The 144,179-nt window shown below is 40.6% G+C and overlaps 3 protein-coding genes across 7 annotated transcripts; 1 reads left to right on the top strand and 2 right to left on the bottom strand.

Moving 5' to 3' along the window:
- The first annotated feature begins 858 nt into the window (after positions 1–858).
- On the top strand, positions 859–20,665 carry TM6SF1 (transmembrane 6 superfamily member 1). Of its 4 annotated transcripts, XM_035554712.2 has the most exons (11): positions 959–1,097; positions 2,317–2,383; positions 3,165–3,268; positions 4,206–4,303; positions 5,275–5,378; positions 6,210–6,292; positions 7,693–7,814; positions 11,310–11,414; positions 13,633–13,725; positions 14,737–14,856; positions 20,292–20,665. In XM_035554712.2, exons 4-11 carry the CDS (start codon positions 4,283–4,285, stop codon positions 20,481–20,483), a joined length of 840 nt encoding a protein of 279 aa, XP_035410605.1. In that variant the 5' UTR covers positions 959–1,097; positions 2,317–2,383; positions 3,165–3,268; positions 4,206–4,282; the 3' UTR covers positions 20,484–20,665. The 4 variants fall into 4 exon arrangements, with proteins under 4 accessions (XP_035410603.1, XP_035410604.1, XP_035410602.1 ...); XM_035554710.2 differs by lacking the exon at positions 2,317–2,383 and having other exon boundaries at positions 859–1,097; positions 19,866–20,665; XM_035554709.2 differs by lacking the exon at positions 2,317–2,383 and having other exon boundaries at positions 872–1,097.
- Positions 20,666–21,874: 1,209 nt separating this feature from the next.
- HDGFL3 (HDGF like 3) lies at positions 21,875–86,420 on the bottom strand. Of its 2 annotated transcripts, XM_035554715.2 has the most exons (8): positions 86,139–86,420; positions 83,699–83,819; positions 77,238–77,352; positions 36,722–36,798; positions 33,757–33,895; positions 32,283–32,441; positions 30,552–30,698; positions 21,875–23,239 (listed from the first exon to the last, which is right to left on the bottom strand). In XM_035554715.2, the coding sequence occupies exons 3-8, from the start codon at positions 77,253–77,255 to the stop codon at positions 23,234–23,236; spliced, it is 546 nt and encodes a 181-aa protein (XP_035410608.1). In that variant the 5' UTR covers positions 77,256–77,352; positions 83,699–83,819; positions 86,139–86,420; the 3' UTR covers positions 21,875–23,233. The 2 variants fall into 2 exon arrangements, with proteins under 2 accessions (XP_035410608.1, XP_035410607.1); XM_035554714.1 differs by lacking the exons at positions 77,238–77,352; positions 83,699–83,819; positions 86,139–86,420 and adding an exon at positions 59,001–59,147.
- Positions 86,421–86,710: 290 nt separating this feature from the next.
- Positions 86,711–107,342, bottom strand: BNC1 (basonuclin 1). The gene is made up of 7 exons (XM_050713047.1): positions 107,295–107,342; positions 105,322–105,518; positions 98,731–98,815; positions 93,202–93,304; positions 92,824–93,059; positions 89,657–91,584; positions 86,711–87,570 (listed from the first exon to the last, which is right to left on the bottom strand). Exons 1-7 carry the CDS (start codon positions 107,340–107,342, stop codon positions 86,889–86,891), a joined length of 3,279 nt encoding a protein of 1,092 aa, XP_050569004.1. The 3' UTR covers positions 86,711–86,888.
- Between the last annotated feature and the right edge of the window lie 36,837 nt (positions 107,343–144,179).

Genomic DNA, 144,179 nt, shown 5'->3' on the forward strand with positions numbered 1-144,179 from the left:
TTTCTAAATCACTACTCTTGTCAGGAAAAATTTTGAAAACCCTTTAGTGTTTATAGCTAAAAATCAGTTTCCAAAAACTACCGTGAAAGTTTCCTCACAGCTTTGTCCTACAAATTAAATAGTTCTTTCCTCTCCCTGGTGCTAACTCCTCAAGTATTTACTGAGATCATTTGTATGCCAAGCTCCTCAGCCTCCTCCTGATGGACAGGTGCCGTCTCCCCAGCCACCTTAGCTGTCCTCCTCCTCAATCCTGGGCGAATTCCACATGACGGAACCGGAATGTGCGGCTTGTTGCAGATGAGTGCTTTTACGACGCCTTTAGTGCTGCCCGATCTCTACCAGACAGAGCCCGCCTGGCATGCCAGAAGTGCATTTGCTGTTTTTTCCCCCTTGTGGCACAGGACACCCGTTCTCTCCTGCAAATGCCCGGTGTTTAAATGCTCACTGAATTCTAGGAATAGCGGTTTTCCTTTCTGCCTGCCTCGCACACAGACTGCCCCCACCTTTGTTTGCACGCTGACAGTTTATGGCATTAACACTCCCGTACGAAACACACTCGGAAGCCAGAAAAAGCGCTGACGGCCTCATTTTTGTTCTTTCTCGTTACTTAAACGGGAAAGATGAGTTCGGAATCGAAACTTTTCAAAGCTCTCCCCGGCCTCCCGGCTCCTCCCGGGCCCGCACCGCTCTGCCCCTTCCGACGGCGCTCCCTCAGCCGAGCCGGCAGCGCTGAAGGGACGGCGGCGGCCGGGCCGAGGCTGAGGGTCAGGCCCGCCCGCCGCTGGGGGAACAACGGGCGGCTCCGGTTTCTGAGGCGGATTTAACCTTCCCCGAGCGGGGCGGGAGGGGGCGGCCCGCCTCGGGGCCCGGGCTGGCGATGGGGCGGGCGGCGAGCGGCGGGCAGAGCCCGGCGGGCCGCGGGAGCCTGGCCCTCGGCGGGGCGGGAGGCGCTGAGGCGGCGCGGACCATGCGCGGCGCTCGCTGAGGCAGCCTCCGGCCGCGGGGATGAGCGCCTCGGCGGCCACCGGCGTCTTCGTCCTCTCCCTCACCGCCATCCCCGTCACGTACCTCTTCAACTGCCTGGCGGCCAGCGGCAGGTGAGGCGGGCGAGGCCGGGGGGCGGCTGCCGCCCGCGGGGAAGGCTGAGGGAGCCCGGCGGGTATTTTTAGCGGCGGCGCTCGGAGAGGGCAGCGGCGGCCGCGGGGCCGAGGAGGGTCCGGGTCGGGCCGGCGGGAGGCGATGGAAAAGCCCGGGGCGAAGGCAGAGCGGCGGCGGGAGGGCAGCGATGCGAACGGGGGGACAGCGGCTCGGCCCCGCCTCGCCTCGCCTCACCTCCGGCGAGCCCCGCAGCCCTCACCTAAGGGAGCGAGGCGGGAGCGAAGCCGCTCCGAGGAAACCCTCACGGCGCCCCGAGCCCGCGGGCTGCTCGGGGGCACTGCCACAGCCCAGCTCCGGTTAAAAATGAGAGGAAGGACTCACCCGCCTCGCAAAACTTGAGAGCTGCACGCTTCAGGCACCCCCTGGAGACGTGCGGGTTTTGGCTGAAAACGACAGTTTGCCCCCCGAAAACATGGGATCCCAGGATAAACCACATGCCTAGAAAAGATATGTCCTCTCTTGTGGAGAAAAAAACACCAAAACAAACACAAAAACCAACGTACTTAAAGGTTCGTGTGGTATTTTGTGGTCTCACAGCCCGGGGTGTTTTGCAACGTTATTGCATAAAAATATATTGCTCCATGTTTCTAAGGCTTCGCTACATCTGTTCCTTCCTCATTTTCCTTCATCTGGCCGGTAACTTTTTTCGTTTGTTTGTTTCTCACTGCTGGAGAAATGTTGGCTTACTTGACTCACTGCCAATATTTGTTTCAAACTGACAAACTGCAGTGAAAAGTCACTGCAATATCACCAGCGGCTGTAATGGCAAGAAGAAACCCATCACTGGTAAAACAGGCTAGCAAAAGGTTCAAACCATGACATAAATCCACAGGCTAGTACTGCTCATCGTGACTGAGAATGCATGGGTGTCTATATCCCCAAATACGGGATCTTGCAAAGTTTTTCCAATAATTTAAAATAGTTTCACTAAGGCTGAAATTGTCAGTCAGTATTATTTCACAGAATCACAGAACCATAGGGGTTGGAAGGGACCTCGAAAGATCATCGGGATCATTATTTGTTTGTACATAACTTGTTTTCTTGATACATAGAGAGGTACTCTGTAAAAATATTGTGCTAAGTATTTTTTAGCTTGTGCTTCTGGAGTTTACCTAAGTTTTCCTTTTTTTTTTTTTTTTTTTTCCCCTTGTGCACAAGCACAAAAGTGAAGACTGAGGAGAGTCTGTCTTAAATAGAACTGGATACAATTTACACCTTTAGAGACGTAAGCCAATTTCAAACATTTTCTTAACTCACATTTTTGTGGGGGAGGAGACATATTTGCCTTGTGCCAAAGACTGGTGCTTTCCTCCACTACCTCTTTCACGCATTAGCATTAGAGCCGCAGCTTCAGAAGACAGGTCTTCTCTGCAGAGCCCACCTGCGCTACTGCCAAAGAGCTGATTCTTAACCACCCCAAGCCACCCTGCCTTACAGGGCTCAAGGGACCTTTGGTAGCATTTCCAAAACTAGACATTAGATCCATTATAGGTGCTCCACACTGCTACTCTGAGTCCATGAGACTGATGTCCTTTATTTGCAAATACGTGTTTTCTAGAGTAGATAATTTATTGCTGAGGTTGGACTAAATGTCCCTAATGATCCCTTTTGGCCTTGAAATCTCTGCATTTGTGACTTTCACGTCTCATTGGCCTTTAAATTTTCCATCAACTTTGTTTATTTTTACAGATACCAGTATGAAAACTGATTTCAGTCAGACAAATCTAGACTCCTGGATATGTTGTTTATCTAGCTATTTTTGTATTTTCTTTTTTTGGGTGGTCACATATAAAAAGGCACATTCTGCAAAACTACAAAATTAATACTATGACAGCCTATGCAATAGACTTTAAAAACAAGCCTTTTCAGTATTAGAAGTTACTTGAAGTGTACGTACCTGTGAGAGTGGGCCTGTCATTTGAGGATAGCTAGTAAGAAAAACTGAAGAAGCACGTTTCTGTCTCTGTCTTTCTTTTAAATCACCTTTCTTTTTAATACTGTTACAGTTCCTGGTCAATTGTTGCAGTTGGATTTCTGGTTCTGGTTTTTATTGCTCTGTTGGCTCGTGTTCTTGTCAAAAGAAAACCACCAAAAGACCCACTGTTTTATGGTATGTCTTTGTAACACGGAAGCTAAATTAGAATGTATTAATTTTTGAAAAGGATAATGTATGATGGTTATTTCATATTAAACATTTAAGGCATGGCTTCAGAAGCCATTCTATCCATATCTATACTTTTTAAAAGGAAACCTTAGATTTAGATTACTTCATAACAAAAACATAGAAGAAAAAAACTCAAAACACTGCAATTGTGCCTATGGCTGGCCCAAGTTGGAAATTTATCAATGTGGGACCATAGGCAAAGCAGCATACAAACTACCTGTATTTGCCCTCAGTCTTCCTCCTCCTTACATCTTGTAGGCACCTGTCCTGCAATGTTCTGAGTGAGGCTGGGAACTCTCAATTCACGCAGAAGTCAAAGGAAATAGATAACAAACCTAACACAGATAAATTTCCTGTCTCAAATGAGTGACTCACTACCTTGCCCAATAGGTCTCCCATGGACTGCAGTGGCTAATGTAGTTTGCATTGCTCACCTTCAAAAATGGCAAGTTATATTTTCCTCTCATCTTCCTTTTTATTTATTTATTTATTTATGTCCTTTCCCCTTTCCAAGAGATAGTTACATTTGAGGTTGTATACTTTATGTGTTTAAGATTTTTGAAAGCCTACACAGTGCCTTCTTCACATGCTGATTTTCCATGGAGATTAATGGAGGCTGTGCCTACAGCTCTACGGGATTTCACATTTCTATGAAAAGCTTCCTAAAAACTTCCTGATTCCTAACTAATAGTTAAAAAACATTAAGCTACACGAGGAAGTCTTATTACATTTTAAATGTCCGTTAAATTGCTTCAAAGTAGATGCATCTAGTTCAGTAGATCTCTGCTTGACTGAATTTGTCAGACTGTGAAGTGACTGCATGATTCCAAGTCTTTAAACACTTATGATTTTTTTAAATGTATTTTCCTTTATCTTATTACAGTTTATGCAGTATTTGCCTTTACCAGTGTAGTGAATCTAATAATTGGACTGGAACAGGATGGAATTATCGATGGATTCATGACCCATTACTTGAGAGAGGTAAACAATTGTTTGGCTTACATATATAAATACAATCTTTACTATGAATAACTTGTTGCAGTATTTGTCACAGAAAAATAGCCATTTACACATGCCACAGAACCTCCTTGAAGCTGGTCACTGGCCTGTTCAATTATTGTTATGGACAAAACTTTCATGGACTTGAAATCACTGATTCATTTGGAAAATGGGCATCCCTTTCAAGGTCCAACATTATGTAATTTAGTTGAAGTAATACTGTTCTGTATTAACATCTGTGGTAATTATGTGGACCGTACACATTTGCAAAAAATCCCATAGTCAGCACTCAAAAGTGAATGAGTGTTGCTATATCTAAGTGCTTTACCAAGAAGGAAACAAAATTGTTCCTTTATTTTTGCCTGATCACTTTAATAAATATAATTACAGTAGAGTTAAAAAATGATGGTGCCAGATATCTAGTCAGCAGAATCTGTTGGCTGCTGAATATCAACATCCACCAAAAATAGCTCAGTAAGAGCTTGATTTGAAAGTCACTGAAGTCATTGAAAACATTCTATGAACTTTAATGTGAAATGAGTTGGGCCCTACAAGGTTATATGTTGTCATCATCAACAAATTCTATCCTGTTGATCTCTAGATTGCTCAAAGTATCTTTGTTACTTGTTAAATGTATCTTTACTTCATTGCTTTTATTGTTAAAATACTAAAAAGTAATAGTTCCATAATATAGCAGAACAATGGCTGATAGTCATACAGGAGTTTTCCCTTCCATCTTGCACCCTGTTTTGCAAGTATATAACAGATTTAATTATACTTGATCCTGTCTAAATTAGGTTTTGCGTGGAGACATGTTTATTGATAGTTAAAATCTAGATTGACAAATCATCAGTTACTTTTCTCAGATTGTTTCCTGCTATTCTTTTTTTTAATTGGTTATTCATTATTCTCTCTTGAATCACTATGTTTTTAATTTATTTTTTTTCCTGTAGGGTGAACCATATCTGAACACTGCTTATGGCCATGTGATCTGCTATTGGGATGGCTCAGCACACTATCTGATGTATCTGTTGATGGTGGCAGCTATTGCCTGGGAGTGAGTCGTTTTGATTAATGTATCTTTTAATTTGCTTGCATTCTCATATAACCTATAATGGGGTTTCTTTTCTATGCAGTATTTAGATTTTTCTTTCAGGACTGTTTTATGTTGTAGGCTAAAGCATCACTACTAAAATTTCTTTATTTTTAGGAATAGTACCCTCTCCAAGTTGCCCTTTCTCTCATCTGAATGAGACCAACAAATCCATTGAACAGTAGTCTCTTTTCTTCACCCTGAGCATAGCCCTGCATGCGTTGTGTTAGTTAAAATGAAAACTTAAAGACAATGCACATTAAAACCATGTAATGCCCCCTTCTCCCATAACATATTTATGATAGGACTACTGTGTTATTTAGCATTATGACGTTCTCCGTTTTAGAGAGAATCGCACAGTTTCAAAGGCAGTGGCTCTTTCTAAAAGTTCTTGTCTTTTTTGCTGTTGAAGAAAGTTTAAGAAGATAAGTACTTAAATTCCAGAGGCTAACATACCCTCTGGTAATAGAAGCACTACAGGAATCAAATTAATTATTAATTGCATAGCCTTGTAAAACATATGACATGCAAAATCATGAAGTCAACCTTTCAACGAGTGAAACATAATGGCAAACAACTAAGGTTCATATGATAACCTTCTCAGACAGGAATGTAGAATTTTTCCAAGTCCTCACCTCAGAATAATAATCCACTGTTGTCTTGTGATGCAGATTTTAAAACATTTGCTTAGTAAGATACCACCATGACAATCAGGAAAATATTTGAGGGTAATTTGGTGTAGTGGATTTTTAAGGAGAATGCAATAATTTTATTTTATTTTTTATTTTTTAACAGACAAAGCTATAGATCCATTGGCCTCTACTGGCTGGGTTCCATTATCATGAGCATCATTGTCTTTATGCCTGGAAACATTGTGGGTAAGGACATAATTTATATGACAATATTTTTCCTGTGAAATATTTTCAAAATTCAGCAAAAGTCTGTCTATATTTTACAGCAGTATTGGTTCCTTTCTGCAATAAAGTAAAAGAGGAATTTCAGGAATATCAGTAAACAGAGGCAAGATGTTTCAAAATTTAAATATGAGGAGGGAAAGATGGACACTAGGAAAAGAAATCCTTTTAATTTACATTCTCAAGGTAAAAAAAAAAAGTATTATATTTTGCTATGCCCATAAGACTTTCATCCAAATCAGGTTTAATTTGAGCAATAAGACAATAACTGTCTCCTAGTAAAAATATAATCTTATTTTGTATAAAATTAGTAAATTGTTTAATAGTCTGTCCTTCAAGCAGCTTAAGAGGAATCCAAATCACCTTTAAAAGTGAAATCTGGAAGTTATTTTATTTTCAAAATAATTTAACACTCCCAGATTTCTATGATAAATCAGTGTACAGCTGTGCTCCTGGAGGTTGAGAATTGTAAATTAAGAATTTACATCATGTCTTTCTAACAGGTGGTCCTTTAGGAGTGTCCACCCTGCCTCTGTCCCACCTCCAGTTAAAGATTCCCTTATTTAAGACGCTTAAGTTGATGCAAAGTTGACCAGAATGCAACTGTAAATATGTTTCAGCCTCCAAATCCTGCTGTCAACTCTAAAACAGCTCAGTATGGTAGAGCTTTTTCTGACAGTTCATGGTGCAGTCTGGAACCAGTCCAGTGCCGTCTTTTGTAGAAATACATACACCACAGAGAAGACTGTCACAGTAAATCTGCAGGCTCTGTCTTCCTCTTTCCTGTGGGGAAGGCCAAGAAACTTGTTTTCAAGAGCATGCCTTCTCTTTTCCTTTCTGACATAGAGAACAGCTAGTGTAAAAGACACACTTTTCCTGATTTACCCTGGCTGAGGATAAGTCTCTACTTATATTTTGTCCATAAGTATTAGTACAGGCCTGTAGGAGAAATCAGGACTTTGGAAAACAAATGCAATACCAGATCTTAAAAAATATTAGACAAATTCATTTTTTTTTCCTCCCTTCAAAATGCCATCTCTATTTGAAGCAGTGTAGAGTGACTGAGGTGGTTTCCAGGCCCCTCAAAAGAAAGCAGATTTCTGAACTGCCTCCCTGTCTGATAGTTTCTGTCTCACCTGGGACTAACACTATTGGGTACATGATTTTTAACAAGAATTGTGTGTTGCTTTAGCAGCCATTCCTAACATTTTATCATAACATTATCAAACCTGAAGCAGCTATGATATTACATAGGATTTTTTATTTTATTTTATTTTATTTTTTAACTCCACTACAACACAACTTACAAATTTTTCATACATCTTATGATTTTTTTTTTTAATTTTTTTATCTTTTTTTAACAGGAAAATACGGAACAAAAGTGTGTCCTGCCTTTTTCTTAAGCCTACCATATATTTGCCTTCCTATATGGGCTGGGTTCCGAATTTATAACCAACCTTCGGTGACTCATGACACTCCAGTCAAGGTAAAATTGTTGTATTTAAGTGTTGGCTACTGTTAGGAAAACTAAAATATACTTAATGTTCCTACTGAGTTTTATAGGTGAGAGTGGAATGCTTTGTAACTTATGACAATTGCTGCCAGGCTGTGTAGACACTGTAAAAATACCTGTACTACAAGAACATTTCATTATGGTGGGATAAGGGAATAGCAAAAGTTTCTCAGGTTTAGAGCAAAGGGCTCATTTCTAGAAGTAATCTTGTGGCTTTTTTTTTTTTTTTTCAACCTTAACTGATTGAAACATTAACATATACCAGCTTCATAAAGCACCACACAATTTCTATAGAAGCTCTACAGGAAAGTAACCTTCTACAGATGACTACAGATTTCACGTAGCTAAAACATTTATTTTTGTGTATTCTGCAATATTAGATTTTAGAGGTAAGACATTAGCATGTTGTTAGGAAAACTGTTTACGCATTTTTTACGTATTAAAAAAATTGTAAAAAAAATGCTTATTTACAAACTGTTTAAGCTGTTTGCTTTGAATTTAATAGTTGGGCTGAAATAAGATCAACTGAGCAAGCAAAAACAATGCAACAGTGGCTTATGCACTGTTTTATATATATATATATAAAAAAAAGGAACAACCCTGCAGTGCAAAGCACAGAACAGATATTTGTTGCCATAAGCAAGCCAGTTTATTGCCACAGCATACCATATCAGTTGTAATATGATCAATTAATATTTTTGCATCGCAAGAGCTCCTGAGTCCCAGTCAGGTTTATTCTAGAACTGAAAATAAATTCCCTGATGAAGGAGAGTTCCTATTCCAAGGCTAATAGGCAGCTACCGTGCAAGGGGCGTGTTCTAGTTAGTTCTCTTTCTAAAGCAAATCTGCAATTAGCTGAAAATTTGAACTTTTTTTTAGCTCTCTTTATTCGGAGTCAGTATTAATAGATTTAGGAAGAAAATGTACTAATGCCTTTGAGCGTTATAGAAAAAATACATGAAAGCAACAGATATAATGTATATTCTGTTGGCCAAAATAGTCATCGCTATAATGTTATTATAAACTGTTTAGTTAAAAACAACAACAACAACAACAACAAAATGACAGAGAGCAGATAATCAGGTTTTGGGTGTTTTCTAATGGAAGTGGATGCATAGGAAAGGAATGGAGTTACGTCCTCATTTTGAATCAAAGCAAGCTGTGCTACAGTGTTTCACAAAGCCCAGCAGATTTATCTACAAGTATAACAGCTCAAGAAACAGTTTAAGGTAATTTAAACTTCATTAAAAAATTAATACGCATAAATTCAGATTTGCACATGAATTCTGAAGGGACTGACTTCTATGGACAGCACACAGGATTATCCCTGCTGCCTAAATCTGACCATGTAAGGAGCCTCTTAGAAGTTATGGAAAATAGCTTTTCCCTGGAAGTGAGAGAAAATGCTAAGTGTACCTACACACTTCCTTACTAAACAAAAGAAACAGCAGGATTGGCAAGATCTGTGCAGAGGTCAATGTTGCTTTCAATAAAGGGGAAACCTGTAGCAGGTTCTCTCTACCCAGCCTCTGTACTTAACACATAATTCATCTTAGCATGTACTGAAGCGACTTTGCTGCGTAAAAAGGAGTGTAAGGCAAAATTACTACGCAGCCAAGGTCTGACAGTGAAGTGCCTATTGTCTTCCCAATTCTTTTTTTTTTTTTTTTAAAGCATTGCATTTTCATTTTGTTTAGAGAAAAAGGTATAAGTTGCCAAGTGCCTTGGCAATTTCACAAACTAGTACTACACCAAATTTTGTTTCTACTATTATACTGGCTTTGTCTCTGAAAGCTCTAAATACAAAGTTATATTGTAGTTTTGTGGTCACAGTAAATATGTACATTCATTTAATATACCTTTTGACAGGAAGGACTGTTGCATATATGTATATAGAAATAAATATGTGCTTCAAACTTGGACAAAGTGGAAAGAAAATATATCAACCCTCAAATTTTCCAATATCCTTATGTGGTCTATATCTGATAATGACTTGCAATTCAGTAGCCATGGAACTCTTTGTCTTTCATAGGAATAATATTAGAAAATATATGTAACTTGCAGGTAGTATTATGAACATTGCTACATTAGTACTTTAAAAACTGTGAAGTAACATAGTTTCCTGAAAAGGATATTTAAAAAAATAATTTTATGAAAAGGATTGTCTGTGTATATAAAAGCCTTATTTTTGTTAAACTACAATGCCGATCGTACAGTTCTTACTCCGGAATTGTGCTTGCAAAGTGTTTCTCTTGCTTCAGTGACTTTATTGTGATCTTAAGTGCTTTTAACTGTGCCTCTACATCCTAATTATTGTTTTGTGCTTTTGGAGACAATCCACAAGTATATGACAGGAAGGAGATCATTTTTTTCTTTTGCTGTGTGCATGCCAACACATGGCTAATAAAAAGGAAGAGGAAATGAGTAACACGTATAAATGAAGTTCTCCCTCTGAACTACAGAAAGGTATTCTGATGTGCCTATAATTTTGCCTGTGAATACAGTGCTGAAAGTGTACCTAGAATTATTTCCATGGGTCTAGTAAGTTTTAGCATGTAGACAAAGCAATCAGTTTGGTTCCCCTAAGCCATGCTCCCTGTTATATATCTACATGGCCTTTGTTACCCTACAGTCTGATCACCTCACATCTGCACACATGGTCCTGCAGGGGGATTCCTGTTCTGAGGAAAGGAGGCACAGAACAGACCAGACCCAGAAGTGCTTCAGTGCCTGCCAGAGGAATCCATGGCACACAGCAATTAAAGAATGAAAAGTGTATTTTCCACGTGCTCTACAAACTGTCTTCATTCGCTATTTCTGCATTACGCATTATGATAGGTTATTTGCTCACTGAAGTCAGCGGAGACCTCTGCTAGCCAGAGAAAAGCTTTTATTTTATCCCTGTTCCATTAATTTTAATAACAGTACAGGCTGCTGAAAATTAGCATTCACTGTCAATAACGATGAGCCCTCATTTTGCTGTCCCTCCAAACAGTCCTTTTAAAGCATATCGGATACAACTTCAAATGCTTGAGATAAATAAACCCACATTTCCAAAGCTTTTCTACAGACAGACATTCAGGAACATGAATTCATTTAAATTAACAATAGATGCAACTTTAAAGGAAGTTAGTTATACCACTTTGAAGCCTGGCATGATTTCAGAGTTAAAGCAGTGTTAAGTTGCTTTGAAAGTAAACTAATCCATACTGAAATGGCTTTAGTTGGATCCATCCATTTCTAGAGTTTATTCAGACTAATTTTCCTGACTGCATACTATAAAGACCAAAGTCGTCTTTTTAGATGCAGAAATCTTTCAGTCCCTGAGGTCAGTGGGAGAAAGGTAACATAACTGAGAACTGCTTCTATCATGATGTTTCACCACTCGAACCTTCTTGTAGTGATTAATCTGAGGCTAAATCCACGTTATGCAGAACTGGGATGTACTAAACACATTCTGTATTGCAGGTGGTTCAGGAAGTGCAGAAGAAAGGACTCTTAAGACGACCAATAGATTTAATGTTAGCTGCATACCTCATTCTAGCAACGGGGTTTTGCATATTTAGGGGCATGGTAAGTTGAAGATAATTTAATATTCTTGTCTCTATTTTTCAGAGAAAATTTAAAATTTGTTTTCCTGAATAAGATCTTGTAGCAACTTTGTGGCAAAAAGATATGCATATTTCAGTCAAGGGAAATCCTTTAATTTTCAATGTTGGAATAGGCCTTTATATATGAATATATAAATATATATTTATCCTATGTATAGGAAAAATTGATATTTAGAATAATTATTGGTGCTTTACTTCTCCATTTTTCTATACGTAAAGACTGGCTTTCAGAAGAAACTCGGTACGCAATTACAAGAGCAAATAGCATCCCATAGGGCCTAAATATTGCTTTCATTGGTCTATGGTTGAACTTATGTCCAAGAATATGGAAGCAAACCAACTAAATTAAGCTTGCATTTGTGTTTTTCTAAACAGAGATCCATAGTTCAAATTAGAAAACCAAACTAACACTGTGTGAGAGAAAGGAGAAGCTTTCCACCTGGAGAGGGGGAAAACAAACAAACAGGATTTATCCATGTTACCTGAACAACACACTTTGTTTCTACTTAGCTAGAATGATTTTGTTCTTACATTTGCGTTTTAAGCACAGATGATTATATTAAAATTTCAGAGGGAATGAGTCATGAGTCAGGATCAAAAATGCTTGTTGAAGGAAATGAATCTGGTAGTAGGTAAATCTAGTCCTCTGTCAGCTGTAAAGCATTTTCTGTCTTAAGCAGAAGGGAAGCTGCATATCATTCAGTGATCAGAGCTCAGATGTTTAGGTGTTTTAGACAACTGGCTGACTGTTTGATTTGTAGATCTGATCCAGTCTGGAATAATTCAAGTAACGTGATAATTATCCATAGCAATATTTTATTCACCTAATGCAGATTGCCTTATTGTAGTTCTGCTCCTCACATTACTCTCATCTTCTGCTGTTTCTCTAAGAACTAGCCTCTCAACAAAAATCTTTTTTTTTTTTCCTTCTAACTTGTTGCAGACCACTTTATTTCTTACAGATCATGCTACTTCAGAGCACCACTCATGCAGGTTAATCAGCTTTTTACCTGTAGTTTTGCTGTGGGAATCATTATCTTATACTCTGACATCTAACTTTTATTCTGCAGCCCCACATCTCCATTTCTCAGAGGAACTGCTTGTGTCCCCCACTCCTCCTCCCAACCCCTGAAATGTGTGGTGATTTCCTTACATATTTCCATTACTAAAGCAGGAAATGTTTACTGGCCTTACTTCTACATACAGAGAGAGATTCACTGAACATCTCTGTGTAAGCTGCAGGGACCATGATTTTGTGAACAGGCTAATGAAACACAATCTTTTAGAGTGCATCCAAGAACAAGATCTGGGTGCACATGTTGGAAAACAACAGGGAGTAATAGCCATTGCTGGTAAATCTTTGTATTTCCCCCTCAAAGTCACACAATAAATGCACATGAAATTCAGTTATGCAAAACAATGTTCAACCCTGCTATTAAATAGGCATTAACAATGCCTTGCTACAAACAGTGTGACAGCTGGTGATACAGACTGCTTATACGTTTTGGAATAGTATTTTCATAGTAGTCCTTAAAACTCCTAATATAAAAAAGTAACAACTTTTGGAACTGGGTCTTTTCATGTTTATTGGGAACTTTGTTCTCTCTGTAGGAATATAAAATTCAATTATCTCTCCTCTGCTACCCCCTTTTAGAAGTCATTGTAATTGTTTTTAAAAAACACCTGTCTTCGGCATCTGCATTGCTCTCCATCGCTACTTTTCCACTGTGCAATTCTTTTCTTGGACTACATCTGTAGCTTGCTATCCTAAACTTAGGTGCTTAACCTCAAGTTACCACTGTTTGAACAATCTTCCATTCAAAAGCTCATTTGCTGCTATCAAAGTCTGGTTATCAGGCCAAATCAATAGTAATTATAGTTTTTACTACTGCATAGTCAACTGACTGAATTCTTTTCCAGTCAGAATTTTTGAAGTAGGCTGTTAGCATTTCCTTGCAACCCCTCTGAGCAGCAACTGAGAGGAGGCTGCATTTCAGCCTTTTTGTTTTGTTTTTAAATTGGTGATCAAATGGATCACCTTTGCAATAGATTTTCACCAAGCCTCCTGTGTATCAGTACTGCAGAGCGCTACTGAATAGCTAGGGCTAGTAACAGGTATCAGGTTAGCTCATTTTAGAGAAAATTCTTTGTTCACGGGAAGTTTTAAAAATTCTTCTTAGATTGCTCTGGATTGCCCTGCTGAACTCTGCCGGCTATATATCCAACTTCACGAGCCTTATATAAAAGATCCTGCTGCCTATCCTAAGCTTCAGGTAAAGCATTGACTGTGGAGCATAGAGTGTTATGAAGGGATTTGTTACCTGGCACAAAGATGAAGCCATGGGTTGCCACAGATGACAACATCAATAAGGGAAGTATTTGTTCATGGCAAGTTAACCAGAATTTCATATTACCCACTAAATAGCCTTAAAGGGTACCAGCTCTTCATTGTGATAAGTTTAACTTGGATCCAAATCAATTACCTAGAGTTACACATCCTAGTTACTGAGGATTCTATTAATATATTCCATGACATAGATCTGCATGATTTTTAGAATAATTGCCCTTCTTTTACCCTTTACATGGGCAAAGTAGACTTTCAGTCTGGAATAATGGAGCAAGGGGAGCAGTAGGACTAGATTCCTTAAGCTCATGTTGTGCTTCTGTCACCAGTGACATTCCTTGAAGCAGGATGCTTCTTACAAACCCTATTTACATGAACATAGCATAGAAGAGAATGTTTTCCTTTAGTTATGTAATATTTGCAAGGTTGCCATTCTTTTGCAACCCTGGCTACTGCATAAGGGCAGCGCCTGAAGAGATAAGAGGATTCATTAGTGGGACAATGACCTGTTCTTTCTGGGAAAGGGGATGGCTTGGGTATATCTCATATTGCAAAACTGAAAGCACCATGGAGCTTGAGAAATGGACACCTGGATTGGATTGGATAATGAGTTAGGTCAAGCCATGCTTATTAGATTGGTCCCAACATGGTAAGCAGTAGGAGGAAGGAAAACATGTCCTGGGACAAAGAGGATTTGGAGCAGGCAAAGAGACAACAGCCATTAATACTAGTGGAGGCCTTAGGGTAGCTAGATCCCATCAACAGCATCCATGTGTGAAACTCTTCTCTCAGAAAGCTTATAGCTACAGAAAGGCCTGGGAGTCATTGGTCCGAGGAGTGTAGTTGTGAATAATCTCAAATCTTCAGTCAGCAGCTGGCTGATTTTTAAATGCATCTCCCTCATATTGCAAAGCAACTAATATTTGTGTTTAAAATGCAGATGCTGGCATACATGTTCTACTCTGTGCCATACTATGTGATTGCTCTGTATGGCCTACTGGTACCTGGTTGTTCCTGGATGCCCGATTTAACCCTTATACATGCTGGAGGACTAGCTCAGGTATTTCTTCTTAAAATGTTTACTCTTGAATTACTGGTTAATAAGTAGAGAACTATGGAATGAGTAAGGGGACCAGAACTTGATCTTGCCATGCTGGTTTTACACCATTGTAACACAGACCACCTTTTAGATCTGTGAAGAACTAATTTAAGGGAGTGTAGAATCAAACATTTTTTTATCATGCTGCATTCTTGCTTCAGTAGACTTTTCTCTTTCTGCAGTATCTTTTCATTGGACTCACTTAAACCTTATTAAAGGCCATTAATTCTTTAGCTGAGACCATGAAGGAAGCCTGTTTCAAAGCTGAATAGTGGATCACAAAAAAGAAAAAACAACAACAAACAACAAAATATAATGTTTCCATAATATGTGCTGGCCAGCTAGGTGATTTGAAAAAACAACAACACAAACAAACAAAAAAGGAACAAGAATCTAACAGTCACACAAAAGGGATATTATCAGTTGAGGATGCTGATGTAACTCTGGGAACCTCCTGGTCCACAAGCCACAGTAACATTAAGACACGCTCCTGTTGCCAAAGGCATACCCATGATCACACCTAACTCATTCTGTTCTGATTCTCTTAAACAGCTCTAGTTAATTACTAGCTGGTGCTGATGGTTATAAGAACACTGACGAAAACAACAACAAAAAGTTGACAAGCACTAGTAAACTACCTCTCATGTCACACAGATAAACACTGAACAGTTGAGACTGTGACAAGTAATTGATTTGTACTGTATGTAGGGTGTGAAATGTGCTGAGTATCCAGACAATGCAGAAAATATGCACATAATCCTGTATGAATGATGAGAACATAGGGACACGGCAATAAAGGTAGTTCAAGTGTTGCTCTTTGACAAACAAACCAATATTTTGTTCCCTATGTATGAGATAACATTCACGGATACAAACCATAATCCAACATAACTGCCCAGTAAGGATGGGGAGAGTGACAGTTTATTTTCTATTTGTGAGCAACGATCACAGAGATTTACTTTAAAAAAAAAAAAAAAAAAAGGATCTTAAATCACCAAATTATATCAAAACAGAATCTGGCAAACATTACTGAAGAATTTTAGATACTCAAAGGTATCATAAATGTTATACAACTGTGTTCAGCCCAAATCTAATCTAAGAAAAGCACAAGGTAGCTAAAGTAGGCAAGCCAGTGTCAGGAACCTCTCTACTGACAGATTACTCAGGTTTCATGAATTCCCCAGGCAGTAATTAAAGAAACTGCTCCTTCAAGGATTATTTAGCACTTTGTGAAATAAACCAGAAGTCAAAGCGTGCTGACTGTCACAACCATACAAATTTACCAAAATCTCAGACCCCCTGGAGACTGGAGGTGTTTCAACAAGGTTGTTTATAAGAAACAAATGTTTCTCATAACATATGCTGACTTTTTTTTAAGTGGCACTTCATACTCAAAATTTCCCATTTTCATCTTTGAAGCTTACCTAGGCACAAGCCCAAATTCTGTAGGTTGACAAAAGCTAATTGATTAAGTGAACTGTATATTGCACACTCCCCCTAATTCATTTTATCCCAATTCAAAGACATTTTGTATAGTTTTTGTAGTTTTGACTGTAATGTACTGCACAATGAACTTCAGTCATCCCACAACTGAGAATGATTTACTTGACTTGCCTTTGTGCAACTCAGGAAGGAAAATGTGATAATGGTTTGAGGGCTCTTTTCTAAAGGTGTTTTGTTGTTGTTTTTATTTGGAGTACAAAACACATTTCCAGGTTTGTCTACTGTCAAAACTGTTGCAATTGATAATTAAAATAAATGTAGTACTGAAACACATTTTGCTTTCTGCTATGAGCAAAGGTCCAAAAAAGGCAAACATCTAAAGATGAAAATGGAGCATTGACCCCTGGGAATAAACACTGCTCCTACAAATGGGGGATGTTGGGATTTTAGTTATTTTTATTTCTATCGTTATGAAATACATACTTTTGTTTTTGCAAAAACAAGTCTGAAAATGGCATGTGATGCATCCAAACCCTTTACAAGTGCCTAGCCCTTCATACACAATAAGAAATATTCCGCTCTATTTATTGTTTCCAGAATTACACATAGCTCTCAGCTTGAATTATTTGGTTAGTGACATTCAGACTCCAAGAACAGGTTGTGACTCTTCTCAGACTTTCTGAAGCTGCAGGAAGAGCGCTTTAGATGTCACATGACTGAAGTACCAGGAGCTTTGATTATAAGGAAGAGTTCAAGTAGCCTCTGTGAACTTGATAAAATTGGCATTCACCTATGCAAGTGAGCCACACGAGAAGTGATTAAGAGCCATGCCCCTGCTACCCACAAACCCTCCTGTCTCAACAGCTCTCCCAACAGCCTTCTTCCCCACTCTCTGAGATGCAGAAAGTTTTTCTTTACTCCTCCACATAAGTGTTTTCCTTAATCCAGCAATTTTTGGTGGCTAGTTTCTGCAGTGCCTCTGATCTATCAGAGAACCTAAACCCAAGGAACATATTTCTCTAGGTTACTTTCTTCCCACTCCATTAGATGTCTTTCCTTATGCTCATAAGACCTGGTCTGAACCCTTACAAAATTATTTATGATTTTTTTTCCAACTTCAATCAGACAAAGAGAGAAAGCACAGAATGAAGACTCCTAACCTTTTTTTTCCAGGCTCTTTTTCTCTGGCTGGAGGACTTTCTTGATTGCAGGGTAGCGATTACTATGATTAGTCTACCAGCAAAAAATATTGTTAAAACAGACAAAAAAATGCCAAACAAAAAAATCTCCACTATTTCATACAAACAAGAAACTTAATGAGTACTAGGCATATACAAATTGCATCTGTCAAGTTGATCAGTGCCACATCCAGCACCAGGCACCTTCCAGTTGCTGTGGAATGCCCTTGTGAGCAGACTAGTCGAGGCTCTGAGGCCAGTGAAGGTCGTATGTTAATCAGATAAGGCTACCTGAGAAGTTAACCTGCTGCATCTTATCTGGTTGATTTCTCAGCCAAGGTTTGGGGTTTTGATTCTCAAAATTCTCCCCTTAAAGAAGGTTCAGTAACAGAAAGCTTAGTCGCTGAGAGGGTCAGATCACAGCAAAGTAACAGAGCAGACTCAAGGTTGTTCTCGCTTACTGAAACGCCAGCCTAGTGCACAATAGGCAGCACAGTGACCTGGAATGACCACCAGCTCTTACCTTTCTAGAAATTATGGATTTGGTAGGAGTCTGCCTGGCACTTGAAAGAATAGGATTAGGATACTGGTGAATGAGAGACCTTCTTTAAAACACACTCACCCCACCCGCTAGGGGAACAAACAAAAAGACAACAAACAAAAAAAAACCCTATAAGCTGACTACATTCATGGAAAGGAAATATGTTAGATTAAAGACACAACAGTACTGTGAAGGTAGATCAAATTTCAATAAATAAAAACTGATTTTAACAGACCTAAATATCTTCCCTGGTAATGAAAAGAAAAACGCATTACATAGAAAAATACATCTAGTAAATAATAACTTCATTTCATGGCGCATCATTAGCTAGCGAGAATCTTCATGGGCTACAAATAGAATAAAAAGTAACAGTCAAGTGTGTCTGCTTTTTCTTTTGATAACTCACTAAGGTGCCACAATTCTTGTAAGAGACAACACAAAATAAGGCTTAGATCTTCAAAGGCATCTAGGAGGCTTTGGAGTTCTGGGTCTCTCAGAAGCTCTCTCTTACAGCTCTTTCTGACAAAGTTCTTGAACTTGCTATGATGCGTGGCTGGCCACAGCTGCAGAGATAAACAGGAGAGCCTTGCAACCCTCCCCAAAGAAGCACATAGCTCAGCATTTTGTGCACCCCAGAAGTTCTAAGACACCACAGGGAGGGGCTTAGTGCTTAGGTAAACATTAGACAGCCCCAAACTTCCTACACAAAGCCTGGTGGTGGCAGCTGGGTATTTTCTTAGGAAACCATTACCTTGTATAATGGGAGGTCTCTGCTCCTGAGTGCTGGCTGCCTGCGCTGAGTTCCCAAGGTAAGGAAAGGCAGCAGGTATCTGAGCGAGAGCACCCAGCTGCCAAAGGCAGATCCCATCTGAGACAGGTGAGAACAAATGGGCTGCAAGAGATGGCTGAAATATTCAGCTGCTATAAAAAGGCTGCTGATAGTGTGCCCCTGAACATCTGTTTACTGTGTAATAGCTATTTACAGAAACATGCTAAGTGGCACTCTGCTGAAGTGTGTTTGTGTTTGATTTCTTTGATTACCCTGTTTCCTGACTCCGGTTTGCTAGATCAGTGCTCCCTGTTAAGTGGAGGTGGTTATAATCTCCTGAAAACCAATTTCCTTTTCGGTTTTGAAGTATGGTCTTAGCCTAACCTTTTGCCAGAGGGGTGTGTATTAAAACACCTGCACTGTGTTTCACTTTCTAACTGTGAAGAGAATTGTGTTCTCTGTGAGTCCAAAATAACTCCTGCTGAAGCCAGAACAGAGGGCGTGATTTGGCCATAGCGTACTCCTCTGTGTTACTGAAATGCTGGTGTCCCTTCCTCCTGCTCTGCTTAAGATCAAATTGATGTTTATCTTCTCAGATCTCCCCCATTGCAAACTAACTAACTAAATAAAATTGGACACATGATAGTTAATGCGAACGAGCTGTTGCTTGAAATAGCAGGTAACAGATGGAGACAAAAGACAGCAACTATCCTGACACTTCTATCTTTAAATGTTTGTTTATGCTAAAAATATGCTTCAGCTCAGCAAGCCTGCCTTTGCATATAACCTTCACCGTAAACGTAACCTATACCTCAGAACCACCCCCAGCCCAAAGGCCAAATTTTACCAACGTTTTCTGAAATCATCAGGAGTTCTGGGATTTGTATTTGTAAGACTGGGCTTGAGAGTTAAACAAACAAACACCCAAACCAAAACAAACAGAAAAGAAACTAAGGTAGCTTCCAAGTTTTTATTTTCTGACTTTATTTAGAGTCAGCGTCTGTCTGCTTACCGCTGATGCCAAACACAATGTTCCTAGGTAGGTGGGTGCAAGTCCTACCCCCCTTCTGGGCTGAGACTTAGCAGTGCAGACTTCTACAGCGAGCTCCAGTGGCCATCTGCCTGGGGAAGGATCATGGGCCCTGTTGCATGAATTGTCAGCCATAAGCCAAGGGTGAAACCCTACACCTGATGTAAAGATCGGTGCCACCATGCGCATAAAGTACACCTCCTACCGTGACACTGACAGCTCCATTTATGGCTCTTGTACCAAGATATGAATGACCTTAGTTCAGATTTTATTTTTGTTTACTGCTGTGCAAAAGTATGAAATAATTCAGGAATAAAAGGGTTGGCTTGGGAAATGTCACTGGAGATGCATCCTTGCATGCAGATTATGCTGTCTTTCCAAAATATACATCAACTTTACCTTTTTTTTAATATATACGTTATATACACACCACAGGCTCAATTTTCCCATATTGGTGCTTCTCTTCATGCTCGAACTCCTTACATCTACAGAGTCCCTGAAGAAGCAAAACAGTTTTTTCTGATATTGAACATAATGTATGGGATTCTTCCCCAGCTGTTGGCTTACAGGTGTGTCAACATGCCAGAGTTTTTTATGAAAACAAAACAAGAAGAAAAAACGGAATAGCACAACAGTTTTCAGCTCCTCTTTCTGGCTGTGTATATAATTGGGCTTGGAAGTAACTGAACTGCTCAGATGGAACCCAAATGACGTGTGTAAGATGTGTAAAATTGCACAATTGTGTAAAGATGCATGGTCTGTTTTGTTTATCCTACTCAAAAAGGGAAAATAAAGACAACTGCCTTCAATATCACTTCTCAACATTTTGACTTTACGTTGTGGTGGGGTTGGTTGTTCACATACAGTTCATGCGTTTTTAAGTAAGCTTCCTTGACATCTTCAGAAATCCTGCATGGAATTAAATAATAACTATGTCAGTGTTTTGCCTCCACACACTATCAGTGTTAGCAATCCCTATGCAAAGCTACTGTAGAACATGAAGATCAAGATTTTGAAATGTCAAAAATTAACATACGTAACTCTGTAACATGCACACGTTTTATTTGTCAAAAAGTATGTCTTCTGGGTCAGCCTCGTTAAAAATCCCAAGAAATCTTTTAAGAAGCAATCAACTGTTATGGTAAGACTCCATATGCAAATCATATAGTTTTGTTAATACTTTTAAGGATTCACTTCTGCAAGGACTACTCATGTGCTGGAAGTTTAGCATGTGCTTACCTGCATTTCTGCACTGGGCACGGAGTGCTCACTGCTGTGAACAATCAGGCCTGACAAAATAGCACGCGTTTCCCAAGAGGTTCTGCTGCCGTGTTTCTCTATGCAGCTACTTTTGCTAATGGTGTTAGGTCACGAACAAGTAGCAGCATACACAGAGACCTCGCTTTGTGTGGTTTGTTTCCATTTGCAATTACAACTATTTATATGACTTCTATGTGTATTTACACTCAAAGCAGTACACTTAGTGCCTTTCTTGCAGATGAGATTAGCTGATACATTTTAGCTGCAAACACTTTATTTTGGGACACTGAATTTTGGGTGTTTTGATTTAGAGAATTTCAGGTTTTTTTTTAAACCTAATCAGTAACAAGAAAGCATCAGCTCATGCGCATGCATGTTGCACTCTACACAAGGGGACTTTCAGAGCAGCAAGAAATTCATGCTTTGATGCTCTCCAGTTGAACACTGAGGTGTAGCCACAGCAGTGCTCAGAGGAGAGAACACATGGTTTTATACCTCCAGCCAAAGGGACAGGTCCAAAATAACCACAACACATCTCAGTCAATGGTTCTTGGTAAAAAAGAACTTAAGCAAGGGTTTCCTTCAAGCACCCAACCTCCCTGGTGTGGACTCCTTCCACATGTTAGAATCTGGGACAGCTCCAACCCTGTACGTCCTCCCAAGAAACCCCCCGAGCTATCGGGCTGTAACAGGACATGCTGTCTCACAGATATTTGAGCCTCCGATGTTACTTCTAATGTGTTTAAAGAAACTTTGAATACATTCAAGGTGAATTTAATAACCTCCTGTTATCCAGAAAAGGCAAAGTACAGAAAAAATAAAGATCTCACCTGCACTTGTATCTATTATGGTCAACTCATGTTAACAGAATGTTTTGCTTTAATACTTGACTTACATTAATACCTCACATTATTACACGTATGAAGCCAAATATGACGCTAACTTAGTTGCTTACAACCTCAAACCTTACTCCCAATACACATTCCAATAAATTTATTCTGTAAAAACAATACATTTTTTTGTTTTCTTTTTGTTTTGTTTTGTGTTTTTTTGTTGTGTTTTTTTTTTTTTAAGTTTTTTACAGTAAACTCGTCAACTACAAACCTTGAATACGCAAAAGATGTTCCAAGGACAAGCATAACAAGGATTGATAAAACCAGACTAAATATGTTTCCACAATAAAAGCTGGCATAAAAATAAATAAAAATCTCTATTATCACAATAGCAACAATAATGTACACAGAATAATGGATTTGGAATGCTTACTTACTAGTCTAGTTCTATTTCCAAAAGGAAAAAAAAAGCCAGAATGACAGCATCCTTTTTTAAGCCTTTCATTAATTAAAATTGATGTTTTCTTTTGGTTTCCCATAGGGTTCTATATCACAGTAAGCTTAAAAATGGAAAGCATCCAAATGAATGATTTCAAATTGTGTTGGCATTGGAAAAAATCCTTGTATTAATCTAAAGAAACACAAAAAGACTTTCACTAACTTCACATATAGGAACTAAGTCAGATAGTGTACATTACATCATGATTTTGAGAAGTATTAAGAGTATAACTAGCTAGGTACTTCTAATAAGGAAAGGTATTTTATTACATTATTGAACTTTGTGGTGATCTCAACTGAAAAAGATTTTTCTCTTTTATGTTGTAAACTGATCAAAAATCAAGAAAGTATGGATACAGGGAAATTTAAAATTATGTTTGTAGGTGGAAGAGATTGTAGTATTGTATGAAAGGGACTCGTTTCTACTTGTTTTTTAAAAATGCTGATTTAGAATGATATAATTTGGAGTTACACCTTTTCTGTTTAGAAAAGGAATCTAAACATGTTCAAGTATGCGATATCTTCATAAACCTCAGCCACTGGTAAAGGGCAACTTCATGCAACCAAATAATATGAATATTGTAAAGTAACCCTTAGAAAAAAGGGTAAAATGTCATTTCTGCAAACACAACAGATAGGAATGTGAATAATGTGCATACAAACTGGGATGCTGCTGATGATACTAATGAACAGATGTGGTGACTCATATCAAATCCAAGAATATTAGACAACCAAACATGTAACCTTCTTGTGTTTTCCCTTAATATTCAGCAGTCATTATGTTGGTTAAGTCTGAAAGAGAAAAAGAAAAAAAAATCACATTTAATGTAAGAAAAAGCACGTTGCAACAAACTTGAATATAATTAATGCCTTATTATTCCACTTCAAAGTCACAGGTACAAGCAGTTGCCTGGTCTGTTTAAACAGAACTTTTTTTCTAGAGAAAACTGCTTATGTTACATCAACTAAACATACCACTCCAAGACATTAAAGCACACAGTTTAAAAGTAAACATTTAGGGCTTTATTCAACTAAGTAACTCAAGTCATGTATGTGGGTTGTTTTTTGGTTTCCTCGGTCACTTAATTGTAAATCTTGTAGGACACTTCACACGCACAACTGAATCTTGCATTTTCCCACTTGGCTAGATCACTGATATTGACAGGCTTCAAGCAAAAGCTCTGGCACTGCTGTATTCCTGAAGACCTTGTGATGAGAGCGCTCTTTTGTTCAAACAAACGAACACTTAACAAGCAAAAGGAAAGGTAAACAGTTTTCATAGCTAAGATGTCTGAATGTTACTTCTGAAAACGAAATAGTTTGGCTTGGAGTTCACTGTAAAGTGATGACAGAAAAGGAAGAAGCTCCCCCTTTATGACCAAGTCAAGGTCAGCTCTTGCTTCCACTGACATCGATGAGAACGGGATCAGACTGTCCTCACGCCATCATGGCAAGTATCTCCCAGTCTCAGTTTCATCACATTAAACAGAGGCAGCCAAACTCACCTACAGGCACACGGACACACTACTTTTGCCGAACAATGTGAAGAAGCGCAATGCTACGTGACTACCTAGCCCCAACCAAGATCTCCCTTCTCCTTTGTAAAGAACCCAGGATGTGAATGCTGGTCTACCCACACCCTGATGGACAGAAAAAAACACAACACAAAAGCAGTATGAAGGCACTAGTAATATATCTGGTGTGGTCATCCAAGAAACAAAGCCAACATCAAGGAATAAGGGGTAGGAGGGGGACAGGTTAAATCCACTGGGGGTGATGGAATTTTCATTTTACACGGGATCTGGAAGAGAATATGCAAGGAAGGCATTTTAACAAACAGTAAGTAATGGAAACCTGCACCTTCTGTGTGGGAGGTCCCGGTACATCCTGACTAATGACACATGGTAAGGGGTTATTTATTACAAAATGCTCATGCACGTAATGATGTCTTACGAGAAACTGCCCGAGCTCTGCCTCCCCTCGAGAAGTGCAGCGATGGTGCTCATCCACAGCACCACGCTTCCACTGACCTCTTCTCCCCTGTTTAAGAGTCAATGAGATGATTATTACAGATGCTTTGGAGACATGGCTTGGAGGGGTTCACTGCCACTTCTGTTCCCCTCAGAGGGAGGTGTAGACACCCATAAAGGCAACTACAAATGATTAATCAATTGAGCCATGCCTTTGACTCCAGTTCTTAATGGCAGCTGCCAGCCAGCTCTGACAGGCAGGATGGGTGTTCAAACAGCCGGTCCCTGCAGCATCCCTCTCAGACCCCGTAAGGAGAGCCGTCCTTTCGGAGTACTAAAGCTTTGCACTTATTAACAACAAGGCCCCTCTGGGCAAACGCCAGCAGACTGGGTAAGCACCCTGCTCACGTGGCACGCTGCGAATGCTAATAGCTGCACTACCCCGTCTCACAGATGTGTCTGTTGAGCCATAGCACAGCACAGGAGGGAGAACAAAGAGCCAGGTATGCAAATCATCCTCTAGTGCTTCAGCAATTTCCAGGAGGCTCTTCCACCACAACACAGGTTTTATCTTCCACATGTGCTCCCAGCTGTCCCTGAAGGCAGCAGAGCTCTTCTCCCCACATACATGCAGCCCCTGGGATGAGCAGGGCTGCTCGGAAGAACCTGGGCCTCTCGAGGCTCCTTCATCTGCCCGGGCAGCGCGTGCTGCCAGCTCCCTCAACGGCCACTGAACAAGGATGCGGCACAGCTGAGCAGTTTCCATGGTCTCCATGGTTTCGCTTCTCTTCAGAAGCAGATCACCTCACATCATCTTTGTTTGAGCACACCACTCGGCTTTACTGTAAGGCAGGGTACAACTAAGGCAGGGTACAACGTGTGCTGCACTGGCCAACGCTGCTGCACACAGAAGAAACAGCACAGAATCTGGGTGATGCAAGTGAAAGATTGCAGTCAGCAATAAAATGGAGTTTGGAGCTGTAACAGAAGGACTGGGAGTACAGAGAGCAGGGAATAAAGCTAAACCCCCGTATTGCCTTGTTTTGTCTGGCACTGAAAATTCCTTTCGTGACAGTACCTGGCAACTCAGCCACCTTTTACTTCAGCTCTTGTTGGATGGGCAGAAGGACAATTATTTACTTGCTCTTTACAGTTGCTGTTATTCCATGTTGGTTTGAGATCAAAATGGTTACAGAATTCAATGTAGACAGAGATGCAAATAGTGTATTTCATCTGTACCAGCTGCTTCAGACATTTGTTCCCCCTGAGTTACATCCCATTGCCTTACTGAGCAGTGCTGTTCTGAGCTGCGTGAAGGCAGCAGACAACGCACCTCTTTATGCCAGTTGAGAGTATGTCACTAGTTGGGTTTTACACCGAAATTTTTACTGTGCATTTTTACAAACACTTTTTTGGAGAGGTGAATTTTAATTTACCTAATTCCTGGAAAAAAAATCAGACAGAAACACAGATTCTATTTTAGTTCTCTGGACGAATGCCCACATAATGCTTTTACGTAGAATAGAGCCCTAAATGCTATGCTTTTCATGTTGATAAAACCCCAAAGCTGTTTATGCAGTCTAGCCAATGTAATTCTTGAGAAATAACGAAGGAAAAGCTAAGGAACCAAACATCTCAAAACCACATCAGAAACGAACCTGTATTTCTCTGGCCAGTATGGCTGTAACGCTTTTCTTTTACAGCAGTAACTGGAATTGTTGCTACCCCACAAACATCATAACAAAAAATATGTCTTGGACACAGGCTGTTTTAAATATGTTCTCCCAATTGCAATAGTATCAGATGGCAGTAATTTTGGACCAGATTTTGATCCCCTTATTCATGCTGGCAAGCAGTTGCCTCCACAAATAGATCCACTGACTCCCATGTTAACTGATTGTCAGTGTGAGTAAAAAGATCAGAGTCCTTTACCCCACTTCAATATTGTGGCTGTACCGGGACCAAAAAATATATTTAATTTCCAACAAATCTAGTACTTTTCATAGACTCAGTAATATCATTCACCTCCTGAAAGGCAACCGTGTGCCCCCTCGTACAAAGGGAAAGCAGGCTCACACAAACAGAATGCCTTGCTTACCAAGCCAGTGTCTGGACAAGTAACTAAAATAACAAATACTGAAAGAAAAATTTGCCCCATACCCTAAGTGTTGGCCTTAACATTCAAATACTTCCTTATAAGTTAGAGACTACAGTCAGCTTTCAAATGTCATTTTACGGGTATCCAGAGCATTGAAAGTAAAAAGCGATTTAGGTGTTCAGTTACAACATTTCAGAGTTATGCCAGCCAAGAACCAAACACACAAGTCACAAGAGATTTAAATGTGGAATGTAAATCTGCTGCCATGAATTCACTGATTTATGAGCTAATTCTGCACCATAGAAAGTAAACAATACAGAGCCATGAATACCTTTCCACAGGAGTATTCTGTTTATGTGGTATTTTGAGACAGGCAAAACAATTTAGTATTTAACAGCAGAGGACTGCCATGGGGGGGTCTGTGACTTGATTTGAGCAAGCTGTGGGATGGTCCGTCTTAGTTAACATATTATTAGTTAATTAATATTAGATAATAAAACCCTGAGGTTCAGGCTTTATATCTTTCTAGCAAGGGAATCAGCCAAACAACAGCAGTGAGGGAAAGAGACTGAAAGAAACAGGTAGTGGTGGCATGATGCAATTATAAGTTGGCTGAATCTGAGGAAGCTCACATCTTTTCTGATGAGAGTATTTGCAGTTCTCAAGAATGGTAGAGAAACTAAGAGATAAGAAAAGATAAGAAAAAAAGCAGTTTTGTCAACCCCAGGGATAAAAAAAAATCATGAGTTGAGCCCTTGAAAAGTATGAAATTGGCTGAAAAAAATCATCATAGCTTTGGAAGTACTTTTATTTGCTCTGGGTTTTGAGTCTTTAGGAAGCCATCACTTCACATTTCTAAGCTTTCCTTTACCACCTGGAGGTTAGAAATTTCATTAAAAAAGTAGAGGTGAAGATGCTCCTGCAATCATTTGACTTCAGCAGTTAACCCTTCAAGAAGATTCCCATAATGCTGAGGTTAAGAGCATGATTAAAAGACAAGGTTCCCTCTGACACGGAGAGGGAAGATGTGCCTTCAGCTTGCAGTCCAGGGGTTATAAAACATAACCACTACCTCATTAAGACAAAAACTCATGTCTTTTAGCCAGCTGTGCCCATTCAGACACTGGGAGGTGCAGAACAGCCCTGGGGAGCACTATGCAAGGTGCCTGAGCCTGCAGCCACGGCCCCTCACAGCTTCCACTGTGAGGCCTCTTCTGAGCGGCCAGTCACAGCAGCAAAACCAGTAGAAGGAAACACGCCTGTCCTTGAGATCTGGGCTCTGAGCTCTTGCTTTCCTCTCCTCTTTGCCTTCACAGCACCTCTCTACGAGCTACCTTGAAACAAGCTCTCTTCTGGTGCCAGTCTCACGCAGCCCCCCGATGCCTTTGGGATCGGGGGCGCGGTCTGCACCCATCTTCATCTCCGTGTGCTCTTGGCGCCATCTTATGGCCGAACTTCCCGAGCCTGGCGGGCCTCACAGCGCTGTGTGTGAGGGGGAAGCCCATTTTCTTCACACTGGGCATTACCGGTCCTGTGCTCCCCTCACAGCCTAAACGATTTTAAAGACATTTTTAAAGGATTTCACTTACGACCGTGTCTTCTATCTGACCTGGATGTGGTTCGGATTAGTGGGTGTGAACAACAGGACTGCATCCCAACTCTGAAGGCATGCGTTGGCCTTTTCCACCTTCCTTTTTTTAGGAAAGAAGTCTGAGCGTGGGCCGGAGGAGCTCGGGGCCCCCCGGCAGAACATGGCTGCAGGACAACCGGCCCTGCACCCAGAAGGCAACTAGCCAGGAGCTACAGACTGACTGCCTGTTTAATGCAAACCGAAAAAAATATCTTGATTCCTCTTTCCCCAAGTGCCTCGTGCCTGATTAAAGACACTTTCTAAAAAGACACCTGGTCTGGCTTTGAGGACACCGAGAGATGGAGTGTCTCCTCGTGGTCCTGAGAGAGAACTGCACTGCAAATGCAGAAGAGGTTTTACATGTGAAATGCTGAGTCTGTAGCAGAAATGGGCCCAAGGAAAAATATTTGGATCACGATGTGAATTCCTGCAAACCTGGCAGTACTTTGATCTTCAATTGCCCTTAAAACCACCTCTTCTTGCACCTGCTACTAAAACTTCACCTTTCCCATAATATTAAAAGCATCAGAGATCTAGTTAAAGACTGGTCATTGATGCGTCATGTCGAGCCTGAATGCTGGGGTTGCAAAAGTCAGAGCAGAGTGAACTCCTCACATGGGTACAATGTTTACTGTGAATATTTCTGCAGAGTTCATGCTGGCAGGCAGGGCACAGAGACTGTTGACTGTGTTTCAGCACAGGGGCTGAGATATCTGCAGTCCTGAAAACACTGCAGAGCAGCACAGCATTTAGCACGCTGGGCTCTTAAACCCAGCAGCTACAAGCATGTCACATACAGAAGGAAGTGCTATATGAATATAACCAGCCACAGAGCCAACGCTCTGTGGGACTTTTTAGCCACTTAATCTGTGACTGACCTAACTCAGTAAGCATTTGGTCCTTACAAGGAGAACATGCCTGACATGCCTGACATGCCACAGACATCCCCTGTCATCGCTGCAAACATGGGAAACAAAGCAGGCCCTCCTGAACCTCAGACCACCTGCCTCAGGCCTCCTGCCACCTCAGACAGAGCTCACAGCCAGGTTTTTCACACAAATACCTCTCTGAGGATATGAAAGTGTCACAGGGTTCACTAACCAGAACATGGCCAACACACAAACTGTGCACTCACCACACGCATCAGCCCCAAACTCTCAGGTTATGTAGGTGAGGTGCTGGGAAGGCATAGCTGGGTGCAGTGGCTCCTTGCACCCGTCTCTGGCTCAGGCCAGCTGCTCCTTCAGAGTGAATGAGAGGGTCCAGGCCCCAGGAGCCACATACCGAAGTCTTCATAAGGCAAAGAGCCACAAAACAGACACTCAGTACCTCAGAGAGACAAGGGGACAGGAAGCTCTGGGAGGAGTCTTAAGCATGAGTTGACAGCAGCTCCCCAGAGGTGGTGAGAAAGGGTTTTTGTGAGAAAGGGTTGAGGCTGAGCATGCAGCTGGGTGCTAAGGCACCTCGGCAATGTCAGATGAGAGCCTGGGCTGGCTGGCTCCCTCCCACACCTGGGAATTCGTGTCACTCAGCAGCTCCAGTGACAGCCCGGCCCGGCTGCTGGCCACGTGGCAGGGCCTTGGCATGGGAACCAGAAAAGAACTGGTTCTGAGAGGAGCTGTAAGTGCTGGAGCATGGAGGCTTATGTTGCTCTAAAGACACAGAAATAGTACTGGTTGTTAAAGGTGGCTGACGGTTAACCAATTCCCATGCCAATACCCTGCTTAGCAGCCTTCCTTTCTGTTGCTGTGGTCACAAGAAAATAATACTGACACAAGCACACAACTGACACAAACACACAAGGAGTGTCTGAAGCTGCATACAATTATATATACACTATCTATATAATTATATATATGTACTTTTATACCATTATATACAGCAGACCCTTTCCTTGGAAGACCCTATCCCAAGCCAGGATCTTCCCTAAAACCCAAAGTATACAGACTCTGTAACGCACACAGGAAACCTCATGAACTCTAAAGAAGTCAGTGGGATTTACACAGGTTTCAAACAAGTGTGAAAGGATAAGCAGGCTCCCACTGTTTAGTGAGCCAAAATGCATTGTGCAAACAGTCTGATTCTGCTCTCACATCAGTTTTGTATCATTCCAGCTCATGGTTTTCAAAAGTTACTCTCAGCTGACATCCACGCAAGTGTTGGAACAAAACACTGCTTATAGTATCTTTTCTCATTCAGTCATTTCCCTAGAGCAAAATCTGTACCGGGGAGAACATGGCACAGAAACCCCATGTTTCTGTTCTAGACACATTCTGAGCACTTAAACACAATATGGAAAGATCTGCATGTGGTATACACACTGCGGCACAATACCTTTCACCCCTAACTTCAGAGCCCTGTGGTAGCAAAGTGCATGTGAAGTGAATTATATTAATGAAAGATTACCCCTTCACTGGTTTTCTGCAAATCTGAAGAAGTGTTTCTTGTGTCATTGCCTGCGTCCCCAGCATCAGAGCTGCTCTTATTTTCTTCCTCTTTGCAGTCCTTATCATCTTCATCTCCAGGAGATTTCCGTGACTGCTTGGAGGATTTCTAAAATGATTGACAACAAAGTTATAAAGCAAAAACAAAGCTTCAGCCATAGAAAGACATTTTTGTAACATATCTGCAAAGCTGCCTGATCATGTGCTTCATTATTCAAGGTGAATACTGGGTAGGAAATGCAGGGTGAAAAGTGTTTTTCAGATTAAGTAGCTGGAGCAAAAGGAGATATTCTGTGTTCAACACAGGCTGGCAGCACAGTTGACTGTAAGACAGACACAGTAATAGGAGGTGGGTATTAGTGTTGGGTCACCTGTTGTAGGTTTTGCTAGTTAATGAAACAGATGGTGCCAGCTTGACAAAAGTTTTGATTAAAGACAGAGATGTAAAATGAGAATAACATTAGCAGAACTGCTTTCCATAGTTTTTTTAGTGCTGTCAGCTTTAATATATTAACATTAAAGCCATGTGGAACCAATATATCTTTCCTGCTCCCTTTATGTTATGCAATTCTACAGTACAAAAGGATAAATTGTGGCATTAAGCCACCATTTTCCTAATCCTCTGTTTGCCCAGAGTCTTCTGGAAAGAAGATGGTAGGCCAGACCTGAATTTCTAATGTAAAACACACAAAGAGGGTGAAATTACTTAAAACATTTTGTTCAGTAGATGAACCACAAAAACTCTTGCTCCCTTCCCCCCGCCCCCAAAATTAAGCCTGGATTAGATTGTCTACTTGCTCCTTTTCATTTCATTTTTTTCACTTTCAGAAGAATAACATGAATGTGAAGGAGTGTGACTGCCACACCTTCCACCATTTTTTAAGCAAAGGACAGACCTGGAGGTGTGCACGGAGCTGGAGAAGTGACTATAATGTCACTCCCTATCACCCAGGTGACAAGAGGAATGTATTTGATCCCCAAATTGTCACGTACATAGGTGATTACGTTGACCAGCCATTATAAAGCAGTCTGAGATCCACTACTCTTAGCTTTCTTATCTATGCTGTTACTTAGATATTCACAGGGTAGGCAGACACTATAATGTAAGTCTTTTATCTACTAATTAAGTACCCTACTAAAGAATTAGTTCTTTCTCTCTCCCATTCTGTATCCTGTACTGAAGTATTTTAAGCACAACTACAGCAGGAGCAACTGAGCACATCTGACCCTACCCTACCATTTATTATGGTATCTTGGGCATTCACACTGGAGATGGGAGAGGTAATCTTGAATTCTCCCAGACAGGGACCAACCCTAAGCTCGTCTCCCAGGAGGCACACTCCTAAAGCATTTTTATTGTTCTTTATGTGGAACTCCCTATCTAAGCTTATCAAATTTCTCAATTTCTTGAAGATCTGAGAACCCTGAGGCTAACTTTGCATGGATTTTCTTTCCAGATCTTCTGAACTCCTTCCCATCCTTGTGACTTCTAAAAGCACGGGCACAAGAACAGGGCAGAGTATTTCAACTGCTGTCTCACCAAGGCTGTCTACAACAGCAAGGGCCCATTTGAACACCATCATTACAGTACTGGAATCAAAACACTAAAGAAGGAAGGACAGATAGCCACAAGGTACATAGTGTCTTGGTTATTAATGCATATGGGTAACAATAGAAAAACTCAGAAGATAACCTTTGAAGTGTAGGATTTTTTTCGTTTTGAGCCTGCTTTTTCATTCTTTCTTTTGCCTTTTCCATCCTCTTCTACCCGATCACCTTCCTCCTCACTACTGGCATCTGCTGTATTTCCTCCTTCTCCCTCAGTTTCTGATGAGCTCTGTTGCTGAATTGCCTTTAAAGTAACAATAATGATAATAATAATAATATAAACAACAAAAGTATCACAAAAATCTACCACTTAATTTTTGTTCTATATTTACAGAGAAACGCTGGGAATAAGGACCTTACACTTTAAATGTTCTAGACAGGAGGAGCCCAGGTTATTCTTACAATTACCAAGAGAAAGGGCTGTAAAGGTAATTTTCTCAGCCATCATTTGAAAACAGTTATCAGATGCAGATCACGGGATAGTATGTTCTGAAGGATTTAAACAAATACAGAATATCTGATAACAGAAGTGCATTTGCTAGAGAACCAAGGGTTGTTCAGTGGAGAGATCTGGCATGTTCCTTTTTGGGCAAAACTATGGAAACTTCTAGACTTTGGCTGCATATAGGACAGACTTATTCAGGAGAAAAGATGGCCGTTACAAACTCCCTCAAAGGGCAAGACCTTTGTGTTAGGAAAAAGCAAACACTGACCAGAAGGCTGACAGCTCTTTGACAGTTCATCTCCCACAGACTATTCACTAGATTTTTTTTAAATCCGCAAGTGTATGCAAAACATCTGTAGGGCTGAAAATGTGAAACAGGAACAGAGAGGGGCAGCAGCTTGTCTGCAGGTGGTCCGTATCTTTGGTTTGTAAGGTTTTGTGCTAATAATGTAATAGGTGTTCGCCGTCTTTTGGAGGTGATTTCTACCTTCAAAGGACCACATTTTTTTAATGAGCTAAATTCTCTGGTTTTATACAGCCCACCAACAACATTGACTACTCTTCTCCCTCCCCAGCTGCACTCACTTTTTGCTCCTGATATCCAACAGGGAGAGCTGTTGTACAGCAGCTATTATCTGGTAACAGCAGCTCAAACCTCCACCTTCTCACCCCTCCCTACTTTGGCAGTGGCATCCTATGTGTTATACATACCAATGTAAAAATCAAAAGTGCAGTGACCTTAAGGTTTGTGTAAAATACACTGAACTTGATATAGAAATAAACAACAGAAAGAAGAAGTCATGTTTATAGTGGAGTAAACAAAACCTTCAATTTTTAATTCAGTTAAATCTGCTGCAGAACTTTCCACTTCACCATCCCAGAATATCACAGAAAGCAAAGGGCCCTGCAGTATGATTAAAGTTCAATTTGTCACACAGTGCAGGACCACAGTTGTCTTTATATTATACGATTACACTTTAATCACCAGCTGAGAAACTTTCTAGCTCCACCAAAACCAGGACCTTCCATCATCACTCATACAGTGTTTACATAGATAAGAAGTCTTCAAAGAAAATAAGAAAGATAAGGAGGAATAGAAGTGAAACCCATTTACCTGATATCCAGTAAACTTTACTCCAGGGTTGTTTTCTATTTCCCACAGGCCTTCATTAAATCCTTTTCGTTTGTTCGACTTCCCAAACTTATCTTTATATTCTTTATAAGGGAAGAGGTCTTTGGGCCCCAGGAACGCACTGCATTTTAACAAAGGTAGCATTCAAAAAAGGACTTAAATTCCTCCTCTTCAAATTAAAAACATTAACAGTGCAAATGCTTTCCCTATTCTTCTGCTCATTCCATCATTGTGTTTTTCATTTTTATTTATTTATTTATTTATTTACCACTGGCTTTGAGTTACTGCTGTGAGTCTGATTTTATGGATTGGCTCACCATTCCAATGTTTGATGTTGCAAAACCATGCTGTGTCTCTCTAGAAACAACTAAAACGAGTCTCATTTATTATATTAACTACTGCTGGGAACTGGCACTTGAACAGTTTATGAAAGGGATTATATGACGTAATTGCCTGCAACAGCAATGGACCAAACTTCCAATCCTATGTGTTACAAATCCAGAAAGGCCTAAAAATAATACCATATGAAAAGCTAAAGCATTTAAGGAATGCCCAGAACCCATGAGCAGAAAACTCATCCCTTGTACCACTACACAGAAAAAGCAGTGGCACTTAGTATTATTTATACTGTAAGCCTGGGAGCATCTTCCATGGATTAAGCCCCCCACATACTAGATTCTGTGCAAACACAATAAAAATGTTCTCTTTCCCAAAACTCTTATAATTTCATATAAGACAAGAAACAATGGGTGAGTATAGGCAGATGAGTAATACAAGGAAACAATGAGACACAGGGTGCTTGTGGCCAAATTGGTTTTTAGACAGCACAGCAAAGCAGGGATTTTGTGCTCTGCCGCTGCATGTCAGCTACGCACTGCACCAACTAATTTCAAGCACAGGCACCATAATGCAGGGAAAAATAATAATAACAAAAAAGACTGGTCATTTATCCTACTTTTACATAATTTACAGTAAAGTTCTATGTTCTTATGTAAAACTGAAGAAAGTATAATTTCCTTTTCACTGTCTGTCTATATCTGGTGTGTTTACTATGCTCTGTATCACAGTACTGGGATGCCTAATCATACGTTAAATTAAAAACAGTGAAGGCAAAAAAAAACAACAATACTTCATTCCCACATGGAAGATTCCATGTCACCAATGACCAGAGCTGAGCATGTCACATTGTCCCTCAGTATAATCACCGCCCTACTTTCCTGATGATCTCTGCAATTGAAGTTAACTCTGTGGCCTCTACTGTCACAGGATCTCAGAGCTCCACCTCTCAAAATGCATTTATTCTCATAACATCATCGCGAGATAGGGAAGTTGCCCATTCTTGCACATGAGCTTCTGAGGCACAGAGATCTGCCCAAGATCAACAAGAACAGTTCTAACACAAACAACAAAGGAAAACCTTATGAAATTTACCGGGACCTACCTTAATTTAGCTCAACAGTAAAGCATGGAAATGTTTCTACAGTCTTTTATGTATGGTAAACACTGAAGAAGCGTCCACTTCTTTGAAATACATTCATTGCCACTGGGAGAGTATAACAGTTTTCACTACTCTACTATAAAACTCATAAGCTGCAATCTACAGTTCATTTTTAGCAGTTATGCTTCTTAAATTATTAAGGTAGTAAGTATGAAATGCTTTCCTGTGTCAGATGTTATAGTCAGATCACAGGCTAATAAAATCCCAAACAGAAGAGATTAGCAGTCTGGGATTCATTCATTTCAGAATAATAGTGGTCAGATTTCTTTTCCTCAAAATGTTTCTAAGAAAAATGTTTTCATTGAGAAAAAATAAAATTACATTTTGGTTTCTGATTTTGAGGCATCGTAAGTTTATTTTAGCTTATCCTTATTCTTTTTAGATTATTACATGACGACAGTAGCAGTAGATCACAATATATCAAAATATCAGACTTTCATTGCAGCAACAGTAGGAAATATTTTAACTAGAAGAGAGGCTATTTTGATGTTGATGAAGCAGAAGCTGTCCTTAAAGATTTTAAAAATGAAACATGATGCATGGGCTATGGGCCTTATTATGTTCTGGAAAAACATTTAAATTCAAAAACAATAATTTGTGGATAAAACTTCAAACCTCTAAAACTGAATTTAAAATGTTATCAGAATTTCATTTTTTCATGTTTCCATTTCTTAAGGAATTCTAGAAAATATGTTGCCTGCAAGTGGGGAAGGAAAAGCTTTAAAATGTAAACATTTCATGCAAAATGGAATGGAAATTATGATTTAAAAAAACAGAACAAAAAAAACCTAGCTCAGACACAATTTAAAATAGACTAGAGGCTGGTTAAATTGTAATGTTGAAAGTCTGTACTTTGTAGCAATTACTATGAGACCTAACTTACTTACCCTCTCTGTTCTGATCCCTTCTCTCCCTACGAGGTCAGCCAGCTCTGTTCTTCCATCACTTCTGAGAGCTCTATCCTACAATATCCCCAGCACAAATCTCAAAGGAATGCATACATTTCAAAGCTATGTGAGGCTTGCGTGAGACTCCGGGGTCTGCTTCCTTTCATTTTACCAACTACTAAGCGAGTTCTCATATAGGACAAGAACCCAAACATGCCCGAATGCAACAGGCTGGTCTCTGCTATTATGTATACCCAAGTATAAAAGTTTTGTCCCTGCATCTCAGTTCACGTGGTCCTGTAACAAATTTATGCCAACACTTTACAAGAAACACAGAAACTGATTATTATTTATCCTTAGACCATGGTATAACATCCACACAGCAGCATTCATGCCTACTTTCAGGTTTCACTCTTGTATGTTAACACAAATAAGCTAGGCTCGTAGGACCTCTCTCTAGTCTCCCAGTGGCTTCAGGTAGGATTTGTTACAATAAAATCTGTGGAGATGACATTAGCTGAAGTGGAAGAAGACATTTCAAAGATTGTGTTCATTCACTTACGTTTCATGAGTCCCGAAAAAGAAGATGGGGTATTTATTTGCTGGAGGCTTCACAGCTCCTTCAGGGAGTTCATCAATCTGTAGGACAGAAATGGACACAGGATTACTACAAATGTGGTGCCCATCATCCCAGAATCCCTGCCAAGCCACGGGAGCGCTGGAACAAGTACCCCGCATCCCTGGGGGGACCCCTGTGTGCAGGGGTGGGAAGGGGAGACGGCTGTTGGTTTTCAGGCAGGCCAGTCAGCATACTTAGTATCAACAAATGTCAGCATATGGCAGAAACACTTCAGGGAGACACCAGAAGACCAACGAGCAGACAAAAAGTTTTGTTGATTTCATTTCATGGCCATTATAACACATGAAGGCAATAAAATCAAGCCCGCTTAATTTAAGTGTTAAACTTGGATACTGCCTCATCAAAGGCACCGAAGCCCAGAGGGTAACGCTGTCTGTCTCACATGGCCACCTAAATAACTTCTGTAATAAATGGGGAACAGATGGCATCTCTGAGACTCCGGAGCAGGAAAACCAGACCAGCTCACACTGGTGCTTCCTGGTGGTTGTGGTGTTACCCAATGTAAAATGTGTAACGCACACCAGGAGGAGGGTCTGGCATGCTCCTTCCCCTGGCATGTCCTAACAACTGCTTTAGGCCACCATTTCCGCTGTGTGCTCCACCTCTTCTGTCAAGTTTTCTCCCTGTCCTCGTATTCCTCGAGATACGGCTGCACAGCAGCTAAGGGAAGGGTGGCAAGGATGCTCTCCTGAGAAACAGCAAGGAACTGGGACTGGGACAATGCCCCCAGCTCAGAAATGCCTGGACTCTAGACTTGTGCCTTTGAGCAAGGGCACTGATCACAAGGCCCAGGTAGGCCCAGGGCTCGGTCTTGTTCATACCCATTTCAGTCTTCTGTGACAGAGTAACAGAGCCCAGGTGCCTACCCACATCAACCAGAAACACAGAGCAGCTTTACATAAGATCTGAATGCCTGCCTTACCAAAAATGGCACTTTGGAGCATACGTGGGCGTCTAAAACTAAGTGACCAGAGAACTCTCCGACTAAGAAAAGAGAGCCTAATGAATCCAGACAACTACAGGGCAACACCGGAGAGCAGGTGAATGGCTTGCTGCCTCTCAGGCAACTCGGTCTCAACATAAGCACATTGAATCCTGCCAAATGTCACTGGAATTGAAAGCTAGGTGCTGACATACCAGTGCTATAAGAAATCTGCTCTTCAGTGCAGCAAGGAGAGGCAACCTGCATGTTTTCACTCAGGCCAGGCCCACATGTGCTTTCCTTCTCTCTTCCTGCTGAAGGACCCCAAACACTGAATTCTTGTTGATTAATAAACACCAGATTGTTTTCAAAGGATGTTCTCTTTCACTGTAAAGCATCTGCTGGCTACGTAGCTCTCAAAGGAGCATGAGCTCTGATACCAATTCAAGTCCATTTGGACTTGCTGAAAGGATGCCAGTAGGGGACGGTGAAAACAGAGACACATTTGGAGCATCGCAGGCCTCCTTTCTGCGAAAGAAATGGGTGCCTAGTGCCTAGGCAGACTATTCTCTGAGTTATGCCTAAATCGGGGGCTGTACAAGCACTCCCAGACCATCCCCTGTCCCTTTCCTGAGGCATGACCCAGGAGTGCAGCAGCTGCCACCCAGCAGTGGGTGGCAGGGCCCTGTCACTGTGCTGGCATGGGCTGCAGGAGACGATCCGTGCCTTGTGGGCAAGGCAGCTACACACCTTCTTTCATGTAACAAAGCCAAGGAATTAATAAATAAAAGGAGAATTTAAAAGCATATAAAGGGAAGATACACACTGGTAGAAGATGGAAGCTTGCATTCGGTTTTAGTTCAGCTGTGTGTAAGCAGGAACAAGAACAACACAACAAGCTGTTCGGGGTCCTCTTCATCACCAGGAGTATCCAGGGGTAAGAGTGCCAAAGATATTTTCCCAGAACTCATTATTTTCTGACATTCACTATTTGTTTTTAAGTAAGTGCCCATAATGTGATTATTGGCTCAGTAATTCATGGTTTAAATACAGGTATTAGACTGTAACGGTGAAAGAAAGTATGAAGGGGAAAACACTGCAGCTCACTTTACAAGCTGATAGCAAATCAGTGAGATAATGCATCCCACTCTATAATACAACATATGCTTGCTTAAAGCTGGAAGTATCTACATTTTGGACTATGCTATGCTGGCAGTTTACCAAGTACTGGGGTAATACACCTCAACTGTCTGAATGCCATAGCTGTCTTCCCCTTCATTATGATAAGGATGATGTCCAAAGAGAGACAAGATCCCAGAAAAATGTGGACTCCTGTGACCGAGACAAACAATGTCTGCTGGGACTAGACTGAGAATCTCATTTGGTTGCTTGAAATATGGAGCCAGCTCTGGGCTGCATTACAGAACAGCGCAGTCCAGTTACTGTCTCAGCCCTTTAAGAATTTCTCATGAAATAAAGCTAACAGCTGTAAATGATCAGTAATGCGGAGGAATGAAGACACGCTTAGCAGGGAATGCTGACCAGAAGGGAATGGGGTTCTTAGATCGCACAACATGCTACGCTCCAAAGCAGTGAGGATCTTCTCCTAAGCAACGTCCCAAGTGCAGTTAAGGCCCATGTCATATTCCCAGCAACTCCGACCACTAGCTAAGGAGCAGCACCAAACACAGTAAAGGACAGCACAGGCATCTGTCACGCAGCTCACCTGCTCCCCATTTTGTGGCATATTTCTTTATTCATCCGAGTACCCTCCTTGACTATGTATGATCGCAGGAAACCATAAAAAAGCCTTTCATAGCTTTTGAAAGTTGGCATAGACATACAAACACATGCAGCATAAATCTGCATTAAACAGCTCAAGGATAGGCTGATAATGCTCCCACTCTACCATTGCACTGTGCAGCTGAGGTCAAGACTTGTCCTGCCTTTGCTGATTTTGCTGCGAGCTCCCCAGCTCTCAGGCTTATGTGTTTAGTATTATAATGAGGTCAAAAGATGAAGCGACAATGTTATCTGATAGCATTTTAAATCTGTGGCAAGAACTCTAGGGAATTTAGGGAAGGATGAGACCCTTTCTGCCATTAGGAAAGATCTCTTCTCTTTTTGCCTGTTTCACCAGAATCCCTGCATTAGAGACCAGGAGAAGCGAGCTTTGCACACCCCATCCATTCCCAGCAAAACCACTTTAGCCCTCCACGAACACTGAGGCTCTAAGTGCTTATTTAGCTGCAGAACAACCCCAGCACTCCTTGATGATTGCTGCTGTTTTGTAGTAATGGAAAGCAAGCAGTACAAGCAACCATACTGCAGCCCCCTGCTGCTGTACTCGGTCACAAATTATTCCCATCCTACAACATGTTTTAGTTAAATATGCTGAAGATTTGGATCTGATATTTTTCCCCATATCAGCAAGATCAAAGGCGGAGAGGGAGGGAGGGAGAGAAACGGAGCTGGCGCGTGAGCACAAGAGCGAGGAAAGCATCACTGCTTCGAACCAGGAACAAAAGAGATAAGTGCACCCATACTAGGGCACAGTGTTGTAGTCACAGAAACCTCACTAATGACTAAAGCATCTGTCTATCGGAGAGCCAGACTGCTACTGCATTTTGCTCCTGGAAGGAAACAAACAGATTCTAAAGTGCCCGTTATAACCTGCAATCAAACAGGAGATTCATCCGCTCCTGAAGCAGAGCAGACAGTGGGCTGGAGCTTGCTGCCACAGAAATCAGGGAGAGCAGTGCATGGCGTGCAAATCTGATATGTGCATCAGCAACATCATGGGCAGCCGCTTCAATTATGGCTAAAATTAAAGCAGGTGGTTTCAGATTTCGAGTTTTATCCCCTTTACTCCCATTGCTGTCATCTGCTTAATGAATAACAATTGCTTTCTTTTTGCACAACCTCAGCAGAGCTGCACTTCCCAGCATTTGTTTGCCAACTGAGCAGCAGAGCTTTAAAGACGTAACTGTGCTTTTTTTTGTCTTTTTTTTTTTTTTTTCAGTAAACAAATGCCAGGCTTCTAGGGTCAGGAATGCTGAACAGAAAATTCAGCCTGGACCTCTCAAACGAGAGCAGGGCTTTATCAAATGGTGTTGCTAGGGACTACCGATGGGGAAGCAAGAAATCTGCCTACTTACATTGCAGTTTACAGGCTAGCATGTAAAAAGCAGCATGAATATTTTGCTCTCAGTGGTGCTGAGCAATTGCTGACTTCTCAGGCAGTGTCTCCAACTGGTTCTCCTGGGGTTGGGTTTGGCAGCCCTCGTACTGCAGCCCCTTCCTCCCATAGTAGCTGTGCTGCGGTGAGGGAGCCTGCGGAGCGAGGCGCTGGCTGGGTGGGTCGGGCTGGGGCTGCAGATCTGTAGCCCTGCAAGGAAGGCAGCGTGGAGCTGCCCTCCGAGAAAAACGGGGGCTCCCAGAAGCACAAATCTTCCCCGTGCCTGCCTGTGGGATAAGGCAGCGTTTTCCAGGCAGGCGGAGGAACTCCCTGGGAGGGCTGGTGCAGGAGCAGAGGAGGCTGCACCCGCTCCTGGGTGTTCTGCTCTGCAGAGCTCTACATTCCCCACAAAATGGGAAACATGTCTCTCGGAGACACGCAGAGAGAAACGGCAAACCTAGTCTCTGTTTGTCTACGGCAAGCAGCTTTCTGCGGAGGTTTACGTTACCGCAGCAGTCACAACAAGGGCAGCGCTGCCCGCCGCAGCTGAAGGGCATCCCAGATGCGTCCATCTCCTTCCACGTGGAGGGACAGCAGGTGTCATGTTGTACGGCCAGCACACAACCTCTGTGCTGCGGGTATGCTGCTGTTCAGAAGCAGGACTTCCAGGCTATCAGGGTGGCTTTTGGACCACAGCAGTTCCCAGACCTTGCTCCATTATGCTCCAACACAATTCTACATTGACAAAAACCCACATATTGTGCAAAAATACCTATCAGCTTCACATGCACAGACAAGAAAGCTTTACTTCAGCATGCAGAGATGCTTATGTGGGCACTAAAACCACAAGAACAAGTCCTTTTATTTTGCAAAAGGAGGGAATTAAAACTGCAGCGCAGTAATCACTGATTGTTTTGACATACTGTAAATGCCTTTGATTGGCAAAAGCACACAGAAGCATTGCAGAGATCTGTATCTCCCCCTGAAATCCCTGGAGTCACTGCACAGCAGTCAAGCAAAGGCCTATAGTATTTTTGCTGGAAAGTGGTTCAAGTTGCTTATTATTGCCCAACACATACAAACAGCTTGATCTTCTGCAGTTAGCTTATTAGCACAGCTCTAAATGGATAAAAGCAATACTCTTCAAAATACATTATTAAAATAGGGTATTTTGCTTTTCTATAACGTGTCATTTTTATTCACGTGGATTTAATATACTTTTTAATAGCTAGTGCTACTGGGAGTTAGCAGTACGGCAGTATCTTTCCTAAACCATTGTTTAAAATACAGCTCTGCAAAAATGTGAAATATTAATTTTTTTCCCCAGAGGATCCTAAAATGAAAAAAAAATCCAACCTTCTCCAACCTAAAAACTGTGACTCAGATCCTGTAGTACTTAAATTGAACAACGATCCAACTAAAGCTGGTTGGAGACTGCAGAATTTCACTCTCATTTATCAGGACTATGAGATATTTGAAGCAGAGCACAACTCTTTCCCTGATGTACATCATACACTAGAACTCCTGGTGTGGAATGCTGGCATATGCACTTTTTCACCCATTAAAAAAGATAACTCTGTGAAGGGTGAGACTAGAAGCGGAATCCAACTTAATAAGGTGGAATTGCACAGCTACAAAAGTAAAAATTAAAAAAGTCTCTGGGCATGGAAGAGTGCCACCAGCAAAAACAAAAAGCAAAACAAGATTAAAAACAGCAGAGCATACTTTTGAGCACTGCTGAAAATGGCTGAAGGGTATCCTGCAGACAGCCAGAAATGACAATATAAAGACATCAATCCTTTTTTCCTGTGCATGCTCAGGACCTCATCAAGATAGAAGACAATGAAGGGTTAGTTGGAGTCCAAACAATGCTGGCAGGCAATGTCTCACTAGGAAAGATCAGCAGTCCTGCAGCGGAGTTCAGCCCCTTTACGTCCCTAATTAGCAGCATATTTTTTAAGACAGAAAGTTGAAATACACTTTCTGCAGAGCTGCTTTCATCTTCAGTATGAAAATGGGGCCAAAGCTTAGTTCTGCATGACTAGTATCTATATGCATGACTTCGTAGATAACCAGCCTATTCATGTGATTCAAGCCCTCTGTCAGCTTGCATGGCTGGGACAGAAGGATGCCAGAGGAGCGGACTGGGGAGCTGCCTCTGCCACTGGCCTCTGGGCTGCCCTTGGCCACATCACTGCACCTCCTTCGCTCTCATTTTACAAATGGGGACGATGGTACAGTTCTTCCTATAAAGCAGATGAAGTCCAGAGATGAAAAGCTAGGTATTACTAATAACAAACACTTTCAGCTTTGTCGGATGAAGATTTCAGGTTATCAAGCTGCAATCCTCCCAGTCAGTGACCACACACCAAAGTTGGACTGTTGCAAAACTGCTCCATTTTCTCCAAATGAAATGTTTCCCTGCCACTTTCAGTGAAGCAATAGTGCTAGTATTAGGATGTTTTTTTTCCAGGCTGTTTCGTAAGGAAAGGATAGGATGTGATCACACTATTTTCAGTCAAACTCTCACCTGCAGTAACTTAGGAACACGTCAGCTCATTTTGCCACATCAGACAAAGAAGAAAGACCAGAGATATTAAGTTTCCTCATGTTTTGTGATAAACAAGCTGTCCATCCGAAGATGGACAGACCAGTAGCCCATATGCTGAGAGACAGCTTGCAATGCAAGCTTAACCGCAACACTAGACAACAGGGAATCCACATAAAGGCAAGCCAGAGAAAAATAATCTTCTTAAGTTTCATGGCTCACAAATTTACTTTTTTATTTGTGGATAGGTGGTGAGAGGTTGTTCCTTTTCAACAAATATTGCCAGCTCTGAGGCATTCTGTGTTTACTTCTTTAAGTAAATTATTTCTCGGGTATCAAAATACTGTTTGCAATGTACATTCACCTGAGCAAACCACAGTGAGCGCACTAACACCAAATTAAAGCACGTTCTGATGACAAAATTTGGTTATCCTACTTTATCATCTTACTACAAATATTTTTGTCTTGAAATATTAAAAGTGTGCAAGAAATGCACATACAAAACTGTGTTTGGAAGGCATACAGCACATAAACACTGATTAAACAGTCAAGACATCAACACATGAGAAATTTTAGGGACTGCACATTCACAAACACCATATTTCTCTCTTGCCACTCTGTTCTTGTAAGCCAAAGGGACACTAAAATCATACCATTTTCCTCCCCAAAGTGCTCGGATGAATCCTGCCACCTGTCGTATCAGATCTGTTAGAAAGAGTGGATGAATGGTACAAGAACACGAAAGACTGATGAATATTTTGGGGCCTTCCAATTTTTACACTGGAATTTTACTCTTTCATTGATGGTTTTTGTTTTTCCGGAAAAATGTTGTATTCATGCGATAGAATGTTTTGGCCAGTCGACTTCATCAAAATCTTTTCAGTCGGATGCAGCCTGCCTGGGACACTGACATTTGGTCAAATACACACAACCAGTTTTTATACTCAAGGCCCATCTGCTTCACATATCTGAAGATCCATTCTTCACTGCTCAAGCTGTTATTAAAAGAAGTGTTGCTGGTTCTTATATTGACACACTTAAAGCCGAAAGGTAAGCAAATTTCTGGAAGACTGCAATCTCCAGACTTGGCTGGCTTAATTTACTATTTCTCTTCCAATGCAATTTACTTCCCTAAAAAGTCAGTTAAAAAAATTGGAACGGCACAAAACTTCCAGGCTGAAGAACACCAAGAGCTGTTCTGCAGGATTTGGACCAGCTTCCCACAAAGTACACAAACCCTGTTGACACAATGGCTTGCAGCTAGAATTGTTGTGAGTAAGGAAATCTGATCGATGGAGACTGCAGGTGCGAACCTTCAGTTTACGAAGGGTGGACACAAAGATCCGAGGCGCAGAAGGGAATGACCTGCTTCACTTGCTGCTTCACTTGCTGCAGCTAGAAGGCTCCTGCTAGGGAGGTTCCAAGTTTGACACTTTGGAGGCTGCGACCATTAAGCTGGGCCTTTGGGAACAGAAAAACCTCCTGCTTGTGTACTCTGTGACCTGTTTTGTTAGCCTTACTTGCAGCTAAGGATTATATCAGGGGACCAAAATGCTCCTTATCACTGAACAAGTGCATTCAGACTGTGACTCCTCAGCAGCACAAAGGTCTAAATCCAGATTTTGGCGCTATGGGATGAGTAATAATCACCAAATATCATCAGCACCCAGGCCAATTATTTTGTTGTGACGCAAATCACATGTACAACAACATGTGCTCCGTCTAGGGAGAACGAGAAACCATGAAATCTAATTGCAGAGCCAATGAAATAGAGTGACTTGCAATAATTTTTCATTCAAAGTCAGGATTTCCTGTTTACTCCGCTGACAAACTGCAAATTCATACCTGCAGAAGAGCTCGGAATTTGTAGAAAGCCTTGGGTTGCTATAAACTGAACAACTGTCTGTGAATAATTGTCGTCATTAAGCCCCAGCCTTAGCCCCATCTATGGTGCAAGCCAACTGATGAAACTAACAGCCTCTTTTGCTAACTAACATGCAACTTCTGCCTGGGTCGGCTGGGTCACTGAAACAACTGGGCTTTTTTTTTTGAAGAAGAGATTCATGCAGTCACAGTGGTCTCTGTGCAGCAGTCAGGCCCAAACTTGGTATTTTTACTGGGCTTGCTTTGATTCTGCTGTCATTACGGTGTCAAATACCCTCTCTGCAAAGTCCCTCAGTCTAGGTTAAACTCTCAGGAATTTTAATCTGTCTGCCTAGAGAGAGTTAGGAATGAGCTTTTCCAAGCCAAGTCATACTCCTTCCCACCTGCCTGTTTTTTCTGCTTCCAAAACCTCAGAATGACAGTTTTCATTTAGCCTTCTTTTAGATTCAACCAAAAACGTAATGTTGCTTATATTTACTTAGATACTCCCTAAAAAATTAACAACCTTGTTTATCAAAATGAACATTTTCCTCAAAACACAAAACAAAACAAAACAACCCTCAAGCAGCAGCCTAGAGGAATGAAACTCTTTGCATTAAAATATTTGAAGCACTCCCATATGTACATATGGACCTAGGAATTTAAATCCTAATTGCTAAGCCAGATTAGAAAAAAAATCACTCAAATGCAATAACGAAAACGTGAAAGACAAAAAGATGTATTTTTTTTGAGCTGTAAGTGGCATTAACATCAGAGACAAGTGGGATGTATCAGTATGGTAGTGACCAGACTTGTAGGGTGGCATGCCCATTATTTTAAAAAATATGCTTATTTAACAATTTCACATCAGAAACCCTAAATACGAGTTTTAAGCATGCGAGTACTCTCTTTGATTTAGATTTTAATCTCTACTTATTAATTATGGGCTTGAATTTGCCTACATGTTTACATACTTGTAGGTTTAAGACTTACTTTGGAACATCCTCTCTTTCTATCCAGTAAGTTAACTTGAATTTGTGTATGAGGTACGTGTCAGTATTTTGTGTTACCTTTAAATGACTTCTCATGAACATGAGTTACCTACAAAAGCCAGTGACTCAGGAGCAGTTGTATTACGGAAGTTACAAAGTTTACTCCAGAAATCTGCTTTCTTCCAAAAGCTTCTGATTTTCTCTTACTTTCCTTCTCCAAACACCACCAGGGCTTCTGGCCATTACTCTGTCTCATTTCTGTAACTGACTTTGAGGGGCAACCAGAGGATTAATTTTAAAGGAGCAGTGATTTTTAAAGGATACAGGCTGTCAGGGGCAAATTGCGTGTGTGGAACGGTAATAGCTGTTTTCCCGCATACATTAATACTAAATTTTTAAAACACTCTTTACCTCTAAATCGGGAATAGCATCCATACTGAGCAAGGAAGCTTAGCACTCTCCATTGGCAGCTCGGCAAAAAAAATCCATGTTTTACATCAGGTTACCATTTTGTTTTATAAAGCAGCTGTAAAGAAACAGCGTATTATTCTGACTCATCTTGTGCAAATAACTAGGAAAAGGCAATTACACAGAGAAGAGAACTTGGTTAATGAGACACATATCTGGAACTGGGGAGGACATTAGGGAACACTAAACACACAGATTTATCCTGGGATCCAGGTACTGTGTTTACATACACCTCATACAAATCAGTGAAATACAGTCATAAGGCTTTCAGGCCGGTATTCAACATTTTAATTTTAGGTATCACTTGCTTTTACTTTTTAAAGCATTGGTGATGACACGTGACATGTCCAAACCATCTTTCACAGCCAAAGAGTTTTAGCTCGCACTGCTCATGCTTTTAATCCTGAAGATCCCCAGCTCAATCTCACAGGCACCGCGCATGATGGCAGCCCTTTTCAATAAAATCTGTCATGCAGACAGCAAACTTTTGGCTGTAGAGATGACTCTGACACCCCTGTTACTACACCAGGTCAAGTGTATTGCGGACTTTTGACAAAGAAGTAAACTAACATCTTCATCTAGCAGCAAATGTTTTGAAAAAGTAAAAGCTTCTTGTTAAAAAATTGGTCCCCTTGCTCCCACATCTACTGAAGAAGCTGGCGTTCTTCTTAACATATTGCCACTAAAAACTTTATTATTATGGGCTTCTAAAAACTTAACAGCTAGGAGCTGATCCTGGAAGCATAGCTGGGCACGCAGTTGGCACCATAAACAAAGTCTTTGCCTTTGTATGATCAGATCCCATCCAGCACAATAGCACAGCAATTATACACACAGGTGAATCCACTCATTCGTAAGGCGGGAGATGGCACAAAGCATCTTGCAGAAGACAAGGAGAAAGCACTCACAGCGTTTTAATGCTGAAGAGCCCTGTCTGACAACTGCGTCTTCTCTAATCTGCGTTCATCTTTTAACATGGAATCCTTGTCATTTTACCAGAAGCACCAATTCAGAAAAACCTGCTCAGAAAACTGACCTGCTCCCTTAACAGCAATGAAAAGCTCCAAAGCAGTGTCTCTCAAACAAACACAGAGAAAACAAAACATTAACAGACAGGACAGGCTTCTTACCAGTGATAAATCATCGCAGACATTAAAATTCTAGACACGAGGCTTAATAACTTTATGCTACCTTCTTCTAAAGGCTGTTATACAAATACTGACTGTGACAAAGAAAAATAAAGTTTGCAGAAGAGGAAGATTTTGAAAAATAACTCCTGATAAAAAGCAGCAAAAGCGAGTACCTGAAAATGTGAACATGTGTGAGTCACCTGATCCAGACACCATACGAAAAGAATTATCTGTTGAGTTTGCTGCACCGCTAATATCTTTCAAAAGCCCTGGTATTTGGAGAGGCACTGCAGTATGGAATGTCATCTTTTATTTTTTAACTTTTTTAAGATGAACGCCTGCCTTCTCCCTCAGGCTACGGTCCTACTTTGTGTTTCTACAGGCAGGGCACCACAGATGTAAGCGGTTTTACTGAAATCAAGGAATCTTTATGCAGTTAAACTCGTTCGCTTGCTTTGGGACATGGTCTTTACAGAGCAAACTGATGGGAAAGGCATCATCTTCCTTCCGCTCTGCTGTAACAACCACGGCAGTAAGCCTCCAGCCCTGCAGCTGGATCTGCTCGGGCACAAAACACTCGGGACGCCCAGCAGGAGCCTGCCGGTGGGTAAGGGGACGTAGTGCTATCGGTACGGTGCTAACATCCCAGGGACCTCCATCTCACAAACACTTCCACAATAATGGAATAACCCTGAATGAGCACTCCTCACTGCATCCCAGATAGCTGTGCTTCAAGAAGTCCTTGTAGAAATACTAATGTACGTTGGCTCAGATGGCAAGAAGGATATCTGGGCTGAAACCCAACGAGCAAGTGATTAGTTTAAGCAAACGATGACAAAAGACGCCACCACAGCATGGCACAGTGCCTGGCACGAGACGCCTTGCTTGGGTTGTATTCCTTGTCCGGATCTGCCTCACCTAACGCCTGCCGTGCTCTGGAAGAGGCGTTGCAGGACAGCACGCCGGGAGCCTTTGCAAGCATTGAGACCAAGGTACTCTCCTTTGCTCCTGTGCGTGTGTGGATAAACATGCAGTCACTCCGCTGAAATCAGCAGCGGCAAAACGGATACGACAAATGACTCACAGAGCCCTAGGTCTGTGAGAAATACGAGCCGCAAGTAACCCAAAATTTAGTTTGCAAAAGGAAAAAGCTAACACATCTGGGAAAAAAGGATTGGCACCGTAAGAGAGAGAAAGCTGGAAGCAGCAATACTACAGGAAGCCAACAGTGGACCACAAGTTGCACTCCAACAGCCAACGTGCTGCAAAGGCCGAGGCAATACGCAGAAATCCCCACATGCGAACACACATCCTGCCAGGGGGCTGGCAGACAGCCCTTACGTGGTGTGACTGCACCCAGGAAAACTGCTCGGCCCCGTGCGGGACCGCCGTGAGGGCTGCTCAGCAGTTGCAGGAAGCTCATGAAAACGCACACACGTTTACGTCAGCACAGCGCGAAACCAATCAGTGGGGCTGGAAGGCTTGATTTACATACATTGATTAATAATAAATGGTCTCCCAAGGAAGAAAGGCCACGCACGGGCAGCCTCGCCTCTGCTGGGAGGTGCAAAGCCCACCCCTCTGCCCCTGCTGGTCAGGAACCCCTCACCCATTGCCCTTGGGTGGCCTCTGCACCAGCAGTGGGACCCGAAGGCAAAACTCCTCGAGAAGGGGAAGGATGCAAGGCTCCTTTTGAGGCACAGAGCTCTGCCTTCCGGCATCATCTTAGGCTGCTCTGTCAGGACGGCGAACCTGTGACACGTGCTAATTTAAATGCCACTTGATCAGCGCTTTCTTCCCTTCCTCTCCACGGAAGACACTGATATGTGCCATAGGAAAGACAAACCGTAAGCGCCCAGGGGTGAAAGTTTTCCCAAAGGATAGGTGGAGGCGGAGCTGGAAGAACTGCCTCCTGGTTACCAAACAATAGGTTAGGGACTTGGGCAACAGCCAGGGGCCGAAACCTAGATTCCTGATTTGTCTGTTTTTCTCAGGCTGAGGAGACACCAGCTGAGGAAGACACCCTGTCCTCCAGAATACAGACGGGGTTGGCTCACAGGATCCCTTTCAGGGAGGCTTGAACACTGTGCTATGTAAGATTCACAGTGCTGAGAGAAAATGGCAAAAAAGAGCTGCCTGAATCCAATGACTTTCTATGCAGAATGCATAAGCACATCAGGGGAAGGACCGTAACCCCACAATTGTTCTTTGCAACCATAGCAGTTGCTCCTCCATTTGCACTTTCCTGCTTCTCCCACCTAGATTGCATCTCCAGCCTATATGCTACATATCTCTGTAAGGTCACTCCCTAAATTATTATCAAGTTTCAATATATACTTTATTTATACATTTTATAATCCAATTTGATATGGGATTGATTCCCAGAAATGATTTGCATTACTGCGCAATTGTGTCTTGAGCTCTCCCAGACTTACTTCTACTCACTGCCTCTGCATGGGTTTACTTCTGCTACACGTTGCTTCACAGGTAGGTGCTTTCCGAGCCTGACAAGTACAAAATTATTGACTCTTAAGACTTACACGCTGTTTTCTAGCTGACATCAGTGACACCAGTGATCCTGCAAGGTCCCTACACAGTCTGGAATCTTTTCCCTCTTCCCTAGCCCTACTTACTCTGCTGGATGTAGGATGCTTTGTTAGCTGATCGTCTTAAAGAAATTCTTTGGCGTATGACATTCCTTGCTCTGTTTTTCCTCTTTTGTTACATGATGCCTTCTATTCAAACAGCCAAACTAGAGCTGGCAAACGGCCTCTCTAGGTTTTTTACACTTTGCTGCAAGGCAAAATAAACAGTTGTTTCCAGTTTGCATTTTCAGGGCTACAGATGTATGTTAATTATCCTTTCAGTCTGCTGATGGAAAACTGAAAGAAGTTTAAACGTATTTTTCTAAGGCAGACACCAAACTCTCTGGACACCTGTCCCTTCTAACTTTGGGCTTTGTGCTTCTCAGAGCACAGTACAATCTCTCCTCCTTTTATGTTGACTCTAAAGGCACTTTCAGATTTCAGCAGGGGTTTACAAAAGGCCAGGAGATGGGGATTAAATCTTGCTAAAATTCGAGAACTTTATGTGTCTTTTCAGAGCAGCAGTGATGTGGAAAGTACTATTTGGATTGACCTGGGACCATTTGAAGGATGGGGAACTTCAGAACAGGGCAACAGGAACAATATCATAACATGGGAAGTTCATTCTCTTGTTAAGATGCTGTACTATTTAATCAACTATCTTACCTTCCTTTTGTTTTCTGGAACAATGAAATGAAATGAAATGAAATGAAATGAAATGAAATGAAATGAAATAAAATAGCCAGGTCTTATATATTCTTTAGGTAAAAATATATATTATCAAGACCGTCTTGTCAAACAGTCCAAGTAGAAGAACGAAGAAGTGGAAATGAAACTGCAATTTATTTCCAATTTCTGTATCAGGTTTAGAACTGGCTGTTACACAAGAGAACAAAACAATCTCAGAAGTGCAAAGCCAGTAATGCAGGGACCTTCCCCAGAGGAGGAAGCAAGGATCCATTTCCCTCTTTAAGTTTTAAAAGCTTTACTTCATGATACTCACTTGTCTGCCAAATATTTCTTGGAATCTTTTAAATAACTGTTTATTCTAGTTGTTCCTACTGTGCTTCGGCCAAACTACCGGGCCCTTCTCTACTGATGCTGCCTCTACCGGAGTCCAGAGTCAAGTGGTGTGCTACCACAGCAACGTGTTACTCCTATGTTTTAAGCATCCCTCGTGTACATCCCGGTGTGTACACATATGCACAGAACAGCTACGTGCAGGCACACACATACCCATGGTATCTAAAGGTACGAGACACAGATGACACAGGGGCAGACTTGAAAAGCACTAAGGTACCTAAAGATAGAGCAAAGCACTGACGTTCAGCTAACTCCTGACATCTTTAGAAAGCTGGCTCCACATCCTCTTCCTGCCTGCTCCACACAGGCTACTTTCCAGTGTTTGTTGCTATATTTATCACTTGAATTACAGTATTACTGAGAGGCCTCAGGCAGACTCCTTCTCCTTATGCCTCTCAAGCATACAGTAGGAAGGTCTTTACTGCTCAGACAACACCATTGCAAACAGTTCAAATGTGAAAGATCTCTACATTGTCATCACTTTTCCAGCATTATCAGGAAATCATTTCGTCTATCCTCAGATGACAATTGTAGATACTTACTGACAGCAATCACTTGCTTGTAACATTTTTATTACCCTAAATGCAAGAAAACTAACGTCAATTCAATATTAGGATAGAGAAATCAGGAAAGAGTTAAGACTGAAAACTCAGCCTTTGTTTTGCTGCCTGTGCTTCACTCCAGCTGGGTCTCCTAACAGGTTCTTTAACACAATAACAAACAGAAGAGATCTGTCAATTAATATATGTAATGGAAACTAACAGTAAGAACATGCAGATTGACCTGACAGGCTACAGATTTGACTGAAAGGGGCACCTTCCCTTCAGACAAAGCGTGTGTCTATCCAGTGATTTCCATGAGGTTACTTGATGAGATCTATTCGGTAGCTTTGGAATGGCAAGAAAAACATCTAACACAAAGCCTGCACGGAATGGGTATGAAAATCTTTACATGCTTACTGCTTCAAAACTTCTGAGTCAACTGTCCTCCTTCTGGGTTAGCTTCATTTGGGCTTGTAAAACATGACGCTGCAGGAGAAAATATATTCCTCTATTGTCATTTACACAAAAAGAACAGACTTGCACATTTGGGGATAGTTATTTAAACTAATTAAAAAAGAGAGATTTAAAGAACTGATTTTAAAAAAGTTCTCCCAGATATTCTTGTCTGCGATAACATCAAACATAGAACACCTTGGCCCCAAAATGGTTCGTTTGCCAAGCAAGCGCAACTGGAAAGGTTTTAGTATAAGTTATGATTCAATTTTCTGTATAAAAACTATTCCATTTTAAGCTACAAACCTCAGGTGAAATCTGTTTTCAAGTCACACTTACAGCAGAACACAAGAGCACGGATAAAGAACATCAGCTGCTGAGGTTCCTCACCTTCCAAACAATAGGAGAATTCACACTTCGCTCCTTGTTATTTTTGTTTTAGGAAATGAAGGAAACAGTACTCAATGAGCTGGTGAAGTCACTGAAAAGGCACTCACACCTTCTCTAAATATGACCAGATATTTGCAAATAAAAGTTTAAGCTCAAGTTATCTAAGCAACATGTTTCAACCTGGTGCAGAAGGCTTAGAAAGCAAAAAGCGATTCCATAAAGAACTCCCGGCCTTAAATGTCTCTTTTCAGATGCACCTCCACCAAATTCATGGGAGTGCTGTGTGAAGCAGCCAACAATCTCAGAATTAGTTCCTTGGTTATGACAGACCTTTGCCGTGATCAGCACATCATGTCTCATCTCAGAGACCTGCCTGAAAAATTGCTTGCAGATCTCTAAGGAGTGATGTATGAGTGAGGTACATAATTAAAGAGGGAGAGAGCAGGAAGAAGCTCAGAATTGGTAAAGGAGAAGTCACAGGAGACTCATATTTAGTAACACAGCAAAAGTGATGTCATAAAACAGAGCAACCAAAAGGGGAAAAAGGAGAAAAGCACATGGTGAAGGACTGGACAGGTCCCAAATGGCCAAGGAGAAAAACTCAAAAGATTGCAGACTGGGTTTTGGCAGAAAAACACAGAGAAAGATCTGTTGTCTATTTCTGATGGACCCTTTGAAGTTTTCTGGATCTGATCTGATTTTTGTCTGTCATTCTTTGCCAAAAAAGATAAACCCTGCCAGGGAAAACCTACCTTCCCTTATCCTTATACTAATAAGAAAACAAATGGTCTGTTTTAAATATCAAACACTTAAAATGTAGAGTAGAGTCTTTCTTCTACGATGTGTTTGAGAGTTTAATATTTCCAATCTGCCATACTTGCAATTACAACTGACCAAAGTTGTTCCTGGTTGTGGGAGCACGGCCCTTGGTCCTACACTGAGAGCTTCACCACAATCAACCCACAAGCTTCATCCACTTCACTGACCTGGAGAAGAAAGGTTTATTTACTAAAATGCCTGTGTGTAAGTGTCTAAAATACATTTTTACAAATCTTCTACTGACACTAAAAGTCTTCTGGAATTCTGTCACTCTGTAGCAATAATTACTTTTAATATTCTTTAATACTGTACTGAACTGTAACACTATAGTATTATTAGCCTTATCTTTTTATGCTTTAGTCTACCAAAGTCTGTAAGCATGAGCTTAGTTTTAAGCCCTTCCCTTAGATTACTTTAGCTCTTACTTTAAGGTACCTAACTTTCACATCTTGCTGTAGGGGGGTGGCACAGTCAAACAATACTGAAGACTCACTCAGCTAAGACTTATCATGTAATCATCCTTACATTTATGATGCTGAGCCTGCCGCAGACATTAGCTCCCGTTAAAATGGCAGCATTTACTATGTATCACTACAAGCAATAAACTGAAAATTTCATACCCATTTAAAACTCCAATATATTAAAGTGCCTCAAATGCCACTCAGTCATCGCTACTGGCAGATGCTTTATAATAGTGATGTTCAAATACAAGGATTGCCAGGTACCTAGCAAATCTGGAGTTCAGGTAGGTGTTAATTCAAAGTAGAAGTAAGGGCACTGGACAAGAGGAACACAAGAGCAGGAGTCCGGAAAACAGGAAATTTATACTCCCAAGACACCAAATGCACCTTCAAAGTATCTGGCATGACACTGTCACTTTAAAGGATGTGTTCTCCTCCCAGCATGAAATGGTCTAACCAGCTTTAGACATCCATGTGTTTTACATTAAAATACACTGTTTTACCTGCTTGGATCTGTTTTGTATTGTCCCAAATCAACTTAAACATCCCCACACAAACTATCTGGGTTTATCCAAATCTAGTTCTTGTCTCCCCGTCTGCATGATCCTAGATTTCTGTTCATCAATGGCATCAACCATTTACCTGGGCATGCTCTTATTTTATTGAGGTCATTCCAGACTTTTTCCTCCTCCCTCTACAGTTGCATTAACAGCTTCCTTCCTATTTTTAAATCAGTAGCTAATTTCAGCAACTAAGTGCTTATTGTTTTTTCAGGGTCGCTCATAAAACAAACACCATTATTGATCCTTCTGAATCTACCACCAGTCTTCCCCTTTTATCTCATCTGAGTGACCATTCAAGGGGCAATTTCTAAATAAACCAGGACATCTATCCTAGATTAGCTGGGTATCCGAAGAAAGAGATCTTTCTGTCCATGTGTGCTAACAGAACTCGTATCACAGTAGTAGCCAAGCAACTCCTAAGTGTTAGTGCTTTTGTTTCCAAAACACCTTTTTAAAGGGAAAAGTGCTGTTACTTGTCCCATAAAAACAGGGAACTAAGACACAGAGGGATTTAGTGCTTCAAAGGCAAAGACCATTCATGAAATGTACAATGAATTGGATCTTTTTTTCCTATATTTTTACCATAGCAGCCTTCCTTCTATTTCCGCATGCACTCTGGATACACAGTTGCTTATCAGTTGGACTACAGCAAGGGATGACCTGGCCAGTTGGCATTTATTCCGCATTTTTGATCAGGTGCATATAAAAAAAAAACAACTTGTTAAGGTAAACTGCTGCCAGTATTTTATCTGCTCTTACTACTAAGCTTCAATATAATTCTTGGGTCCTAAACTCTAAACCTACTCACGGTCCTCCAGTTAAGCTAAAGGAAATTTTGGCTTTGCCCCAGAAAACATACCAAAATACAGAACAGCCTTCCCAGGTGGTGAGACCCAAGTGACATCTTTCATGTACCAAGTATCTAAAAGCATCTTTTGAAGACAGTGCATTTATTCACCAATTCTACTTCATAAGGGTATGTAAAGATAACATTTACTGGCCATTACCATTTTGGCTAAGTGCGGCAAGTTCGATCCTTTTCAAATTAATGCTAGACTGACTCATAAAGAAACTTGAAATGCAGTTTGACTGCCATAACGCACCATCAATTATTAGATAAAATTTTTCACCAGTCCCTCTGTGTATCAATCATTGCTATCTGGTCACTTCCTTTAAGGTTTCTCTCTCTTCTCCCACAGTGATGAAAATCAGGCTGGTTCTTGATGATCATGACACCAACATAACTCCAAAGAGAAGCTAATGGTCTAGGACTAGAGATTGCCACCTCTGCTGGATATAGGTGCAGTGTTCTGCCACGTTGGCCAGCTGGGCCCACGAGCGTTGTACCTACTGAAAGACGAGAGTAATTGAGGCAGATCTGCACTAAGGCAGCTGTGCTGCTTCTGGGATCTGAGCGAGATTTTCTGTATGACAGTACCCGTGCACACGGAAACACGCGGTTGAATCAGAGCCAAGCCAGTAATGCCTGTGCACTTCATTACAGGGTAGGCAGTCCTCCTGCCCTGCTTTAACACTTCTCAGCTTTATTAAACACAGTTTAAGAAGCCTGTCCCTGCACAGCAAATCCCTGCCAAAGGTCCCAGACATGCAAAGCGCCATGTGGCAGGACAATAACACTGCTATTTAAATGTATTGTTAGTTGTGTTATTAAGCTAGTATATTAGCATGAAACGTCGACTTTCGCATGAGGATACAAAGACCAAACGTGCTAATTGCATAATGAATGAAGAAGTAGGTAGCTAACACTCAAGGATTTGGAAACAAGCTAATCCCCTGGATAAAAGACATTCAATTAATCAGAATATCAGACTTGACTCAACTCAAACAATTCCTTTCTCCTCATAGGTATAGCATAATGTTTTCTGGGAAACAAGATGAAGATCACCGTCCTCACCAGGTTTGTCCTTCTTTTAAGGAAGTGTGCATCAGGCAAAACCTGGCAACAAAGATGAGGTGAAGTCCTAGTAAAGACAGTACGAAGAGTATTTCTCACAAGTAAGGCAGCTCCAGGCAGACACCAGCCCGATCTAACACGAAGCTGTATGTAACTGCTCCACATGCTGCAGGAGCATGTTGGAATTGTGCCTGTTGACATTCAGGTGAACTAAAACCCGGCACCAACACCCCCCAGCCTGCCTGCTCGATTCCTGCCTGATGGTTGACTCTGGGCTCTCAACAATTTCTACCTCGGCTTGCTAAGTCATGTTAAAACTAGAGACTGCTTTGTCTTCACTTGAACTTTACATCCTGTTAGTCTGCACAAAGGAAGTAAGATCTGTTAATAGCACACCTATTTTTTCCTAATGAAGATGTACTCTCTTGGAGATTATTGTCATTCATGTACCTATTTAGACACCTAGTCAAAGGCTATGACCAGCTGCATAGCATAGAGTGATTTTTTTTAAAAGGAAAAAAAAAGAGTCATTAAAACAAAAGGGCCTGTTATGCTTCTAGGTAAACAAATGGGAGTTTTTCAGAGGCTCAAAAAGGAAAGAGATTAACATGCTTCCACGTGGTTATGGTCTCAACTATTCCCATTAAAATTTTCACAGTAAATTAAACAATAACAGAGGTAAGAAAGAAGTCAATTTTCAGTGGATCATGCTATTCTGCTGACATAAATTGCCATTTTTAGGTAGTATATCCAGCAACTTGGATAATGATAGAATAACAAAACCACAACCCAGTGTTGATTAAGTTTGTCCTTTTGCATGCTAATTTTAGTCTGCTCCGCCAAAATAATTGAATGCATCACCTTATTTACATGCTTCTAGATATTTAGCACCCTCTCACTATTTCTTTACCAACCTTTGCTTAAGCCTGTGGTGTTGGCCTTCACTCCTTGTAGAGTATCTGCTGTTCAACACCACTGCTGGTGCTTCCTCAGCTACGTTCAGAGAGCCTTTCCATTCGCTGCCCACCACTTACACTCATCTTCTCCCAGGGCTCTCTGCTGAAGGGTAATGCTAGATGTCTATCTTGAGCCTGCCCTTCTCTGTTTTCGTACACATTGCACACAACACTCCATTACCTTCATGCTCTTACAGGTTAGAAACAACAGAAACTTTCCTTGACTAGGAAACGAAGGCATGAAGTGCCATGGAATTGTCCCAGAAAGGTTGGAGAAGACAACAAATAGACTCCCACTGTTTGATGCCTGCTAATGAGTTCACACAACGCGTGTTACGCAATGAGTTCACACAATAGTGACCAAAAAGGAGGGAAGGGACAGGCCCTGTAAGCGTGCCATGGTACCAGACCCCCCTGAAGAAAGCTCTGCTCCGCATTATTGAGGCTGCACCAAATACGGATGTTTAAATACAATGGGGCGCTTATGTGACTGCCAAATGCCCACGATGCTCTTCCACCTCAGTTACATCACAGCGGTGTAAAATAAAAGATGACAAAGGGCTACGACAGAAACTCAACGAGGTGCAAGACAGCACCAAGCCAGTGGCAGAGCTGGAGGCCCAGCGCCCAAACCCCTGCGTGCGGCGGGGCAGCCGGGGGGCCGCAGGGCGCGATGCCCACCGTGGGCACACCAGGCCGCCTGCCTCACCCAACCTGCCGGCAGCAGGCCGTGCCTCCCGAGCCCACCGGCACCACACAGGGCGCCGCCACCCTGACCGCAGGCCTCGGCCCCTTCCCCTCGCGTGTCCCCTGGACCCTAACCCAGGCCGGGCCCGAGGCCTCGTCCCTGTCCCCGGGCCAGGCCGGAGCTGGGCCCGGGGCGGCGGCGGGGGCCCCCCAGCCCCACGGGGGATCCGGGGGGCCGGGGCGAGGGAGGGCGTATAATAAACAGCATCGCTGTCACACAGGCAGGGCTGCCGGCTCCCAAAGCCTCCTCCCCGCGATAACAATCCAGGTACAGCCCGCGCTCGCCCCCCTCCCTCCCTCCTTCCCTCTCTCTCTCTCCCTCCTCCTCCTCCTCCCTCCTCCTCCTCCTCCTCCTCCTCCCGGGGGGCCGGGGGAGAAATCTGCAGATCAAAGAAAAGATGCACAATAATAGCGGGGTGGGCTCGCACCGCGGCCCCCCGCCCGGCGGGGGCCGGGGCCGGGGCCTCCGGCAGAGCCTCGCCGCGGCCCGGCCGCTGCCAGCCCCGCGGGAGGGCGAGGGGGGCGGCGGCGGGCCAGGGGGGAACCGGGGGGGGTCGGTGCCGGGCTCCCCCGCCGCGGTACTCACCCGGGCCGGCCAGTGCGGGTACCCCTTCATTTTGGCGAACACCAGGTCTCCAGCCTTGTATTCTCGGGGCCGCGGACGAGCCATCGGGAGCCGCCGCGGGAGCCTCCGTTCGTGTCCCCCCCCCTCCCTCCCTCCCGCACCCCCCGCCCCGCACACGCCGCCCGGGGGCAGCCGGGCGAAGCCCCCGCGGGGTGCGATGCGCCCGGGCACGGGGCCGGGCCGCGGGCAATCCCCGATCCCTCTCCTCCTCCTCCTCCTCCTCCTCCTCCTCCTCCGGCGGCGGCGGCGGCGGGAGGAGATGGGGTGTGTGTGTGTGTGTGAGTGTGTGTGAGTGTGAGCGTGAGTGTGTACGCGGGGGAGGAGGGGGAGGCCTTGGACACAACCCCAGCAGCCCCCGCTAGCAGGGAGCCGGCTGGCGGCGGGGCTCCTGGCCGGGCGGGGGCGGCCGGGGAGCCCTCACCCCGCGGCAGCGCTGCCCGCGGCCCCCCCGTGCGGAGCCGCCTTACGCCGCCCGCTCCATCCCCGCCGCAGCCGCCGCGGCCCCGGGAAGATGGAGCCGTCTCCTCCGAATTACTCCTCGGGCAGCGACCGAAAACAGGATCTTCTTATCCCCTCCCGCCTCCCCCCCGCGCTTTCCCTTCCTGTTATTTTCTAGGTACACAGATCGGTTTCTATGAAAAGAGGAGAGCAGAGAGCGGCTCCCGTCCCTCCCGGCCCTTCCTTCCCCAGCTGAAGCGTGACATGGTTCTTTATGCGCGCCTGACATGGAGGCCGGGCGAAGAGGAGACGCCGGCTGCGCCCTGTGGCTTTTCGCAGCCAGGCCCCGCGTTCCCTCCGGCCTGCGGGGCCCCGGCACCAAGGCCCAGACCTAGCTTGGGTCGGATCTTGGGGTGCCCCGGCCCCCCGAGCACACCCCGCCGACAGGCTGCAGCTGCACCCGCTGCCACAGGAGCCCGGGGCTCACCCCGGCCCTTTTCATGAGGCAAAACGCCTGCCTCAGCAGGCCACAGAGCAAAGGCCTGGGTCCAGGGCACGCTGATGGGTCTTCCCAATTTCTGCACCCACACTCACTCCACCACGAGGCCCTTCATGTCCCTCAGCACCAAAAAAAAAACCCGAAACCACAAAAATAACAACCCACAGCACCAGGGAGACCTGGAGCTGGAATCTCCTTGAATTCACAACAAGGGCTTGCCCGTGGAAGATGTCAGGGGCTTGACTCTTGCCAGACGATGCCAATTTTTAAAAGCGTCTACCTCTATGGAAGGAAACCATTGAGAACTCACAATTCCCAAACCCAGATACTGCTATTTTTACAATAATGTTACCAGTTAAGTTGTAATGTTCATAAATCAATTGTTATTGAGATTTATTATACTGAAGTATTGTCTAGAGGAGCGAAAGATGAAAGCATCTGCAACCTGGGTCATAAGCAGAGAAGTTAGAAAAGGTTTTTCCATAGGTTTGGCTGAGCCTATAGCATGCAAGACGCCAGCTATTCCCTTTGGGTTTAGGGAGACGGCTCTGTCTGGGTGCTTATCCACATCCCAAGGAAAGCACCTGGCAGCAGGCGGATGGAGGAGGAAGGAGTGGCTGAAAGCCGCAGGGTCACATCTAGGGAAGTAAGTAAGTGGGCCACAACAAGCACTGCCAGCCAGTAGGGTTGGTAATGCAGAGAAAGGAGACAAGCAAACACCTCTTCTAGCACATGATTTTGGGCTGGAACAGGACCAAGAAGACTCTCACTGTTTATGGTGTCCCCAGGCATGGCTGTGGTACCCAAACACTGCTGTTGGCAGTGCATGAGTACATAAAGTTTGGCACTTTGGGTCATAAAACAGGGTGTGGGCTTCTCTGCTGAGGGAAGCATTGCTGTAAAATCATTAACTCAGGTATCAGTAGCAGACTAACAATGAGGAAAGAAAATCCAAGAAGCTGAATAAACACTCAGGTGATTAGCCTGCACTCTGCTCAGTGCTGTTATCTGTGCCTGAACTACCCAGATCAGTGACAGGGTTGCCAGAGCAGCCACCTTCAGTAGAGACGTGTGGCCAAACAATTCACTTTCACTTTCACATCAGATAGGATTTTGCATCCTTTTAAATTCATACCTCATTTCAGTTTAAAGTCTCTTCAGAACAAATATAATACAAAATATCTGAGTACAGGAGTTGTGGACTCTGATCTGAGTTTGTCTGGAATAATTCTGTGTTGCATCTTACTTCTCATACTTGTGTTATCTTCCCAAACCACCTTTATCTCCAGAATACTTACTAGAGAGATGGATCTGATTTATTTTTCCTATTTACATTATTTGCTTTTCATTTATTGGTATTAATAGCTCTTTCTAGTAATTTATTTAATGCTCTTAAATCAGAAAGGAACAGGAAGTATGCCTATTTCTTCCAATGTATTGCAAATGTCAGAATAGCAAAATTCAAAGTGACTAGATACTGAACTGAAACATCTCATCAAAATGTTCATTTTTTTAAATTCTGTCTGTCTCAGCATTGGTGTCTGCAGAGGATGCAGTGAATGAATAATATTTCTAGTCTGCAGTGGAGGTAATCACATAGTAGAGCTCTAAAGAAAACTCATTCCATGGACATACAAGGTTGCAGCTCTTTTTTTCTCTTGTGTACAGGCTGCAGTGGGTAAAAGACCTGCCAAGGTAAGAACTCTGCTCAGCTTTGGCCAGTTGAAAATTCTTAAATACACTTTGCAAATAGTCCCACCATCAAGCTGTGGTTAAGCTGCTGGGAAAGGATGGAAGAAGCAACAAGTTTCCCTGCTGATAAATTAAAAAGGAAATCAAATGCTCCACACATTATCAATACAGAAAAGTCCCTCAGCACAAACAACAAAGGAATTTCTTAGTGTGAGTGCATAACTCCATCAGCCACTCATTACAGCAGACAAAAGCAGAGACCTTCTGCACAGGGACAGTTCTGCTACGTCACCTGTACTCTGTTCCTCTCCTGTTACGAAGGATAACAGGGTGTGTACCTCTTCTGCACAGAAGTGGGAAAGAGGGTTTCTTCCAAACACTTCAAGAGCAGTTGCAGATCATAAATGTGAGTGGAGGGATGCTGGAGCTTGCTAATATATATAGGCTACATATTTATAAGCCGGGTCCTAAACCTACAGAAGTCAAGAGCTGGGCCTGCTTTAGGCCCAGACAAAGGAGCAGCAGGTCACAGAGGCAGCAACACCGTGTCCTCACTGGGCAAGGGAGACCTGCAGTGCGGATGGCTCCCTCCTTCCACCAAAGCTCCCCAGAGCAATATGACCAAGTTTCCTCTCACTTCTCACCCTGTCAGACAGGTGTTTCTTGAGCAGGGTGGTATATAAAAGTATGAGCAGGGGAAGAGGGGGAAGGCTGAGGCCCAGCAGGACCTTGCGGAGAGGTGGCAGGGCCAGGAGTGTGGTCAGTCATGAAACCGTGAGTCACCCAGGACAGATGGTGTCTGAGGTAACTATCTTGAAGCTACCGCCACACTGCTGAATTTTGCTTTGCCAGTAATTCCCAGGAAACAGTATTCTTGAGTATCCTATTGAGAAACTTGAAGCCAGTCCTGATTATTTCCCCCTGTTCATATGAGGAAAATAGCCACATACCTGGCTGAAAATTTTCACAGAGAAAGAATACCACCGATTCAACAGAGTGGTCGAATCCATCAGTCAATCCTTAAGAAAAGCGTATGTGGACAAAAAAGGCCTAATTCCAAATGCACCCTCTGAAGTCATGAATACAGTTTTAAACACACTTAAATTTTACAAGAAATATTCCATGATCATACACTTATTGGACATTTGTATGCTATCCTGTCTATGGACCTTATTCACCTCGCTATCTCACGCTGGCCATTTTGTGACATGCTGCCTATATTGTGTATTATGTTATATATGTGTAATATGTTATTATTTATATTATTATTTGTACATATTATAATTACAATATATAAATATAACTATAATATTTTTATAATTATTTATATTATTTATATTTGCCTCTGAAATTCTGTCCCTGGCCAGCCTATAACTTTTGTTTTCCCCACCCAAATCCCTCCTAAGATCAGGCTATAAATGCTCTGCAGCATGGCCATTTGTATGATCAACTTTACCGTAAGATATTGAAAAAAATATTTCTTTTGAATATTTCTTTTTTGACTTGTCTATCTATAGTTGATATGATTTTCTTTCCTTCTGCATTTCCTTCTCCTGTATGTAAAAATGTGTCAGTGATGATTACAATGATTAGTATTTTGCTTATGTACATAGTAAGCTAGTGCTTATTGTATTTTGATATTTTAATAGGAAATCGTTCTGTCACAACTGAGCCATTCCTCCATGCAACACTTCTGAGAGCAACGTCTGCAGTCACAGAACTACTTGAGGTCAGCAGAAAGATGCCATAATCTTATATGTCCATCCCAACATGCACAGAAAGGCACTTACCATGCTCATTAGGATATTCTTAATTACTGGAGATAAGAAGCTTACCAGGGGATCTCAAACCTTCTCTGTAATAAGCTTAGAATGGAGAAGGGTGTGTATCTTATCTGGAGCTGGTTATATATATCCAGTTTCCTGAATCTTCTTATGTTATACACTGGAGCAATCTCCTAATCATATTAAATTAGACAATCTTCAAAGTGATTGCTTTATATACTGCAGAGGTGTGAATGCATATCCTAGAGGCTAAAAAGATTGGAGTACTTCAGTTAAAATTAACTTCTTGTGTGGTTGGGAGCCTTCCATTATTACCTGGAAATGTTTGTACAGGTTGGAAATGTTATTAGCAAGTATGCATTGCTGTCACTCCTTGTGCTCTATAGGTGTCTCAAATGAAGCTACAGCAAACAAAAGATGCCAACAGTGAATGCTGCTTAACAATTTCCAATTCAAACCTTTGCTTTCAGTTACTTATATATTTTTCAGAATTTAACCATCAGAATTGAAATTTTCCATGATGATTGTGTGGCTAAAAATTAAATCTCTTCTGACAATGGCAATAGAAGAAATAACTGTAAAAATACCAAATTGCCAGGTACCTTTTGCTGTCCTATAAGTACCCATAGAAACGTAGCCAAGTTGCAAGACTCTGAAAAGCATTCATATGCACACAATAGAGGTTGATAAACAACTCTCAGATGTTCTGTCTGGACTAAACATGCTCTAGGCTATGGTGAATGTGATTCAGCTCATGAGTGGAGATGACTGTGGAAGCACTGCTTGTGAGAGGAAAAAAATGGCTGTTTCCCTCCTAGTACCCAGATAGTGTACCAGAGTGGCATGACCAGCTATCAATGCAGAGAGAGAACTGGGAAAAGTTGGAAGGGGAGCAGGAGTTAAAGCCTGGGAAAGGCATGAGAAAAGTAGAGAGGGATTAGGAGACGGACAAAAGCAGCCACATGTGGAAGAACACAAAGATTTCAGAATATCTTAGAGTATATCAAACAAATCCACACATTATCTATCAAAATTCTGTGGCCCAATATGTCTCATTCGTTGCCTGTAACTTTTCCATACAGAGACTTCACTGAAGGGGTTGGAACAGGCATTGAGGCATTGGAACAGGCTGCCCAGGGAAGCAGTTGAGTCACCATCCCTGGAGGTATTCAGAAGACATGTAGCTGCGGTGCTTAGGGACATGGTTTAGTGGTAGACTTGGCAGTGCTACATTAACAGTTGGACTTCGTGACCTCGGAGGTCTTTTCCAACCGAAGTGATTCTATGACTGTAATGATCTATTACTGTGCTGCTGTTAGCCCATCAGCTCAAATGGAAGCTTTGACACTACATTCAAAGGTATCAGGCTCTCCGTGACCTGCCTGACCAGACTGAGCATTTCTATGAGGGTAGAAACAAACAAAAAATCCATAATAAGATTATTAAAGATTGTATCACAAACCATCCAAGACAACAGAATTAAACTTGTACCAGCAGCTTGGGCCTGGGTATTTCCCAACATTTAACTGCCTGCCTATGAAACTTCACTGTTCTTTGGATTTTCTCTCATGGCATGTGAGATCCTTTAGCAGCTGTTTGTTAAGAAACACTCATCAAAATCTAGTACTTCCATTAATAGCCAATAAACATAATTATCTGTGGTAAGAAGATTATCTTGTTGGACAAAAGTTGCACGGTTTTCTTTCATTTTGCTGTTCCCATACTTTAAAGTGTTTGGTAGAGACATCATTCATTACAATGAAACTAATGACTTCTCATCTCCATTTGATATACTAATTTGATATACTAATCTATAAAGTGTCTCCTAGAAAGGCTAGGTGACAAACTTGATCTCTAAAGCTATAAAGCCATAATACCTAGGAAAGAAAACCTGCGACAGACATTTCTCCTCTGAAGACATATTTTAAGTGTGTCATCTAAAGCCTTAGAAATTTATTTGGTGAGAAATATGTTGAGAGTTGGCAGGAACAATAAATTTAGTGGCAGATTCATGACACTTACCCCATCGTAGTTTTCCCTCTTAAATACCAGAGGAGAACGGATTTCTCTCACATGCCCTTTTACATTCATCAAAGTGCCTTTTGGAATGTGACTTAATGAATAATTACATCCCAACACGGACAGCAGAACATACTTATTTAAAGAGCTTTGTAACTTCACTTTTATGTCACCTGAATGACAGTGCCAGAAGGTGAGGAGCAGAAAGAAATGATGTGTCTTGCATGACAACTCTTGAGATTGTCACTGTTTTGTACCACAAAACCCCTGTCAGGAGCAGTAGTCTGATGTTGGGATTTACTTATTGCTCTGGAATTTACTGTTCCAGAACCCAAGCTCTGAATTTCATAATACAGTGGGATGCATAGGTGTTATCATGGGAAAAATAATGAATTAATTCAGTCAGGTGTTTCTTCCTGGATAGCCTGGCATCAACGTGAGTTTAACAGAATCCGAACTGCTACTGGAATGTCATCCCATCTCAGCTGAAATCATTATAAAATCCCTCAGCATTTTTCCCATGATGTCACACCTCAAACTTTTTTACATCATCATCCTCTGCTCCCACAGTCAATATGACCAACCTCTTGGTGCCTCAAATCTGCAAAATGGGTCTTATCCTCAGCTCCCTCCACGTCCATGCAACTTAGGTTGCATTCAAATCTTACCTTTCTTTTATCATGAGCAGTTTTCTTCTCTGTGAAGGCACTTTTCTTTGAGTGTCACTGCTATGTATTCTTTTTTTGGCTTCTCCCATCCTCATACCCTGTTTCTTCAGTCGATGCAAAGCAACGTTCTGCCTTATCTGTGTTCTACACATTGGCTTCACTGGACCAAGCATCCTGCAGCTTCTTTCTCACCTTTCCACCCTCATTCTGTACCACCTGGATGATACTAGTGCTCAAGGGGGCCTGGGAGTAAGAATTAAGGAAACACGGGGGTTGAAGGTATTGAGGGCAGTCCGCAGAGGCTATGTGGCTATGGTGATGCTTAGAGCGAAGACCATGTTGGCCATCTTCAATGACAGTTGCCAGGATGAAAATGGAGGGCTTGGGGCAGTTTGTATGGATGACACTGCACCTGATGGACTGCAGGGGAAAGAATTAAGTCATCACTGGTCAGACAGAAAATGTGGCACATTATTTTCTTTCATTTTCTGATTCCCAACAAAGAAGGACGCAGCTCCTTGGACAACCACTCCTTTCCTCTCCAGGGAGTGAAGGGAAGCTGGAAGGGAGGGACCGAAGCTGCCAAACCTACCACCACACTTGGTCTGAAATGCTCTCTCTTCAGCCTTCTGGTGTACTCGGAAAGATCAGCACACCACCTTGAGCAACTCAAGAACTGGTTCCAGCTGGCTCCCCTGCGAACTCCTTAAAAGCACATTTCTTCACACATTCCACATACCCACTACCTCCAGATCATGTTTCTTGCAGTGGCCTGCAAGACTGCCCCTTCCTACTTACATCTTGTCATGTGGCAGCCACATGTCGATTGTTTCCCTGTTAGCCATGCCAAAGTTAATATCCTGCTCACCTATTTGTCTCTCAGAGCTCTCCAGCCTGTGCTCTCTGCTTGCGACATGTCCTTCATATGCTGCTTCTCAAAAATCACTACCTCATTTCTTTTGAATTCCTTTCCCAAAACTCCATCCCTCTTGGACATTCAGGACAGCTGATTAGGTCTTCCACATCTCTAATGAGGGAGGGTTAGTGTAGGAATGTAAAGAGCCTGGAACTGAAGTGGTATATAGGATAATAAGAAGAGGTTGTGGTTCGGATGTGGGGGAGGAAGGGAAGTTAGCATGCTTAATGACAATTAAGATTCTAACTTGTAATTAGCATGACTTTGCCCAGCACTTCAGTGATCCCTTTGTTGTATAATGTATCCCTTTCCCCATAGTCTGACTTTGTTTTCCTCAACACTGCCCTCTTCAAAGAAGGCACAGTTTTCTTCTTCTGAGTTTGGAAAGTTATGTGTTTATAAATAATAAATAGAATAATAATAAATCAGGGCTACTGCACTTGCTAGCAAACAGCCAATATGCACTAGGTCTCTTTGAAGTCAAAGGGGCTGTTTCTGCTACTGTTTATGCCACTGTCTCTACTTTGGATACAGAGAAATTGCTCCCGGTTCATATAACTGGGAAATGACGTGCTAAAATGTAAAATCTCAATAAATTCCAAACACAATATAAATGCTACTAAATGATAAATACTCATCCTAACAGATTTATATACAAAATATTATAAGACAAGAAAATCATCTGTTTCTAGAGAAGTGACAATATTTCTCTATACCACATAATGTCTTGGTAAGGAAATGGCTTGCTTCTGGCCACTTGTTTATTTTCTTCCTTAGCTTTCACTTTTGTTTACATGGATGTTATGTTATCGAACATAAATACTGGTTCAAACCTCCCCACTGTAGTTCAGAACGATGTTTCAGAATAAACAGAAAAATGATACCCATCTTCACTGAGTAGCAGCAAGGGGCTTAGTATATTGCTGGAAGACAAGCATAAAATATTTAGGCTGGTTAGTATTAAGAAAGTCAAAGAGAATATTATGAGATGAAGAAGCCAAACAGAATTGGCAATGATAGTCTTATAATGGAAAGGTATTTATAGAGTGTTGCTCCCATTGGACAGGATGCTCCTGTCTTACTCAGGCAAACCTCCCACTGAAACTTTCAAAGGGCATATTGCCTGTCTAGAGATGAGCAGGGACTTGGGGACTGAATGATACCCAAATCTTCTGCCCATTCATGTAATGCCTGTGTTAACTGGTTGCATTGCATGGTCTTGCAACTGCAGTTCTGCAACTTCACGGGGTCTGAGTGCTTCCCATACCGGACAGATGCTGCTCCTAGGAAGGTTAAAGTCAGTCTTTGTTGCCATATGGCCCATGCTGCCCACAGAGCAGAAAAAGTTCAAATATTCAGATTGTCATCCAGTGATCAACAGTGAATTTCTGGAGCTAACAGAGGAGCAGTAGAAAGGCAAGAATTGGCACCTCTGCTTAGGCACCACAGACCTTTAGTTTAAACTGTGCTGCTCTGCAAGACTTAGTTTAAGCAGAGAGCTTACCTCTCTGTAGGTCTAGCTCTGGACTTATGTGGTATTTTGGACCTTGACACAGGAGAAAATCCACTCTACCATACACTTGTGTGAAGAATAAGTCTCAGGCAGCAATGGCATAAAATGGCAATGGGCTGCAATTTGCTCCTTTGTCCGCTACCAGCCTCCCAGGATGGTTCTTACTTCAGACTGGTAGCTTAGGGAACTCATAGTACAGAGACCCCAGTATGCAGCATGGAAGGATTCAAGCTACTGTAAACTGCTTACCTGGATAACACTAACGTCCACATAACATTAATGTCGTTAACGCGGGATGTGAACAATCAAGATGCAGGTCGGTAATACAAACCAGTAACAGCAGGTTACTGTATAATTGAAAACCATGAGCTGTTTTATGTCTAGTACTGGCCATTATGTAGACTTGGTGCACACTGTTTGCTTGTTTGCTTCAGAAATAGGACTCTAAATGAACATTGCAAAAGGTGATTCCTTTTTGTGTTCAGTTCCCAAAGTCATTAAAGTGACAATGGGTACACAAATTAAAGTAAGGACTTCATTTCTCAGCAAATACGTAGTTTATAATAATTGTAATTTAATTGGCTTTGTAACAAAGGTCACTAGGCCAGATGCTGTTGGTGTAGCTTTGCTGGCACCTATATAAGGAATGATTTGGCCAGGGTGTACCCAGCTCTCTGTTGCACAAGGCAATGAAAGGAAGCACACTCACACAAGCCTGCCAGGTGTAAAACTACGTGGTTCTGCCCATTTACAGACTATTATTGAAAAGTTAGATTAAATTTATACTAAATATTACTTCAACTATATATATAGATATATAATGTAAAATTGTATTCAGTGGAATACACACACACGAAGCTGATATAAACCTTCACACATCCAAAATACAGCACCGTCGTGTGACATGAGAATAAAATGTTTATGTGCAGTCTCTGTCAGCATTTTTCAGAGATGGAAGTATCAGTGGGAACAAGGATACTGCTGCACCCTCTTTTTAACTACCTTGATTTTTTGGCCACAGCTATGATCCTCTTTGATCCACAGTGTCTTTCTTCTGTCAGTAACCACTCTGGTTTGGATTATTTCTTTTTTTTTTTTTTCTTCTCTGAGTGAAGTGCCCCACAAGCTCCTTTATTTGAAGAATTTGCTTCAAACGCTTAAAAAATAGGGCTTTGAGCACCTAAATGCTTGTCTCCAGATTCACGGGATGTAGTTCATTCGTGTCAAAGGCTGCTGCCCCACTATGCAGCATGCTCAGCTCCAGTCTCCCACTGAATGGACAGTACTATTGGGAGCTGCTGCTGCAGTAATGAGCAGAAACCAAGTCAGAACATGCACAGTTGTTATTACTGTAATCGATGGGAATCTGGGTTATGCTGTGAAACTCCTAAGGCCTGGAGCTTTATTTCTGCTGTCTATCCATATACTGACTGAATCACTCTGATGTCCTACATAAAAGTCCAAAAAATAAATGACTCAACAAGGTTAATGTTGTAGTTGAGACACCTCCATATGAAAAAAATGTACAAACTAAGGGTTCTCACTTGAAAAGTCTGAAGATCTTATCTCTTGATATTGTGTCACCATACATCTGAATATGCCCGTGCAATGTCAACAGCTGAATCTCTGCTGCATTCAGTGGAGTCTTCCCTTTCTGGGGTAACATCTCTGCTGGGGATGGATTTGATTTTAAAATGTTAATTTATTCCATCTTTAAGGTTGATTTGTCCCAAGACTGAGCTTATTTTTCTGGTTAGTCTGAATTCTTCATCTAGGAGAAGGTGTCAATATGGTGACAAAACTAGTTTCCCTTCTAATCTGTAAAACCTACAGAAATCACACAACTTGGTTCTATATTATTGCACATACATATGCACTCTTGACACATGGCTCTTGCTATTTGGATAGAAAGCTGCTTTTTTTTTCTACATTGTGGTGGGTTTTGCACTAGAAGTCAGGGAGGCCCAGCCAGGGGCTCCTGCACTATATAAAAGGATACCGCAGGGCTGCTTTAGTGTAAAAGTAAAAACAGATGACACTATGAAAAAAAGGGCCACTTGCTTGCCAAAACCTCTACAATTTCAAAATTCATCTATACATTTTTTTCATATTCATTTTTGTGATTATTTATAACATAAAAATGCTTTTAAACTGGCCTTCAAAGCAGACTTTCCAAAAACAGTCTTGCTTTCCATTGTACTTCTAATCAGTTTATTTCTAGTGCGAAAGGAAAATGATGTCTTTCTCTAAAATTAGCTTGTTTACAGAAATACATGTACTAGGACTACTGCTTTCCTTACAATGCTAATGCTGTGCACGACAGGTAAAAATACTAATAAAAACAATGCACATTTTAAAGGATTCAATGGACTACATTTTCTTTCCAGCTGCAACCTCGTTTTTTTCATCAGGGTTGAGAGCAAGTAAATTTTTGTCCAGTGTGTGAGCCTCTGTGAAATAATGGAGTCAATTTGCAGCTTTGTAACTTCCATCCTAAACTGGCCATGACTTTTTTTTTTTTTTTAAATGAATGTTTCTTGTTGCTTGTATAAAAACCTGTTCATATTATTTTCAGTTCAGGTCACTAGACCTTTTAGAATATTTTTTGGATGACACGGAAGGCAAGCACTCAGTATGCCTTACTTGTATTCATGCTTCTCCTTCTACTCTAAAATGGCCACCAGAGTGCTTAAGTAACATAAAATATCAATGCATATTGCTCAAAGGGATAAGCAATACAAAGCTAAGCTCACACAGCGTTTGGGTATGTTGTGGTGGAATGCATGGAATTATCAGAAACTTTCTCCTTGCTCTGCACATCTAGCACCTAGGCCAGCAGAGCCTGTATCTTTGGGAAGTGTTTGTCAAAAACTAGGTACATACAGGTTATGTACATACATTACAGCCTACATCTGAGAAATGAACAAGAGTGCAGGCCCAATATCATAGCAAAGGCTATCACAATGTTAGTTTTATTTATGATCAGCCATAAATAATGTAACATATATTTGAGTGATGTATTTGTTCTCACATGTCAGGGAGGCCAATCAGTGTAAGTGTGACCATGTATTTAAGGTCATATATTCTGTATATTTTAAATATTCCAATTGCCTTTTATTCTATTTACCACAAAAATCATGCTCTAATTGCAGATCAAAGAAAAGTCAAACAATCTGATAGGAAGGAGGTATCAGAGGATCCTCTGTCCCTTACACATCACTGAAATGGGTAGGACAATGGGCTCTTTGTGTGAGACAAAGATTACAAAACAGGTGTTTTTTTCAAAAAATCAAAAGACAAGCAGCCCAGGAATTCCTAAGCTATATCTAGGAGAGGTGTGAGAAGTGGTTTGTCAAAAGTAAAAGAAATAGATCCAAATAAGAATATGTGGAAGATGAAAACTCACTGAGAAGGAATTTTGAACAAGCAGTTACACATACAGGCTGGGCTTTGGGGTGGGGTGCTGGGTGAAAAAGCTTTAGGCCACGATCATCTGATTTCTTCTTTAATCAGAAAATCTGTGACTGTATATTCTGTCAAATAAAGAGAAATGTGTGAACTGGACATGTCTTCATGTCCAAAAGAGTTCAGCGTGGGCTATTTGGATCAATAGGAGCAGGAATGTGTTTGTATGAAAATTAACTGGAAGAAACATTAGCAGACAGAGCCATAAAAATACTGCAAAACCAAGATTTCTAAAATGCACTTTGCTCTGAGGATAAACCAAGAAAATTTTGGCAAATTCTTCTAAGAAGAATGTGAAGTCCACTGGGAAGCTTATATTAAAAGTTAATACCCCAGCCCCTCCAAGAAGTCTGTCAGACTGTCACTCACACTGAGGCCTTTACCACCATTCCTCATACACATGGCCAGCAGCTACACTCTGCTTAGTTCTGCACAGGGAAAGCTGCTCTTACAAACAGTTGGGAAGATGGCCCTAAAATGTGTTCTACTATATATATGTATTATGTGGCTGGTGGAGATGCTCTCTTTGAGCAAAATCAAAAACTCGAAGTGAGGTAGGAATATTGTCATTAACTAATTAACTTTGCATGAGAGCCATTTTATGGCATAACTTACTTCAATATGCATCGATTGTAGTGTTTGTAACTGTACTATGCTAGATAAGTAGACTGACAGATCAAAGATGCTTCTAGACATTTTATTGTGGCAGTTTATCTTTTTTTTTTTTTTTTTTTTTTTGAGCTTGCATCTTATTGTCAAGAGACAAACCTGGAACTCTTCAGAATTATGGCCAGACACTTGCTGAACCTTGGGCGTTTTAGGAGTTTGCTGTTTCTGGTGCTGTCCCAGAGCAAAACTGGTTTCCTTTTCAGAAATGGGATGCCAATGCTCCTAACAGCTAACACATTTTGCAACCTGATGGGAAAAACTAATGGGTCAAGTCTTGCTTTAGCTTTATACAAGCTGCCCTGAGATGGGAAGCTGGCAGTGTACTGCTAGGTGTACCAGTGCTTCCAAAAGCACTGCCACTATTAATAAAATAGAATATCAGCAAGGAAGCTTCTGCAAGACAGACCAGTGCAGGGATGCTGGCTTCAACATTTTCCTGGTCATTTGTTGATGCAGTTAATGGTACTGAAGCTACTTAGCACATGTTGGTGCTACTACCATGGGGTACTTGCCAAAATCACATGTTCAGCTGGGCTCTCTTCTCCCTGGGGTGCCCTGCATTAGCCAAACGTGCGTCTCCCTGTGTGTTGGCCAACGCCATGGACATCGTGCTGTTTGCCAAGACACTGCTGGGTCAGATGGACTGCTTTTGCCCGGAGGCAGTCCAAAAGTGCTGCCATTGTTGTACTCATGTACAGATCCAAATTAGATCTTTCATTTTCTTTAAAGAGAGACATTCAGCTCTCACAGAAAGGCCAGAGGGAAAGGCCATATGGAGAATATTTATGCTGCCATTAATGTAGCCTTTCCCAGGCCTCCGACCTTTCCCACCAGGAGGGTTTTTCAAGCTTTGTTCTAATTGTTAATAGAAATCTGTGTTTCCCTGAAGTACTGAACATTTTCCAGCAGAGGTCTCTGCCTACTAATAATAAAAGTTTGGCCTGACTGCTTACACACAGCAGGGGTCAAAAATTCTTATAAATCAGTTAGGCTTTGTCCCTTGGCAAGATTAAGAAACAAAACCAAGACTTTGTGAATGTGAGTGCCTAGCTTTGAAATCATCATCTCTTTCACAGAATGGTGATGCCCGTCTATTACATACACTGAGATTCTCAAGAAAGGTTTCCTTTATGTAAGATATTTAAAGTAAGTCTACTGAGGTTTATACAGCAGATGTAGCCTGTCTACCCAAAACATGTTTCAAAGAATTTAAGAATTAAGAGCCCCTCGTTGTTAAGTACATCAGAGAGTTATTAAACTGTAAATATCACACTTCTTCTGGATCCAAAACAAACAAGACCATTCCAAGGGAAGAAAAGAAACTCCCAGAGTGTAGTGTGATGTAGGCCTAGCTTGAGATCTAACTACAGTCAAGGGCAACTGCTCCAAGAGGCATTTAGCTTTCAAGCTATAATCTTTTTGCTTCTCATCTGTCTCTAATACAAGTTTACCCTCTGGTTATGAGAAAATGATTCATTTTTATGCCTACATATCTTTAATTTTATTTTCTAATTTACTAATTTACTTCACCGGGTGAGATGAACTGATAAAATGCAAGGTGTTAAAAATAAGGATTAAACTTTTCCACCTTTAGGTCTGGTGTCTAATCATTCTGTGCAGCATCCTAATTTACCAAGAAACTTCAAGAAGTCTCAAAGAGAGACTTTTGAAGCTCAAACAATATCACTGGGTTGGGGCAAGTTCCCTCCCCTCACCTCAGGAAAGAACTTTACCCTCCTCTGTGCCGAGCTGTTTGCTGGTAATACTGCTCATGGATGTTCATCTTGAAACCTCCTATCCAGGCACTGTTTGTTAAACTGTGACATTACAGGTACACATTCCCTTCAGGTTCAGCTTTCCAAAAATCACAGTTCCATATTTCAAACTAAAGTAAGGCCAGTGACCAGGGCAGCACATCTGTGTTGCCACCACCAGCTTCTGTAGAGAGAAGACCAGCAGACAGAATCACTGGCGTATTTGCAAGCCCATAACACAAGACCCACAGCTTACCTTAGCACAGAAAAGCAACTTATTCTGAACTACACCAATGTAACCCTACTGGAGTTAAGGTGGCATTTTACGGACGTGATTGCAGGCCAGATTCCAAGAGCACCATAATTTGTTCAGCTTTGCCTCAGTCCCTCCTATTCGTGCATAGCTAGCTGAAGCTGTTTGTACTGAATGCATAGACTGATAACAGACTCACTTGCTCAGTGTCCTCTGCTATAGCAAGCCCTTTGAGACAAAGTGAAAGAGAGGAATTGCCTGTGGTTTAGCACAAGGAATTTTAATCAAACAGCAAAAAGTTCCACTGTGTCTCAAAACTAAATGTTTTAGTCAAATCAATGACTGCACCTGTCTTCTGCTTATAATTCACTACGAGACACAAGTCCCTTGGTACTCTCGTAGATATTCTTGCAGTCCTTTGAAAAACTCACTTCCACTTCAGTAGTTCTTTGATTTGCTAACTCTGGGTACAATTTGATTCATGATTCACTCCCCCTTTCCCAGCAAATACCTTCATTCTGCCTAAAGCTGATCCTTATTCTCTCAGTATTGTCTCTGATAAAGATTGTATATTGACTTTTTGGGGAACTCACCACAAAACTGATCTTTCCCGATCTCTTGTATTTAGCTGAAAAACTGTAGTATGATTATGATAACAGGGAGATGAGAGGCAGACCTGACTAACCTCTGGATATCAGGGTTCAATTACAGTTCCAGTGCTTTGCAGTTAGGTGCTTTCATCCCACAGAACTGCTGCAAGTCTGGATGACATTGGAGATATAAATCCCTCCTCTTTCTACTCTGCCAGGTAAATTACTGAAACACTGAAAAGCACAAACAATCGTATAGCTGACAGCTTCTGGAAAAGGGTACAGGGCAGTCAGGATTGCCTGGGAAAAAGACAAGGATTTAATTTGGAAGTCATAACAATATCAAGATTACTTTTGAGGAGACTGTCCCTCCCTTTTACTAAAGACAAAGTCAGCTATGCTCTCCTTTATCCCAAGAACGATAAAGACTATTTCATTAACACCTCTGAAGCTCTGCAGCTACCACACAAGTGCCACTATGATGTGGAACAGTAGATACAAGGAATGACCATATCCCTCCTTCTGTTTATTTTTCTTTTTTTTTTTCTTAGCTTTTCTTAAATGTTCTGCATTGTCCCAAAATGTTTCCATGAGCAAGATCTTGAGATCACGCAAGTTTACACTTTACCATTTACCATTCAGAAAGTTTACTCTGGGAAGAAATCAAATGTATAGCAAGGAAATGAACTTAGGATATCAGTTCAAAAGAATGGGCCATGAACCCAGCAGATGTTGATGAATAAAACAACCAAAAAAGAGGGTTTTGAGGTCCTTTTTCCTGGCACATGCTCCTTGTAGAAAAATTCTAGTAGAGCTTCTCAGAACCTTCCTACCACGTATCTTCCCCTAACATCTGTCCTTCTGCTTTACATATGCTGTATTAAAACTTTCAAAGGTGTCCTTATATTGAGAAAGCTCATCATTGGCTTGGAATAAAATTAATTAATTTCCCCCTACATGTTGACTTCAACAGAGATGTACATTTATTATGTGAGAGCAGAATCTGGGATTAAGAGAAAACAGAAGCAAAGTGCACAAGTTATACAGGATTCTCAGTTTTAAACTTGGAATGTGGTACAAACTTTAACATAGAACAAGAAAACAACAGAGAAAAAGTGTTCAACAACAGAAAAACATTGCTGAGCAATATAGAGAAAGGATGAAATCATGAGGTTACAATTCTTCAGTCACAGTTTTTACAGCTATGGAGATCTTAGCAATCTTTCATTACTTTTAAGAGAAGAGAACCGGTATGTATTCCACCTATCAAATATTCAGCATAATCTTGCCATAACTTAGCTGTTTTACACAACTAAGTGCTACTAATTCAGTTATCTGCAGGTGTGAATTCAAGGCTTTCAATGGATTAGACACTATAATTTCACCATCCATTGACCTTTCCATGCTTAATAAAGTTGTACAGAAAGTATTCATTTTTTAAAATATACTTCTGCTGTATAGTGTTACTGAAAGGTAGCACTTTAAAATGAGAGTCACCTTTTCAGGGCAAAAGGCCTAAGGAGTTACATAAGAAGGCTGTGATTTAATAATGTGATTAATCTTTCCTTATACCACAGTTCACATAACAAGGATCTCATAATATTTGATCCTTGAGAAAGGATCCCTGGTATCAGGAAGCATTTGCAACATTGGGCCTGTTGTTCACACAATAAGCAACAGATGAAAAAACCCATACATTAACAACACTTGGAATTATAATGTATTGTGTTTCAGGGTGAATGGGTGGAAGAACACAATGCTGAATAGCTGAGCATTTCCAAACTCCATTTACTGTAACATGCCAGTAGCATTAATTTCTCTGTGCTTGGGTCCTTTCCCTCACATTTCTAATTCCCATTTAATGCTAGATTCTGTAAGAATTCTCAGGACTGAGGAAAAAACAAAAACAAACAAACAAACAAACAACAAAAAACACACTTGCTTTTTAATTTTCATATACCAAATTGTATTTCTGAAGTTTTTTTGCACTGGTGGAAAGAAGTCACATTGGTGCCAGGTTGGAAAAGCTGGATGAAAAAAGTCAATTGTTGTTCTATGAAGAAAAAAAAAAAAAAGCACACTAAAAACAGCTATACTGTTTTGACACATTTTAAGCCATTCAGCTTGTAATGAAAATAACACTGGGTGCATGCCCCTAGATGCCTTAAGATGCTAGTCTTAACCAGGATGGATGCAGGGTCATGCACCCAGATCCAGAAACTTGGAATATCCTCCAGCTTAGACATAGCTTCTATAAAACACACACCTGTCTGCAATATCCAGCTACCCCTACTTATTTCTTCCATACAGTAACTTTCTTCCACTAATACAGCAGCGTACAATTATTTTAAACAAGCAGGAAAAGAACAAACAATGCATTGAAATTCTACTTGTGGCCCAGCCTCAGCCCTGTGACTTTAGGGAGGCTGCAAGGCCAAAATGCTGGGGAGGGAGTTCTCTCCTTCCACAGTATGCTTCACTTTAAAGTATTTTCTGTACACAGAATTAAACATTTTTATCTTTATTTGAAATGCCCGGAGACTCTCCTTTGATGTTATGTCAGGAAAGAGGTACACTCTTTGCTATTCACAGAATTTGTGCAATTTTGGGGTATTTTCAAAGGTGCAGTATTAGTTTTCCACTTGCATCCATGAAGTTTCTTTTTTGGAAAGCAGAAATACATGTGAGAGAGAACTGTGATTTAATATATAGAAACTGCAAATACAAAAGGAGAAATTGGCACTCTGAACGATACCTTCAAAAGCATCAGTGCTTCATGAGGTATTCTAAATTTCAAGAGCAGGGTGTCAAGTAGGGTGATATTTCTGGTCTGCTCTGCTAAGCCACGTTCTGCAGAGATTTCTGGGATAGATTGTGCTCACTTTGGTTTGCAGGATTCTTTGTGGTATTTATATTAGGCAGTGCAAAAGTTGTTGATGTAATGTCATGATGGTGGTCTTCTACCCTAACACAACATGTAATTAATGTGATGAAAAACACAGCTTTTCAAAGAAAATTTGGCATGCTTTTATAGAAGGGTATGCAGACTTCTTGAGTTTGCAGTACATATCTGAATGCAAATACGCATGCTTGATTTCCCCTGAGTGTTGTGTGAGCTGTTATTATTACTGACCTGGAAATTATTCTCCTTTCCCTGTTTGACTATTGTTTTTGTCTGGGTTATATGCATCCCTGAAACCAGATGTGCAACACTTGATATATTTCCATTACTTAACATTATCATGTATATTTATTATCTCAAAGCTGTACAGTTTGAAGCAGTAACACTTGGTTTTCACTGCACATTTCACAGTTGTGGTCTGTTACAATGACCAACAGACCTCCCAAGACAAAATATTGTAAGAAATTGTATTGTAAGGAATCTACGCTAGCTTAGGCATCACCTAGCATATCACTGCTATGGCCCTCTCGGAACAAGAGAAAAGACGGAAGAAGAGAAAAGAAAGTTCAGATTTTATTTTTCTAAAGTGTGCCTGTGCAGACTTTACAAAGGTGTCCACCATGTGGTGGAACCAGAATCACCTCCAGTTAGCAATACGGCTGATGGGGCAGTTCTGATTCCATCCAGAAGAGAGCAGCAGTATATACCCGTGCTGAACAAGTCCTCGCGGAACAGACTCAGAAAATGACCCAAAATAATCACCCACTCCCTGCAGTAATAGCCTGACATGTAAAACAAAGTAAATGCCGGTTTAATGACAAGCTGATTTCTTTCAGTCACACAGAGGGTAATAGAAAGGGGGTGGGAACTGACATCAAACATTGGCTGCTGCTCTTCAGCTCTGAGAACAGAGTAATTCACTTTTTATTGCCTTTTTGCTTTAAACAAAAAGACTGGTGATGTAAGAAATGATTGCTTATGAATACTGAAGATTTTTTAAAAACAAGGAATTAAAGTGAGGGAGTATAATATCATCCAAAATACTACCTTTGCAATAATCTTCCATAGGAACACTAAAGGGATTCTATGGAGCTGAATTCTTACACAGCCTGCGATATCACCACGTGCAGCCGAGCCTTTAATAGCTCAGTTACCCTCACAGTTTCCCTGGGAGGTCACTATTCTGACTGAGGCACAAAACACCTTTGTAGATCTGCACCAAATTGCTGAAAATCAAACAAAGTTTGAGTTGTGGCTGGAGTTTTCCTGCAGGTCTCCTGAGCTCCAAAGCAGCTCAGTTACCTGTAGATAGCCCTTCCCCTCCTCGCTGTGAGGAACACATCCTCAGAGCACATACCAGGCTCACTTTATGTTTGCTCAAAGGGCACTGTCAAGGGAGCAGAGAGTGTGTAATGCAGTGCTGGCAGCTCAGTGCAAGAGGAGGCACTTTTTTTTTTTTTCTTTCTATACAGCTGAGCTGCATGGTCGGGTCACAGGGAAAACTAACATCTCTTTACCATAAAGAGTGTTGCAAAGATATGACTGAGAAACTGGGACCACTTTCCAGCTGTCCCCTTACAAGAACTCTCTTCTGTCATGAGAAAGTACAGGAAAAAGGAGGGAGAAAAGTCTTGCTCTTAAATGCAACAAGGAAAAGACTAGGAACATAGAAAGTGAACTGGAGAATACAGAAATTTTCCCTTTCATCTTCAACATGCGGATCTTTCTCCATTCCTGCTTCATCTCCTGCACCATCAAGACCTGCTCCCTGGTGGTGACTGTTCATGCTCTGTATACCTTCCAACGTGGGTTCTCCTCCATCCAGTTGCTATTGTTTCCTTTGACAAAGAAAGATCTCCTCTCCTTCTGCCACAAATAGCACTTGAGAAGAAATCCCTCATAAAAGATTCTCTCTCTGTGAATGGAGATAACACACACACGTATGCAGATGGCACCCTCATCATCGTGTGCTCTGTGCACTCCTTCAACCCGTGGGACCACTGCTGGGATTGTTCTCCATGTCACACCCCTAGTTTCATTCCCAGCTGCTGCTCTTCTTCGTTCTTGTTTGTGCTAGTTAAGGCTGAGAAAAAGCAAAAGGGGCCTGGAGATTTTTTATCAAACTCTGCAGCAGTGAGAGAAACCTAGGTGCTCCCCCCAGAAAGGAAGGAGATGAAGAAATAGCTGAGGGGTAAGGATGGGTGCAGCACAAGTTCGAGCTATTGCACCCTCTGTATACAGGGGGTAAAGAAGTGCTCTTTTGCTAAAGCAGGGGGACGCTGAGCACTGGGGGAGTAAGCTAACTAGAATCAAATGAGTCTTTCCTGCGTATGCCTAGGAAGGCAGAGAGACTTGTAGTTTATAGGACATTAGTGAAAGTTAGAAGCTTTGACTTTCTGAAGAAAGGCAAGTCCTCCTTTTGTAGATATTAACAAGAACTTCATTACTCTGCACATGCCAGTATTAAGCAAGTTGTTAGTTTGAAGCATGCTTTAGTCAGGCTACTCACAGCCTGAGAAGCCTGCATATACCTCTCACTTGCACATGGCCTCTCAGTGCTCAGGAATCCAACGTAAGGTTTATATCATCCCACACAGAGGTGCAGATGTCTGCTTCCCAGAGCAGCAATAACGTGTCTCCTCGCTAGTAAGTTATGTTGTTTTCCTAGTGTCTCCTCTGAAGTCACTCTGGCTGCTCCCGACTCTTCCACATCTCTATGTGCCATGCACTCACACAGTTTGTTCTCTTTCAGAATTTTTGGCTGGAGACTATTTGAATGTGTTAAGATATATCTGTCCAGATTTTGAACTTGCCTAAACTGGTAGAGCTCACCCAGAGTTAGTGTTTTGCATTTACAAAGGATCTGTCTCATGCTATCTTACCAGCAGAGATAATACTTTTCGTAGGACTGTTTTTACATTGGTCATGCAGAAATACAGCTTCAAACTAGTCATTTATAGTGGAGATGAGGGCACAGAAACTAGTAAAACTTATTTGGTCTTTCAAAGCATTATATTTTGACCTGCTTCAATAAGCTAACAATTACAAACCAGTATAAGCAGCCAACAGGAGCCTACTTACTCACACACGTAACTTACAGTCCTTGTTGAGACCTGACTCTGGTTTTATATGCCCTGCTCTACTGAATTCACTGAAATTATTCCCAACTTGTATTACCATAAATGAGAGCGGAATTAGGTTTAACATGAATATGCAGCCGTATGCATATGCAATTATATATTGATATATGTGTGCATAATTTATGCATAGAGTACATACATATATTGTCGCTCTTATCAGCAGATTCAGATAAGATAAATATTTTTCTAGAAAAGGGCTTGTATAATAACTATAATTAAAAATAATAATTTTGAAATTAAAATAAGAGCTCAGGTTGGAATCTGTCTGATTAGTTTTACTACAGTGTAAGTTGCTCATTACAGACCTCAAAAATCACACTGCTTGCAACTCATGGGTCCTCTTTTTTTTTTTTTTTCTTTTTTAAAAAAAAGGGCCAATACTGACCCATTTCATTTTATTACTGTGACTGAATGGATGTTAGACTAGCTGCTCCTGAATCTTGAATGGGTACAGAGAGGAGGTGAAAAAAATCTGGAATGGTTCAGTTCATTCTTGACAATCACCTTACTGGTAGCTGGGTTTATGGCTTTAGGTTTGAATGAAAAGGGCAGGCTGGGCTCCGGGACTTGAGAGAAATACTAGTCCTCAGTCAGAGATGTGCAGACAGGGAATGAGTAAGAAGTGTGTTATACGTCTTAAGAATTTACAGTATGATTCAGCCTCAAAACGTCAACAAGGAAGCTTAAAAAGTATTAAATTCATCTCTCACTGATATCATATGATGGGAAAGCCTTGGGCTTCTTCTAGGACAGGGTGGCTCTAGGACCTCTTCTTCAAGCAGCATATCAACATGTTTTCCCAAAAAGCGGTAACAGTTCTGCAGTCCTACCCTGACAGTTTCTCAGATGTGCGAATATCTGCTGCTAAGCGTACAGTCTTCAAGGATTGCCTATAAAGCTACCTAAATTTGTAAACTTCCAAAGAGTGAAAGAGTGGTATGGGTGGGAACTATCAATAACAGCAATAAGAGAACACATTACAGAAATCCCTACACTGAATGAGCAGAAACTATAAAACAAGAAGATTAGTGATCAAAGATTTATAAGATTAAAGCAAAGAATCGGCTCACACTTGAGAAGACGTGTCTGGATTGGCCTTAATTTAAGGTGCAAAAAAAGGTTCAAAAGTTGTAGAAGGATGCCAATATATGATATTCCTTACAATTCAAACTAATGAGAGTTTTGCTAGAGCCTTTGGCAAGCACAAGTATTTGTGGCAACACACGCATCTGCAGGCAATAATGGCACATAATTCACAGTGAGCTTTACCAGCTTAGGAGTGTAGTTACAGAAACACAATACAAATGGCCACAAGAGCTTCTATGAAGCTCTAAACTAGTGCAGAACTAGACAGAGTACTCACCGGAGAGGGATTGTCACTTTGCGACATTACCTTTTCCTATATCCGTTTATTGAACACACATGAAAGCTGAAGGGTGCTCACGGGGAGCCGAGCTGACAGGGCTAGAGCTTAACAGGGTGATGTTTCAACAATACATTTGCAAGTTAGAAACTCTGCGTAATCCAAGGAGTGCCAAAAGGCATGGGGGGCTGGGGTTAGGGGGCTGAAGGAAATTAAAAGCTCGTCTACCGTCGGAGACATGCCTATGTGGAAATCCCACTACCCAGCAAACCCTTAAAAATGCTTTCCAAGTGATTCAAAGCTGAATTGATCACTTTACATGCACTTAGTATATAATGAGGTAAGGCTTGAAGTTGCCTTCCTCTCCCCTAAAATCGGGGGAGATGGCAGTAACTGCTGCTCTGAACAAAACCTGTAGCCTGGCTTTCTCTACAAGAACTCTTTGATCCAGCCTCCCTTCTCTCATTGCATCGTTGTCTCCTTCCCAATTCAGATTCAAACTCTCATTTCAGTTTTGAAATGAAAGCTCACTTGCAGGCTGAATGGAACCCTTATGGGCTGTATCTCAAACTCAAAAGGTGTTTTTATTTTAGCTGCATTTCTTTAATCTATGCTAGCTGATTAATCAGAAGTTGCTTGTGAACCCTTTTCAAGGAGGGCCTGGCACTCAATTTAAAAATCCCTGGACTAAGTCCAGGTAGTTTAGCTGTTTTTAGCCTTCCCTATTCAATGCAGGGAATCAGACAGGTATTTTCAGAACTTGTTTCTCCACTCCACTGGTTTTACAGTGTATAACTTTACTAAAGTTTCATTAGAAACAATAACCTCTGGTTTTGCCACAGCTCTTTTCAGAGTACTTTGAAACCTGGAGGTATAAAAACCAGCTATCTTACACTTTGTTGGAAACGGATTTTTGCAAATACTGCTGTAAGTACTATGACGCTTATTTTTTCCAGAGCTATGTAAGCTTGCTACTAACAACTATTCAAAATACCTGTATTCTGAGAAATCGGGTGCTCAAATGTACAGAGTGGCTACCACGCAGTGTGCATCTGTGCCTTCTCCTTTGGAGTCACAGAAAGATGACAGGATCTAGTTTTTGAGGCTCTCATCTTCTACAGAAAAAAAGAAAAGATAGAAATATAAAAAAGGGAGCAACATACATGGGTAGCAAAGGTGGGCATGTCCAGGCCCAGTTCAAACCTAATGTGAAGATTTGATCCTCCAACTGTACGTACTTGCAGCATCACAGATGAAAACATCTCTGGAACTGAGCCTCAGTCAGTGGAAGCTGCCACAGCTTTCCAGAGCAACTATGAAAAGCTCAAAAATAATGGTACTACTATTCTGAAGTGAGGTTACTCCCTTCAACATCTGTGGTGAATATGCGATACAGGCTGCTATAAGCATCACACATATTTAAAACTAACAGGAGATGTTAAGGCTTGGTCCAGCCAGGCTGCGGTCGTTAGGAGGAGGGAGCTACACAAATGCTTCATGAGATACATATGCTGTTCTAGGGGTACCAAGGGCTTACTCTGTTATAAATCTCCTATCCTTTCCAAATTTCAGAGAAATAATAATAATAAAAAAACCTTTCCAAAATATAAAGTAAAATAGAGCCCCCAAATATTTATCTTAACATAGTTCCCAATGATATTTACCTTCTATTTAGTTGATAACACTTAAACTAATGTCTCCCCTTGCCTACTGCTCAAAGGAAAAAAAAAATCAATGAAATATCTGGCAACATTTATTATATCATCTCTACTGGCTCATTACAATAATGACATTTCCTTACTATGGAATAAGTTAGTACCACTGTCAAAACAGTGCTCTCCACAGTGGGAATGTGTTTTCACAATTATCATTTTTTAAATGAAAATGAAGAATAATGATTTTTTTTTCCAGTCACAAAAGCCTATTTTTCTGAATCAACCAGAGGCATTATTATTTGCTTTTATTAACACATACAAAATTGTTAGGATATACAAATGTGTTTCCTTTTTGGACACAGTGAAAGCTATATTAATGGGCATTACAGCATTAGTTTACATCACACTGTTTCAAAAAAACACCGTTTATGATTAAACAAATAGGTTTATATATATTTACATATATAAAAAGAGCTTGAAATAGCTGTATAACAAATCATTGATTTACACTATCAAAAGGCTGGGAGCAATTGTGTCTCCTACGATTGTGCCCTTAGCTTTCAATCCACGATCGCCACTAATACGAGGTCTCATTTAAAACAAACAAAACCCAAAACACTGACCCTCCTGCCAAAACACACAAAAAAAACAAACCCAAAGCAATGGGACAGCTTCCCCCAGGATAATAGTTTCAAGCACAAATGGATTATTTTAAATATCACATAAACCTACTGTAAATTAAAAAAATAGAAGATTACTTTACACAATGCATGGAAACCATTTCTACTGAGCACAAACATTTACAACTGTGTCATGTTTTTTCCTTGCATAACCCATACTCACACACAAACCAGTTTTCAAAAGAATTAGTGAAATATTCAGTCCACTTTTGTTTTCTTTATACAATATGAAATGGTTACAATACCATAGTATATTTTAGAATAAGTTAAACATCAAGACATATGGCAATAGCATTGTACTAGTCTTTCTACATACATACTAAATCCAGAAACTCAGTCTATTTTTATTCAGTCACAAAAATGAATAAGGACTAAGATCCAGTTATACTGGAAAACTAGACTAGTTCTAGAAACCACAAATACTGTAAGCACTTTGGTATAATATGTACAGGTTGTGCTGTCAATATCATGCTTGCATACTACAACTGATTGAGCCATTTCAACTGGTGAATTAAAAAAAATTATTGTAAGACTTGCTTTAGTATTTTTTCTTCTGTTTGGGAATTATTCAGTCAAAGAAGATGCACCACAAGAACATACACAGCATTTGTATGATGTGACTACAAATTAAATATTGAAGAGTTGTTGTGTTTTTTTTTTTCTTTTTTTTTTTAAATATAATGCAAGACCAGTCTTCTTAAGTGCATAGAACATAATGCAGAATACTGTTAATTACAGGGACAAGTACAAGGATATTAAACATTTTAACAGATATTGAACAATATTCTCATAAAAAGAGATGTGAACAAGAATAAGCATTCTACCATTACAAAGATCAACTTGTGTTTTCCACCACCAGTAAGAGAAACAATAAGTGATGTATCATGAAAGGTATCTACTGCATCCATTTTATCTTTGTCTCTCAAAGGCTTAGAATTGCAACTTCAAACTCTTAAAAACAGTTTATATTTCTTTTTTTTCCCCCCATTTTAAACAAAATGTTTTCTCTTCCTGAAAGAGGAAACTCAAAAAGTGCATTTTAAATTATTTTTCCCCTATTTCACAGATACATTTGCTGCAGTTCAGAAATTTTTCTTACCTGCTTTCTTTCTGCCGCTACAATCTATCAGAATCTCTCAGAGTTAATCAGGCAACCCTGACAAGTTAAATAGCCTCTCCTTTTGCAAAACAAATGGTATTAAATCTTAAAAAAGGCAAAATATTGCAAACTGGATTCAAGTGAAATGCCAACTTGAAGAGTAAGGACTACAGGATTTCAGAAGATTTGGACTGTATGCCAAGTCTTCTGAAATTTGCATTTTATCTTTTAGATTCCAGAATACAGTAAACTGCAAATACCATGTTCAATTAATACTGCAAGTCAGCTTCAGACTAAGGTCTCAGGAATGAAATGGTAGCCCCAAAACTCTCAACCCAACCAGAGGAAACAACGCAATTGTTACTCATTTCTTACACAACACAACAACTCATTTTACATGTAAACAAAAAGGATGACAGTTCTCATTTGAAGTTCCTACTGTGGCAAATAATACTTCACAGGTATCAGAAATACTTTAGTCAGTGACTCCATATCTTCCCCATTTCAAAACTGCTTTCTTTTCCTTGCAGAAGCACTAGCTACTTTACATCAAACTAAACAATTGCACAAAATCTATGGCACCAAGCTTTGCTAAATAAAACTGCCGGAGAGCACACAAGGAAGAAAAGAATTTGACCGTGGTTGTTGAGTGGGCTAGAAGTCAAATGAGTTTAAACAAAACTATTTTTAACACATTCCTTAATTGAAATGATTAATTCCTAGCAGAAACAGATTCAGATCAGCATGATCTTACTGTAGGCTAGTTGGTGACCCAGCCAGACTTTTGTGCAGATTAGGGTTTTGACTGTGCCTGTTCCGACTGCGAACAGATGAAAACATTGTGTTGCAACCTGGGACTTTACATTTGTGGAGTTGGCGGAGATGCACAGTTTTGTAATGAGCCCTGAAAGTTCCCTTATTACTGTAAGTTTTTTGACATATATGACAAGTTATTGGCAAACTGGAAGGTAAATTTATAAAGTTCTGATTAGCTTTCTCAATTAAAGTACAGTCTTGGTAGAGTTCATCGTTAGGCATTAGGCTGGGTCCTTCACAGCTTTCATCACTATCATCCAAGGGCATGGTGCACACTTCACTTCCTCCATCAGAATCCCAAGAAGAATGGGCACTGCTCTCAGATTTAATGCTGGAAGTAGTGCTTAGATCCAGAACAGCTCCATCATTCAATGGATCATATCCGTAACTCTCAGAACAGGGTTCTCTAATTTTGCTCATTGGAAAAACCAAGCTGCCTGTTCTGTTCATTCCTTTGAAGATTACAGAAGTATGTCCAACATGTTGTTTTAAAGAGACATCTTGACAAAACTCCTTAGCCATGTCTTTCAAGAGGTATGCTGCATTGAAATGGTTGTTGAATTCCAGTGTATCTTTAGTCAGAAGCTTATGATGAAGATTTAGGTTTGAACTATGTCTAAAAGAACAAAGACAAGCTTAGCAAGAAAGTGTTTTGCCTCACTTAACAGTTATTTCATAAGGATCATTAACAAAGAGAAAAATCAATATTTAGTAGCATGCATGAACTGTATGCTTCTAATTTGACCAACTGCTGCAGTGGGAGTGCACATGGATGATTTATACATGTGACTGGGTATCTGAAATTGCTTACACTGGCATATATCAGAAATAACTCTACAGAAATCAATGTTTGAGATTCTCTCCTGCATTGTGCATAGCTGTTCACTCCACTAGATCTAGTGCTGGGTCTAAAAGAGTTGTTGACCAGACTAAAAAACTTCTGTGTACTGAACTGAGGTCAGAGAATGGGCTGAGGGCAAGAGGAAATGAGATCCTTCCCCAGCAGACAAAGCAGGAAAGGAGTGACACCTGAGTCTGCAAAATATATTGATGATCTCTTAACTACTGTAACCATGTACTAGGATGCAGCTGTAAACATCAGTACAGAGCTTTTCCTTGAAAGGAATATCCTTGAATGAAGGAATGCACCATTTTATGCAACTTGCAGTTTTTGAATGGGCATCTCTGGATTCGGTTTAAAACCACCAAAGCATACAAATCACTGCTCTTCATTGAATATTATCAATAGCTCACTGGGAACCTCCAGACCCTGGTTAGAAGACTGAATTTATTGCAAGACAGGGAAAACATTCATTTTTCCCTAGCCATCACCTAAGCCAGTTTCATCCAAACCATGAACTGTTTGAAAGGACACAGAAATATTTTGCACGTGCACTCACAGCACTCTATGTTAAAGTCTAGAAACTTCTGCAAAGTTGTTCCAAATAACTACCGTTTTGCATAAAGTTTGTGAACTTTCTTGTCAATTGTCCTTTGTGCCTTAAAAAGAAACAATACAAAAAACCTTCCAAAAGCACCTATGTTAAAACTTGACTGAATATATTGGTGTGGAAAGGAATTTGTGGCATGTGAATGCAAATCTTCCTGCTGGCCTTCTTTCCTGTGGCCCATATCACAATTAGAGTGGAGAGGAATTCACATCTGGGAAGATGCAGGCAGCAGATCAGGGTATGAAGCCCTGCCAGCAGCAGATGAATCTGTGCATCTCAGATGCAGCGGCCAGTCCTCAAAGACTGGCTCATCCTCTCTCTGGACTGCATCAGCTGGCTCCAGTACTCCTAGCAGATTACAGGCAATCTAAACCTTGTGTCACTCTGAACTACTATCCAGGCATGCTTTCTGCAGCCAAGATCTGTTGTAACACTGTTACAAGAGCGTTAGAAAAAATACAAGACTTAGTCCCACTTAAACAGGTTTGTTATCTATCACTTATCCATTCAGATACATAACTGACGGTCAACAATAAAGCTTTAATTCCTTATTTCTCAGCCTAGGTGCATAATAGACTAAAATAAAATGACTAGCAGCAACACAATACTGCAGTTAACAGTAAACTGAATAAGCTCATGGTGTTGTTTAGGAGTTAGTATGTAAGCTCACATTAAGGCATTACCAATGTCTATACACACCAGATAGCATTAATTCAACTAGCACTGCGTAACGTTAATTTTGTACTGACATAGGGTAATCGTGCTTTCTTACGGGCTTTTTCCCTGTAAGATTTTGTCTGCTCAAAATCCTTGCGTAATGCAAGGACAAAGATAAGTGAAGATTTCCTGAATTGATCCCATTGCTTTTTCATTAAAGAAAACTGTATACATTAAAATACACATGAAAGTACACATTAAACATATAAGTCCACACATGCATCTACTGGAAAATTGCTGAATTCATACCCTTGTGGCTTTCCCTTTATGTTCTAAAGCATTCTCTCAACTATTGAAGACTTTATCAGTTATGAAATTTTCATGGCTTTATTTAATACCTCGTAGTCTAGTGGAAAGGAAATGTTTCTTTCAATGGATTTTCATTTCACGAATGTTCTGATAAGTTATCGTACCTGTTATACGAGGATACACAGAAAATCTTTGCAGGCTCCATTCCTCAAACACTCATTTTAATTTCAAATTAGGCTCCATTGTGATGGTAAAATAAATACAATTTTGTTTATAATTTCTTACCTGTCTCGACTTCTACGAGAAGGGAAAGCAGCATTACAACCCTCAACTGTGCAAATATGCATTTCTTTGAGATGTACATTTTTAAAATGCATTTTTACACTGTAAGGGTTTTTAAAAGTCTTCTTACAGATGTCACAATGAAAGCGGCTTTCTTCCTTCTGAATCCCTAGTGCATGTTGACTGACATGATCCATATCTTTAGAGTCTTCAAAACAAGGAATGGCAGCACCCCTGTTTGACAAAGTGCTGAAAAAGCCCCCGGTCAGCAAGTGGTGTTGCAATTCAGGGCAGTCATCTTTAGGAATCCTGCGCTTTGACTGCTCTTTAATATACATGGGGGGTTCAGTCATTGGTTTTATAACATCATTGTGGTGGTGTTTTGGATCTTCATATATAATCTCATGGGGAACTATTTTTAATGGTTGGTTTTCTTCTGGTTTAACCTCTTTCTCACAGTGATGCAATTCATTTTCAGAGATATCCTTGATGTATTTGTTATCTGGCGCAAAGACAGATTCAAAATACTTTGGGCCCTCTACCCCAGAGATAGATTTCCATGAATTACCTGAATGGGGGTGATTTTCCACCCTGTCGGTCACCCGCTTCTCTATCTTATGCTCACAGGACTCAAGCTCTCCATCGCTTACCACTTGCAGACGTGTATCATCTTCAGAACTGGCAACATCACTACTTTCATTAGGTGTTTCAACAGCTTCTTTCTCTATCTTAATAGGCATACTTGATTTACGAGATTTCTTCTTAGGTAGCATGTCAAATGGCAATTCATTTGAAATAAGCTGCTCTGGTATTGAGGAAGAAACGAGAGGCAGAGAAGGAAGAGTACCTGGAGTATTAGCAAGCTCAGCTGGTGTAACTGGGCTACGATAAAAAGGAAGAACAGGCTGTACTGTCTTTAGGTTTGGAAAGAGGACACCATTCTGTCCAATACTGGGAAATCCAGCCTGACCCTTTGCGTCTGTACAAGAGCTGGCATAGCTGGTAATAGTTCTGCTATCTGGAGTTAAAATTGTAAATTCTGTCCTTTTACTATCTCCAGGTCCAGCAAGGGTCAAACCATTTCTGAGATCTTTATCCCTGTTATTCCTATTCATTGGCATATGGAGTCTGGGGTTAGGATTTGCACTATGACGATTTCGACTACGCAAAGAGCTAAATACCATATTGCAGCCCTCAATTGTGCATTTGTGCTTTATCTTCAGATGAACAGCATTATAATGTATTTTCAAAGTACCTTTGTCATAAAATGTCTTTTCACATGCAGTGCAGAAAACACGCCCTTTCCTTGGCCCAGTGCCATTTTTTTCAACAGATTTCATTTTGGTTTCTGGAGATAGTGCTGTCATTTCAAGCTTTGCTGCTGTATTATGTGAACTGGAATCACTTAAAAGGGCATCATCTTCTGTTTTAGTGGTGACATCTGGACCATTTATGCTCCTCTCATTGTCAACTTGAAATGGTGCAGAACTAGAAGTTAAGAAGCTGCTTTCAGAAAATGGTATATGAACATCTTGTTTAGTTTCATTGCTATGGTCTTGACCTTGATCAATCAAGTGTCTTTCTGGTGGTGAACCTATCAAAGGTGGAGGCACTGGACTGAAAAACTGGAATGGCAACATGAAGGCCATGTTATTTACAATATTCTCAAAGGGATGAATGTTAGTGGGGCTCATTTTGTCCAAGGAAGCAGAAAAATTAGGACTATGTTGATTGCAGCTCTCTATGAATGCCCTAATATCCAAATTAGCAGCTGGTGGTGGTATTATAATTGATTGACCTTCTTTCTCCTGAATTGCCATTAACTCTACAATGGACTTAGTTTCTCCAAAACGAAGAAATTGCTGCAAAGTAGCCAGTTCTTCTTCATTGGTCATTATGCTCCAGTGATCCAGTACCTTTCCTGAAGCATCCTAAAGAGAAAAGAAAAAAGAGTGAAATATTAGTTCAGGAGAACAGAAAACCCCTTTTCCCCCAGTCTCTATTATTTTTTCAGAGGCTAGAAATTCTTGTCTAGCAAAATCATAAAATGATTCTATTTAATGAGATTAATGGCAATTCTTTGATATTTTCATCAAATCTTACCACATTGGTGATATTATTTATTTCTGAACTAACAGTAATACTTTCCAATAAACCATTTTTTTTCCACAAAAATTAAGACACACATCATTTGAACAACAGTATCATGTAACTACAGACGGCAGAGATAGAGCAATCAGACCAAGATTTAGCTCCTCATTTAAGTCAAGTATTCTTTCATTGCAAGTTTAATAATCTTCCAAGCAACTAAGATCAGAGAACAAATGAACCTGTATTGATCTATTGCCAGTGTTCACAGAGCACAGCTGTAATTACACTGGAGTGTTGGAGTTCTTTCAAACTCTAGCTATGCCTAACTTTTCCCAATAACTACAATAAATATTTTATCACAGAACATGTATTTGATGGCCTACTGAGATTTTTCACAGTGCATGTAAGAGTTTCTAAGATGATGAAGAACGTAACATTATAAATTTTTCATGTGGTAGAGGTTCAAGGTAATTGATTCCATATTTTTAATCCTAACACTAAAAAGCAAGATTATCAAGACCATTAAATATTGATTTGTGTCATAATGTAAGATCATAATGTTACTTTACATAAAAGGTAACTTCCACAGTAGCAAGGAGTAACATCAGTGTAAGCACACAGGGCCAAATTCATCCTTAATGTAGCTCCAGTAAGGTCAGCAAGCACTATACCAGAGATGAAGATTGTCCCTGGTGTTTGAAATGATGGCAAATTTATTTGTCACAGTATTATTCTGCTGTATTAAAGTAAACTCACCGATTAAATAATACTGTGATCAAAGTCTGAAGCCTTTACTTTGACATTCCCAATATTATTATTTTTTTTTTTTTATCTTGGGTTACCTTTGTTAGATTTGAGCAAAATAGAAAGATTTCAGTTAAGCCTGAGTAAAAAGAGAGCATTGACCAAAAGCCCACCCTTCCTTTTGTGGTGCTGTACTTGTACACGTCTATTACTGCCTTTCAGATCTACCACGTTGTTAACACATTGTGAACTACTGATAATATTAAGCTAGAAAAAGTTCTGAAATATGCCTTAACTATCATAGTCATAAAAAAAAAACCCTCTTAATTCAATACCTGTAGCACATATCCACGTATATAATCCTGTAGTGTCCAATCCAGAGCATGGAGAATCTGTATCACTTCTTCCTGCTTCAGAACACTGAAAAGTCTATCTAGCAGAATTTTAAGGCGTACAGGAATGGCTTGGGTTCCATATAGCATGAGGCTACTGATATCGAAGACAACATTGGATTGAACTATTTCTACCTGGCTTGATGGATAGAGGTTGGGAATCCTTAATTTGCTCAGGGCTGAAATGAGAATCATAAAACATAAATAAACATGAGTACATAAAACTGAATGTAAAGAATATTGGGGTAGAGGGGTGTGACACACAGAGTGTGTGAGGAGGGTCCTAGCATGTTCTATACAGGCTGCAAGAGTAAGTATTACCATGTGCTACCCATCCATGCCGGCACTGGTCACATTGTCGCTGATTTATTTTCCCAGGTTTGAAACACTGGCAACTACAGTTCACCAGAGTGCATCGGATAGCCTGGAAATCAATAGAAAAATTGATAGGTAATATATAAGCACTATCTAGGGCGTGCACATTATACATATACAATGCATGCATAAAATCCATATGAAAACAGAGATAATATACAAGCATATACCTATCAACGTGCAATATAAGTAATCCAGGCAAAACCTGAGTTTAAGCAGAGGTAGTCTTGCATAAATAGAATCAGCCACCTGCTAAAGCACTAGAATATTATGGAAGCAAAATATTTAACGATATATATACATAGCAACACTCCTGTGGATACATTTAGGCTGCTGCACCTTTATAACAATAATATACTGTTCTTGGGCATTCACCTAAGCTATGATCCTCATGTAAGCACCGCTTTTTACAGAAAAGTCTGAAAAAGGTACACTGATGAAAATCTCATTCTCTGCAAGTCATGCTGGAACCGTCTATTGCAATATAGGAAGCACTAATGGGTGATATGCTATCTTTGCATAGACTCATTCCTTACAGCCAGCAGTACCCACACAGAGTATGTGCATCCTGCCAAAGAGACTTCCACTGACATTTCTCAGTAACAAAGTTCATCAACAAGTACTCCATTGCTTCAAACACTACAATTGTCGGATTTTGTAAGGGAAATGCTTGGGAGATAACAGGTGAAACAGAACACACCAACAGATCGTAACCAGTTGTATGGTACAATTTGTGCATTACTTTACTTTCACCAATCTATAATGCAAATCAAATTAGTATTCAGATATTCCTAATCAACATGGTAATACAAACTTGCTTCCTAGAATATATGCTTTCTTCTGTACATGCCTATCTGCTGCAGAAGGCAGACAGACAATTTTGAGGTCCTAGTTAAAGCTCCATAGGGATTGCTATAGAGCAAAGCATTTCTATGATTCCGTATTGCTTAGATCTGATACTGAGAATAGGTTTTACATAAATGGAATATTTATTATGGGTGGGAAAGTGAAGAAATTTATGTGCAGAAAGTCTGCACTGTTATACAAAAATTATTAGATTATGTGATTGCAATGTGTGTCTGAAATTTTCCATTCTTAAAACAAAATGGTTTATATTTAAGTACAAGTTTTTATATTTAAAGGACAGAGAAGCAATATGAAGTAAGGCAAAGCTATGCCCACTACTGGCTGTTACTCCTGCTCCTAGGGTCTTATGCAAAGTGGGTACTTTTGCTACTTACTAATACCCATGGAAATGCAAAACAAGATCTGAAGAAAAAAAATAACGTTTTAAATGCTGGCATCCCCACACTAGCAGTTTGGAAAACGTACAAAGTAGCAAGTTTTTGGGCAATCAGGCTAAGAGAGAGAAAATGTTTAAAATGAAAATAACATGGGAGAAAAGTAGTTTCAGTGGGGTTTGCCACAGGCATTTCTTTTGACCTGGAGCATTAGATTGACTCAGGACAGAAAAGTATGCTACATACAAGAGTCTGTTATAAACAAGCACGTGGAGGACATTGAATGCCTACTGCTTTACGTGACAATCTGGAATTGCAAAACCTCAGGTGCTGGCTTAGCAAGGACTTAGCTTACAAGCACATCTCCAAGCTGCAGTGACTTGATGCTGAGACTCGTCTTTATTTGAAGGATGGGAACAAGTGGCAACAGTGCTATTGAAATCTCTGAATCACTTTGCCTCTAATCTTTTAAAGGAGCCACTGCAAAATACTGAATTCTTGAGAAAAGCTCTGTGTTCCCCATAAAGTCATAAAATACACATCAACACCCTACACGATGTGAATTGCTTCACTTTAATGGAGAATGTATTTTCACTTGGATGCTAAAATCCTTTAATATAACAATAAAAAGCCATAAATTTCTTACGGAAAGGCTGAAAAAAAGGTGTAGTTTGCTGATAATTAATTTCTATCATAAAATACCAAACAATAATGCAGTTTATTTCTTCTACCTCTGTAACACATAACGTTCTGTGACTTGCACAGACTGAACCCCTTCCACAGGCAATGCTGCTAAGTTCAGTAAGCTACAGCTGAATTCCACGAATACATCTTTTGTAGTCTCTCCAGACAAAATTACAAAAGATTACTTCCTTTTTCTGCAAGAAGTAACAGAAATACGTACAAGGAAAAAAGGCATTCTTATGATAAGTTAATTGTGATTCCTTTTTTTTTTTTTCCTCTTTCTATTCCTTTTCCTCTGGACACGTTCCACAAACCACTGACCTTTAAAACAACTTTTTTCTTCTTATTTTGTATACTTGGCCAAGAAAGATATACCACATGGAATTCTGCATTTTATAGATTTGTTTAAGAACTTTCTTTATAGGTACATGTATTTGTCTTCCTGTATAGGTGTAGAAGATTTCACATGTAAAAAATAGAAAACATATAAGAGGCAAATTTTGTTTTACATATAGGAGAGAGGTGAAGAGAAAGGGAGTATAGTTTTCCTTCTATTCAAAATATGAAATTAACCCCTCCTCAAATCAATACGTGAATGCTTCTGGACACCACTCTTAGAAGTGGTTAGCTTGTATACTGCTAATGTATCAAAGGTGTATCTTTAAATCACTATCTGTTGCTAACTTAAAAGACTACTTGTAAGAATCCCTGAGAAGAAACAAATGTGTTTTTCAGGTTGGTAGCTTTTTCTTTTATTTGTGGTTATCAGAGCCTGTTTCCAAAAACTTTTCCAGCAACATTTGCATTAATGTAGTCACAGAACACACATAACACGGCAAAATTAACTTTAAAAATAATCTGGAGTCACAATGTAAAATCGTCACTCTTTGTTCGACTTAAAAAAAAATCACATTTAAATGATGGATTTTGATTATTGCCCAAATTAACTTGTATTGGAGTTTAATGAACAGAAACATGGCAAAAATTCATGAGATTAAAATGCTTGTCTTCTGCATGTTAATCCTACTATCCTTAACATGCTTAGTCTTAAGGTACTGTAATTATATCAAGTCTTTTAATGAGTTTTATTTTCCCAACAAGTGGAATATACACACAATTTTGCTCTACAGAACAAAGGAATAACTTTCTATATTGCATACATGTAAAGCCTCAAAATCATAATTAAAGGATTGGAAATGTAGGGGGAAATTAAAGTAGAATTTTTTTTAAGTGCAACCCTTTCATTCAGGTCTATTATTTCATTTCTTTTTCCAGAAACATAAAGCAGATGTTAAAAAAAACAAAAACAACAACAAAAAAAAACAACAAACTTATGCTATCATGAAGGATCTTGTTATTGCTTTCCAGTTACTCTGTCCTCCACACACAAAAGGACCTTTCCAAATCCATTATTAGCAGATTTTTTTTTTTTTGAGTTGAAAATTCTGATCAAATTTTTATATGGTTTTACCAGCAAGATTGTGAGAATCTGAATTTTGGATTTTTAATACAGGTGAATCTTCATTACAAGAGAGAGAGATTAACCATTAAACTGGCTGCTGAAAAACACCTAACTACTAATCACTGAAAAAAGTCTTAACATCTGTTGCCTGAAAGTCATGACTGCTGACATCTTTTTTTTTTTTTTTTCCCTAGATATTGATGTGGTTTCGATTACACTTCAAAAGTTACTGAACATTTCTTTTCAACCCACTCTCAGCCTTCACAGCTAAAGAAAAGTACAAGCTAATGGGACAAGTTCATTCTGATTCTCGGTATATAATCAGGCTTCATTTCATAAAATAAGTTTGTGATCATCTATGCACTTTTGAAGCCCTCAGGGACCTATGCTCACTTGCAATTGCAACGTCCTAACAGGTTTAAAACAATACAGTAAGAGGATGGGCAATAGGAGTGTTTGTGATTACCTAATGATATGGAAGTATAACTGTATCAAACCTCACTCTATGTTAAATGGAATCTAGTCTGACAGCACTCCGGCTTGGGAACCAAATTAAAAAGGAAATAAATATTGAAGATCCTGTCAGGACTGAGCCAGGGATCTCGGCTCACACTAGCAAGCAGGTCTGGCTCTCTGCACTCCCTGAGCACTGCACGTGCAGACACCAGTAAAATGGCAGAGCAAGTCCCAGACAGCCCCAGAACCACTTAGCATCAGTAATGCACGGGTCAGCACCCTCGCTTGTTTCTGTCATCCAAGAAAAACCCTCCCTTTCTCTGCACAAAAGTGATTCCTTGCTTTGTAAACTGCTTTTCATCAAGATACTACCTTCCCATGAAGAGCACCAGAGCTTCGCTGCTTTGCTCTGCAAATTACCTACAAAATGGTGCCACTGATGCTATATTACAGGAACACCTTTTGGAACCAAGACCAGATATTCCTATCAATTTAAAATGCAAGTTTGGAGGAAAAAAAAAAAGAGGAGTTACATGTACAAAAATGCGTGAGAGAAGCTCTCATTACACAGAATGTAACAGACACCAATTTTCATTTCATTTACTGAGGACTTCTAGCAACAAGCAACATCTGCTATGGTCATCCCACCTAATTTTCCCAAAGAAAGTTAGCACATTTTCCATTTTTTTTTTTTGGTCAGACAACTTTTGCCAATTTCCTTAGGTATATACTCCATGGATAAATAGATCTGTCCGTCATTTTTGTAATGATTTAGAGCAAGTTCTCAATTTATATTTCATCCATCTTACAACCCAACCGTGTCTATCTGCATCACACTAAAAATATTTGTTCTTTACACCTATCCCATATACACTTGTAGAATTCCACCCTGTATGTGTTTATCCCTCCTGACTCTTCTTCCATAGCACAGACTTCAGTTTTTGCTACTTTGTTGAGCTCCCTGCAGTTTACGGGAACTAAAATATATTCCAGTATACTCCAAGTATAATCACCAAAGGTGTTGGGCTGCTCCAGATGGAGTAAATTCATAAAATACTCATTGAAGACTTAGCCCTACAATTAAGCTTAAACTGCATGTTAATATTATATGATAAGAGTTTAGATTAAACATCTTTTTTTCCTTGAAAATTTCAACCTATTGCAAGTCGAGTAAGGGCCTGAATCCCACCTGCCTGTAGAGGCATTAGGAGGGCCCCTGAGGCATCTTCAGGGAAGGGCTCCAGCCATTTTCTTCTTCCTGACACTTCGAGAGGAGAGGGTACGGCTGGAGGAGGGACAGAACATGGAAACTCTTCACTGCAAGTTAGTAGAGTTGAACGGACACACCGGGCATGTGGAAGACACTCACCAAGTGACAGTGCACTTAAATGCCTGTACCTGTGTACCCAGTTCCGACAGTGACGCCTACCTGAGGGCTACTCTGGACAAAGTAGACTTGGCCTGCGTTTCAACCTGCACATGGCCAGTCCTGTGGCCTGCCACGTTCTCTTCTGTCACGTGTTTAAGATTGTCAGTTGTGGTTGAGGTCAAAGCTGTCCTGCTACACTACACACTGACAGACTGACACACCGCTGAGATTATTCCTTCACTGCCAGTCTTTGAAAGCCTTACCCCTTGAACAAAAGATTTTCCATCCATACTACATTTATGTCCACTGCAAGCATATTTGGCTGTTGCAAATTCTTCTGTTTCTTCACTGAAGTTTAAAAAGATTCAAGACTAAAATAAATAAATCTATAAAGTTATTAAAACAAGAGAAAGGTGCCTACAAGATGCACACACTATTTCCACAGTCATATCTCACAAAAAACATTTCTTACAAACTAACAGTGCCATTAGAGTCATTTAATAAACACAATAAATAGCAACACACATTTCTCATGAGAAGAAAGAAGGCCTTACTGTTTGCTGTATCCAGAAAACATCTGATGTTTTGCATATTTTGAGCTTTCAATTAAATAGAGAAAAATTTGATGTGGATGTGACAGAGTAAAGAGCACTGACCAAATAGCTCCAACCTTCCCCATTAACAAACATGTTTAAATGCTAGCCCTAGATGATTCATTTGGCAAACTGCTTATTAGTAAAATAATTTAGCAAAATTCTTGTCTCCTGCGTAAGAGACTAACGAGGATAAAGATGGGGAAGACAGAGATGGGCCACAACTTGCCTTTCCCAGCTCCACTACACATGAGGTTACACCTAAATCCATGATGGCTCCTCAATAAGTGGTCTGGTTTTTGTTCATGCTGAACATGTATGCTCCTACCGAGCTCTGGAGGTACGAGAACTTTTGAAAATACCCAGACAAAAAGCTTTTGTTCCAGAGGCCAAGCCTGAATTTAGGAGTTTAACTTAACACCTATTGTGCTGAAAATGTTGGCTGGTGCTGATACCACTAAACTCCCACTTAGACCTTCTCTGTGGGGAGACTCTGTTATGATTTTTACTGTTAAAGAACACAAAGGCCACAAGTTTGAATACAGTTTCTAGACAAGACCACAGAATACATCCCATTAATTACCAGAATCCTTATGCGTATATCCATGTTGTTTATTTGGGGTCCGATACCAAAACCTGACCTCCTTTTAAGCAGTCACAGCCTGAGAAGTAAGCAGAGTATTTACAACCCAGGTTTTGAAGCAAGTTACATTATCTCATTACTGTCTCCCTCTGCGGAGCTTAATAAAGCAAGTTTTGGCTAGAACTGGACTGAATCTCTCTCTTGCGGGTGCAGTCTACCACCTGCAGCTGAAAATGTTTAATTGTCCTTGTAATAATTGATGAAAACATCTCAAAACTGGCCAAAAAGTGGTGGGACAGAGTGAAACAGCTCAGTAAGATGGAATTGAAATTAGCCAATACTTCCATGCGATGGTACCACACGGTCAAATCAACCATGATTGTGGATTTAAAAGTTTGAGCCGGCTACTGAATTACGGGCCACTAGTCCACATGTTGCTTGCCACTTTATTAAGAACTTTTAGTAACTGAGAACAGTCCTGAGGATGAGTAGCTGAGATAAGAGACTGAATTAAGTAAAGACTCAAAATCCTACAGCCAATTGCGGCTAAGCGGCAGCTTTAGCAGCTAATAGAGGTGCTTTGGACAGTCTCGGGCAATGCAGCGAGGTGAGTAAGCAGAATGGAGATATTTCTGAGAAAGGCGGCACACTAACGAGGCCAAACTTCAATCACAGCATAACTTGCGGGATGAAAATCACTCTTCATGCATGTCACTTACCCTAAAGGGCCCCTTAGGGCAACTCTTGTTAATGGCACTGTCAAAATAATTATACGAAGAGAGTGCACGTGTGTGTGTGTGCGCACACAAACTGTTACTCTTTAAACAAAAAGCACTGGACAGTAAAGCTCAATTTTACTATTCAACAACGTGCTTGCAGATACATTAGCTTGCAATGCAATTAATCTCGCTTGTTAACAACAGGTGTGTGTTGACAGACAGCTTGGTCAAACTGGGGAATATATTTAGCTCCTCTTTTCTTTTACTGTTCAATTAGGAAAAGAAAACAAGAAATACAAATTAAGGAATGAAAAATGTCACCCTATCATTATCTTGCAGTTATTTACTTTTGACCCTGAAATAAACTATAGTGCTACAGTTTCCATGGTGTACCTGCCCTACTCTGTGTAGATCACAAACCCTTACATTTTGCTGACTATTAAGCTGTATTTATCACAAAAATCTCAACTTTCCTTCTAAAAAATTTACAGGAAAAGTCATTCATATTAGGGTGTTTCAAAAATGAATAACAGGTTGCTGCAAACTGATGAGAAAAGCTGCTCAAGGTTTGGGGGTAAGGGTAAGTCACCAAACAGAAATGGTGTGAAATTTGTTATGATGAAACAATACCTGTTATTTAAACTAGAAAATAAGCTGTGCACAGGCTATTTAACCAGATTGGCATGCTATGTATCCCATGTTAAGTGCTGAGACTACAGATCTGTCCAAGATCTAAAGCTTAATTAAATATTTAACTCCAAGTCCTACATTAACAAGAAATAAATGTTATGTATACGCACAAGTTATCAGAGAAATGAAGAATATTAGTATAAATGAACTACAAGACCTTTAAAGCATATAAACCCTTTAAAATATGCCTTTAACTATTTACATGATTTAAAGAATGTTATATGTGTGCAACATGGGTGAATTAACGTTTCGAAGACAATCCCAACATTTTCAGCTTCTCACACCGCTGCATGAATCTTAAAGCCATAAAGTAACACATGCTTAAATTCTTCCCCTTCTTGTTACAGACAGAAAAGATACATTAAAGAATGAAAGAAAAATAACAGCACTCTGAAATATTTAGTGTTATGCAATTTCATTTAATGCAATTTCATAAATTTTAAACCCAAACAGTATTTGTACACATACACGTGATACTATCTATGGTGCTAAAGAGTTATGCAATATTTTATGCAACAGTGTAGCTCCATTGGTAATTTCACAATTTAAAACCTAGTATTCTTTTTTATTGAACGCAGGTGAGAAAACTTGAAACGGCTTTCAAACACCAGTTTAAATAGCTAATAAAAGAAAACCCCAACCTTTTGACTTCAAATTTGAAATATAGTTGATTATCAGTGAGGAACAGTTATTTTGTTCTTTCAAAAGCATGTATGTGTTTAAAGATACAATCCTACCATGGTTTTAAAGTGTGGAAAGAAAATGTTACTGTTTTTTATCCTAAAATGACAAAAAAGTCTCCCTGTTAGAATTTCTCACTTTTTGCTTGGTCCCTCAATATTATTTACTTTGAGTTTGAATACTGAAATTTCAGTCTCTAAAGAGATTTTTAGATGGTAGCGAATATATAATGAGAATTAAAAAAAAAAAAGTGATGAAGCTATAAAACTTCAGCTGTAGCATCTGCTAGGACAAAAACTGCTGGCTGCACCGCACATAGGAACTGAGTTCCTGCACCACTTAAGTCATGAAGGGCAGGAGATGACCCAAGGGGCCAAAACAATAGCTTTTCTTCCCTGCATTTTGCGGATCTTTTGCTGGAATTCAAGATCTGTAGCTAAATTTTAGCTCAAATCTGCATGAAAATATTTAACAAATGCCAAATCCTATGAAAGGTGCTTTAAAAACAAACATGTAGCAAGAAGTGTAATCTACAATAATAAAAAAAAAAGAATATTTCAGTTCTTATCAGGAAATATTTAATATAATAGAGGAGTCTATTACTAAAAACAAACTAAATCACTGGCTTACTTGATAGGAAATAGAATGACATGCTTAATGTTGTATGAACAGATTTCTTAATAACACCATGAACAGGCACAGAAGCTGGAAGTCAAGGCATTTGGTATAAAAAGACCAAATCTTGTTGCAGCCTAAGGAGGCAGAATTTCATCCCAGCTATAGTGAGCCCACAAAATGGCCCAAAATTTGGAATAATTTTTCCCGTTCATGACAATTTAGCTCTCCTGCACGTCTGGATATGTTTGCAGATGCCATTCTCTTTATGGTTCTAAATAGGTTGAAGATGGTTCCGTAGTTCAAAGAATTAAGAGAACAATTACTTTTTAAAATCAATCAAGCAAAAATACTTACAATAAGTAAAACAAGAATGTATTTTCCATAACATAAGATTAGATACTTTTTACACGTTCACCTATGGTTAAGCTGCAACTGCTAAAAACTCTGAAGTTTGATTTACACAGAAATGCAGAATTATACTGGTTATACGTAAAAAAACTTATTAGCATTATACACATAATGTAAATAGATCTAATGCAATATTACATGATATGTTCTTTGAAAGTCAATATTTTATCCATTTTCAGTAAAAGAAGAAGTGAGAAAGGTATTCTTCAGTGTACTTTGTTCTAATCACCAGAACAAAGAAAGGCACCGCACACTGTTGTTAGCAGTTACAAACAATGCAAGTCCTACTTTGCACCATGACCTGGAGTACAGGGAGGCTGCCCACCTCACATTCCTCGAGCAGAGCACTGAGCCACTATTTCAGTATTTTAAAACTAGTAGAGAAAACAGAGTCTTGTCTATCATAACGCTAGCATATTTTCCAGCAAACTGCAGTAAATAGAACTGTATTTTCAAATAGGATGTTAAAAATAGAAACATATGATCTTTTCCCACCTAGAATTGTATCCTTACAATTAAAGACTATTAGCTGGCATCCCTTTTAACCGTCAAACTCAGACAGTGGCAGTTCTATAGCCACAAAGAGAAGCAGTAAATGAGAAGAACATGTTACTACACTGCATTTGAGAAAGTTTGGCTCCAAGCTATGCACTGATTAATATCAGATCTCCTTCTTTACTTGCCTCTTGACAATCTTGTCACATCTGGCTGACAAATCCTTACAAGCTTATCCAAACCAAGGCAGCCCAGATCATGCTCCGGGAGTAGCTTGAAGGAAGCGGCAACACCAGCCATGCACTGATGTGCCATCATGAAACTAATGAAGCTGACTTCACTTGCAGACTGCAGGAACACGAAGAAACACAACATGCCTCAAGGTTTTGCAACATAACGCAGAGTTAGCTCACCAAAAGATAAGACAAACAATCAGCTCCCGAGGTTCAAGAAGCCAAGTAGTTACATGAATTACAGAAATTTATATATAAATTGCTCGAATAACAATCTCAACTAAATGAGCACACCAAACTCCAACTTCGGATCAGATGTGAAAATTGACTGCTAACTGCCTTTCAAACAATGGTTTGTTTTAAATTAAAACAAAACCAGTTCAATTCATTTTCTCTCTCTCACATCCACAAAATATCAGAAAGTTGCCTGGCTCCCCACATTATTCAAACTAAAAAACACACATAATTTATTTTTTGTTAATTATATACAAAAAATAAAAATAAAAATAAATAGGGGAAGAAAAGAATAGTGTCACTTTTTATCCACAGGATTTTACAGAAGGATAAGCCACAGCCTGTATATATCAGTAGCCTTCCCTTGGGTTAGCGATCTGCCCTCTCCTCATTTTTAAACCAGGGATTCCTTACACAGAGGACTAGAAGTATCTGCCCAATTAATAAACCAGAAAGTAAAATGCTGTATCTTAAACACATCTAACAAAACCTCATTATGTATGAGATGACAATTAAACCATGTTTATTTTTCTACATGATGAAAAAAATCAAAATAAATTAAATAAGCATCTTATATTCTGATGCATTTAACCTCTTAATGAGCTACATATTTAAAAAATAATAATAACAGACGACAACCCCATACACACACACACACTCCCTCTCTCTCCCCTCCCTCTGCCCCCCCCTACAAACAGACTGATCCTAAGAAAAGAATTACTGGCCTTATTTTCTGGATGCTAAATAGTCAGCAATAAATTGAATATAAAGGGCATACATTAGATTCCACTTTAGTGGTAATTTCAAAAGAACTTCGTACTGAAATTATATTGTTGTCTGCTCTTCAGTGCATTTATACGTCATAATAATGATAATGTATCTGCTTAAAGCACTTCAGTCAGAACACATCTGAGTCACAAAGCACAGATTTTATTGTTATTAATGTATATCGAGGACTTCTACAATTAAACATTGTCAAGTATTTATGATTTACATGCTACTACTTCAATTGGAAAACAATTATACAAGTGATGGCTCTGCTTATTATAATCAGCCTGCAATTCTGCATTACTTACTGTAGAATAGAAAAGTCATACAGTTGTTTACAGTGCACAGCAGAAAGAAAAGCAGGATTTTTTAATATAGTTTTCTACTTTCACAGTATCTTTTAGTAATTAAGAAATGGAGAGTACATTTCACTACAGCTTTCACCTCCATTGTTCATTACCCAAAACAACACCATTACAAGAATTTTTATATCTCCACAGTGCATAACCACAAGTAAAAGTTGCACAGTAAAAACACACATTCATATATAACTGCAAAGAACTTTCCTTACCTCAGACATTCTTACTGTGCTTATGTTTCCAGAGCTATAAAACAGTTTCCCATTCCCTCAGTGAGTTGTACAAAGAAGTACTGGAAACACTCCTGTCTGTACAAGTACTAAGGCAGAACCATCACACGCCTCTTTACTCTTGTCTGACTCTGAGCACCTCAAGGTCTGATGTATGCTCAGGCTGTGCACAGGGGAGTGAAATAGGATCCTCCCCCTTGGTGTTCTCCAGACCTACAGTACGAAGTTGTGTCTGCCTCTCACCTCTGCAGCCAGCTCTCACCTCGCTGCCCCGGAGTGCTGTGCTCCAGCATGCTCCTCCAGTCGCAGGGCAGTCCCCTCACAGCTGGCTCGAAGAGGGCATGACACTCATCTTTCACAGAGATTTGATCAAAAGGAGTCACGGAGGCTTGAGGCACTCCTAATGCAGTGCGAGGAGATTCTACCTCTGCTCTGGCAGCCTAAGTAATGCATTAAATCAATGCAGCTGACCTAAGGCCTATTACATTTTTTTTTTCCAGGAGTGTACAACTATCTGCAAATAAGCTATGAGGTACTTACGATTAAAATTACTTATTTTTAGTGTCTGAGTGTTGTTTTGCAAATTGCAGCTGCCGATTTTTTTTTCCTTTCTTTTTAAACATTTGCAAGTTTTAAAGGTTCATTGAGTGGGGCATGTATTTTTTAAAGTTAAAACATTTCCCCCTATCAACTTACTTTTGCGTTAAGGCTGAATTTTATTTCTTTTTATGAAGTTGAAGCTTCCTATTAACAGAAGTACAGGCCATAAAGACAGGAGAAGAATTACTTTCCAGTAATTGGGCCAAAATCTGTTTTGAGTTATTCAGGTGTTGGGTTGCATTCATGAGTTAGAACAGGATTTTTGTCATAGTCATCTCTCACCTATTTAAAAAACAAAACAAAACCATGAAGAAAACACTTCTCCCTGCTCTAGTTTTGCCTCCTATGTATTATTTCTTGGCACTCTCCTAAGCCAGGCACACACCGTGCTACACCCAGAAACACACATGAATAAGTCTCACTGGACTCAGTGGGAATCCTTTTAGGAACATACCAGGACAGTGTTTGACCAGATGAATACCTGTAATCCCATAGGGAAGGCAGCAGGAAATAAGATGGCTGTAGGGAGAAGACAGCTAACATAACGAATAATTGTTGGGTAATTTGTCCTCTAATCCTATTTATTATTTGCTAGATATATGCACAATGCTTAAGGAGAGAACCTAATTTACAGTTTACTAAATACTGGAGTAAAGACAATGTCAGCTCCACCACAGTGACTGGAAGCAGGCCAGATAAAGCCCGTTTTAAAGCCAATACCAGAATCTGGGCCCACAGAGCACAACACGAAGCATACGCTTTCCCTGAATCCATAGGTTTCTCCACCGTATACCTTATATCTCCCACTGAACTACTTACAAAGACCGAGAAAAAGAGAGGGAGATTTAGTTTCACAGTATGGCCTGCCAGATATTTCTGCCAGAAAAACACTGAAGTGTGCAAAGAGTCAGCCACCGATAGGTCCTCCCCTGGCAGAGCTCAGCCCAGAGCCACCTCTACCAGCGCTGGGCTTTGCCGAGGATGCCAGAACACTTCCACACACATCATTGGCGGTCTTGTGAGCTGTAGGACGAAGCATCCACAAAATCACAGCCACGTGATGCTATTTGAGCTGATTCTTAGGAGCGGTTTTAAAAGCCTATGCTTTGCAGTGAGGGGAAACCCGAACTGCCCTCTCATGATGATAACTCAAAGCCAAAGGCACACCTTGTTACTAAAATTGTATTTCCTTCTTAATGAAACAAACAGCAGTGTAGCTAAGGAATCTACCTGATTGAGAATTCTCCAACAAAGAGTGGCTTAAGATTACACAAACCGCCAGAAGGTCTGAATTTACTTCAAAATGATAAGTGACTGAAAGTCAGCTGTGTGGAGAGCTGTTCTCCCCTCCAGCCAGTTCCCACAAAAAACCTATTTACTAGCTATCTGCCATTTGCCTGGAAGATGATAATTCTTATTAAATGGGCTAACTATCCATAGCAAACAATTTAAGACCAATTGACTTTTTTCTTAATTAATTATCTACTAACAGTCTCTTAAGCGTTATTTTCATTGTTCAAGCTTTTTCAATGAATATTTTATGGGAACACATTCCAATCTTGCTCTTTTTCAACTATTCACTGTTACTGATTAGCAGTTTTTCAGCTCTTTACTACCTGTGCTCCATTCAGTAAAATCCAGTGATCTCTAGCATAATGTGACATGTTCGAGACAATTTGTATTTACAGGTCAACTTTTAAAGAAATACTAGCATGCTAACAGTGTTTGCAGTAATTTCAGCTGATTCATAGTTCAAGCTTGCTTCTACAGAACAAATTATCAAGATGTATCTTGAAGAATGACCAAAATTGAAACCAGACAGTGACTCCCATAACTCCTCTTCCAGCAGTGAAATTTAATGGAAAAATAGCTTCTTGTGTAAAAAATAAGCTTCAGGACAGAGCCCCAGGCTTGAGCCGAAGGTCTTGGGTTCAGTCTGGGGCTCTGCCATCAAAGTGCTATTTGTATTGTTGGGCAAGTTATTGCAATTTTTGCAATTCTGATTTTTTTTTTTTTTTGAATGCATTTGAGTTGTAAGCTCCTTGAGGAAACCAAGGCATCTATCTCTGTTCTCAGGGACACTGTTGAGGGCAAAGGAAAAGGTTTCCCAGGTCTGAAATCCATGGAAGTCCAAATGTAAACACCTAGAATCATGGCATAACAAGGCAGCCCAAGGAAAGCTGCTTTCTCTCCCTATCTGCCCCAGCCTGTCTCTCCTTCGCCATGTCTCAGCCTGTGTTCAGAGCAGCACGAACATATGAGGACGTAGGGCAGATTGTGAAGTGCTAAAACTCCTTCACCAAATTCCAGAGTACCCACAGTTTTGAGAAGAGCTCCAACACATGGAACTGGTTACAGACAGAAAGCTGCTGCTCTTACCTGATTTGATTATCTAGCATTTTTTAAAAAATAGGTATTAATCATAGGGAATCGCTACAATTGAGATTGTGTGATGTAGCACAAAAGTGCAATGTCATCCCCAGAAAAACGTTTCTCTTGGCTTTTTTCAATCATGATTTGGTGGCTGATACCAAAAAGAAAAAAAAAATAAGGTAATTTAAAAAAGATCATCAACAAACCACTCAAGCACAATCTAAATGTTAGGAGTAGGTTTGGTCTTTGCTGCTGTGTGCTCTATGCAAAGGGGCACCTAACTTCCCCAAGCACATGCTGTCTGTGTCAAATTCTTTCTAACAGAGTTAGCTGCAAAATGGCATTAACCTCTGTGTCCTGCCTGCTTAGCCTAAATTCCAAACACATAATACACTATGCCCCTCTTCCTTAAATAAGTGCTGGCAAAGATCTCCGTGCTAATTTAATGGTCTGCTCACTTATTGCCTTGGAGAGAGGTGCGGATTAAGCATTTCACCTTACAAAAGACATGTGAACTAATGGTCTGCCCCATGATCATACAGATGGGCAGTGGGGCACCTTTCAGCAAGGAAAGCCACCAGGAACAAGAACTACACACTTGTCCAGAGCTGAAGGGACCCAAGAGTTTGGGGAGATGGGAGGGAAAGAGGAAAAAGACCTTGAAAATGAAGAGAGTTGTGGTCCTGTCAGCAGGACATAAGCATACTTGCAGGCCTGGGTATCAAATGACTTGCAAGCCCAGTAGTTTCAAAATTTAATGAACTTTTCATTATGAAGATAAAAATAGTTTTAAACTCTGTGTACTGTTTTTTTTTAAGCACTTGTCAACTACAAAAAGGCCAGCTTAAGCCATAGAGTATGTAAGAAGCTTTCTCAAGGTGTGTGGAAGGTCTCGGTATGGCACTCCAGTTCTCATCTAAGCAACAGAGAAACCCAAACCAAGGTAGGCTGATTTTGTAAGGTGGCCCAAGCAGATAATACTGAGCTATGGTGTACAAATTCCATTAACAGTTTAATCTGAGTTTAAATCTTGATCCCTATTTTGCTATTTATATCTCCTTTAGTGTAATTAGATAAAAAGAAAATATGCAGTTTATTTAACACTATTTACATTTGTACCTCTGCTTCAGCACTACTTTTTCTCTAACTGTTCATTGCATTACTTTCCTTTGTTAGCTCAAAATAGCTCAAGATGCTAAAATTTGAAGTAAGGCTTATTATAGACCCAGAAAGAAACCATCAACACCATCTCATACCACTGATCATCCCCTCTCCATAGAAAGTCAACAGAATCAAGAAGAAAACCTACAATTAAGTTGCGAAATAGCTACTTGAACAGAAAGTTTCTTTTCATCTTTTATTAAATATTGCTTTATGTCAAAATGTGTATTTCTTTCTGAAAAAAATTGATAATAGATTCTGTAAGTTTGCCATCTAACAGTGTTTTTTTTTCTTTTTTTTTTTTTTTTTTAAAGGTTACATAGTTATATCCTTTTTTTTAAGGCCCAGTTCCCTGCAGGAATGGTACCATAATTATACAACATGGCTTAATTACGCACTGCACAGAAAGAGCTTTTCAATACTGGTGTTAAAACATGTTGCTTGAAAACGTGAAATACAATAAACCAACAGACATGGCTTGACTTCTCTGTGCTAATCACTGCATTTGTTCATGTCATATCTTATTAATCTCTTTGCTAATCGAGGTGGTCCTACTGCTGATCTTCCTAGCAAAGCCTTCTGCTGCTTCCAGTGATTTTTGGAATTGTGTATTTTCATTCTCCTGTTCTCATTCCTCATTTTTGCTAATTTTTTTTGTAGACGTCATAAGATCACCTGAAGGGATATGCTGTCCCATTTGACTTTTTGAGAGCATTAACATACTTTAACATGACTCTGTTCTATTCTTTTGCTTTCTACCATTTTAGTTTCCTCTGTTTAATGCTGCTTTATACTAAGCAAGAGACACACAATTAGCAAGTACTTGGTGACAAACATAAATACAACATTTTCTCTTTTCTAATGAAAGCAATAGAGTTAATCCATTGCTCACATATACCATACAGATGAGTTCATCCAATTTTCTGATAACTGGGGCTTTCTGTTGAATGCTTACAATTTCATTCCAGGACTTGACAGCATTTACGAAAACTCCAGATTACTTCTTTCCAGCATGCTCTACTTTGCATTTTTCAGCAGTTTTATCTGCTCTTCAGGTAGGTTTATTAGATCTTTTTGGAGAGCTTTACAATTCAGAGTCTTAATGACTCTAAAACATGTATCTTCTCTGTAAGCAGCATTCCTTCTGTACTCTCTCCAACCTCCCCAGATTTTTAATAAACACCATCTGACCCACTGTGAAGCCTGGAGCACCCAGCTTAACTATTAGCCATTTGCAAACTCACTGGCTGTTCCTATTCTTTGTTCTCTGTCTTTTTGCCAGTTGAAAATGTTAAATTAAACACATTACCTTTCACCTTCTTGCCCAGTAGGTGCTTTCTATGCTTGGATTTCAATATGTACAACCAAAGGGTACAGGAAAAGAAATCACGAAGAGCTTACATAATGACATTATCTTCTTTAAAATGTTTTATGAAGCAATGTCCACAGAATTCAAACTTCAAGGAGGGACAGGCTTCAAATCCAAATCTGTATTTGGAACTAAAGCTTGCAAATAGGCCAAAAAAGCATCAACTTTGAAGTTGTCTAGCCCCTAGAACTATACCTAGTTAAAAACACAGAAATATAAATGTTTCATATACATACATATATATATATATATATATGCAGTGAATATCAAGCCTGGAAAAGTTGTTACGAAAATACGAATTGTATCACATCACTGTTCAAAATAAGTATATTTTAACTGACCTGCCTGAATCAGAACAACTTTAGACATACACTTACAGACTTTTCTTGGCTCTCTCCTTCCATTTCCCCCTAACCCCTGGGCTGTTAGAAAGAAAATTGGCTTACCCACTGATTCTTTCTTTCTCCATTTCTAAGTTCTTGAACTGCAAAGAAGTATGCAGCTTCTATCTAAAAGGCTGGCGAAAAGATGTATCACCTTCTCATATATACGACATGTCTACCCAACCAGAGATAGCGCTCTAAGGAAAGGACGCAGCATGGATGAGATACCCAAGTGTTCTTGGCAGCTCTGTCCACCCTTTGCATGGTCAGTCTGGTTTGGGGTGGGCTGCACAAAGGTGCTAGAGGAGAATATGAACCTGCAAACCTTCGGGCTAGATAAGAAAGGTGTTATCATGCGAAATGCAATTTTCAAATCATATCTAACAGCCAAACATTAATGGGAGCTGAAGTCTTTCAGTGTCAGGGATTAAGGTGGTAGCTGTACTGGCTACGCATTTTCCTTTCTGCACAATTCTAGCGATTGCTCTCTCATCTTGTAAGTCTTGTGAGGAGCATAAAACATTTAATTGCTAACTCTGTTATTAAGGAATCTACTTTGTCAGACTGCAGCCTCTAACAACGTTAAGTCTCTTAGAGCAAATCAGTTTTGATACTGATGTTTCTCAGAGGTGCAGCATTTAATCCTCAAATTACAACACAAGTTTTAACAGGCAGATTCTGTCTGTCACCGAGATTTAGTAATTAACAACAAAAAAATATCCAACCCCCTTCCTAGCATTAATGGTTTATCAAAAGAATACCAGTAATTTCACTTAAGATATAGTGATGATCCAGGCAGAAATACAATGGGGAGAAAGACTTGTTTATGCCATCTGATTTAAAGTGCCTAGACAGAATTCCAGAGACTTTGTGTTGTCATAAAAGGAATAGTCAGTAACCATGTTTGTGCCCCCAGGCCAAAGGGTGTGACATTGGGCCAGAGGTGTGTCAAAGTCAGAAGAAAATGTCTGCCATAAAACTGGGAGCAACTCATATTCACATGGTTAAAGAAAAGGAGAGCCGGCAGTATGATACCTGAAACATTAATACCGTTGGTTGTTTTCTTTTCCCCCCCCCAAAGGTGACAGAGTCCTACCAATACAGGAGACACTTCACCTACAATACTGAGCTTTGTATTTATTTTCACAGCCTCCAGCATTTTCCTTCCTTTTTTTTTTTTTTCCCCTTGTTCTTTAATACCAGGTAGTGGTTTTCAACCGTTTAAACCATGGCATATAATAACTGATGAGTAACATAGCAGTAATACCAGTGGTGGCAATTTTACTTTGTTTTATGGGAGTGTCAGAGTATTACAGAGATGACTAGGATGTGTCTCAGTGGCAGTCTGATAAAATGAAAGATGATTTTTCCCTGCCCACAAGTTTTGCCAAGTTTAAATCATAAACATCATAAAGGTTATAGGACATTTTTCTTTTCCAGGCAATGAAATAAAAAGCAAATATTCTATGTTTTCAAATTAATTTCTGAAAAAAGAATTATTGCAAAAAATTACTACAGCTTACCTGCAGAAGATTTTTTTTCTCTAAACTCATAACGTACACATTTCTGGACAAACTGTTGAGTTTAACAACCATGCCTGAAGTACTGTTACCACTAGGACAATCAGAGGTCATTATGGATGCTTATTTACCAGCTCTCCCACGCTGATGAAGACTTATCTTACAACTTTATGCTTTAGCCAAAACTTTTGTTCTCACTTATCTTTTTGATTTTAGGTCCCCTTCTTATTGAATAGGAAGAAAAAATTTAGTTCCTATTTTTACAACGACATTCCATGAAACCTCCTTGAAACGGTCACCCACCTTCCACCTAGTAGGTTTCTTTAAAACTAGCGATTTTATTAGCCTATTCCAGACATGTACCTACTTTTTTTATGTCTCAAATATGTGTTGAACTTCTGAAGTTTACCCAGTAGTAAAAGCAGAAGGTATAGCAACGTCCTGGAGAAGCATCTGACTACCCCCTTCAACCAGGATACCACATCAATACCGCGATGGTTTTCAGTGAGCTGTTTTTAATGGACAGCTCCCAGGTGACACCAGACACTGCTGCTGCAGCCGCCGCAATATCATACATCCTTGATTGAACTTTGATTAATTTTCCAGACTTTCAGAGCCTGTGGCAAAAGGATCCACAGCGGTAGCTGCAGCCATTAACTCCATCTTTTGCAATTTCTCCTTCTTCATTATGTTTGGGTCTTGATTGAACTTTGTTCCAAGTTAGTAGCTTTTGGCTATGGACAAGGGAGATAAGACTTTAGGAGTGCAGGAGGATAAGACGTGTAAAACTTACAGAGAAAGCTGTCCAGCTAGTTGGTGGTAGCTTTGGATATACCTTGATGATACGAGTGGTGTTAAAAAAAAGTTGGAATTCCAGCTAAAACCAGTCTAAATAACACAAGCAACCACTTCATACAGCCATATTCCAAATGTCTTCAACATTTGCCTGTGTGTAACAGATACTATTTTATTATGCTGGACAGATTCAAAGTTGCTGCATTCACACAATGAATAAAAGTACCATTTCTGGGCAAAAACAGAACTTTACAGAAGGACTTGTTTAAAAATCCATGAATAATCCCAGTGGCTTCAAAAGATTATTTGCAGAGTGTGCTGCTAAATGATGCGAGCAACTATCCCACTATTTTTCTGCTCAATATGACAACTTTAGAGTGTATAGTCAACCTAGTGTTTGTTACATTATCTTATCCAAAAAAGCAGTTTTTGAGCCGCTAGGACAGATCTTACATTTCTTATGAAAAACTAAACCTGACAATACTGAAAATGTTACACTGAAATTTTCCAGGCGATCCTTCAATATTTTCATTACCTTACTCTCTTCCTTATTTCTAGCCACAGGAAGGAAAAAAATCTGGATAGTTTAATATATTAGTAAAGTGACATTTCAGTTCTAAGATTAATTCACAAAAAGAGCTAGTTTTTCCTTCTATTCTATTCTGCCTTTTTTTTTTTTTTCAATTAATGCTTGAATCTGCCACTGTGATACATCCTCAGACCAACCTACATCTAGTTTTGTTGCCAGCTGTTGATATTTGCCAATGGTGGTATATAGAATTGGTATGCAGAAGTGGCTGTAGTGATCTGTAGAGATTTTTGCCAGAACCTACAAATGCTGTGTAAAAGCCCTTTTCAGAGCTTGAAAACCGAAATTAACTGATGGGAAAAAATATTAAACTATTAAGGGTGATTCAAAATACACTATGAATCAAAGATATACATGATGTTTCCATAACACCTGACACAATGGGGCTCTGTCCCTACAAGAGGCCTCTGGGCATTTCTGTGATAAGCAATAATAGATTTGTCTCTGTGAAGCTATGAGTTATTGTGGCACCTCCGGTATAGGCAACCTTTGAAATAATTGAAAACCTGGAAATAAAAGCAACCTTTTAAAAATAAAACACATACATACGTACACACACACAAAAATAAATATAACTTTTCCTTGCTTTAACCTTTTTATTCATTGCCAAGAATAGCTGGCTGAGGAATCAGCATCTGCCACGAGCTCTCATTTATTTTCCAATGCCGCCTTGCCCCATTGCCCAGGCAGTCTCCACAGTTTCCCTCCTCTCATCCCCTCACCACTTCGCCTTCCTCTGAACCTGAGGAGACAGAGCAGCCTTCCAGCACTGAGCCTGTCTCAGCTTACAGACACCCAGCTTTTCCAGCCCCTTGCCTCCTCCTGCCAATCCCTTCCCCACTGATCATTCTGACAGCAGACTGCTTACACAGAAAGCCAGAATCTCTCTGCTACCAGATATTTTTCATGCAACATTAAGAGCAGCATTTTATGCTGGAAATTATTAGCTTAAATGTGTTCATAATGGAATTCAACTCCTTGTCAGCTCAAGCTGTGTACATCTGGGTGATCCGGACACTAGACTTGGCTAAGTTGACTAGGATGCTAATTTAGACCGCTAGCAGATTTGGGAACTAAATAAACTTCCGGGAATCTTTGAATGTTGCAACAGGTAGCAGCAATTCAAGAAGCAAAGTTGCTATGAATAAGTGTTGTGTTAGCTACAGAGTCCCTTGAATTTTAGCATCTACGCTACTGGAAATGCACTTGAACAAGCACCAGCCTATTTTAGGGTGAGACTTGAGCTGCCCTGTTAATAACTCAGAAGCACTGGACTGGTTACCAGGGCTTTCCCTCCATTAATATACTGGTTTAAAATAATAGGGGAGCATGCATAGCGTGAAAAATGGAAAAGAAGAAAAATGCTTCAAGACCAACCACTTTTTACAAGACACTTGGGGATTGCTTGGAGGAGCGCCAGGCCTGGAACAAGGTGCGAAATCATACAATTAAAAGAACTATGGCAGGTGTAAAACAGAAGTCTCTTATGAAGCAGTGGTTTAGGTATAATATCTGCAGGAAGCTGACTGCCAGACCGACACAGAAGGGATTGAAGAAGTAGGCCTGGCAGGATTACCACAAGGAAGTAATGAGCCTTCAGCTATACTAAAGACACACACAGCTTGTGCGATTTTTCACAAACCTCCTTTTCTCTTTTACGCTGTCCTACTGTTAAAAATAAACCATACGGTAGTGGTAAGAAGGGCGTTTTGTCGCTCCCCACCTTAGGCCTTAGGCTCCTGTGGAGGCGAGCCGAACGGTCACGGCCCTACCGGATGTAGTGATGGCTGGGCTGCAGCAGACTGCGCTGAAGCCGCATGAGGTTAATGGGAGTTGGAGATTAATTTTGATGCCTTTTTCAGTTCCTTGGACAGGTGGCCCCTCCTGCCGAGGGCCTCCATGAGCTAAAGGACTTTCTCCTGCCTTCACATGGCCAACACAACTCGTGTTGCTGGCTTTGAGGGAGGCAGGATCAAGCCTACTGGCAGCAACCGCGAGACATTTTTATTAGCTCGGCCACATGCCTTGTTCCAAAGCCCCTGCCTCGTAATAATTTTTTCTGTATTAAACTCTTCATCCACATATGGCTTCACCATACTCAGCTTACCCAACAGATTAAGAGAATATTCTTTTTGAGCTGAAGATGCAGCATGGCATCCAGCTTGCGTGACTCTGTAGTAAAGGAGCACTACATCTCCACATCAATTAGACAAAAATCTGAATAGAGAAAAACCACTAAGATTAACATAATCATTTAGTGCTAGCTTCTTTTGAAATTGTCCATGCTGAAATGAGGTAGTGATACAGTCAGCACAATCTTTATTAAAAACTCTGTGACACCTTCAAACAGAAATGGAACATTTGCTGTGATCTTTACTTTTCTCTATAGTAGAGGAGGGCTGTTAAGAAGGAAATGCCTTTTTGGACTCTGAATATATTTAAATCCTCATTGGTAAAAATCATTTTAGTTCCAAGAAATGCAATTTATACTAGATCTGTAATAAATTCCATATACCTCTGAAGCCTTTCATTTCAAGTGATCTCAACACATTTTTTATTAAAAAACACCAATAAAACATTGCAACCCTCACTATATGCTTAGCATTATCTCCCTTTTACAAGCTGGTGGATTTGTGATTTACCCAAAGTTGTATAATAAATCTGTGACAGAGCCAGCCTGTCATTCAGCCTGTTCTGTGGCTTCATCCTCCTCCTAAGAATAGCATTTTCTCCTGACCACCATTTTAGCAAGCAAGCAACAATTGCTGTTTATAAACATTACAGAGTAGAGGCACAATCCCAGCCTTTACAAACATTTCCTCTATAGACTTCAAAAAAGATGTCTTTGTGCAGAACCATCATATTATACTGGCCAGCGAAGAGAAATAGCACAGCCTTTGCAATACATCTATTAAAAAAAATTGGCTTCTTTAGAAAGCTCTAAAAACTCATTTCTAGCCTTAGAAATTGTGTATTCTGTTTATCAAGATATTTTCTCTGTACTCCAACCCACATTATCTGGGTAACATTCATTTTGTAGCATCAGCCTCACAGAATGTGAAATACTTGTTTACAGGGGAGGAGAGATGCAAGCTACTTTTATACATAGATTTTGTGATGTAAATAAGGGGTTGGAAAGTCACTCTGTGAAAACACCAGTATTTGGTGCTTCTTTAGGCTAATTAGTAACTCCTCTGCACAGCCCAGCCATTAGCAGTGGAACATGCTGCTCGTTCTACTTCCCAATTAAAGCGTCGCATCGTGCCTAGCCAGTCACAATTACAAGAACTGGCACAAGGAGTCTAAGTAAACAACAGTTGTGATCAAGAGTATATCTCGGATACCTGCTTTATTACCTCACCAGTAAATAAGCACAGTTTGAAACAACAAGTGTTTCTCAAAGACTTGTACTTGGCAAACCTCAAGGTGACCAACTGTATCGGCGACTTGAAATTACTGCCTGGCCTCTTACCGTCGATTACAAGCTCTGAACACTCAGCTACCTTTGAAACATGGCTGAAAAATAACCGCGATGATAAAATAACAGTAATCTTGGGAAAAGACAGGCATTCACATTAAAAAGCAATTGCTCGTCCTCTCTGAAATCCCATGGTTCTTGACCAGAAGATGCAATACCACTAACACAGATGCCCAGGAACACCAAGAGGACACCAGACCAGCGCCCTGCTGTGATGCTTTAGGCAAAAACACACCCCTGACTGGTACTCTTGCCTGACAGTCAGGGCTGCACAGTAGGAGCAATGTTTGCACTGATTTCTATTTAATTTGTAAGTATGTGTGTTGGTGCTTTTTTTTTCTTTTAATTTGTTTTTACTTGAAGTTTATCAAGTTATTTTCTAAGTGAAGTTAGGAAAAAAATAGCACAGTTCTTCACAATTTTACTTTTGTTCAAAGAGCTCAATCTGTGTCAAAAATATTTTATTTCAGATTTATGTTAAATTTAATAAGATTATTTTTATTTTCTTCTTTTTCTTTTTTTTTTGTTGAAGTGACTCATGTGTCACTTTTTAAATTTTGACCCCAGAAATGATCCAGATATTTGATGGCACTGAACCTGTAAAAAATACAAATGAACCAACGTCAAACCTGTGAGAAAGGGTTTCTCTTCCTACTGAAAATATTTGATTCTCTGGCTCCTCAGCCAACAAAACCCATAAGCCCCACAGTGGGGCAGGCAGATATTTCTGATTATATCTCATTTCAGCCATTGAGGAAAGGCATCACAGGGACATTTGAGGGGTCCTGCAGAGAATGACCAGGTGTACGCACTGTCCTACCTTGCACTCAAATCCAGCTCTGGAGACCATCTCTAGACAAACATGTTCTCTTTCACAGCTCATCCCAAACCTTGTTTTCCATGATCATGCTGAACATGATCTCATTTACAAAAACACACAAAAAAGGCAGTTTCAGTGATGTGTACACCTTCCCACGTGAGAACTAAACGAAATCCATATGGGAACTAAACTGAGACCTATCAACTTTCACTTCTACATGGTGGAACACTTTCCAGTCGTTATTGCTGAGGTTAAAGCAAGAAACAGTAATCCATCCTGTTTTAAAATTATCTGTACTATGTTTTGTGAAATTCATTCTGCTGTGCAATGATCTCATGTAGAAGAGTGATGAGCCACAAGTTAAGTTTTAAATGCCAACATTTTATCTCTGTGAGCAATGATGTTTTCTGTTTGCAAAAGATGTATTTCGTCTCTATGTACAGCAACACCAAAACGCTATTGGAACAAATGTCACATCTTTCTTTGTCCACTTATTACATAGCTGTCCGAGTGATTTTAGGCACTTCTTTCAAATACACCTGGATTACCAATGATCTATTAAGAACAGGTGAGAACAACAGCAGGGTGAACTTGAAAGTGAAGCAGGGCAGGTTTTGGTGAACCATTAAATACCTTTGTGCTTATGCTCTCTCATTTTACCATCTGTAGAAAGCCAAGGACCTCGATTCTTGTAATCTCTGCATTTCACATTTCCATCAGTAATAATGCTAGGACACCAGATTTTTAAGGCTTGGAGACAACAATAACAGGCAGCAACTACAAAAGTACACTAGAAAAGAGACACAAAGAACTGAAAAAAAAAAAAAAAAAAAAAGGAACTATACCAGTGATGTATTTGACTTGCAGGTTTCCTTTATTTATTTCAATTTTTGGAAGTTCACCTCCTGAACTGCATGCCTCTCAGCCAAAGTTCTTTGTTTTTATTTATGTGCTAGAACACACACATGCTCCCCTTTTAAAATGAATGGATCTGTTCCAAAGCAGACCCCTGGGCAACTGTTGGTACCCCAGAAAAGTCTGCTTCTGTCCGCACTGCAGCGTGTCAAGCCTGCTGGAAGGCACGGGCACACATTTTGATCTGCAGTGTCACATTAACAGGCAGATATCATCCATCCACGGATCTGTTCCTCAGTGCCTGACAAAGACAGGGGACTTGACAAAACCAGCTGACTGTGACTCATTTCAGATTCACTGGAAGAGACTGGGTTTTGGCTGGAGAAGTATTTGGAGGGCTGAGCAGGAGCAGTGCCTGCTCTGCTTTCAAGCTGACAGTTCTTGGCTTGTGGATTTATACGCAGCACTGTTCATCTAGAGAGCTGCTTGCTTATGGCTGGGGAAGAGACCATGCGGATTCACCTTGCTTTGGTCACCTCTATACAAGATTAATGCAGTGCATTCTTCTTAACTGGGCTGAAAGTAGAGCAGGTGCAGAAAAGCATCTGTTTTCCCCCGGAGCAGAGAGAACTGATGTGAGCACGTAACACCTGCATTCAGGCCATTTGCTGGTTTTCTGTTTCTTCCTGGCGCCATTCATTGCGCTAGAAAGTTTCTGCTAAGTCCCATGTAGTTCTAGATTCAATTGTAAGTGATATCCTCTCACTGAAAGTACTGTCACAGCCATTAAGGTCTGCCAGGAAGCTCTTGCTGTAAGACTGAGGTAAGACCTCTTGGGACTGGCAGGCTCTCAACTAATAGTCTCAGCCTTTGAAATTCATTCCCTTTGGCAGCTTCCCAAAGCCAGATGCTAATGACCTTAGGCATGATGCAAGACCTTTTTATTGGTGTAATTTTTGGTGGTTTTTTTCTTTCTTTCAAATTCCTGAGGTAGCAACAATGCCAGAAACTTCTTATCATTGGAGAAAGTGTCCGTTTCAGCACTGCAAGTAACCACCTAACTGTAACAGAAATATTCCCTAGCTCATTCTCTTAGTAGCATTCAGCAACAAATGTTTTTGAATATTTCTTTATACAATAAGGCAAGACCTTCTGATACAAATTTAAGCTCAAATACCTCTGGACCTATACATTATGACAGTTTTCCCAGGGAATATAGCCTATAGCCTTCTGCCAGCCAGCTGTGCGACTACAGGCAGGTGAGTTCAGCTCCTCTGTCCTGGCTGCCTGTGCAATGGGGCTCACCCTACTGCAGAAGCAAGGAAATACCTCAGGCTGTGCTGCTAAGTGCTGTTCCAGAGCTAGTCTGGGGCTCTTCTTCTTAGTTAGCCTCTTGTAAAGTTTTCAGAACCATACTTTCAACAGTATGAAACTCAGGTAAACCGATTTTTAACACAACAGTTTCCTAACTTCTCTGATAATTTTGTAAGCATCAGTAGAGGATGTTCTGAAGGATTAATCTCTCCTGACTTCCTCGGTCTTTGTTGCAGAGGGGAAGGCTCCTTCTGAGGGCGTCTCAAAGCAGGAGCCTAACTCAGATGTTCTGCATAGCTCTGCACAGTCCTCTACAGCAGCACTGCTACACAGGGCCTGGGAGATTAGCTTCACTAGGCATCACCTTTCCTCTCTTCCTTCTCTCTTGCCTCCAAACACACTGAAAGAAATGCTACCAAATCAAGGTGATGTCATGGGATTACAGACTTCTTAGTTTAAATTTCCTTTTAAGCAATTTTAAAATGAGGTCCCAGTATGTCACAGGGTGATAAAAGCAACAACAACAGTGACAGTGTTCCTGGACAAAGATACAGTAAATTTCCTGCATACAGAAGATAGTATCAGGACACCTGAACATTCTGTGCTGAATTCTACGCTTAACACAGCTTTGTAATTCTAATCAGAAACAAAGTGACTGAAATTTTGCTATTCTCCAGTTTTCAACTTCAGAGAAATCAGTATTTTTAGGGTGCTTTGTTGTTTACTTCAGTTTCGTTACCCTAGCAGTAGGTCATCGGTGTGCATATCCTCAGTGGCAGTGTTACAAAGATGCTGCAGTATCAACTTGGTGAGCTCCAGAGGAAGGAGTGCTTCTCACCACCCATACAATCAGGAAGAAGGAAATCCTCGCTTTCAAGACCAATGAGGGGCAGCAAAATGTGTTTTGAAAATCCCATCAGCAGAGATTTTCAGCTGCTGAAAAAATCCATATTTTTTGAATGAACAAATAACTCATTCCTCTCGCTAAAATTCAGTGGGCTGTATCTGTTCATTTGCTTCAGGAACCTGCACAGGTATCAGCTATGGTTAAAGGTTTGGAAAACAGCTACCACAGTAGCTGTACCTGGAGATGGGATAAGAACATGAGCTCTACAGCTGGAGCTAAAGGACTGTGACTCACACCACATTTCAGTAGCAGACTCATGCTCTCCCATGCATTAAGGGAGCGTAACCTCAACTGAGCAGTGAGGTTATACTAGACTTCCTATACTTGATCATGAAAAGTACCTGGCATTGTTTGCCACACTAATGGCACTTAAGCTCTTTGCAAAGGTTGTCCCCAGAGAGGTGACTGGGGACTGGTTCTACCTCGCTTTTGTGCTGCCGACAGGAACTGATGTAGCAGAGGCAGGCGTGCTCTTGCTGTAAGCCTTTCTTTCCTTACAGGTGCTGCCACAGGACTCTGTAGGATTCTGATCAGTCACATCACTTTTACAGTTAAGTTGTGGATAATTTCAGAGTATTTCTAATGATCCGTTATTAATTGCTAAGAATTACATTCTAGTCTTTCTTAAATTCAGAAGGGAGAGAAACTGTACAGCTCTCAGTTGTCAAGGACAGTAAATCAGTACTTAAATCAAGAGGAGTCAGAAGTTGTAAGTGGACTGATTTATAATAATTTGCACAACCTTATTCACCTAGGTGAAATCAGTAAATAATGAAAGAAAAACAGCAAAAGGGCATTTAAGTAAGCCGGTATCACTGAACCAGCATACAAATGAATAAATCAATGAAATAAAGATGTGCTGGTATTAGTATTTTAGTGAGAAGTTTGGTCGACAGGCTGCCTGCAACTGTGAAGAAATTGTTTTTAGAAAAGGTCAAACAAAGGGAAAACTCAGATTTGCAAGCCAGATCCTTAGCATGTAGAGTGGTGTAAATCCACCGAGGTCAGTCAAACCATGCCATTTCCCACTGACTTGGGGCTTTGTCCCCTGTTTATGCAAAAAGAGAATGACAATGTCAACTAGTTCGTAAAATAAAGACCTGGTGGATCTGCAAAAGAGTCTGCTGCTCAACTCTTCAGTTAGGGCATGCATTCCACGGCTGGATAAAGAAAGGAAGGGGGGAGAACGAAAAAAAAAAAGGACTGGAAACTCCACCTGGATGCTATCAGTCTTGCCCAAGTAAACAGTACTGACATTAGTGCTAGCCTGCTGAGTGGTACAGGTTAGGAAGGGTCACAAAGGCAAAATGGTGACCAAACTTGCCTTGAGGTAGAGATGCTCTGGAATCTGTCACAAAGGGAGAGAGCTGAAAGCTCATTTTATCTAGAAGTCATTTCATTTTAGAGTTCAAAACAATTAAAGACATTGAAAGAATTGTACAAACATGGATTATAGCAAGACAGAAACAATCTCCTTTTTTCATATAAACATGCACTCAACTACATGCATACGGTGTGATGTGTATTGTTCACGAGATAACAGTGCAGTGCACCCATAAAATGGCAAGGGAATTTATGAGAGAGAGAGCAAAAAATACCCAGGAAGTTTTTCTCATAATACTAAACAAAGACTCACCTCCATGTGACACGACTAAGAATATTTGTAGAAAAAAATGAAAAAAGTGGAAAAAAAAGGAGGAAAAAAAGCCCTTAAGATGCAAATGCCATAAAAAACCCCACTGTCATGTCCCAACAACTAAATGAAGTTTTTGCAGAAGCCCCTTGAGATAAACTTTCTTTTGACATTCAGCTCATTAAGTTGCAGCCAAATCTGCAAAACAGAGGAATATCTATTTATATGCGTTAATCACTGGCTTGTAACAACTATTTCAAGAAGAATTCTTTTGACATAGCCTTAAATCCACTTGAAATCCTTATTAAGGAAAATGGGCTAAGGTAATTACGCACTTTTTTCCAGTTCAAGTTTTCTTTCTCTTCTGTCTACAAAAGCAACACTGAAACTACAACTGGAAACCCCAAGTCCTGAAAAATAAGTTTTACCAGTAATACTTCTTTGCTAGGAAAAGCCACATAGATTAAAACTTTTTCCTAGTATCACTTCCAATTCCCTCCCAATGCTTTACTTCACACCAAGGAAACAGAACAAAGGCTGAACGTTACTTCCATATGGCATTAAGCAACAAGGCTCAAACTGTTTGCATATTTTGACAATTGTCCAAATCTCAACCAGGGTGGGAGGCTATGACTACGTCGGAAATGAAATGGTTAATAAATCTTAAAAACTGATCCTTTTCCAGGCATGTTCAAATAACACGGTTAAAAAAAAGCCTCAACTGTAAAGTGCAGTTCTGAACTAATTTTACTTCTCATACAGCATGCCAGGAAGCGTATTACATGCCATTGGCGAGATACCAAACCTGTGACTCTAGGGGGATGACTGAAGGAATCCTCACAATTCTACATCTTGGAAATAAATTCTATGCTAGAAGGAAAAGCTCTGTAACACATGCCATCTGGTGCCCTTTGCCTTCTTTTTATGAAAGGGGAAAAAAGAGAAGAGGAAGAGACTGCTTCCTTTTATATAGGCCACGACACGGCGGGCCAAATGCAGCTCTTGGTAAGAGCAGCAGGAACAGAGCAACTCTGCTGGTGCTTTTCTCTCCCAGTTGCAACCCTGTACAACGCGAGCATTTCCATAAGTCTTGGTAGCAATCTGAGCTATCTCAGATTTGTATCAGGAAGCCTGTTGTAATAATTGGGAGTGTCATTTGGCCTATTAATTGCAGGAGAACAGCATCTAATTGCAATGTAAATGGAATGGGTTATGGCGATGCCACTGTACTGCATTGAACTCAGCTACTGCATGACATTTCCTTTAAAATATAATTTGCAATGTCTTAAGAAAAAATTGAAACTATGTCCATTGAGTCTTAAAATAAGTAAATAAAAACTTAGTTAAATCCATATTATATCATATACAAAAAATCCAGATGAGAAACAGTTACTTCAGGATTACCGAAAGGATGTTTCAGTAATTCTTTAAGAAATGCTTACTTCTTTAAAGTAGATGAGAAAACCTCAAAAACAAATAAAATGCTTGACCAGATATGTAAAGAGCTGTCTCCCATTCATTCCCCCAGTCTCAATTAGCTGTCCTACCTATGCTTTATCCTGCTATGAGTTAAAGTAGAAATGGCTACGAGCCAGCGCGAGTTAGCCCCAAGGAAATTCCTGCAGAGTAGCAGGAGGCATGTTAGGGATGTGGCTGGAGCATTTCTGCATTCCAGCTCTCCCCAGTGGCTATAATGACCTAGTGGGGCCATCTGCAGCCACCCTTCAGTTTGGGCAACACCCAGGCTGCTGCAGCCTGGGGTAGAGACCAAAGCATCTCATCTGGCTGAGGATACAGATAATAAAGAGACATTAAACCCCCTTCTTCGCATATGAAGTACTGTAGTTAGTAGTGATTTATTTGGGTCATTCATTAAACTGTTAAAGGACTTGCCTAATATAAGTTAATATTAGCGTTCAAATCTCATGAGATAAAGAACACCTCATTTCACATTGACAGTGATAGGAAATCTCTGGCATAACAAGAATCAATAATTTATATCATAAGGCCTTGAAATCCTAATGTAATGATTTGTTCCATAATCAGGCAGTAAAAGATATTTAAAAAGCCATGTTTATTTATATTATAATCATAGTTTCTATCACGACTGGGGTCTATTTTCCTCTCAGTGCAAATATTTAACTCCCATTAATGTTAACAAGAGGTTACCTAGCATGTACTTTGGCAAGAGAATAAAACCTCTATTTTAACATTAATCTTGAACAAGCTTTCAACTTGAAAGAATCTTGAGAGTACCTTGTATTAACACTATCTTAATTGCTTCAAAATCTGGATTTTGTATGAAGCATATACACAGATAAAAACAACTCATGTTAACTTTAAGTTGCACATTTTAGGATAATGGAAAATAATTGTGTGTCACCTTTCTATAAACTGCATAGCTCACTGTGAAGGCACTGTTAACAAAGACAATGATAAAATCTTTCAAGAATTCACTACTTCTCTAAGAATGTTTTTTTCCTTGCCTTGCTTCAGATATTTGTTCACATTAAAAAGCACAGATGTTGCTTCACAATATCTCTCACAATAAAATGAACTATATTTGCAAAAGAAACAACTGCTTGGCATTCTGTATTTACAGTTTGGGGAATCTCCTTGTTCACATAAGCGTACTCACCGAGGACAGTAAGGTAGCACAGATATATAACGCAAGTGGAATCTGGCCCTTTTCATTTTGTGAAACTGCTTTGATCATGACTCTCTCAAGACATTATTTTAAACTAGAATGCAATTGACCGCTATTGCACCATATGTTCCTTATGTGTGAGCTCTGTCTTGTTCATTAATTTTTATGCCACTACTGTTGGAATTCAGCCAGTGTAATGTGGAGGCAATTAGCAATGTCAGAGTGTTCATGCCAGCATATAATGAGAGAGAGAAAAAGAGAGAAACTGGGAGATTATACTTCCTGCTACAGGCAAGGGTCCTCTTCAGAGTTGTCTTTTTTTTTTTTTAAACATTATTTGAAAACTGAAAGATGTGATAAAAACAGACAGGTGACAAGAAATAGAAGTCTTGTTACAGAAGTCAGATTTACTCACTTATAAAACCTCTCCTGTAGTTTTCTAATATTTTCTATGTTCACCTATTTTCAGAGGATGAAACTGATGACACCCTTGTGGCCTGATGACCTCTTCTAATCTTGCAAACACTGCAGCCTGCTTTAGCTCTACATCAATATGCTCAATTTTAGGCTACAAAAATAGATGCATGCATACACTGGAACACAGATGTACATTAAATAATGCATGTTCCTATGACATAGCATTTACTGACCACATCTGTGATATTTTTCATAAAAAAGAACTACTTCTGAAAATCTTGCCCTCTGAGGTCTAAGACATTTGCCATTCCTGTTGCTATTTGTGTTCTTTACATTTTCAAGATAAGTAAGATGTATGACTGAGGTTCCAAGCAGTACTGGAGACCTCACTCAAATATCCACCTCTTCCTGTTTAAGCACATGCACGCTGCTTCCCTTTCAGTGAGGAAAAAGGCCAGTTTCAGAATATAATTTCTGCCTTATCTTAGGATAAGAATGCACCCAGCATAAAGGCTGCAAAAAATCGACAGTATTAGAAAACTTGTGCCTGTAAATCCCAAAGTAGAGCTCCACTAGAACTGTCTCTCACAGTATCTTCCTGTCAAACTCCTTATTACAGTATTCTTCCATGAGACAGAAAATTAAAACGCCATACACACAAAAACCCCTTCATAGTGCAAAACTCAAAAGTAAACATCTGTATGGAATATCTACAGGTATGCTTACAAAGCAGGTAACTCAGAAAAACTGACTAATCAGGAAAATGGCTCAAACTGGAAAACACAAATCCATGTTCTCCTGTGCTTCCTTCCACTTCCATTCACAACTGATTTGGGCCCGGGCTTGGGTTTCACACTCCATAAAGGAGAAGTGAACTCTGAAGTTCACTGGGGACACAATTTTCAGTTCTATAGTGTTTAATGGTTTAATTATCTATTTGTCTTGAAGTCATTAAGCACCTTTGCACTAGTACTATAGTTATTAAGAGATACCTCCCTCTGCAGTCATCTAAATACCAGTTACAGTAGCATGGTGCTGCTTGGGGTGAGGGGCTTGTGTGTTAGTGGCAGCCTTTCACTTTCAAGCTTGACAAGTATATGACAGTAGATCGACTAATCCACCTTAATTCCCAGTGGATATTTACCTACATCATAAAAATAACAGAATCTGGCCAGTTTCACAGTAAACAATTGGCTTTAAAGAATCCCATTCAGGCATTGCTGAACTGACTCAACGCACAATAAGAGCCCCATCCAAAGCCCACCAAGGTGTGAGCTTTCTGGGCTGAGAAGAAATACGTGCACTCTGGCAATGTGTCCTGAGGATCTAGCTACCTGCATTTGTTCACACTTTTCACGAGCAATAGAAATTCAGTCTGAGTATTTTTAACTAGCTCAGAAGAGTCAAAAACTTTCTAAACTGGTAAAGCTTTAGTGAAACTTCATCAAAATTGAATGTTTTGGTCGTATGACATCAAAGTTTCACTGAAAGTTGGAGTGAATTACTTAGTTTTAATTAACAGATGAAATTTTGTTTTCAAAAGAAATTTTGTTTTCATTGAGTAAATTTCTTTAGTCCAATTCATTTGGGCTTTTATATCACATATATTTAATATTGAAAAATAAATGGAAGAAAGCTGGGAACCTCCAAAAGAACAGGAGATTTCTCTAGTTAGCAGCTTCCGTAAGTCCATTTGTGCCTTCAGTGGATGTAGTAAGAGACCTGCAAGTATTAAATCAAGAGCAAACCTCACCTTATATCAGAGACAAACAGAATCATATCTAGTCATTACTGAACATTTACTTATTTTACTAGTAAGGGGAGAAATTAAGGGCTGGCATAATTTCAAGTCAACTAAATCATCAGAGCAACACAGTTTAACTGATAGGAGCAAACAAAGCATTGAAATCTGAAAAGTATGTGCTTCGCTCACTTTCAAGTTGTTTGCAGTAATAATAAAGGGGAGTTCCACTTTAATTGCATGTTAAGAATAGAAAAGAGAGGAGAGCAGTCAGGGGGTGACTGCTTGAAGAAACAAAACTTAGCAACACCAAGTTTTGCAGGGTAAATTTTCAGCCAAATGTTATTAGAAACATTAGTCCCTCCACTGCTAACTAATCCAGTCATTTCAGTTCTCCCCTGTTAATTCAGTTTAAACAAGAATTGTTCACATATTTGCACGTAGCATGTAAGACCAACTCAGAAAAAAATCTTTTCTAGTTTTACAGTAACCTCAATTCAGAAGCTAAATTCTGCTCAGAGATCACATTAGCAAGCGGTGCCCCTCAGACAGTGCCATTGCAGTGTCAGTGTGCTGCCGTCCATCCTTACAGATGAGCAGAGAGCAGCTGCAGTAAGCTCTGCTCGCTGGGTTTGTGCAGCTGCCTGCCCCATGGCTCTCCTCCTCTGGTATTCCCTGCCGAGGCCCTCCTCCCCACGACGCACCTAATGCGTTCAGACACCAGGGACACAGGGAGAGGCCGTGCACGCAGCGTGAGGCACGACAGCAATGCCAGTTACAATCACAAACTTGCCCCAACCGATTCTGCTTCCGACATAAATTGCATCAGGCACCGAGCTGGCAGGAAGCAGTGTCAGAGGCAAATGGCAGGAGGGGCAGCATAATTTTATTTTTGAGGCAAACCTCTACTTTGTCTCTTTGTGCCCTTGTCTAGAGCTCTCCCCAGGGCCAAGGTTTTTACACAGCATGAAAGGCAGAGCCCAGGTTTTGTGCCTCAGAATCTGAAGGAATGGGCTGAACGCTACAGAACTGCAGGTGAGCTGAAATGGCACCAGGAGGCTGAGCCTCCACAAAGACCTGGACATAGGTGGTGCTTGGTTGATGGCAGGACAACTCCTACCAGGTTATGTGCAAGCCCGCCAAGTGCCATGACATGCATACAATGTGATCCTGTCACCACCATGGGACAGCACACATCTCCCTTGGCTCCTGGATACTCAATACTTTACTGTAGATTCCCTTCCTAGCTGTAGGTTTGGCACTAGGGGTTCCTTCTTGAGACCCTGAGCCCATACATATCCTAGCAGATACCACACACCTGGCCAGACAGGCTGGCTGAACTCCAATCATTCCTTCCCACCAGAGGACTTGGCACACCAGGACCCCAGCAGCCCCAGACACCAGAAGTAGCACGCCGAGCAGCACAGGTATGTTCCCAGAGCTACTGCTAAGGCACCCCTGCTAGGGAGGTTAGAGTAATACCTTCCAAGTCCATACTCAAGCCAAAGAGACCTTGACCTCTCCTTAAAAAAGTAAAGACTAGAAAGACACTAAATTCAAAATAGGACCTGAAATTCTGAGGTAATCAGTTACAAGATCCATCCAAGACACAAACAGATGTAGCTGCACCTTAATGTGATCCAAAGCAGTTGATGGCTGAAGAAATCCTGGCTACAGAGGTCACCATTTTACCCACCGTATTCAGAGGAAAGAATTGCAGTATTTCCCTTCCTAGTTCTGTCGTGGATCTGCCACACACCATTGAGCAAGTCACCTAAAATTTCTGTGTTCCTTTTCTCATACACAAGAGAACAACACGATCTATCAAGCAGCCTGCTGATGAGGCTGAATTTATTTTCTGCGAAGGACTCAAGATCCTCCAGGATAAGGCCCCGTATATGTGACAACTCTTATTACTCCACTCCTGTAATAAGTCCAGAACATCCCAGGGAGCCCGACAGCAAAGCTCTTCCGCTGAACATGAAAATAATTTTAACAAAAAGTCAAAATTAAAATAATAAAAAGTTAAACACTGAACATTAAATAAGAGACCAGCTTGTAGTTTTCATGTGCAGTCATCTGAGTCAGCTCTCTGAGGAGTGCCAAGGGCTAAATTCATCCTTGAGCTATGCTGGCTTCTGCCAATGTAAACCAGGACACGCGGCTTCTGCCAGCAAAGCGGGGAGAGGCTGCGGCAGCGGAAAGCACCCACCGCCGTCCTCCTTGCTGGGGGTCTGAACACAGCAGCAGGAGGGCCAAGCAGCCCCGGCCACGGGAGGTTCACAGCTCTGGCATCCCAAAGCGGCGTGGTTCAAGCATCTTTTTCTCTGGGCTCTATTCAAGAGATTCAAGCAGATTTTAAAGCAGTTTTTGGCAGAGCCTACCGCACCGAGGGATAATGGTGACCAAGTTGAAGTACAATGGAAGTGTCACTGGCACCAAGAGAATCACATCCGTCTCCAGGAATTTTGTCCACCTTAATATTTTTCTTTGCAGGTTGTATCATTAGCCAAGTTTGTTAGCCTGTGTTGCATAATACCGCTTAATGTACAGTCAGAATGAGCCTCGGATCCAACTGGGAAACAGCCGTGTGACTCAGATGTTTTCAGGGGAGGGCAGAATACTGTGTACAGAAAACTGTCCTCATTCCCCCACGAACAAAGAGTGGCAAAAACACAGGCATCTCCATTAGGCCAGCTGTATTGCTGTATTGTAGCAGTCCTCAACTGGCAAGATATGAAAAAGGAGATTAGCAAGTATAATAACATTTTACTGTGCTCTTTAGAGTGAAAAATCATTTGTATATTACCACTGCTGATCGTCCAAAGCCACAATGCTGAACCCAAACCCCTTCAGATTTCAAGGGAATCAGGGTTTGAACCTTCATCCAAACCCCACCCTCAGGGTTCAATTCTTTATTAGATCCAAGACTGGAAGGTACCTATTTTCTACCTTCTGGGAGGCTGGCATTTTCCAAAGCCTCATAGAATTCGTGCACTTCACAGCTGAAAATCTTGGGAGGAGAATCTGAATTTTTATTGTTACAAACCAGGCTCCCCAGCCTAACCACCAACCCCCAAACTCAGACTAAACGCGAAGCAAACACCACAGGGCAGAGCTCTGCCAGCAGAAGGGGCCAGAAGCCGCCCAGGTACGGCTCCATTACCCCATAAGGACTGCTCCAAGCTTAATCTGGAGGAATACACAAAGATTTGGCTTTATGTAAAGGCTAAGTTGTGACTGAGTGTCTCATCTTGGTCCCCATTGGAGCAGATCCCAAAACCACCACACACTTTGGCACCGCTTGTTATACTTGGCAATCTTCACTCAAGCTAGGTGGGTGCATTGGCAGAACTTGTGAGGAACCCCTCCTCTTTAATTGGTGGGAATGTACCTGTAAGGCTGAGCTGTGTTTGGTAAGGCTAAGTGTTCCCGCGAGGGAAAACGACTTGAGACAATTCAGTTGGTGTTTAGAGTAACAAGACAGAGAATGACTGAGGCACTCTTTCATGTTACCTGGAGGGCCCCGTTAAGCTCTTACCGCTTGCTGTTGTTTCACCACAAAGCTGTGTCCCTTGCTTTAGTTCAAGGGAAAGCTGATGAAATAGCAAGACAGCCCAAAAAAGTTTTTCCCCTGTAACAGAGAGACACCCAGGCTAAGCCTAGCTCTGGCCACTATTTTAATTCATGTCAGAAGTTAAAAAACACACAGAGAATTTGTGGCAAATGTTGTCTAATGCAAAGAAATTCAAAGCTGCAAGTATTTTTCTCTTTTTTAAATAATTTATTACAGACAGGAAGATTACTTGAAAACTAAACTTTGTTCTACTTATGGTTGCCTAGTACTTTTTTTTTTTTTTTTTTTTTTAATGTGACAAGAGTCGGTGAAGATTATATATTTCCTAAAGCTAAGGATATATTTCATGCATTGACTTGAGACCTATTAAATCTACAAGCAGGGAATATAAGGGGCTTAAGCTGTGTTGTGAATTTAACATTAGTAGGAGTGTTTTCTTCAAGCACCAGGCCTTTGCATTAGATGACAGAAGGCTGTATATCACTTCCCGTACAAAATTAAAGATGTTCAGAGGTATGTGACCTCTACCGTCTGAGCTAATGGAGTCTCAAATACCTTAAGACTGAAATTATTACAAACAGATAGCTGAAATATCATATCTCATATTCTATTCAGTAGAGGGCAGTGGTAGATAAAAGCCATGCGCACCTATTAACCTCGCTAAAGTCCCGTCTCCGAACCAGTTGGCTGTCATGAATCTCAAGGCAGCAAACACACTGGACAGGCAGAAACAATAGTGATGGAGTCAGTGCTTTTGGTCATGTTTCTCTGCTTGATTTCTCATCTCCCCTCCTCCCCCTGCCTCCTTTTTCCCCTGCAATGATGGTATGATCAAGGCCAAATGCCTTCTGCAAGGTGTTCCCCCCGAAAAGCCAGCAGGAAATAAAAAGGCTCAGAACCTTGTGGGATCAAGTTCTTAATGGCTCTAAATGAGAGTAAAGTAAACACATGCACATGTGCATGCATGCATACACACACCCAGCATCTCTTTGTCAGACCTTTTTACCAGAGAAGGCGAACACAAGCTGGAAAAAGACTGTTGCCTCATGGCAAGGGCACTCAGAGGTGGGGGCAAAGGGGAAGAGTAAGTTCTAGTGCAGTCCCTGCACTTTGCCAATTGTCTGAATTGATTCATTATACAGCGTTATGGCTGCAATTAAATAAGTGCCAAGAAATACAGCCAGAATGATACAATTTGTTACATTAGCTCACTCACACTGAAAATCACAGTTACACGTACAGTGTCACTCCACAAACACCTAGTTCTCAACCAACGCAACTGAGTAGGAAAAAGATAGAGTATGTAGCATGCACATTTTTTGTACATGAATATATATGTACAACTGTACACATTCTAAGTTTTCCTGCCCTAAAGTGGCATACCTTATCAATTTATATCACACATGAGAAGAAGGAAAACTGTCTCGAACACTGGAGAGATTCCAGATAGGAGCATAAGACCCAAGAGCTAGGGTCAGCAGCACTGGAAATGGGAATTGTGAAACTACTGCCACTGTTTGGATTTTTCTTTCCCTGAAAACAAATCACTTGCAACCCCACTTCTTTTATTAAAGCTAAGGGATACTTCTGTCACAACAGGGCATACCTTTATACCCTAGCACAACTGTCTCGAAACAGAATTTCTGGAGAATGGAAAAAGCACAGTGCACGTGTGTCTTCATGTACAAGCTGCCAAGAGGTGAATGGCAATACCAATTCATGAAAAAATAAGTAAAATCATTTGCACCTTAACAGGTGGGAACAACAACAACAACAAAAAAAAGGCAGTGACTTGTACACAGTTTCCCCCGGATTTCTTCCCATCCAGCTTCCAAGAGAGCAGCTCTAGCTGCCCAGCTGCAGAAGGGACGGGACGTGGGAGCTGTGCCTGGGTCAGAGCGGGGCATGCGGCCTGCAAGGCCGAGCCTCGGCAGTCCCCTGTCTGCGTCCCCTCCTCGAGTCTGGGGGCTTCGCCTTCATCTTGGCCTACTGCCTTGCCAGAGATCTATCTGCAACCGCCAGGCTTTACAGGTGCTGAATGACACTTCCTATCAGCAGCTACTTAATGACGGAGGCTTTCCAAGAGAAGGATCAAGTGTCAGCCAGCTTTGCTCACTTCCTTCTCTTCTGGGAAACTGGGCAGGGCCAAAGGAGTATGGCTGCGTAGCTGCCATCTCACAGGATGCCACTGCAGCTCCTTAAACCTCCGTTATCTCTTCAGCTGGAGCGGATTCAATGGGGCAAAGCACGATACAGCCCTTCCTCCCAGCCCACAGCCCTGCTGAACGCACTGCCTGGGTCTTGGGGCACGTGAAATACAGCCGCTGAGCACCTCTGCCAGCCCTGCTCCTCAGAGCCTCAGCGCTGCCTTTACCAAGGCCAACAGACCCCACGAATCAGGAAACATAGTTGGGAAAGATCCCAAGTGTGTAATGGCTTTTTTTAAAAAAACACAAATGATGCTCCACTGTCCATGCAGTGATGTATGGCTTTATTCTGCCCTCATTTAAAGTACTCAATGTTTTACGCTAAATTTAGCCCAACAACTTTGTTTGCATCGAGCAACAAAGCCCATATTTACTGTGCTAAACAATGCTGTTCTGCTTACATGTGTTTGCATGTAAGTATTATCACGTATTCATATACTATTCCAGCTATCTCCAATAGACATTAAGTTAAAAAAAGAGCACACACACAAAATGAACAACTGTGTGCTGGTGCAATCTACTGAGGTAGGCTGAAATAAAGCACCTCATAGCAGCAATAAGAGAGAAAAAAGGCACAAACCCAAAGCTGAACAGGTGGAATTAAACATTTGGTTCTTAGTAAGATGTAACAGTTAGCCAGAGCCCCAGAGAAGTTTCTTGTTAGCAGGCTGGCAACATTTGAAGTATTATTTCCTGATTAAGTTGATAGCTGGTATTCATTGCAATCACTTGAGGATATCTTAGTATCCTGTGCAATTTTAACTCCTCCATAAAATATCTGGAAGGAAGCCTCGCAGGCTATCTGACATTGACTCAGCTACTTGGTGACCAGCTGCTTTGCTGTGGTAGCAGTAAACTGCAAAGTCCTGTACTTACAGAGCACTAAACACCAAACCTTTGTAAGTACACAAACAACTCACTCAGCAACTATTTATTTGCTGCCTTGTCTCTCTGGGAAAAGCCCTGCAAGTTTCTCATAGCCTGCCTAGCAAAAGCCCTGCATGGATTTCCTCCTACATGATACATGGGAACCTAGTGCTTTCTCAGAAAGAGCTGTAACTTGTAATCTTCGCCTTCATACAGCCAGCCATCAGGGTGAGGCTTGGCAGTGGTCAGCATGCAAAATGCTCCCACACACAACTAACCTCAGAGGGAAAATTCATAGAGAATCCACCCCCATGTAGACGGCAGAGGCAGAGCACAGCTGTCTGCAGCTATCCGAATGGCTCAGCCTTGGTCATCTTGATCTTTTTAATGACCCTGCATATCAGGAGAATAGAGGCATCTGTTCAAAAGAACCTCGCAGCTCCTGACAGAGCAGAGCACACATCAAAGCAGAGTGGGTCAGATTCTGCCCTCACGACATGCATTACATTCAGAATAACTCAAGGAAATCAACAGAATTATCCTTCATTAACACTACGCTAACCAAGAACTAAATTTACCGCTCGCTTTTCACGGTAACGTATGCAGATGCGCTACTTTTTATAGTTCAAAATCTCTGCATGCTTTATGGTCTAACAATTTTTCACTTTCCTTTGGCAAAAATCAAGTGTAACTTCTAAAGAAAGCAAGAGGCTGAATATATTTCTGCCAAAACTTTCTGTCGCTGGCATTACTGAAATGCCAGCAAATGCAACAGATCTGCAACACATCTCAGGGTGCAAACAGTTAATCTCCTTTCTTGCAGATCATCTGTATCAGTCCAGATGCTTGGTTGGGAGGAAATATAACCCAAGTGCCTGGACTAGTGCAGCAGGCTAAAGAATAAAAATATTTTTATGTACTGTGTTTATAAAATATTCTATTTGCTGTGCAGCACAAGTTATGTTTAGAACCTTCCTTCAAGGATTTTCTTTTCATATCAAGAAAAATAGATCCATGCACTTCTTGTTAAAAAAATACCCCTGCCTAAATGTCTAACCTCCTTTGTGAAAACTGATCCTTTGCTGTTGGTCTGCATCTTTATTGTGCCTTCAGACTTGTATGTTAAAATAAAACCAAGACAATGGAAATCAAAGTAAAGTGCCACTTAAAGTCAATGTAAAGTTTATAATCCTTTGCAGTCCATTCTTCTATTATGCTGATGACAAGTTAATTTGGGTGATAAAATGGAAACAAAAAGCAAGGAAGTAATCCTGTTTTACAGAATATTATTCAAACAATAATAGCTTCCTTCGCATAACACTTATTTCATTCCATCATTACTATTATTACTACTATCTTAAGCTATGACAGATTGTGAAGGGTCAAAGATAATTTTTATCAATCAGCCTCCCTTTGTCTTTGGCAGGTTTAATCATGTCACTTGGAATGTAGCATGAGGGGCCTGATGAAATTGGAAAAGCATGTGAAGATAAAAATCACTCTCAGATGAATTCAGACACTTCCTGCCACTCTGCAGATGCCACAGTGCTGCAAGCCACCCTCCCAGGAGAGATGATTCACCTGGAAGGAGGGCCAGGCTCTGCCAGATGTGTAGGAGGCTGCCTGAGACCCACATGCTAACACTGTCTCAATTGTATGAAGCATATGCTTTCAGTCAAGGGTGAAAAATGCAGGCACCAGCACATGCCAAAAGTCTTTCAAGCATGGCCCACCAGTCAGCCTGAAGCTTAATGCACTGATCCATCGAGTCAGCAGATGTGTGTCACCACAGTACAAGTTGAAGCTGGTTAAAGCTATAAAAGAGTGAAGTGACCTAATCCAGACATTGAAATCTCACAAAGAAAACCATACTGTTGTCACTTTGGGGGGCTTAGTGCGCGACTTTAAGCACAAACACTGAAAGCCTTCTTGGAGTAAAAAGATACGTTGCTGTGAAAGCATAAATCCCAACCCTGAGCTACACTTGTACTGATTTCAAGTTGATCTGATAAAAGCATAACGTGGCTTTCCTTTTTAGTGCTGCACATACAAAAAGGAACATCTGCACGATTTTATTGCTAGAGCCATAAATGCTGCTTATCCACTTGGTTTGAGGCAGAAGTCCAAAAATACCTGGATAGAAAGTTTATTTGCAGAGTACCACTACGTACTTGGTAGAGCCGGTGAGTTATACAACATATTCTTTCGCTCCTGGCACAGGGCTGTCGGTGTCAGCTACGAGTCCGGCAGCAGAAGCTGACTCTAATGCCTGAGAACTCCTCCCTCCTCCCCATTTAATAATCGTTTAGTGGGTACTGTATTTCCCGACACACTCAAAGTCAAAGCGCACTTTACAGCGAAAATATTCGCCCCGTCCACATGGAGAACAATTTGTTTAAAGAAACCAGATCTCCTTAGCACTCAAAAGATCAACCCAACACTGGCCGTGTGCAAACCCACTTCACTGTCGACAGCGGTTGTTTCACATAGCTTGTTCAGACATAGGTGTCGAGATGTAGTTCTCACTGGGCAAACATAATTAGGCAGATGCAAAGCTTTTTCTTGAAGTCGTTTCTGTCTATCACCTGGAATCCAGTTCACAGAGCTCTCTTAAGTATTCCTGTCTGTAATAGCCAGGACTCTGGAAGAATACTGCTGTTTCACAATGACTTCATTGTGCTTTGACATAGCTTTCCCGAGCTGTGGCCTGTGGCAAACACACACCTGTTCCATTTATGCCCAAGAGGCCAAAAAAAAATTACTTTAAATAATATTCATGTTCAAACAACAAGCAGGGCTCCTCTGCCTTCAGAAAAGTCCATCCATTTTGTGGAAGAAAAAAAAAAAAAAAAAAAGAAAACCCAACAACCCCTTACTCTGGTCATTTAAAAGTTAACTCTTTTCCTAAACAACCTAGATTAAAGAAAAGGTGTGCCAGCTTAAGGTGAAACACCCACCACTGTGCATCTAAAGTCTCCCCCCCGAGTTTCTCCAGATAAAAGCCTTGCATATTCCCATTGCTCAATAACTATGGCTTTCCGTGATCCAAAATGAGGACTAGGCTGATAACTGGGCTAGGATCATACATACGTTTTATGAAAAGAGGGTCACAGGCCCAAACTATACATAAACGAAGAACAGGCTGAGAGAGCAAAGAGCTACGAGACACTGCTGGTACTGCTAAGAACAGAAGTACAAAGCGAACTTAGGTACCTAAGTACGCACGTGGACACACACACACGCGTCTCATGTGTTACTCCTACCCAAATCATGAAAGACGCTTTAAATTACATTGATCAAGAAAGTTTTGAATTAATTGGGTTGTTTTGTTTTTTGCTTCTCTTCTGATTTTTCCATTGCCCTGCTCACCTGCAATTTATAGTGGGCCAAAAAAGATTTCTGGCACCTACTGTTATACCAAATGGCTTTTATGGGCCAGGTATACAATACTTTGCATCATCCATAGTTTCCATTAACAAATTTGCCCTCTCACCCCAATAGCACAGCCTGCCATTTCCACTGCTTCAGAAGCATTTTTTTTTCCCCACCAGAACACAGATGGGGGTGGTTTCAGGGCAAATTCTCTGATATCGGCTGCTGGAGCATTCATGTGAGAAGAAACAACTAAGAACAGGTAGGCACTTTATGCAAGGAAATTAAAAAAGAAGTATAGCCCTGCAACTATGATTTTTCACAACTCCTCACCTTTTTTTTTTTTTTTTTTTTTTTTTTTTTTTTTTTTTTTAAAAGAGTTGCTGACTGCTACCTTCCCTACCCCAAAAACCTTTTGTTCCTCTAGCTGATAAAGAATATGCTATGCTATGGAAGAGTAAGTGGACGTTAATAGAGAAGCAGGAGTGAAAGGGTCCTCAAGACATTCCCTGTGGTTCTTGAAGGCTGTCTCATGGCAAGACTGGATTCAGCAGGAGCCAAAACAACAATATTAACACTTGGGCAAGATATCAGAAGTGTAAACAGATATGGGAAGGAAAAGATAGCACTGAAACAATAGTACACAAAAAACAGTAGGGATCAATTTATTTATTTTTTAAATGCTAGAAGATGAAACAGGGCTTTGCACTATCCAAATGCCATTGAAACCTCTCATAACAGTATTTGTTTTCATAGTATTATAGCATTCACCTTAGTATTAGCTAGGGTAAAATGAAATAATGAAATTATTCTTCATTCATATCTATCCATCAATTTGTTGTACCTTGTGCTGTAAAGGCATTCACCATTCATTTCTTTTTTTGGGGACTGATATGGAGAGAACAACATAGGAGCTCTTTGGGCTTACTGCTTTTTTTCCCTGAGCGTGCAGACAGCAGTGAGCACAACTGTAGTAGTGCTGTGGCACTGCTATTGGTTCATGCTACTGAAGATTTTAAGGAAATAAGAAATTTTGCAAAACAACACAAATGATTAAGTGATTGAGCTATGTTTATGCTTTCTTTTTGGAAAAAAAATAAACTGTTATTAAAGAGTTAAGCCACTGTATGTGTGGGCGAACTGCTTTCTGTAATTGCTATCTATACACAGATCTTAACGGAGATGTTGATCTTCTGAAATGAAGGGTGCAGACGCAAGTCTTTTTAAACCAATAAAAATACTGACATTTAAGTTTTTTTTTTTTTTTGACATAGATCCTTTGTATGCAAATCACTCAAGTCAGATAGAAGATTAAAGACTTCTCCTTGGACAAAACATTGACATTGGAGCTTAAACAGATGATATATGGCTGCCTGCAGAAATCAGAGCTGTATTAGACAGTGTTCCATTTTCTGTCAGAGAATCTGACTGATTTATATTTGGAATTTACACATATCCATATTAAAAAATAATTATTAATCATGGCTGTCCTTTTCCTGCTTCTCTGGAGTATACACAAGTAGTGCTCCAGAATGGCCGTGTACACCACTGAAATCCTCTGGCTTTGCGCTAAGACAAATCTCTCTCCAACTTACCAGGATAAAAATATATCTAGGACTTGGTCCCTTTCCATCCCAATCAAAACATGTTAATGTGTATACACAAGTTGAGAATTATTTCAGATGGCTCTGAAATATCCTAAATAAATATTTTTAAGGGCCTGTCCTACATATGGATACCAAGCAGTACTTCTACTTTGCAGTGAAATAGTGACTGTGTGGAAGGATGTTAAAGACTGAAAACTAAACCAGTCTATTGCCAGTGTTAGAACTGGTTTCTCCCTCCCTGCCCCCCTCTGTTTTCCAGAGCTTTCCTTTTGTAATATCTTATTCAATACAACTTTAATGTAATGCACACGTGCAATATATCTTACATGCAATGTGATCACACATTTTCTCCTCGGGCTTGATCCTGCCAAACTTTTCCTTCTGTGAGTAACCTTTCCTCACACAAGGTATATCATGGAGGTCTGTACTCAAGTAGGAAAAACAGTTTTTCTGAAAACGGTTTTATAGCACGAGTGCCAAACAACCAGCTGGGGGGTTTACCTAGCCTGCAAAACATCTCCTGGCCCACAGACTCCCGTGAATGTTGGATCACGTCTAAACTGCATAGCAGCGCATGGGGCAGAGTGCTGACTCACACCCTAAGATTTCATGAAGCTCTGCAGACCTGTCTGGAGGTACCAGTTCAAGCCTGGAAGCAGTACAGTCACATTTGCATTGAATCTTCCTGGTAGGGGTTTTAGCTTGGAAGAAACACCGTGCAAGGGTAGCTATGCCACTTCCACCAAGCCAATTAGCCCCAAACTGGTTCAGACAGTGCCAAATATCAGGGAGCAGTATATTGGTTTTCAAATTGAGATTTTATCTCTACATTACTGTGCTGAATTTAGTAACTTTGCTCTAAGTGGTCCTTCTATGCGCCAAAATATAAAATAGGTTTGGCATCTTTGGATTACAGACTGGTGCCTGCAGATTGCAATCCCAGGCTTTGCTTTGAAGTGTTAGCTTTTGCCTCGCAGTGACTTGACAATGGTCATGATTCAGCATATCCAATGTGCTGGGATCCAGACTCCTTTTCCTTTATCATTTGAAACCAAAGGAAAACAACAAGGACTTCGAACATTAAAGTGCTGGATAGAATTTATAACCCTGGTGCTCTTCAGAGGACACAAACTAATTCCTATTCTTTCTTTGCGCCCCAAGAGAACTCTTACAATCAGATACAAGTAAGTTTCTTTTTTCATCCTACCTGAGCTACAACAGTAGCCATAGGACAGAGGAAGACTTGAGTTCTCCCAGAACACCCTGAGACCTATTTGCTCCATATTGTTCCCAGCACTGGGCAAGCCCCCAAACTTCATTACTGCTTTTACTTCATTGAGATTGAATATTAGTCAGTGCTAGTGGTCAGGATCAGTATTTTAATGTTTGGGGAAGAAAATATTTCCTGTTCTTTAACATTTGTTATTTATTGCGTCTGTGGACTTAATATTTGCTACTGGTTCAATCAACTAATTAGAATATTTCTCTTAAAACCCAGTTTATTTTATGTACCAGTTAATTTACTTTTTTTTTTTTTAGTGCATGAATCTTTATTTATACACAATAATCCAGCTATGCTTTTTGTAAGTTTTCTAACAGCAGTTCACACGAAGAAGGGCACCCCTTCTCCAGCCGTGATTAATTGCTACTTCTTTGTGCACCACTGGTCTAGTATAGACCAGTGGATTGGATACTGGTCTAGTATAGACCAGTGGATTCTCCCACTCCAAAGAGTGACAAGTGCAATGAAGATGATGATTCTGTACCTTTCAGAAAGGACCATTTATGGCGCGGAATATATATTACGTTCATTCCCATGAATGAAGCTGTGACTTTACTGGGATATTTTAAGCAAACCTTCTACACTTTCGAATGATAGGCAATTAGGCCTAATATATATTTTAGTGTTTCTATGAAAACTTCTGCATCCTTATACACATGCTGCTCCTACAGAGCGTCACAAAACCTGATTATGTGGTCTTGTAACAAAAGGCACTGCTGCTACCTTAGAGTTGTTCGTGGGAGCAGGAAAGTTCCTTACCAACACTCTAGAAAGAATCTGTCGGAGGAGACAATTCAGGGGGCAGTTAATGGCTTTGGGGGTTTTACAGTGGTCTTAGGAATCGGTGTTTCAGTTCAGGACTTGTATTTCAGTTAATCCTCTGCAATGTCCCTCATGATCCAACTGCAAACTGAGACCTCACAGCTATGCTGTCCGACAGCCAAGCAAGCTATCCCGGTTTTAATTCAATGGTCATTCCCTCCCCCCACACCCCATCGTGTATTACGATGAGGTACAAATTTTGAAGTCTAAGTATCATTAGCGAGATGCCAAAATTGACTTCATTCATTGCTGAATGTCAACCCTCCAGGTACGTTCAGCAACTGCTATAACTAAATGCAACTGGCCATAGTTGGCATGTCCTGATACTGCGTTTGTTCAAACAGATATTCCACGTAGACTGATGCCAGAACACATGCATGTTCCAACAGCGAAGGCTGTGAAACATCAGGCTGTGACAGCTGGCTTTAGAATAAAAACTGTCCAATAAGATATATGAAAACATAAACAAGGGGACTCTGTTAGGAGAGGGGACTCAGTCATTTTCTCAGTGCTGGTTTTATATGTTTATAAAACCTATACCTTTAATGCATACACAGTTCCACCTACTTACGAACTGAACAATTGGGTACAAATTGATGAGTAATTTCTACGCAAGGAAAGAAAAGATAACATAGCTCAGCTTCTTCATTAATCACTGTAACTTGTACAGATCAGGGAAAGGGGCCATCAAAATGCTGTGGCAGTGCTCCACATTCACGTCACAAATCCAGAAGCAGGAGCTTCAAGGTCAGAATATTTGCTTTATTTCTGCTTTTCTCACTGATGTACTATTTCTGGTTTCTGCAAGTGGACAAGATTTATAGTAATCCACAGTTTTAGAGCTACAACGCAGCAAGAAATTTCATGAAAGGCTCCAGTTTCCAGAAAGAGTTCACCTGCAGACAATGTAGAGTGCAACTACTCATTTGATGCACAAGGATCTACAAGTCCAGCAGCTTTCACCCTAGAAATATTCTGTTTCATCAGACAAGGGCACACTGCTTGAAAGCTGCTGCCGTAGAGCTGATCGTGACCACAGCTAGAAAGCCTACGAGACTCCTTCCTACAGGCCTCTCCAGGGAGCAGAGCTCAGAGCCAGGTCTCCAGTTTTTCAAAAATCTTTCATTTTAGGCTGGGACATAAATCAGGTCTTTTCAGGGAATACCTACACATCATTTCTTATTTTGCCTCTTCCCTGCTAACTCCATTTAATAATACAGTATCACTTTGAAAATAAGGCTCTTATTTCTATTAAATGCTAAAATTACCTGTACATTTTCCTCTTTAACTTAATCTTTCCTGTGCACTCTGTATACCACCAAGTGCTACAAAAATCCCCAAGTAAGAGCTCTTCCCTGGGGTTGTAAAAGACCAAAGGGAAAAAAAAACACCAACAACATAGATCATCATCATATATCCTTACCTCTTAGAATAATTATTGCATAAGGACACTCTTAGGCTTATGAAGAACAGTAGTTTCAAAGGATAAAATTATATAAATTACAGTCTTTTTGTGATCATTTTGTCTAAAGGTGGAGCTCCTCTAGAAAAGAGGGTGATTATTAAAGGTAGAATTGAAAGACAACTGCATAATTATTTTTCCTGTCCTATAAGCCCCTTTATTACTCATCTTTCGAGTCATGAAATGCCTATTTGATCATTTTTTCATGTGACATGTGAGAATGCTTTTTCTTGTCTTACGCCACTATCCTAAATCCACCACCCAGCACTATTTGATTCTTTCTTCACCTTAAAAAGGAACACATGCATCTCAGACTTCTTCAGCCCACAAAAAACCCTGACCACAGGGTCATGTTAAATGTGATCCAAGAAAAAGGCAAAAGTCATTACTGTCTTGGATCTCTTCTGTCCCCTTCCAGTTATCCCAGTTTCCTGCCATCATCTCTTCCACTTACATGAATATCCACCTCTGACAGTTATTGTATCATTTTTGGGGTGAATAAAAGGGAATCTTGAATATTTTTTTAATGTTAACTTTTCTTCTAATAACTATTTATTAGCTTGCAAGTTTCGTGCTGTACAAATTAAAGCACAATCAGCCAAGTACTATACCAGCACCCAGTAAACACAATAACCTACTAGAAAAGTTATGGGCAGTGCTTAGAAAAGAAAAGAATGCATGCCCAGAGAAAAAACAGTTGCAAATGTGAATGCATTAAAGGTTTAAACAGGGCAAATGGTGCAGTCGCTAAACAGCACACTTATAAAACCTGTTTCAAGAGTGATTTTTCTAACTTTGAAGTACTACCAATTATGCTTTAAAGGTGCGTGCTAAAGTAAATGTTAAAGATCTGTTGCTACAGACCTATTTTTCCTTTTATAAAAAAATGCTATTTTTCCTTTCCTGGTTTATTTATATATTTCATAATAATCAATAGCATTATATTTAGATAAATATTCAAAATTAAATGGGACATCAATACAGTCCTTAAGTTTCATGCTTTGAACTGCACAACCACAGCATGGTTCTGTCATTGTTACAGTAGACAGAGTCTGGCTTTTAAGATCAAATGCAGCGTGTCACCCCGATATGTTAGCTGTCACTCTGTGAGTAAAGATCGCTGAGGGACAGCGTTAGCAACACGTTATTACTCGTGATGTTGCATGATAGTCGCAAGAAGCTAGCCAAAGTGTCAGAGATAACACCAGTGAGAGCTGCTGGGGGAAGTGCTGCAGCCTGGTACGTTTGGAGGGATTCCTTCCTCCCCCCCATTTTACTCCTCGAGGAAGACTCACCCACGACT

Source organism: Cygnus atratus, chromosome 11 (genome assembly GCF_013377495.2).
Source record: "Cygnus atratus isolate AKBS03 ecotype Queensland, Australia chromosome 11, CAtr_DNAZoo_HiC_assembly, whole genome shotgun sequence".
NCBI lineage: Eukaryota > Metazoa > Chordata > Aves > Anseriformes > Anatidae > Cygnus > Cygnus atratus.

Bases quoted from the DNA above. Each gene is read 5' to 3' on its own strand.
- TM6SF1 (XM_035554709.2), top strand. From the start codon at position 1,006: ATGAGCGCCTCGGCGGCCACCGGCGTCTTCGTCCTCTCCCTCACCGCC. The intron at 7,815-11,309 runs GTAAAATTGTTG...TCTGTATTGCAG, and splicing joins CTCATGACACTCCAGTCAAG to GTGGTTCAGGAAGTGCAGAA. The intron at 13,726-14,736 runs GTAAAGCATTGA...TTTAAAATGCAG, and splicing joins CTGCCTATCCTAAGCTTCAG to ATGCTGGCATACATGTTCTA.
- HDGFL3 (XM_035554714.1), bottom strand. From the start codon at position 59,084: ATGGCTCGTCCGCGGCCCCGAGAATACAAGGCTGGAGACCTGGTGTTC. The intron at 36,799-59,000 runs GTGAGTACCGCG...TCTGTCCTACAG, and splicing joins ACCCGCACTGGCCGGCCCGG to ATTGATGAACTCCCTGAAGG. The intron at 33,896-36,721 runs GTAAGTGAATGA...GTTAAAATGCAG, and splicing joins TTTTTCGGGACTCATGAAAC to TGCGTTCCTGGGGCCCAAAG.
- BNC1 (XM_050713047.1), bottom strand. From the start codon at position 107,342: ATGTCACATTATGCTAGAGATCACTGGATTTTACTGAATGGAGCACAG. The intron at 98,816-105,321 runs GTGAGAGGCAGA...TTTAAACTTCAG, and splicing joins GGTGAGAGCTGGCTGCAGAG to TGAAGAAACAGAAGAATTTG. The intron at 93,305-98,730 runs GTAAGGCTTTCA...ATTGATTTCCAG, and splicing joins GAAAATCTTTTGTTCAAGGG to GCTATCCGATGCACTCTGGT.